The sequence below is a fragment of the Rhipicephalus microplus genome, chromosome X (genome assembly GCF_043290135.1).
Source record: "Rhipicephalus microplus isolate Deutch F79 chromosome X, USDA_Rmic, whole genome shotgun sequence".
NCBI classification, from domain to species: domain Eukaryota; kingdom Metazoa; phylum Arthropoda; class Arachnida; order Ixodida; family Ixodidae; genus Rhipicephalus; species Rhipicephalus microplus.
This window is the reverse complement of record NC_134710.1, coordinates 218,195,172-218,339,350: the sequence shown is the minus strand read 5'-3', so window position 1 is coordinate 218,339,350 and position 144,179 is coordinate 218,195,172. Positions and strand designations below refer to the sequence as shown.

Sequence of the window (144,179 nt, the reverse complement as noted above, 5' to 3'; positions counted from 1 at the left end):
TATATACTACGTATATCGCCTCTTAACCTAGCAGACAAATATTAGTATGGGGTACACGGCGATAATGCACACGTGGGTGGCTAGATAGATAGATAGATAGATAGATAGATAGATAGATAGATAGATAGATAGATAGATAGATAGATAGATAGATAGATAGATAGATAGATAGATAGATAGATAGATAGATAGATAGATAGATAGATAGATAGACAGACGGACGGACGGACGGACGGACAGACAGACAGACAGACAGACAGACAGACAGACAGACAGACAGACAGACAGACAGACAGACAGACAGACAGATAGATAGATAGATAGATAGATAGATAGATAGATAGATAGATAGACAGACAGACAGACAGACAGACAGACAGACAGACAGACAGACAGACAGACAGACAGACAGATAGATAGATAGATAGATAGATAGATAGATAGATAGATAGATAGATAGATAGACAGATAGATACATAGATAGATAGATAGATAGATAGACAGACAGACAGACAGACAGACAGACAGACAGACAGACAGACAGATAGATAGATAGATAGATAGATAGATAGATAGATAGATAGATAGATAGATAGATAGATAGATAGATAGATAGATAGATAGATAGATAGATAGATAGATAGATAGATAGATACTTCGCAAAGAAGCGCTTCGCATTAAAAAGCAATGGCAAAATGTTTAATTTCAAATATAATATGTCTTGCATCTCTACCCTTGGTTCGTGTTCTTTACATCGGTGAATTGTAGGGACCTGAGAAGAGCATAACAAAATCATGAAAACGTAAAGGAAGTTTACACTACAATACGCGTACGAAAAAAACGAAGTAACTTTGTTCACCTAAATTTTACATTACAATATGCGTACGAAAAAAAGGAGCTTTGTTCACCTAACTTGATCAAGCACTGTTTTCCTTAGGATGTGTAAGAAAATAAAGTGAGAATCGCAATACAACTTAAGACCGTGATATGCGTTAACTATTTAAAAAATGCACTAAAAATAATGAAAATGAAAAAAAGAAGACTCCTCCAGATCACAGTGACAAATTGAAACTAAAACAGAAATTTGTTTGGTTTGTTTTAGTGGCGACATATTGTAGGATTCTGTAAAAATAATTCACGGCCTAGAAGAATGCTCTGACGCGCGGCATCGAACGTATGACGACGCGCTTATGTTGCGCCTCGCAACTATGCGATTAACGCACTCGGCCACATATGCCACTGAGCCGCTGGCGATAAGCAAGAGTTTATCAATATGCCACAAGCATTAGAAAGACTGCGTCGCAAAATCGTGTTAGGGAACAATGTTATGCCAATTGCGGCACGTTGAGAATGGCTTCAATCGAAAGCTGAGTATTAGGACTACACACGGTGCACTGACCACTAATAGAACCTGCCTAGTTTTACTACAGTGAACGTTTTTGCCTCGAAAAACAGGCCACTTTTTTTTGCCGTTTCCATAGACTCCCATTGTACGATGTTTACCTGCTCTGGGAACAAAATTGAAGCTTACCCCAACATGATTATTGCAGCCTGCTCGTTCATTTAGGTTCCTAGACGCGCTCTGTTGTCTGCGTTTTTCAGCATTCACCCTCTACAATTGAAACTCACTGATTCCATTGAAAACGCGCTAGCTTCAAGCCGAGACCGCTAGGGGCGCTGGCTGTTATGTGTCCAGAAAAGCTGGATATGTTGGCTGATTCGAACATGGCGCACGCAGTCGTAGCAGGCATCGCCGCGGGAGGCCACGACGTGTCCAGGTGTGTGTGCGCGCGATTACACTGAAAAAGCCAGGCATTCAAAGAAAAAAAAGCAAAAGTGTTCAAGGTCACCAAACGCGGGTGACGTATTTTCTTTGACCCTGCCGTGCCTCCCTGCTTAGCTTCCAGCGCTTTCGTTGGGACGAAAGAAGAGATAGAGCAACTGCAGCATGCGACACATTTTTGTAACTCCACTTGCACTGGACCAATTCTTCATTTTTGCGACGTTGAATTCGCAAGGCAGTAAACTCTTCCAGTGAATTCATTCCATGGTTACTTGAAGAAATAGTCGCTGCTTTGTCGCAAATGCGAAGCAATGAACGAGATAGCAACAAATTGAAAGGCCAAGCGCAGAATGGAAGGCAGATCCAAACGCCCCCCACGTTTCTCACGCACAAATGACGCACGAAACGTACTCACAGGTACGGATGCACGCGAATAAGCGTCTCATTTGTTACTTCGCTGTGTCTGAAAAGCGCACGCTTTTCGCAAACGGAGACTGCGATGATTGCAGTGACCTTTGTGCGCCCGGTAACTACAGCAGAATCGTTCCAGGTAAAGCCTGAGGTCAGCCAAGACGTACGATCCTCCCCTCCTCGCCAGCGCGAGAGGCTTCGCGAAGTGATCGGACGCGACGCTCATCGGCTCCGTCGATTTTCGGCTGGAACCGTGCTCTTTTCAATGTGGCTGCTCTAAAACTTGTGCGACTGTATCTGCCAAGTCAGCAAAATTCTGGAGACACCGATCTTACCCAGGTACGCCCAATTTTCGGCCACTTCGAGCAACTTTGCATCACAACGTAGCGAACGAGCTAAGCCTCACGGCTGCGGCTCCGCCGCTGCTGGATGCGGAGACGCCGCTCGGTCAACTCCTCAACATGGCGCTGCCTGAACAACGTGGCTACGACCCTACGACTCTGTCGTGGTCGTATATCCCGACAAATCCATCAGACGACGGCCCATCCACCATTTCGGCGGAGCAAGCTGACATTTTTCAACTCGTCGAGGGTCGGCGTCACCGCCGAAGAAACGCGGAAGGAGCGTCTGCACTGAAAACTCCTCTCAACAATTCAGCCACTGGAGACGCTCGCGCTCCATCTCCTCAAGCTCCACAAAAGACTTCACCAGTCTCCAAGTGGACGCCGAAACCAACGGTCAGGATGAATCCTGGCGACTACGTGATCGTGCTCAAGCCACGCATCACAGTAGCCCTCAAGGCAGCGTTTCAACAAGGTGAGCTCGGCGCTGCCATTTCCAAACTCATCGGAAGGCAGCACATGAATGACATCACCATTTCTCCCAATTGGGAGCAAAACATCATCATCTGTGGCACGCAGAATAACGAGGTGGTTCAGAAACTGCTGTCGGACTTTCAAATCAACGCCAGCAAAGGACCGCTGCCGCTTCGCGGTCCCCTCAAGCTCACCGGTGATGTGTGTCGCGGCGTGATTTCTGTGCACAACCTCGAAACCAGTGCGTCTCTGAAACATAGTGTGCAGTGGCGTGGCGGTGAACTAGTCTATGCGCGCAAGCTGGGGAACTCCAACGTAGCTGTGTTGACTTTCGCGGGAAGGAACGTTAGGCGTTTCGTCCACTATAACGCAGAACTGACTCCCGTCAGGGAGTACAAGAAGACAGTGCCAGCGTGCTACCGCTGTGGTGCACTGGGGCACCGGGCGGATATCTGTCCCAACCCGGTCACCGAAAGATGCAGCCTTTATGGCCAAAACGTGGGCGCTGGTCCTGAGGGGATGGCCCCCCACGAATGCGACCCAACGTCCATAGTTTGCGGGGGTCCGCACCTCACCAGCTCCCGCGAATGCACTGAAAAATTCATCAGGCTTCAGCAACCAGGGTCCAGGACATCGGGGACCCCAACAAAACCGAAGCGCCGGTCAACTGGCAAAGCGCCAATTCCTGGCAAAGCAGCAACGGCAACGCTACCACCTGGCGCGGCGGAATCTCCAGCTTTCGGCGCTCCATCTGGCAACGCTGCACGCAACCAACCCAAGGTAGGCAGTTGGGTGGAGGTCGCCTCCTCTCCCTCCTCTCTCCTCTCCACCTTCTTCTGCCACAACCACTACCGAAACACAAAAACTCAGGCATGAGCTCGCCCTTTTGCGATCTCAGAATGAAAAACTAGCCAGTGAACTTGACTCGCTCAAAAGCAATCTCACTACTAAGCCCTCGTTGAGCGACGAAGAGGAAAATATAACAGACAGGGAGATTCCTACTACTGTAGAGAGTCGCGTCGCGGCCCTGGAGACCCAGGTGAATGCATTAGAAACACAATTGGCCGACCTCCCCAAAATTATCCACGACACCATCGCGCGTCATATGGAGACTGTCATCGCACAGGTGACACAAACAGTAACTCACATTATCCAAAAGTGGATACAAGACAATCCACGCGTCCTCAAGCGCGTAGGGCCAATCAGGGACGTTAATCGCCCCTCAAAATCTAACAGAGTGACTCCAGATGAGTCGGACTTTTCTGAAGACTCCAGTACGTCAGCACAGGGTGCTAGTGAACTGAGTAATCTTAACAACACAACCCCACCCTCTATCTCCGAACATGGCCTCCAACCCTAGGTCGCGAGCCAGAGCAACTCAGCCGTTGTTACTAACACAGTGGAACTGCAGATGTCTCAAGAACCACAAGAAGCGGGCTCATTTCCGCCTCTATCTTGAGACCTTTGAGTTCCTCGTTGCCGTGGTTGCCCTTCAGGAACCCGGCACGGACGTCAAACTCACAAATTACACTACATTTCAACACAACCCGGAGACATGTATACTTGTTCACAAGCAATATACCGCCCAGGAAGTCACACTCCCCACAACACCGCCTTTCCCATACACGATGGTGTCGGTGCTGCCTATAAGGCGATCTGACCCACCTGTTCATATTTTAAACATTTACTGTCCCCCAAAGCTTAAGAACGTCACGTTCAGCGCAACTTTCACACAAGCTATGCAGGTGGCAGGAAGGGACCCCCTCCTGATCGTCGGCGACTTCAATGCCCCAAGCAGGTTATGGGGTTACCCACGAGAGGACACACGTAGAAGGAAGGTTGCGGAACTTCTTTCTACACTTGGACTCAGCCTCCACACTGATCCCGCCAGCCCAACACGTGTAGGCAACTCTGTTCAACGAGATACTTGCCCGGACCTCACAATTACACGCAACATACGCCATGCCGACTGGCTAAACACACAGGACACTCTCGGTAGTGATCATTGTGTAATTAACACAACCGTGTACATGCGTCCCTTAAAACGCCCACTTACACAAGCTCATATCCCAGACTGGACAACTTTCCGCACCACTCTACCTATTGTAGACCCTCTCCAGTCGGGATACGACACCTGGTCTAAATCACTGACGTCTACACTGAAACAACACGAACAGCTGATACAGCTCACGGAAACTCAAACGGACGTGGACAACCACCTCCTCCATCTTCGGCAGGCCCGCCGCAGCCTCACCAAGCGATGGAAAAAACAGAAACATAACAGACGCCTCAAGAAACGCATCCTAGAACTCCCGGAGCAAGCTGCGGAATATGCTACTCAGCTAGCCGACACTAACTGGGTGGACAGGTGCAACACGGCTGCACGCCAGATGTCTGGTCGCAACACGTGGCGCCTGTTTCGCGCTCTCATCGATCCAACACAAACACGCACGGAAACTCAACGTCACTTACATAAGGTCATGCACAACTTTACAGGAACGACAACACAGCTGGCAAACACGCTCAGGGACCGATACCTGTGCACCACCAAGGACCCCCGGACAGCCGCATACTCCTACGCAGGCAAAAGAACACGCAGTTGGACACCCCGTTCCAGCTCCACGACCTCCAGGCGGCCTTACGCAAGATGAAGCGTGGCACTGCACCAGGGCGTGACCAGGTTACGGTCAAACTGTTGGCCAATCTCCCCGACGCAGCCTACGCCACGCTCCTAAAATACATCAATAGCATTTGGGACGGAGAAACTCCTCTCCCTCTTGAATGGAAATCGGCTCTCGTGACCTTCATCCCGAAGGCAGGTAAACCTATTGACGTGGAGAACCTTCGCCCCATCTCCCTCACGTCTTGTGTCGGCAAGCTGATGGAAACGATGGTGCGCGACAGACTCTCCGAGTTTCTAGAAACACAGCACACTTTTGCGGACACCATGTTTGGATTCCGCCCTCAGAAGTCAGCCCAGGATATATTTCTACAGCTCCACCATGACATATTAGATCCTGTTGAATGCCCCCACAATGACAAGGTAGTCCTGGCCTTGGATCTTAAAGGGGCATTCGACAACGTGAAGCACGAGGTAATCCTTGACCACCTCAGTCAGACCAACTGTGGTTATAAAACATTCAATTATGTTAGACAGTTTCTTACAGACCGTCAAGCCTACATACGCATACAAGATGAGGAACATGGGCCTTACGTCATCGGCTCGAGGGGAACTCCTCAAGGCGCGGTCCTCTCTCCCCTCCTATTTAATATAGTCAATGCTTCATCTTCCCCCCAAATTGGCTTCTTTACCAGGGATACATCAAGCTCTTTACGCGGATGATATCACGATCTGGGCCACGCAAGGTAACCTGGGTCACATGGAGTCATGCCTGCAAGCAGCAGCGACTGTAGTCGACGGCTACGCAACCTACTGTGGACTCCAGTGCGCCCCGGCTAAGTCAGAATTTGTGCACGTACGTCCCTCCCCTCAGGACACAACTCAGCTCCATATCAGTCTTCCCTCGGGACCGATCCGTGAGGCCAAGGAGATCCGCGTCCTTGGCCTCTTCATACACCACCAACGCAAGGCCGACACCACAATAGCCAAACTTCGCACGGTGGGAGACCAGGCGGGCCGTATGGTCCGCCGGGTCTCCAACAAGCGGGGCGGATTACGAAGCAGGGATGCAATGCGGCTTGCCCATGCTTTCGTAACAAGTAGAATACTCTACTCGACTCCCTACTTGCACCTACGCAAACACGAGGATGATCAACTCGAGGTCATCCACCGTAAAGTTATCAAGCGGGCTCTCGACCTCCCTATCACCACGTCCAACCAGAGACTTCTGGTCCTAGGCGTGATGAATACCTACCGGGAACTTCGAGAAGCCCACCTCGTTAACCAATACACGCGCCTTGCACAGACCCATTCCGGTCACCGCCTCTTGGATCGAATACACATCAAACACGGTTACTATATTGAGGAAAGGGTGAGAGTGCCAGAACCTTGGAGACGCGCCCTCCAGGTCCGACCCCTTCCCCGCAACATGTCCAAATAAAACCAAAGTGGTCGCCGCCAGGCGCGCGCGGAAGCGTTGCAGCGACACTTTGGTCAAGAGGAACACGTGTGCTACGTGGACGTTGCCGTCCCGCACCATGGGGGTTAATATACTGCCGCAGTCATACACAACGCAAACACCGTAAACGGGCTCACTTTCAAAGCCTACAGCGCAACACACGCGGAGGAGATTGCCATCGCTCTGGCTCTCACCTATCCCTCTTCTAAACATATCATCACCGACTCACGAGGGGCCTGTCGGAACTATCAGCTAGGGTGGGCTTCACCGCTTGCTCGGCGCATACTGGAACCTAGCTGCCGATACGTTAATCCAACTCCGCGAAATCTGGTTTGGGCACCCGGTCACCAAGGACTCAGGGGTAACGAACAGGCCAATCAGGCCGCCCGCGCACTCTCTTCCCGGGCTATCTCCCTGTCTTTGGAAGCCTACTCGCAATCAGACAATTCGGCCCTCTCATTCAAAGATATTACCAATTACTACAAGGAGGAGCACCGGAGCTATACAGACCCTTGTAAGGAACTGCATCGCGCTGACGAGCGCCTCCTTTTAAAACTGTTTACCAATACTGCACTGTGCCCGGCGGTGCTAAAACATTTCAATTCATCCTTTGATGGCAAGTGCCAGTTCTGTGGTGAGGTGGCTGACACCTTTCACATCGTCTGGGCGTGCCAGTCTAATCCATCTATCCCCCCCAACCCCAATCCCACGAGAGAGGACTGGGAGGCGGCCCTGCTCGGCTGTCAAGACCTGAAGGCCCAAGAGGCTCTGGTTCAACGGGCGCGGGCGGCGTTGCTTGCCAATGGAGCCCCGGAATGGGGGTTCCACCTAGTGCTGTGAGGGTAGGAGGCCAATAAGGCCCCAACCCAATCACCTCTCTGTAACCATTTAATGGTTATTAAATGTTTTCACCACCACCCCACCAGCGCGAGATAAGGGCTTGCGAGAGAGCGTCGCTCCCTATCTCTAAGCCGGGCAAAGTACGCTTAGGAGATTAGAGTGGGCGCCACTACGCGATGTGGCGACGCGCGCTCATTACGCCATCTTGCTAGTAGTACTGAAAACACAATTCTCCCCGAGATGCTCGTGAGCAGCGGTAAATGGTAGATATAAATAGCTTGGCGTTTTAACGGCGAAGGACGCGCTCCAGGATGGCTTGGTTAACGCCTCGCCTTCACGGCACATAGGTCCCACGTTCGACTTCACCCGCCGGAGTGTGTTTTTTGTTTTGCATTTTCATATATGTAGGTACATATACATATACGGTGAGTGATGGCGACATCGACACCGGTGGCAAAATCCAGCCGAGAGTGTCCATGTAATTGTTATTGCAATAACATTCGCAGCTTTGCCCCAAAGGCGAAGCAATGAATGCGATAGCAACGAATTGGAAGGTCAAGTACAGGATGACAAGCAGATTGAAACATGCCCCGCGTTTCCCATGCACATATGACGTACGAAACGTATGAACGCAAATAAGCGTCTCAGATTTAACTTCGCTGTGTCTGAGAAGCACCGTCTTTTCGCAAACAGAAACTGTGCAACAATTGCAGTGATCTTTGTGCACCCGGTAACTACAACAGAATTGTTCCGGCGAAACGCAAAGGCGAGCCAAAACGTGCGATGATCCCCACTGCAACATAAGGGTGCGCGATCAAGCGTCCACCCCCTTATTTTCTATGCGGAGCAAAGTACACATGGGAGATGAGAGGACACCGCCACGACGTGATATGTGACGACGCGCGATCGTTGCGCCATCTTGCTGGTAATGCTGAAAACACGATATCCCCCCCCAGATGCCCGGCACCAGTGGTAAGTGGTAGATACAAATAGCTTGCCATTCGAACGTTTAACTCTTTCGTTACCACGCGAAAATGGTTCTAATGTTTTTGCCAGTTCAAAAAGTACTGCAGCACGCATTGGAGAATACCAAATTTTGTGCAACAAAATTCTCTTGCCATAAAATACATGTTTTAAAGCAACTAAGATATTTTGAAATGTATGAAAGTTTAAAAAGCGTGTAATTTTCGGTTGCCAGCTAGTAAACAGTACAAGAAAAGAACACTATATGTGCAAAAATATCCGGAACGAAGAATGTTCTGAATATACATTTAAGAAAAATGACCCAGGAATAGTATAAAAAATATTAAATGTTGTAGAAAACATTTCTATTCATATGGACGAAGAAAATCAGAACCAAGATGCTGCTTTGTTGCTCGAGTCATGCGGCGAAGCATTGCCTAATTTTTTTGTGAGACACAAGTGAACTGGTACAGATTTCTCAGTAAATTTTTGTTTTCTTAGGATAAGAGCTTCGAGTTGTTTCAGCATAGATAGATGCCGTGATGTGAATAATTCCTCTACAAATCAGATGTATAATGAACTTCGCTTTTTCGTCTAGCATCACCTCTTTCCATAAGCCACCTCGCTCCGCTGAGGTTGGCATTCCTATATATGCATCCAAACATTTTTAGCAATTTGCCCATCATGTTACAAACAGAACAATATCGCGCGCAATTCTGAAATGATTCACGCTGCTTTGTAGTCAGGGCCAAAATGTGCTTTGAGAACATTCTTGTCGTTAGAAGCTCTGCAGCCGGGCACCAAAACAACGCGCCCCTGCGAAATGCGGACATCACACGTAACCAGAGTAGCTATAAGATTGTGCACAAAGGCTGCTACACATTTGCGGCGAAAGAGACAACTTGAGCCCGTAAGCAAAACAAACCCATGAATGTCTGCGGATGTCTAAGGCTGACGCAAAACATCGTCTCCATAAGATTTGTAAACTGAGGTGCTCTCATCGTCGAACTCTAAGCTCCTCTTCACTCAGTTTAGGTGGGGTTGCTAGACAGTTTCGAGTGGTACATGTGTTTCGCAGCACTCCTATGCACGCGTGACGACTACGTTATTTAGAGAAGTTGTCCACGTAGTGCTACTTGTGTGCTTATGCTTTCGGTCTCTGCGGTGGAATTTAGCAGGCTTCAATTTCTCCAGACCCAGAGTTGAAACGCTGGTCGGTTTGTGTGTTTTTTTTTCGCAGCTGAGCCAAAGCAAAGTAGTCGCCATGGACCTGATAACCTGCTAAACCTGTGTTGGGATCTCGACCTAGAATTCGAGGATGACATGCCTGCATCTAAACTCAGTGAAGTAATTCTCGAAAGCAAAAGTAGCAATGCCGATATTGAGTACATCGGGAATACTTATTTATTGGAATAGAAATACATAGAGAAACAGAGAATGAATACAGGAAGGCGATGCAAGAAATTCCCGAGGCAGAAAGGTTGAAACGCGAGTGTGAAAGACTTGAACGCACGTTAGATGCGAAGCAGAGGACTGGTCAATCGGTACAGGTACTAAAGCACGCGAGAAGTGCGAGGAACAGTTGAGTGCGGTGCAAATCGGAGCCGCAGGAAAAGCTAGCAACTACGAGGGTAGCAGTAGGTTCTCGAATGAATAAAGGTGGACAGCTGCGAAAGAAGCTGCGATAAAAGGAGAGGCCGATAAATGCCAGAATAAATGTGGTGAAGTGCTGTGCCAGGAGAATTGTAGTGAAACAGCTAAGATAGTTGTAGACGACCTGGCACATACACAAAGTGAGAGTGTGTCAATGTTGGATTTTGCCGGTGGAGTCCAAGGAGATTTCGACCCGCTAGGCAATAACACCAACTTTGGGCCAGAAGAGTGTGAGGAAGTCACGCAGGATAGAGTAGTTGTGGACAACTCCTAGGTAGTTGAGCTTAGTTCACGTGAGTGTGATGCTGCATGCGGTGTCCAACAGAATTAAGACCCGCTAACCAGGAACACCGGGGTGAATTCAGGAGAGGGAGCGAAGGATGATATTAGGGAGTGCAATGCAGTTGTGGGCAGCTCCCTGGAGTGCGAGCTATAGCTTCTTCGGAAGAAAACAGCTGCAATGTTACGAGACGCGTTAAGTTGCCCGGAAGTTTGGAGTAAGAGGAAGAAGATGATTTGTACGGGAATCATTTAGACTGCGCGGGCAAGACAGCTAACGAAAACAGTCAGAGTGCTGGCGAGCAGGAGGGATGAGTGGAAGGGTCAGAAATGGACCCCAAGAAGAAGCATAGGCGGAAGCAGCGTCGTAAAGGCAGGAAAGTGACAAAGAGCACGCGCTTGAAGAAATGCAGTAGACGTTCAACGGTAGTAATGCGAATGAGGCGTTTGTCGTTGGCGCCGGAGTTGCTTTGCATGTGTCCGAGCCGCCGGACGAAAAGGAAAAGAAAAGTGCGCTGGGCGATCATGCAAACAGAAGAAAGCGGCATAGTAAGCAGAATGAGGTCTGTCATCCGCGACCAAGTTGATTTGCATGCGTCCGAGCTGCCGGATGAAGAGAAAAAGTAGGGCGCGTCGGGCCAAAATGCAGACAGTAGGAAGCGGGTGGTCAACATTCCGTAGTTTATCAACAGCACGTTTGATGGGAAACGGGAGTGCAAGGTTGCTGGCTCGCAAGTAGCCAAGCGAGGGGAACAATGCACGTCGCCAGCGAGGAGCTTAGCGGGGCTCGGAGGTGAAGTAAAAGGGTTTTGCGATTGTTCTCTCTCCCGTTCGCTAAGAAAGGCCCACGGGGCTCGACCGCCAAGCGTTCGTCTCAAAATTGAGTGACAGTGGTAAGCGTCTAGAAAGGCTCCTTGGCGAATTTGTTTGCGTTTTCCTTTTGAAGTTTACTGTTTAGGTTGGTTTTGCTTTTGGAGAGTGTTTCTTTTTAAGTATTTCGGCTATGAGCTAGCGTTTAGGTAACAATTGTTAGATTGCTTATTTCTTAAGTTTTGTATGCTTTGTTTTAAAGGTAAGCGCTGTACAGTTGCATAACGACACGCCTAAGAGCGTTTATCGAGTTGATGGCTTTGGAGTGAGCGCTGAGACGCAAGGATATTCCTTGCGAGTTTTGGCAGGGTCCATGCGAAAGTTTTGTTTGTTATTTTTTGTTTTGTTCGCATGTGTCCGGTATGGACGTAAATAAAGGTAGTTAGCTGGTTCGGAAGTTATTGTGTAGCTTTTATGAAGACGGTAACCGCCAGTTAGAATTAGTAGTTAATCGACGCAGGAGCACTATAACGTGCGTTTGCGGAAGTGTAATGTGGGTGTTCCTGATGCAGGTACAGCGCGACAGTTAATTTTTCGTCTGCTCAAAGGAAATAGACGACTAGCTTTGGCGGCACAAAATTTTGGGGTATGGAAGACAGCGTGAAGCAAAAGGATTTATTTTAGAATTAGGCCTGGTAGGTTACAGAGGATTACTAACGCTGGCACACAAGTATGTCACGGGGAGCGCATCAATTGGGAGTTCGTTTTATTAAAAGCAGTTTAGGGGAAGATTATTCTCGTGTAGGAATTGGGAGCTTGAGGAGAAGTTCAGAGAAACGCTTCGATTGCTGATTTGTGTTTGATTATAATACTTAAGGAAGGTTGGTTTTAGAATATTTTCGGACTCGATGTGTCTGAAGTGCGGGCAGGGTGCTCTCCCGCGTCTGTGGTTGTGTGTATTTCAGAGTAATCCCAGGGAAAAAAAGGCCCATGAATGATTGAAGATTGCCGTATTGCGTCATCGGCAGTGACCTGGATGACGCCACCAAAAAACGACGCTTCGAAGTGACTTTGAATAGAGGAAAAATGAAGCAATAAGCGCGGTTCCGTTACTGCCTCTCTCCATGGAGGGCACCTCCACAGATCAGCGCAGGGAATGGGGGAATGGGAATTAGACAGAAGAAAGGAGGTAAGAGAAGGGTAGTGAAAGGCATTCGATCGCTCGCATCGCGCACGCGCGTAAGAAACCAAACGCAGCACGCACAATCGACCGAAAGACCGCCGAGAAGCCGGAGGTGAAGCGATGCTACAGTGTCTAGAAATATACTGCCACTATATTTCTAGACACTGTAGCGATGCGCCCGCAAAAGGAAAAAAAAAAAAAAGAAGAAAACACTGGACGAATGAAAAGAAGTTAGGGTGCTCCCCGTCTAAGAGTGAGGGGGAAAGAGTGTCTGCTCCGTCGGCGCAACGCGCCTGCGGGGAGAGAGAGAGAAAAAAGGGGGGTGGGCGTCAGGCACCTTGTAGTGGCGAACGTAAACAAAGTCACGTGGGACTCCGAGGAGGAATGCGGCGCGGTGCGATGTCAACAAACTCCGACACGTGTGTAACGGAGGCGCGTGAAAAGGTCGGCACCCTACCGACGCTTCGGGCAACCTGTACGGCTGGTCACCCTCAGGTCGCTAAATTCCCGCCGGTGAACGAGCTGTTGCGTTTGGCGGGCCGCCCTTTTACCACGGCAGCCAGAACGGTAGAAAGGCAGCCGCCTCATTTTGTGGAGATAAGGAGCAGCGCCAAGACGCCCTGCTGTTTCCATGTGCTGGGTGCTGTGTGGCTGAAATTACTCTACGGAGCACCACTGTCTTTCGGGTCCGCGCAAAGGTGCGACACGTGGCGTCCTCGTGCCCCGGTAAAAGCCACAATGCCGAGCTTCCGCCGACTGCGGACGCCAGACCATCACGCTGTGCATCTCTGACTGATGAGCCGCCGACGCTCAAATCAGCACCAGATGTCCAGGCATGGCCCCTCGGAGGCGCCTAGACCGCGACTGCCGTCGGCCCGAGCGGCAAGATGACAGACTCGTTTCACCCCACTCAAGCAAAATTCGCCGGAGGAGGCAGCATCGCCGGGACCATACACGTGTTCGGTTTGTGTATTTGTGTATGTGTATGTTGGGGGCGGAGCCGGCATAATGACACTGGTGTGTGCTGCGGGACATGTTATTGGACAGTGTCGTATGGACCTATTCCCCAATCTAGGGATCTCCTTGCGGATGAGGGTTTTGTTTATTAAATGTTTATGTACTGTAACACTGCTGTTGAAGTGCTCTTTAAGGTGTCTTATGAAGTGTCCTGCAGTGGACGTAGTCAGGCTGATGATGATGATGGTGAATTAAAGTGGGGTGAATGTTTTTTTGGGGGAAAGATAGTATAATTACTTTTAGAGCTGTTGGCAAGGAGTTTGTTTGCATGAAGCCGAGACACTAATTTTGTCATGCCTGTTGCTGCTTGGTTGCATAGTATATCTTTGTTTTTGTCTATTGTAAATGTAATAATATCGTCTGCTTAATGGATGCAATCTTCTTATGTGATGAATGGTAGACATTGATATGAAATGAAAAAACAAAAATGGCATCAAAATTGATCCTTGCAAAAACATTCTGTTCGTTATACATCGACATGACGACACACCTTTTACATATATATGTATATTACGCTTTATTATTTATATATTTAGACAGAAGTGTTCATGTGATCCCACATACATATTCTATAGTGTCCTAAATTGGTTATAATGTGTCATTGTCAAGCATATCAAACGCTTTCATGAGGTCAATGATGCCTATTGTAAATCATCTATTTCTGGATTTTCTTTTCTGTTTCAGCAATATTAAGTAGAGGATGTTCTGTTGGTTTTCCGTTCCTCTCAGATGCATACAAAATATGTTTCTCAAAAAAATTATTGAGTATTCAGTACATTGCCCTTTCAACAACTTTGGTCAATGCTCGCAATATAGTGGTTGGACGATGGTTTGCAACTTTCATCTCGTAACGTTTCATAAACATGGGCATTATTTTGGTGACTTTTAATTTTGAGGAAAACCAACCAGTTTAAAAATTATCATTGATGACGTATAGGTAATGGCTCAGCTAGTAGTGTAGATAAGAGTTTTGTGATTTCAACCTATATGCCATCGTCTTTAACCAGTTTGGTGGTTTTAGTGCAAGAATTGCTTTTTATATTTTGTTCCTCGTTGCTGGGTAACAAAACTTCATATCAAGCTTTTTGTGCCTGCCATGAAGGCACTATGTTGTGGCATAGTATTGTGTTGCTTGCAGTGCCTACATTTCCAAAGTTATTATTAAAAACATTGCTCATAAGGGTAGTTTTAACCAAATTGTTATCACCATTAATAATCCCTGGAACATATTCACCGTTCCTTTATTGGGGGCTTAATCAATAACTTTCCACATCACCTTACTGTCCTTATTAGCTTGAGCTATTTCCTAACTGAAATAGCCCCGCTTAGAAATTTCCAAAACTCTGATAAGCTGGTCATTGTGTTGCTTGTATCTTGCTTCGAGACTGGTGTTATGCTGGTGATGCTTTAACATTTTATACATATTGTTCTTGTGATTCATGCAGTGCAAAAGACCAGCAGTTATCCACGGTGTGCATTTGAAATTATGTCTAGTAACAGTGATCAGTAACTCTCGAGCCGTCACGTGTGTTTGTGAAATGTTAATGAATGCGTTGCATTTTTTCTCTGTTGATCCGTCAGAATGCATTTCTTGCCTGTTTCTTTCTGGCCAAAGAGTGGAAAATCTGTTTTTATTTTTTATAAATTATGTAGGTATGGGCAAATATTTGATTGCTTCATATATTTGAACTAATATTAGACATTCGAAGTCTCTTCGATTCAAGTTTATAATATTGAAAATTTCAAAGTATCCAAAATAAAGAATAGGTGTATGTTAATCCACATGTATATTTTTGTAAAGGTGATTTCAACATCTTAAATAAGTGCTAAGCTGTGAAAGCATTTGTCCATTATATATTAGTTAGCATACGTAACCTTCTATAAAAATAATTTACTACAGTAAAGAAATGTTAGGCAGTGAAAATACTTATTCAGAAGAAATTTGTGGTGCCACAAAGCTCCACTTCAAGCTAAATGAACATATTACTTCCTTGTCTATTCATTTCTTTAATGTGAAAAGCTTGTTATACCGTCTTACTTGCACCAAGCGTAAGAATTTATAAACATTTCATAGTTTACAGGTTATTATTAGCATTCTACCAAATCTCAAACCTTGCTGTCATTGAAAGTTGTTCAAAAAATATTGGCAAGTTAATTATGTTATGACTGATATGCCCAATATTTTTTTTAATAATATGTGTTATATACTATTCGAATTTGATTCGAAATTATTCAGCCAAAATTATTATTCACTTCGAACCTAAAATTCACTATTCACACAAGCCAAAAATTATACATGTGACTTTAACTTCCGTTGTTTTGGTTAGTTGAATTTGATATTGCAAACACTGGCAGATGATCAGTAATGTCACATAAAATGGTGCCTGTTACAATTAGAGATCAGTGATGAATGGTTCGTTATAATGTGGTCAAGTACACTTTGTCAGAGCTTGTTATAAGAGAAGCAGATTTTCATCTTAATTTTAGCAGCACACTGGGGGATGAGGATTAAGAAGAAAGAATGTGCACGTTGTCCACATTTTTTCTTCATATTCCTCGTCCCCCAGTGCACTGCTAAAATTAAGGTGAATACATACCAGCTTGCTCAAGTTTCAATTCTTATGTAGCCGATGATTTATTGATTGCACCAGACCTTCACCAGTGAGTAAGCCAGCATAAGAATACTTAGTGAAGTCCTTCTGAGTGACAATAATATTGATATCACCCAGTAAAATGATGCAAATGTTATATTCAGTGTAAGTATAGTAGTTTTCCAAGTTGCGTTTAGTGCTAGTGACTGAACACTTTTTTCAAAAACTTAGAAAACTGCTCAATATATTGAGTAGTTTTCCACGTTTTTGAAAAAAAGTGTTCAGTTTTATTATTTTGTGACCTGTGTATGACACTTATCAGCATTTTTTTTAGTCTTCTGTGGCAGTAAGCTTTTTATATAATTCTGTAATACCCATAGTTATCCATGTAACTAATAAAAAAATGCCCCGTACCTCTTAATATGACACATGGTTACAAATTTTCTGTCTTCTGCAATGATTGCCGATGTCCTACTTGCTAGAATGATTGTGCAGTCACTACACTGCAGTGTTTGTTCACGTGGCTGGTGTTGCAAAACTAATTTATTTGCTGAGACACAACATTCATAACCTGGTTCTCAAAATTGCGAAGAACAGTGATGTTTTAATATTCTAACAAAGCTTTCAAGCAGTAAATGAATACATCTTCATTGGCATACACTACAAGCTACACTCCACAGTATGAATTTAAAAATACACTCCAAATGTAACTCAGATTAATTTTTAAAATCTTGATTACTCTGTAATTACATCACACTCTTAGTGCAATAATCTTTCATAGCCTGGATTGTTCTAAAATTGGGAAACAGTTTTGATAAGGTTTGTCATGAACATTTACATAAAAAGTCATCTGGTTTTGGCATTAGCATCTTATAGTGCATTAGGTGGTTCCTATAAAACTGCACTCACTTGGTAACCCTCGATCAATGGCTATTACTCCCCACTTTGAAGCATAACTTCTGTAGTGCACTAGTTCAGTACCCAGGTAAGTCCAGTTTGTTCTCTGTTTACACCAACAACTTGTTTTCTTATGTCACCTAGCAATTACTCATAATTTGCTGGTAATGGTGTTATCACTTGTGGGTCCTGCTGGAACGTGGAATAATTTAGAAGGCTAGCCCTGCTCCCTGGCTCCTGGAGGGCAACCACTGTGGGAAGTGAAGAGAGATTCGATAAGAAAAACCGGACGTGATGCCGCTTGGTGCGGAAACAGAATCACTGGTGTGAAATAATTAACGCAGACTATTTCAACTACCTGCCATAATTACTGTGTATAGCTATCTGGCATGAAAGTAGGCGTTAGTGTATGTAAATATATGGGTGTGTCCTAAATAATAAACATAATGCATATATTGCTCAATTATTGTCACTTGAAGCTTTTTGGGCATTTTGGGTGAGCAGCTGTCTGTTCAGTTATTTTAAAACACCCCTACTTAATATAAATTTAGCAATGCTAACCATGTGGCTGACTTTCATTTTAAATTTTTTTACCATTCCATCTTTAAAATACCTCTTTATGCTATTCTTATACAACCAAACAAAAATATGCCCATGCATGTACCCTTAATTAACATGTTTTCTAGGCTTTGCGAATATTTGAATGCTTCAAATGCTCAAACGAATAGTAGGGGATTTGAATTCACTTCGATTCGAATTTAAATTATTAAAAAGCTCGAAGTATTTGCAAGAAGCGAATTGGTCCATGCATATTAATCCGAATGTACCATTTGTAAAGGCTGTTTCACTGCAGTGTAGAAATATTAAACCGTGAAAACACATTTTTCAGAAGAAATCCATTCTGCTGCAAAGCCATTCTTCAAATTAAAAGGGGCCCTGCAACACTTTTTCAGCATTGCCAGGAAATGCTGCCAATTGGTAGTCGAGGCTATCGAGGACACGCAAACCAAATACTATAGTGCAGCACATGGCGTGTGATTCACAATAAATTCTCAAAGTCAGCTAAAGATTGCTCTGCTATCTCGGCAAATGATTCCGCAATCTCGGAAAGCATGCGTGACATATTTTCTTTCCCCGTGCCATCCCTCCCTGCTTAGCTTCCAGCACTTTCTTTGGGATGAGAAGAGAGAATGCTTTTGCAGCATGTGACAAATACTTGCAAATCCGTGCGTACTGAACGGATTCTAAAAATTTACACGGCGGTGAATTCACGAGTCAATAAGCTGAATTCATTCCATGGTTACTTGAAAAAATATCGCACAGTCTCTTTAAATGAAAATATTACCCTAGATCAATTAATTTTATTAGGCTTAAAAGCTTGTTATGACAGCTTATATGCTGTAAGTATAATGAACTTATAAATGTTACATATTTTAAGGGTTAATTTATGACTTGCTTCTTGCTGAAAGTCAAATCCTGCTATCAAAGTTCTTTCAAGTTCCTTTGACCGACAAAAAAAAGGCATCTGCATAGAGGCCCTATTTCAGTTTTTAAAAATTTTATTATTATGCATTAGTTAGGTCATGATAAATATACCCATTTTTCCTTATTTGTCATATAGTATTCAAACTTGATTTGAAATTATTCGACCAAAATTACTATTCACTTCGAATTCATTTTGCACCTAAAATTCACTATTCACACAAGCCTATTGTTTTCTACACAAATTTGTCCACAGCCTACAAACAAGCCTTAGAAATATGCGTTTGCCCTTCTCGACACTTTAGTGGTCTCACTCAAAGCACCATAAGGGCCCAGTGGAGCACTATTTTGGGCTAGTTGGTACAAGCTTCACATATGTTGTGGACATTTGTGCTGCCTAGCTATAACAAGGGGGACACTCATGAAGGCACAGAATTAGCGCCTACCCATTTTAGAAGTTATTTTTTCTGTGACTTAGTAAGTGTCCCTTTTGAGCTGTGCACCGCAACGTTTCACGACATAAATCAAGCGCGAAAAGGCACAGGGACCTCTGGAAAAACATTATAGGTCTTACAACTTGTGACTTGGTTCAAGACCAACCGTACAATGACAGTTGATTCAAGGTGATTTTATACCATGGTAGATGAATAAGTTAGTTGGAAAGTGCCGGATAATAGTATACATAACTTGTCAAAAAGAACCAAACATGCATCCTTATAATGAGAAAATATTGACGTCAGTGCGACATTTGTTTATGTATCAGACTCACTTGTGGCTCAATTGTAATTACAAAAGATGCAGATTTAATTGTTTTGCATCCTAAAATGTGTCATAAGAAGATGTGCAGTGCATTCTTCATTAGTTACATGGATACCTATTGGCTTTCCAGAATTGTATGTTTGTCCCTCAGAAGTTGATTATAGTCCAAAATTTTTTAACAGGAAATGTGAAAGAAATTTGCTTAATGATTTTAAGCTCTTCAGCAACATTACGTCAAAATGCATACTTATAAGCATTCGACAAGTGTTTTGTGGAGTGATATAGGAATTTTTTACATTTAGATAGCCATTTCAGATGGGCGCTGTACTCGGGAGCATCAAAATTTGAGATAGAAAAGCAATATAGACAACAACTTTTTATTACTTCTGGAGCTTTGGTGGAGAACGGTCTATATACTTCTGAAGCAAACAATTATGAATATTCAGTGTAAAAACATTCAGTTAGTTTGCTATATATGCAAGTAAAGTTTATTTTTATTTTTTTATAAACCTGTGAAATTTCTTTGCGTGTCTGCTCTTGACGTTGAAATAATCGAGGAGCAGCCCAAGGGTCTGTCCTCGGGCTGCTCTTTGACATATATAATAAAGACTTTACACTTAATGTGTTGTCCAGTACAATATTTTCGCACCAACAACATTCATACGACAGCTTTACTCTCTAGCAGGACCTTCTCCTAATTCAGGAATGGTGCTGCAAATTGTGCATGTCCTCTAATGTAAATAAGATGCTCCCCTGTGTCTTTTCATCAATGTTGTAATAATGTAGTGCGTTCCTACTCCTAACTAAAAGTCACATTTTAGCTCAGTACAAGGCATCTGAATATCTAGGAGGGCGTGCATCTAGTGACATGACTTGGACCCATAATAATAATGAGTCAAGAAATTCCTGCAATCGGCTACTTGGTAATTATATCTGTGCCAAAACTTGTCTTAAGCATCATCTCTAGCCACACTAGCTGCATATTAAACCTCAATTCAATTCATGTAGAAAATGCCTGTACATTCGATTACAACCATCAAAGTTATGTAATTATTTCTCCGTAATATAGGTCCAGAAAAAATGTGTCAAATTCATTCTTGTGGACAATGTATGAAGTTTTTCAGCTCTAATGCCTAGATTGTCTCTTCTCTCACACATCTCTCACTGGATATGTACTCGATAACTATTTTACTGCAGATTTTTAAATTCGTTACCCCCAAAAAAATCAGTATTTCAGCAAATATGTTTTTCACCCCATGCATTCATAAAAATGCTGTGAATCTACCATGTGCGCACCAGTGTTCATTTTTTTTTTTCTGCATAGCTCCCAACAATGTCATCCCTTCCATTTGATAATGCCCTATTCACCAACATATTTCTCATTTTCAAATGACATTTGAAGACCATCTGTAAATTTGCATAATCTAGCCCAACCAGCCATTTTCTCAGTGTGCCCACCCCTCATGTAATGTCCCACATCTAAACCTTTGAGGTATCATTAACAAATACGTGAATAAATAGACTGAAATGGAGGTAGGTACATAATATCCAACCTTGTGGCAGGGTAGGATGTCAACGCAAGGGCAAGGATGGGTGTATGCATCAAACATTGATACAGTGTCGGATGTATTACTAGCTTTGATAATGAAGAAAGCCTTAGTTCTTAGCTTATGACTAAAGAGAAAGATAGTGAAGTAGGATAATCATCCTCGGTTAAGTTTGGAAGATTTAAATGACCCAGGAAATGAATGGGTTACAAAGAAATCTCATGTGAGCATTGTTCAATACTATTTTGTAACTCATTGGAAAATGTGGGTGTTGTGAAAAGGTTAGCAATAACAGAGCATATATCATGAAATTTTTATGACTAGGACATACATATGCCCAGACAGTCTCCAGATCCTTCTTTGAATAGATAATAAAATACGTAGCGTCATGTGAAATTGCCTATAGGCTGCCACTTGCTCTAAATGCAGTACAGTTGTAGCAAGAAACGAAAAATTATGCAGCATCATTGCACATTTTTGTTGTATGTGCATTTAAAGACATCAGAGAAAGCACAGCTGTTTTCACAAGACATGCTTCAATTACAGACAATAAAAAACTGTTACAGAGACATTCAAGTCTCCCATTGGAGTCTGTAAAAGTGAAACTTGAGAAAATGAGCCAATGCTCCTCTCGCTTTGTGTGCCAAATAATGTGGTAGAATGGAGCATGCATGCTGAACATGTTGCACTTCATTTCATTAATTTCACTAGAAGCAGTGGGACACAAGTTGAAGAAATAGCACTTGACAACAGGATGAGTTCGGCTTGAATCAGAGTTACTCTGCCAGCCAAGCATGAAAGCAGACAAAAGGGTGATCAAGCAATCTTTCTGAAATGGTGTCATTAATCATTTCAGCATCAGTTCAATAAAGGATTACACTTTTCATGTTCCACTAACAAATGAAACACATGTGAATTTATGCACTTCAATATTGTTCTTGCAGTTATCATATCATTGTACAGATGTGAAAATTTTGTTGTGTGAATTATTTGCAACCATGCGCAGATTGATTGATTTGTGGGGTTTAACGTCCCAAAACCACCATTTGATTATGAGAGACGCCGTAGTGGAGGGCTCCGGAAATTTTGACCACCTGGGGTTCTTTAACGTGCACCCAAATCTGAGTACACGGGCCTACAACATTTCCGCCTCCATCGGAAATGCAGCCGCCGCAGCCGGGAATCGAACCCGCGACCTGCGGGGCAACCATGCGCAGAAATAGTGGCCGACTTTTATGAGGGCACGGGAGGGGTTTCAATGCACAGCCGGTTGTACACTTTCCTATTCAGCACTGACATATCATAGCACATTGTAAGAAGAGATTAGGAGAGACTTGGAGTCTCTTACTGAATGCTACCGATTTGCCGCGTTAACGCGAAATTTTTCTGTTGATTTGAGACTGCTCACAGATGACTTTCTGCTATTCACTTGAGTAAAACTTGTTGCTGACCAGGTCTTGCTTAATGATGGTTTGTGTGCAATTGAAAAATAGTGTGAAATTGGGGCATGAAAATCAATTTCGACAAAACTACCAGTTAGTACATGAATATCAAATAAGAAAGTCACTGAAGCGTATATATTAAATGTAAAGAAGTGAAGCAATCAATTCAGATAAAATATGCGGTGTTACATTGCTTCAAATCTATTCTAGCTGGAACAAGCATATTGAAAATATCTGTGGTTTGGCTAAATGTAAGTGGGTGTTCTAAGGCCAAAGTTACGAGATGTCATGCCTAAAACAAAGCCGATGGCCTATAAAACAGCAGTGTGCCCAACCATAGATGGTGGTAATCCACACAGCCAGAAGCTAGTATATATGAACTTGAACGAATCCAACAAATCAACAACTAGGTTTACTTATTTTTAATACCAGAAAACGCAGTCAATGACCGTGTTACTTCAAAGAGCTAGCCTTAAGAAGTCTATAAAAAGAGAAATTACATGCTTGTCATCCTTGTACAAACTGTATAATAAAACACTCAACATAAATCCTACCTTGTGCTCCTTGCACCCTCCAGCCAGAGTGTTACTCTGATCAGCAGCAGGAGCACAATCAACAACAGCTGCGCAGGTTCGCGTGTTTCTACATAGACGCGCAGTGGGCCGTAGCTTCGCAGATTTTCAAAGGAAATAATTATGGCGTAGTGGGCAATTAACTGGCTTAACACCGATTGCAATAAACATTAAATCGTACTTTGAAACGGCCAATGTAACACGCACGATCGTGTCTTTAAGACACAATTAAGGCATGCACCATGGAGTTGATGGAGCAATGCACAAGAATGGCCATAAAAAGTGAACTTTATTCAAGTGAACTCTGACATGACGAAAGTTTTGTTCCGTGGTTAATGCTATACTGGCCTTCGAGACTAGGCCGCCAGGGGCCCTTCGCTTGAGTAGCATCTTTTGAGGTTCCCTGCGATCGGCATGAAACTGACTTTGTCCCCTATATAAATCATCTATATGCTGTTTCACTTTGTACTACAGGCATTGATGTACTCGAGTTTTCCTTTCTACTTTGCATAATTATCAAATGACACAATTAAGCTTGATCCAAGTGAATTTTTTAATTGTCAACCAGCTGATCTTGTGCTTTGTAGGCACTAAATCCTTTAGAAATGACAGACGAACGGGTGAAAATGTTTTTCTTCCAACGTTTCGGCAGGAGGGCCTGCCTTTGTAAGAGGGTACAGGAAGGCCTGCCTTTGTCAGGGGGTACATCGCACAGGAAAAAAATGTTTTTCTTATATACATGAGTACACCAGGGGCCCCCAACACGTGTTTAACTATTATCGTCATAGATATGCCATACAGTAGACTCTCGTTAATTCAAACTCTGATAATACATACTTTCGGTTTATTCAAACAAAATTTAATTTTTTAGTTGGCCCTGTATTTTTTCAATGCATTTAAAAGCCTTTTAATTCAAACTCCATCATTCGGTTATTTCATACTTTTTGCAGTTTCATACCAGAAAATATCTGCTGCTTTCCCGTGCACTACTATTTAAAAGTTTGTGTGCTGTGATGGCGCATTCCAGATGTTGCTAGCGCAAAGCCCGACCACGGTGACAATCCTCGTAAGCCTCTGCCAGAGTTTTGATGAATTGCGCCGTCAGCGTTCCATCGCCTGACAGAGTGTCTCGCCGCCGGATTCGATCTCGGCCGTCGCACTCGCAAATGTCAACGTTCGCCAAGAAAGTCTGTCCAACCAGATCAAAGACTTCATCAGGGAGGAAGTCGCCCGACAGCTCTCCCTGCTGCCGCATAGCGGTGCGCCCACCGCAAGTCTGCCTTCGACACTGCAGCAGGCCATACGCACTGAAATTCGCGATGTTCTCCCTACAGTGCAGGCCCCTTACCCAGCACCTCCACCAAATGTGATGACGTTTATTGAACCAGAGAAGTTGCAACGATGTCGCAACGAAAAATGGCCGTACGACAAGTCTAGCAAAGGCGGCCCAGGTTCTCGTGCAATCAGAACACGGGGTTTTTCGTTCTCTTTGGAAGGGGCATACGCGTTAGTGCATATGCTCCACTACAGTGCTCCACTACAGTGCTGCTCCACTACAGTGCTGAAGGCACAAACCTATAGCAAAGAAGCAGTTGGCAATTCACTATTTCCTTAAAAGGTGTGATCAGCAGTAAATAATCAATACACTTGTGAAACTTACACCTCTGCTTTCTGTTCATTACATGCAGTAATGGTTTAAAAATACTTGAAAAATTTTAAATGTGAGATAATTTAAACTCCTTGATAATTAAAAAAAATTCATATGTCTCCTTGGGTTTGAATTAATGAGAGTCGAAATGATGCAACTAGAATTAAACATAGGTACTTGTTCGATATAGTTGTGACTGCATGAAAAAATTGCGAGCAGGACACAGCTTTCAACAACAAAGTGTGGGCTATGCACAGAAACAGGCTTACTTATGAAAGCAAGAATTTAAATATGGTAGGAATTCAATAAAAAATGCAACAGCAGTGAAAATAGGCAGTGAATGTGTATAAAAAATTAAGCATGCTAATGGTAACAAGGGTAAACAAACTAGAAAATAAAAGGTGAAATATAAACTATAAAAGCAGCGACAGTGGTAAAAATGAACTCGACAATGTGCGCCACAAAATCCGGTAAGAACAGGTCTATAACAAACATAAGAAACAAGATTAATTAGCAGATATATGAAAGAATGGCTCATCTATCACATGGTCAGGAATGTCAGCTTTCCAACACTTTCATCAATACCAGATCATACGGCCCTGAATTTATATATAAGCAAGGATTCACACACTTCTCTTTCATCGTGGGATCGAAAACCACATTCCAATATCGTTGTAGTTAGTTGATCAAGTAAATGACATCTTTGAATGGGGCAGGTTAGGATATGTGGTCACATGTGCCTTGTGGTTATTGAAACATAATCTAAATTTCATTTCAGTTTGACCTATATATTGAAACTTGCAAGCTGAGAATTCTAGTAGATAGACACAGTTGTTGGTATTGCAGTCAAAGCTTCCTTTAGTTTCCATAGTAGAACCATATAACTCAGTATGTTCAATAATTCAATATATTTACACACTTTCAGAATATTTGCAGCGTTGGAATTTTTATTGTGCATATAATTTTTCATGTTGTCTTTATATGTTTCCTACTAAAAGCTTCTGTGCCATGTTTTAACAAAGCCTTCATAGAAAGTGTTCTACTCATCCTACACTTGTTTTTTACAAAGCAATTGTAATATTGGTCTATATTCATTTTCGACAAGCATAGTTGTGTAGCTATGTGATTGATATATTAAACCCTATTTGGCCTATGACCACTTGAAGTTTGGAGGCAGGTTGGTAAACGTGAAGGCTGCCTAGAGTGGATGGAAAAATTTGGCTTATTTTTGCATGGGTGGCAGAGCATGTCAGTCGAGATTAAGTGTGAGATGAAGATTCCAGGCAGGGGTTGTGATAGAATGGCATGTAGACTGTTAGAAGCATTTCATGTTGAGAAGGAAGTGATGTATATAGTATTAGTGACACATCCGTTAGAACTTAGAAGGATGGAAAAGTTTCTTGAGCAATGTTTTGTTATGCTTCTTGACGTTAAAAGACTGTGACATAGTACACTGCCATACTATGCAAGTGTCTGACTTCTTACATATTTGCTGCAAAGCGACAAATACAGATAAATGGAAGTTAACACATGTCATGTGTTTTTGTCTTATGTACATCTAATTTATTCCCTCACTGAAGCTATGTACTATTGTGCTAATTTGGAAGCTTTGTTAAACTATTGCATCATATGCGGCATCATTGACACAAGTGAACGGGGCATACGCTAAATCTCTTGTATAATCACAGCCTGAGGATGACAACCAGTTTACCTTTGTTGGGAAAAAACATGCTGAAATTCAGGATATCACTGTTTGCACATGTTCTAAGTGCTTCAGTAAAATCTTTTGAACCTAAAAATATGGTTATCCCCCTGAGATTACCCTCGATAATGCCCTAATCACCAACATATTTCTCATTTCAAAGCAACCTTTGAAGACCATTTGTAAAGATTCTAACCAGACTGGCCATTTGTACGGTGTGCCCAACCCTCATGCAATGTCCCACGCCAGAACCTTTGTGTTATCATGAATAAATAGGTGAATAAATAAATCGCAATGTGGGTATGCACTGATCACTTATCCCAGTCAAGAACATAATATCTAGCCTATTATCACGGTAAGATGTCAAAACAAGGTCGAGGTTGTGTGTGCACATGCAAGAATGATGCATGTGTCTATTGTATTAGTAGCTGTGATAAAATAAGAACTCAGCACTAGCTTATAACTAAAAAGAGTGAGCAAAGAAGGATGATCATTTAATGTTTTATTTGGCAGATTGAAATCACTCAGGAGTAGGATGGGTTACGATAAAAATCACACGTGAACAAGGTTTAATACTATCGTGCAGATAATTGAGAAGTGGGCGTTGTTGATGGTGCACAATAACACACGATAATATATGATAAAACCTTTTGAATTAAAGTAAGGCTAAAGTAATTGATTTCATTTCTGTAATCGCTCATTTATTTTGCTGAGGCTGTATATGATGTCTGTAATCAGTTACAATTTAAAGGAATTGTATTTAAAGGAATTGTATCATAGGTATTTAGCTCTTCTTTAGAGATGCCATGCAACAATCTTGAATTAATGTCGCAATAAGTTAGCAGTTTACTGCCTTGCGAACTCCATTCATTTATTCCCAAAACTTTATTTGTGTCCTGAAGCCCGGTCTTTTCAGACCGAGGCGGGCCGCGTCCACGTCGGTACCGTCAGGCCGAGCCTTGTGGCGTCATCGTGCACCTTCTGGACTGCCCGTAGTTGGTCTTGATAAGACGCGCTTCGCACCATCGTCTGCCAGTAAAGCCATTGTTCTTCGGGGTCGGCGGGAGCCGCGGGACAGCCCGCCAGCATGTGTCTGATCCCAATGATGCCATCGCACGCGTCACACTTGTTTTGAATTTCACTGTCAGGGAGAATTTTATGTAAAAAATACGGAGTGGGGTAAGTTCCAGCTCGCAGTAAAGGCAGTCACGCTACGTTTACTGCGAACTGCACGTCACAAAATGTTTTTCCAGGGTAAATTGATATGGACTCGTTAGAAAGGCTGAAGCAGTGGCGATGCTGTCCACCGTATCGCCATTAATGAGACAGGAGGCGGCGCGTGTATAATTAGGGTACACACACGAGGACTAATGACAGTGCTACTTACAGTTCCATTTAACACACCTTCGTCTATGCATGCTTTACCACACTACACTGCGTGCACTTCGCCGCACAACACGACTGCGTTGCGGCAATGTTAACCAATTTTAGAAAAAAATGCTTGGGGTCGGCATTTTGAGCTAGACAGTGCTCCCAGCAATAAATTTTCGTTCTATTTTTTTCCTTTGTATACATCTAACTAAACTGACACTGCTAAGAAAACAGATCGTCATCATCGGTGACAGCATAATTGTTACGTCGGGTGAACGACTATTTATATCCCGTTTATTCTTCCTTGTGCATGCCGTATCTGCCTCGTGCACTTGCGCAAAACGAAGTTTAAAGAAATAACAAAAAGTGTTGCCGTCATTCGCTCAAATGACAGTCCAGCTGATTCTGATCAACCCTCAGCAACACGAGTTCTACACGTCCACGTAGTACGTACGCCACAATACTAAAATCGTGCGTCGAACAGGTATTCACAAATCACATAACACATGTCCTTTAATTCACGCTCGTACAGCTCGTTATCACATTTCCTTCATGATTTGGCAGAAAAGACTTCGAGAGATTTGGTGTTATCGACTCGAGCACCGCGGTGAAATCCGTGCGCACATCAGCGTACACACTGCGACCTCGCAAGAACTGACAAAAGCAGCAGCGACTTGAATCAGCGACGTGAATCACTCTTACACAACGAGATCCATGGAGAAAGGAAAAAAAAAAAAATTCATTCTCCATGGTTTTGCCCACGGAGGAAGTGTTTTGCCCCTCAAAACGCTCGTACCCCAGGGAGAAGTGCCAACTTTATGTATTATTGTATGAAGTTCCAACGTATACAGAGCGTTGTGCGCTTGCCAGCCACTGTGTCAGAGCTATACTTCTTATTTATAGACTTTTTATTTTTAATTTTGGTGTCTTTGGTTTGACTGTATTGATAGAGCATGCTGCAGAGGGTAAAAAACTGTATTTTTAAAATTTTTGTCTCAATTTAGTTGGCTCCTCTGGCAACCCTGTTTGTTTTGATTTGTGCGTTCATTGCGCGCGTCACGTAACGTTAACCACGTGGCTGTGACAAGTGTGGAAATCGGTGCTATAGCGTTACTGGCGTTACCTTGCAGTAGTAACTCTGTATGGTCATGTCGCAGGTACTACTTTTCTCTTTCTTTATATCGTATAGGTATTGCTTACATGATGATACCACCGAGATGAGATCGTAGACAAATAAGCGCCAGTTAACGCGAATTTGAGTCATGTTTGCTCATTTGCCAATATACTTATGCAGTCTGCAGTTTATTCAACTTGATGAACGCCCTATTTCCAGGTTGCTATGCCTGACCGGGTTGAAAAAGAGCTACCCGAGTTCCTTGCGCACCTCAAAGACATCAAAGACAAGGCGTCTGGCGTTTCTACCGCTGTGGAAGGCCTTCTATCTCGTGTCAAAAACAAAAGGGAGTTGAATACTGCTGCGGTAGGTAATTATAAGTTATGTGACAGCACGAGTTTTAATGGGATGTATAGGAAATGTGTTGATCGGCCTATTGGGCATTTCTGTGAAGCATGCTACTTAGTACAGGCGCAATCTTGGTACAGTAAGTAACGTTGCTGCTAACGAGAAAACAGGTGTTCAAAGTTCGCCGCGAAGCAGCTGTCTACGCCTTTTGGTATAACCAATCCACCCGGTTTTAAACAGGTTCCTTTAGGTTTTTATCGAAATGGATTTTTAAAATGGGCAGTATTCATATTTAAGCAGAGTAAAGGTTGTGCCACAACGATATTAATGTCGCGTCTAAGAACCATATTTATAATACTGAGAGTAACGAATATGTGAACTACTTTACACCAACTACTTTGATTTGAGACCTCTTCACCGAATCTAATTCAGAGAAAGGTGTAGAATACGAGAAAAAAAGGCTGAATGGTAGATTGATGAGATAGGTGGTGTTAAATTGCTTATGGCTGTTCATTAATTCTTTAAAGAAATAATGAAAAACACTGCCCCTTTAGTCAAAGTATTTCACAGTATCAACATGTATACGTAGTCAGTGTCAAGAGAGGCACAGAAATTTGTTTTAAGTTCAAAATTTATTTGTGTGAGGTTCAGTCGAACAGTATGGTATGTGTTTAAAACAATATGCAGCCACTAGTAGGGGCTGGTAAGGGGAGGGGGTGGGAGTGATGAGAGGCACACGGGATCTATAGGTCTGTTTGATTCACCTGCACCAATCGGAACCGGTTCACGGCTGTGCACACGATGTTCAGAAATTCTGTAGTGCGAGTGCAGCAGTGCAGGCACAGCGTGACACCCGAAACGAATGACAATGTGCCGACAAGGTGCAGACCTTATTTCTGTTCGCTTAATTTATACTGTTCAACTAACACTGACCGTTGGTAAACCGCACGTGCGGACAGTTCGTGAGGCGCAAACATCTTGGCAAAACACACCAGGTTAATACAGGCGGGTACGGCGCCTACGCCTAAGGGCCGTTCTACGCACTTCCCGCACAGCCGCAGCCAACGTGCCGGCACACCTGCCGCACCCAAGCAGAGGGTGAAAGAGTGTCGCAAATTGGCTTATTTGTCCCCCCCCCCCCCCCCCCCCCCCGCTTGCGTGCGGCAGGGGTCCCGGCATGTGCGTTGCGACTGTGCGGGAAGTGCGTGGAACGGCCCTAAGCACTGTGTTGTCTGTTCAGCTGCACGCGCGGCTGCACCACCCCGGCACCGTCAGCGTAGGAGGTGCAGGAAAGTTGTGAATCAGTGCTGCACCTCTTCTGCACTTTTTTGCAACGAATGGGAGGGTTTAGAGGTCATCAATGCTGCACTGCTAAAACGAATGGCAAGGTGCAGCACCTCGTGAACTGGTTCATGTGGTGCAGGCGAATTGAACGGGCCTAATGTGGTACTGCAGAATACTGCTAGGGCATCAAAGCAACAATGGCACTGTTCATCAGAAAAGTTGAAGCACGAGCAGTGAGTTGCTGCTCGTGCTTGAGCAGTGAGTTGCATTTGTGAAGGCACAATAGGAAAAAGATTTATTTTGATCAATAGTCTGATATCCAACTTGAAGAGTTCCGGAGAGGCCCCACCCAGGTGATCGAAGTGTTTGAGCCGATCACCTCTGTGGATAAAGAGAAAGTCCCACTTATTTGGCAATTTTTGAAGGTGGGGTTACCGGCCACCCAGCTCATTGTGTTCAGAGTGCGCGCCGATTGGTGCTGGCTTCTATACATCTGCCCTTGAGGCAGAAATGCCACAGAATTATTGAGTTAAACATAAACATTTGGCAGAAGTCTGCCTGTTTGGGACAAAAATTGGAGAAACGAGGAAACCCCAACCAAAATTTTCTCATTTCTTTAACTATAGAGTTGTATCCAAGTATAGTAGCAGTATAGGTGGCTTGCACTGATGTGACTGAGACCTCAGTGTTAGAACAGCAACGTGAGGGGATGCATAGTTTGTGATGTTTGTTATATAGTTTTTTAGTTAGATAGTGTTAGCATAGTTTGTTAATGTTATCAGTGCATCATGTACAGGTTTTTTCATTATTGATGCACACACCAAAAACATTCGTACAGCATCGTTATCGTACTGAAGGAGCTGAAATGCCATGTGATTATGCTGCTTTTATGTTGTTCGAGCCACCATGTTGCACTACGTGTGGGTGAAAGGGACTTGCTACTGATTTTTATGGCCCAGTTTTTTGCTGTGCAACGAGAAGTACAGCAAACAGCATTCAGTAGTTGTTAAGCCTGCAGTGGTTGATTCCAAAAGTGTGTGGATATTTTTATCATAATTTTTTTTTATTAGAGAAGCCACTAAAATATGCTAGCGTTCGTCCTGCAGCAATACTGAGAAACGATAGCAATGCTGGTAGCCCATCCTGTCAAGCTGTTTTTTACCCTCAATATTTACTTTCACAGGACTGAGTGCAACTGTGGTTAATCACCTTCATTTTGACATTGTCAACTGTCATTAAGTATAAAAAGCTGGTAAAATAAGTTTTTCCAATGCTCGTTGTCGTGAATTCTCTTTACTGCCTCACGAGCCAGGTGCTTCTCGTACTTATGCAAAGCATCAGCAGGTGCCACAGTCCCTCAGCTAACACATTTTATTCTGCCGCTCATGAGCATGTGATCATTAGTCAAGTGAAGCTGCTCTGTACAAACGAAGGTATACCTGCACATTTCGAAAGAGAAAAAGATTATGATAATAAAATGTACTGAATTTCAACACTGATATAAAAACAAATGGTCGCATACACCATTAAAATGACACGTGATGGGGATCATGTGCATTTTGCTTTTCTGCAGTGAGGGCTGCCAGAAGTCACTTGTTGTGACCTTATGAAGAAATGAAAATATAAGTCTGCATTGAATGAGGAAAACAGGGTTCGCTCTGTCCGACGCAATAGCCAACTTCTTAATTAGTGAGGTTAGATCGATTGATGGTCTGAGTCATTGTATGTCTCTAATCTGTGTCTTTAATGTTGCACGCATGTTATCAATATGATGACAATGCCCTAGGTTAAAAGGCTTTGTTAAAATGCAGCAGAGATTTAAACATGGTCAAGCAAGCTTGGATGATAAACAGGTGGACCATATCTTGATTTATGATGAATGAAAAATCGCCGGGCAAGTCAAAGCTGTGGTACTCTCTGCTGTTTTGATGATACAGTCGAACCCACTTATAATGATACTAGTTTTAACAATATATCGGTTATAACAATAAGGTGCTGCTGCACTATCAACTTTTGTCTGTGGGGAAATAACCTGATCACAACACTGCCCTCACATTAAATTATCGGAGACGCTAATGAATTCTGGCTGCTAAGTGTCTATGCTGAAATGTATGAGAGGCGAAATCTTTGATGAGAAAGCAGAAAATGGAAAATTCAAGCTGCTGAAGCCGTGCCCATAACCCCAATGTCTACTGTGCACTCATACATTGCGACCAGTTTTGCTGCCTTGTCGGTATTGTCAGGCATGTGTGCTCCTTCAATTTTACAGTATGTTTCACTGCATAGATTTATCGAATTGTGGCAAAGCTGACTTGAAATTCGTTGCAGAGCAGGGGCAGTCTCTGTTAATGCACTTTTGGAGATGAAATTTCAGGAAAAAGTTGAAACTTGACAGTGTTTCAATGTCTGAAACTTCAGACATCATACATAGGCTTTATGGGGCTTGTTTGCCAGCGCCGTGAAATCGGCAGAATTTCGAAGTATGTCTGGAAAACTGGCACGTCTGTCCTCTTCATCATTGATATTTGTTGGCACATCCCATCTGATGTATAGTTTTCACAAAACCTAGCTACCTCACTATTTTTTCATTTTTTTTAATGTGACCTGTTCATAGGTATTATAGGTTATAAAAATGAAGCCAGTAAAATATTCGGGGCACTCGGGTTTTGTCATAAGTGGATTGGGCTGTAGTTGAACAACAGTGTAACAGGTTAACATGAGTGTGGGCTCAATCCACAATGTCCTCTAGAGGTCTTGCACGTGATGAACGTTGACACACTGGGATTCTCTGCTGCTGATGGCTATGCAAAAAACACTTGGGTAAAGCAGTGGCAAAAATGTTGGAGCCTTGGGGGAGCCACAGTTTAGTGATTTTTCTTGTTCATTGCTATGGTTGAATGTTTGGTGCAGTATTACGACGTGTAAGCAAGCTCACAATACAAATAGTTGAAGCATTGGAATTTCCTACTGTCATGAATAGGTCATGGCTTGGTCCATCAGCAGGAAAGTTATGCCGAGCCTGTTTTGGGACTGTTTTGGGTCTTTGTACATGCATTATAGATTATGCCTTCAGAGGCCAAACCATCAAGGCAGGATGCCATTGAAAGTTTCTCACGAAGTTGCAAAACACTGTCAAGTGGGAGCAGTGCTCAAGAGAGGCACCCATCTTCTCCATGACAGTGCACTGGCTCACTTGGCATACACGTGATGCTAAGTGTCATTGATCGATATGTGGGGTTTAACGTCCTAAAACCACTACATGATTATGAGAGACGCCGTAGTGGAGGGCTCCGGAAATTTTGACCACCTGGGGTTCTTTAACGTGCACCCAAATCTGAGCACACGGGCCTACAACATTTCGCCTCCATTGGAAATGCAGCCGCCGCAGCCGGGATTCGATCCCGCGACCTGCGGGTCAGTAGCCGAGTATCTTAGCCACTAGACCACCCCGGCAGGGCATGCTAAGTGTCAACCTTATTTGCAAGTTCCTCCTGAATTTTCAAATGAAGTGATCTGGGGCTCATTCATCAGTGGGGACAATGCAAGGCCCTAATGGAAGACATAAAGAAAAAAAAAGAGCACCTAGTCAAGTCTTATCATTTATTGCTTGTTTTTATTTATTCATAGCAGTTATATCAAAATGGTGAATGTCCTTTGTAAACGGGGTATGCACTGAGCCCTGAGGTGGCAACACCATTGCCGCTCCATTTTGAAGGTCCGTTCCTATGCGCCGCCCTTCTGTCCATGGGTCAGTGTGCAGGAGGGGTACTGGATGTCTCTAAGTCATCGAAATAACTGTACAGATCTTGAACACAATGCATGCAATGAGTTTTTTGCGCGAGCGGCAAGTGCGCGGACCTCCGAAATGGCTACCCCGCCATTAGCGTTCCTCACGGATGACATAAAGTGCATTCCCTCTATATGTACGAGGTAATGTGTGTGCTAGTGAGGTTCACCTTAGTGGGTTTTGTATTTTTATTGCTTTGATGACCGTGTGTCTGTGCGCAAAGTATGCAGAAACTGGGTTAAACTGAAATTTCAGTGCAAAATATTTGGAATTCACGTTGTCGTAAAAGCAAATATAGAATCCGCATGTGGAATAGCATTCATGAAGTTAATAATATTATTTTTGATGTTATATGCTGAGTTTGCCAGACATGTACAACCTCAAAAAAGTTTACAGGACAGGGGCCTCTCAGCATATGTGAATTTTTGCCCAATAAGTTGATGAAATTTTTCATTTAGTTGATAGCTGTATAGGCAGCGAAAATTGCTATAGGCTGAAACTTCTACTGAGAGGCTGTGTTCTCAGGCTAAGAGGAAGTGCAGGTTTTTCTCAAATATCTTGTCCCATAAATTGTTTGTGGGTGGTCAACTGGACATTTCAGTTTTCATGCCCTCGCTTCATTCTTGTGAAATTGCAAAGAAAACTATTTTAGTATATTGTTGAAGTGAATCACATATAGTAAATGCTTTAATGATTATTGATTTGATCGTAAGCTTTTTGAATTTTGTTTTTGTTTTACTGGTAGAAAAGACTGTGAGATGTAATCTTGCAAAGCAATTAGTGTTATGGTATTGCATAAATAAGCTTTTCTTTTTATATGCAAAACAATCTGTGGCTATTGTTGGAAAGAATTAGAACCATGAAGAAGTTAATTAAGCTAGAAATTTGTCTACAGCTGTTGGTAACATTGATTTTTGCTGGTTTGTTGTCCAGGGCTTGAGCTTCCTAGAGATGAAGAACCATGTCATGCTCAGCTACCTGCTTGATCTGACACACGTTGTCTGGTGCAAGGTTTCCGGCAAGAGCATCAGTGGTGACCCTTCAATTCGTCGTATCGTGCAAGCAAGAACTGTACGCATCACTCACTGCTTTCACTATTTTGTGGCACTACAATAGCCTTATAATTTGGTTTTTATAGTTCGTAATATTTTGTAAGATTGTAGTTTCTACTGTAATTATCAGTGTCCTGCAGCTGAGATTCACCTAATGTAATCCTTACTTGCCTGTTTAGAAGAATACCAAGTGTAGTTTACCATGAATTTTCTTTCATTGTTAGTAAAGTATAGCTGAATCAGCATTATAATTTTGATGCTCTTTTAATTTTCTGTGCAAGATTATTATAAAATTTTCTGATAGACCCATTTTAGTAGCTTAGCAGGTAAGACGTTGCACTTCTAAACTTGTGGAAGTAGGCTGATTTACCAGTTGCAGCAGCCGCATTTCAATGGGGATGAAATGGAAGAATTCCCATGTACTTTACATAAATGCACATTAAGAATCACAGGTATCTAAAGAATTATGCAGAGTGCTGTTTCCTCTTCCAATATCACGCCCTATAATTGTATTGTGGTTTTTATATGTAAAACTCCAAGGTATAGCATTTTTATATTGTTCTCTCAGATTGTGCTAAAATGGTCTTGTCAGCTATGGTCGGTTAGGGACTGAAAGCTTCATGAAAAAAAAAAAAAAAAACTCAGTCATAACATAAAAAAGGTGAATTGCTGAAGTGGCTGGGATGAAGACAAGGTGATAGTGGTTCACACATCAACTCGAGCCTCTGTTTAGTTAGGTACTGTGTGTGCACTCATGATAAAAAAGAGAAACCAAATGCTGTCCTGGTGCTAACATTCATATGGAAGTTGTAAAAGTACGGCCTTAATATTCTGTAGCAGTCTCTGTAGTGAAACTGTCAGTTTCAGGCTGTTTGTTTAAGCCACATATGTATGCATGATTCTTCTTGTTGTGACATCTGTTGAGCACAAGTTTTTCTCCTTTACTCTACATTGCATGTTCTAGAGCTGCTGGTGCTGGGCTGCTAATCTAAAAGTTGCGGGTTCAATCCTGCCCGGGGTAGTCACTTTTTTAGTCGAGACAAAATGCTAGAGGTCCGTGCGCTGTGCAACGTCGGTTCACATTGAAGAACACCAGATGGTCAGCTTCCTGAGCTGCGGTATTTTAAAGGCATATGCCTCATAACACAGTGTGTTATGAGGCACACTGTAGTGCCAGATGCACTATATATGCCTCATAATTATATCATGGTTGTGGAATGTAAAACCTAACATATATTTTTTAAAATTTTTATTCAATACTGCAGACTCGAGGTCCAAGCAGGGTGGTAATACACATACAAATAAAATAATTGCGAAACGAAACAATAAAGGGCGAAGAAGGTTGTTTGGTAGGTTAGTTCATTCATCACACGTATTAGTAAGACAGTTTCATTCACATATGGTTCTTGGAAAGTACGAATACTTCAGTAGGTCTGTGCGAGCAAAATATGGGATCAAGGCCTTTGGGTGGTGGTGTCGGGTGGGCCGGCTACTAAGGGGTGTCAAATACGGGGATGGGTCTAGAGCTATTTTTTTGTTCAAAAGTTGATCGAGGAATTCTAATCTAGCTTTTTGTCTGCTGAATTCTAATTTAGCTTATGGTAACTGCTGTCACAGCACTTACCATAAATAACTCAAGTTAGCACAAAAAGATGGCGCTACGCATACGCACCAAGATTTGTTTTGTAAATTCATTTCTCGAGAATAAAATAAATCAGTCTCAAAACTTTCCAGACAAAGGTTGTACTTCCAGCGCTATCACTGGTGCTTACATAAGCTCGCAAACAAGCTTGTGTAATCTTAATAATAAATGTTTGGTTTTTACATCCCAGAACTGCGATACGATTACGGGGAATGCCGTAGTGAAGGGCTCCAGTAATTTTAACTATCTGATGTTCTTTAACGTGCTATTAAATTTAAGTATGTGCACCTCTAGCATTTCGCCTCTATCAAAATGAGGCCGCTAGGGCAGGATTTGTACACGTAATCTTAAGAGAACAATCCAAGACATTCTTGAAGATTAAGAAACATTGTAGCGCGACTTCCACTGAGTGGTGATGAGTTTTTGTGGTTTAAACCTGATCATGCAAAAACAAAAAATAAGACCGTGCGGCAGTATAGCTGCACAAATTATTGCTGGATAACAGTGCTATTCACCCTGTTGCTTGCTGTAGCCTCTATTACCTGGCAATTAGTAATAGTAAAAAAGATAGGGAGGCCAAAAAAAAAAACCAATTTTAACTTAAATAGAAAAGCTGTTCCATATAAAACACTCATATTGAGTAAGTATAGAAGACAAGGGGCACTCCTAATAACTATGATTATTAAGCATGAAGTGTCATCAACTTATCTGTTCTGGTTAGGCAATATAAAAATCGGCACCCATGAAAAATTGCCTGAAATGGCTCATTGGGGTGTTCCCGAGAAAAATGGACCAATTAGTATAACAATGTTTCTTGAATCTTCTTCACAAGATCTTTAACATGGCTCCTAATTACTATTTCCACTTCAACTCAATTTCGACATTTTACCAAGCAGTTGGAACAGAATGCTTTGTACTGTATACTCAATGCACCCCCGCATAATCACATATTTGTTTCCAATATCCTTGGAAGAAGAGCAAACTGAAGTGAAATATAAATGCCTAAACACTAGCAAAAAAGAAGTAGGCAGCTAAAAGCCAGGATAAAACACGGGCTTTATTTTGGCTGCATTGTACAAATGATATTACAGTCACTAAACCGAAAAAAAGAAAAGAATAAAAAAGCAGTTCACTGCCCTAGGTAATGCATAGGATACAAGAAAAGGGCTACTAAAAGAGCACTTCTGCTAACAATCATATCATGATTTCAAGAGCTCTTTGAATACAAACAGCAGGAAGAAAGTGATGCAATACGGCAACATATTGTTAAATAAACGCTTCTTCTATTAGATTTAGCATTGGTACCGGCAGTGCTATAGTTCGAATCATATTTGGGCATAAGTCGATCCCACGCTATTCAAACTTGCATTCGCAAGATCCTGAGGTGCAAAGGAATCTCGTGCTTCAGAGCTAATAAAGAAGTACTACACAAGAGAGCAGCATAAAAAATTGTGCGGTCGTCCTCAAAAGCAACATGGTACGTGGCACTGGAAAGTGGCTAAAAGTAAGTTTCACTGCTTTAACAGCAAGTGGCTGGCATCTAAAACCCTGCTTATTCATTTTTATAACAAGATTGGATTACTTTTTTTAAGAATACTCTTGCACTCAGTTTATTGTTCTTGCGAATGAACTATTGGCAAATTGGTCTTGCAGAATCGCACGATTTTTTCATTATATGAGATGCATCTTTGTATGAGATGCACCAGTGAAAATATCGGGGAAAAAGTCATCTTATACAGCAGAAAACATGGTACTTACCTTATTGTACAGCATAGGCCTCAGTTGTACTGAAAGTATGAACTTATCGGAACAGATTTTTTCGATAGTAAAAAATTGTGTGGAATAGTAACGCAGCTTGTGCTTCCATACAGTAACTGAAGCATCGGAGAAATCTTTATTTTATTACAAATATGAACTCTATCGCAGAGAAATGTGAGTTGACTGATGTTTATGGGACTGGAGAAACTCTGGGTTGGGTACAAAAAGGAAGTGCAGTTAGTTAATTTCATAGCCTGGAATATTATGTACTAAAGAAAAGCATGCATTAATGTGTATATATATAAATTTTAATAAATGGGGTACAACTTCTCCATATCAGCAACAAATATTCGCGTTCGCACATGTGAGCCTGGAAACATGCTTCAAATGACTCAATTACTGCTCTAAATCAGGTTGTGTTTGCTCCAGAAGCTGCGCTGAAATTTATTTCACCAATAAAATCCCTAGGTATGATTGTCTATGCCCTTTGTAATAATGGTAGCATAGCGAAACTACTGCCAGGTTAATTTGTTCTTTTATAATTATGTCATGCAGGTATAATCTGTTCTTATTTTGCAATGTATGCTTTCAATATTATAGGTGCTGGAACGTATTCGTCCTATTGACCAGAAGCTGAAGTACCAGATTGACAAACTTGTCAGAACAGCGACTCTTGGGACTCTCAGTAAGTCTCACCTGCAAGTTTGATTTGTTATTGCCACATATTTGATTGGTTAAGATAAACAAAGTCATAATAGTAGTTCCACAACAAAATTATTAGCAAAATTTGGACAAATTCAGTAGTAGCACCCAGATACGTCTTAGGAAGTTTGTATAGAACCAGTAAGTATGGCTTAAAGGTACCCTGAAAGAGTTTTGACGATATTAAACAAACTCGTTGAGCTGGTACCACATGTTCGTAGGTTCAATAGAAAACCATTTTGAGCTATATAAGATATAAAACGGTTGAAGAATACATAGACGTGCCCAAGCGTGTTTCTCCTGAGCACATTCCTAATTAAGGCTTCGATGGTGCTGCCATAATCTCCTCAAGCCATTGGAAATGTGCATGACGCCACAAGAATGTGCTAATGTTCCCTGAGCGTGCTCCTTTTACTCGCTAGGCTGTGTGTTTTGACAGTACTAAAGCTTAGCGAAAACTAATGAGTGGCATGCGTAGTAGGGTTGACTTTCAGTTTCTCCGTTGTGAGTAGCATGTTCCACCGGTCGCTGCAGCTTTCGCGTCGATTCTGCTGCATGTGGTTACTTACATGTGTGTATCGTGGACGAGTGTTGTGTTGACCTGGCATCAACCAGCTTCCTGCATGCAAAGCATCTCTGCAATGCTTTAATGCATGGTATCTCAAACTGGGTTCTGCGTAGCCCAGGCGTTCCATGAGCTGCCAGAACGAATGTAACCTGCTCCTGTTTTACCCCCATTAGCAACTGCCATATATACTCGCGTATTGAACCCGCTCGCATAATGAACCCATCTCCCACCTTGGGTCTTGAAAAAAAAAAATCTTTTTTTTTTAATGTCTGTTCATTTTGCTGTGCAACTGGCATGTTTTTGTGCAACTCGTAACTTTATCTGTTCATTTCGCTGTGTCATTTTGCTGTGCAACTGGCATGCCTCCTTTCTTTGCTTTGCAAAAAAATAAAACAGGCCTCTGTAGGCCTGGCGCTTCATTTTCATGGTTACATTACCTGCTCTGCGCGGTACCTGAAGCATGCCGTGTACGGTTGGCATGCGCTTTACGTGACTATGGAAGAGGGGGGCAATCATAAGTCTACCCTATTTATTCACGTAATCCTCGCACTCGCATAATTATCGCACCCCCCACATTGCCCAACAAAAATACGATTTCTTTTTTTCCTCGAGTAAATATCGCACCCCCGAAAATTGCCGCAACAATGTCATCTGCTCGTTCCAGCCACTGATGATGATAGTGCGTGCCATCTCCTAAGCATGGAGCGTACTATTACACAGAGATTCAATCCAAGCCAAGCCATAGTGGCAAGTGGGTGTTGCGGCGTGTTTTGCACGTAGTGTCCGTAATGTTGTTACATTATGGAGCGATACAGAAACTACACGGCTGGTTTCTAGTTGAAAGGAAATGATCATGCACTAAACAACGGCAACAGGGCCGCCGGTAGGCCCTTCAGAGTCGACGTGTTTTGTGTTCGCTACTGGTGACGGCAGCTGAAAGCCACCAATACGCAGGCCTTCTGTGTGCCTTAAACTGGGATTGATGATAAACTTTATTTCGTCAAAAGGCAACTGCAGACGATTCTTTTGAATGGCCATCAGCCTAATACTGACGTTCCAGGCTTACTTTTTGCGGGCTCCTGTTGAGCCACGAGCGCTACAGCTACGCCTGCAACGCCCACAAGCTTAGCGTATGGTATTCTAATTCTCGACTATTTGCTTGCGCCTTCTGTGTCTCAAATAAATCTTGCCCTGTGTTGAACTTGTGTTTTTATTGTTGAGGTAAGTTTTAATTTGTACTTCTCAAAGCTTGCTGTTAGTTGCTGCCATGAGAATCCCGATGTGCGGTGATTTCATTTTCTTTTTTGCTCTGTACGTTTTCGTGGATAGTTTTCGCCGTGTAATTATCGCACTCCCCAACTTTCCGTAAGTTTTCTGCCAAAAAAAAGTGCAAGGATTATGCAAGTAAAGGTGGTATATATTATAGAAAGTTCTGAGTCAGTGTCGATGGCCTCCAATGTTGGAGAAAAGGGAACAGGCCAACAGGCAGTGTTCATACTGTGGTTGCGCATGTCGAGAGGCGTTATCACCAGATTGTCTTGACACTCAAGTAAAAGTTGGAGGATCTGCGGTGCTCTGGAAAAGCTGCCAGAAAGTTTGAGAATCCTTGCTCTGGCAGTTTTGCACGAGAAGGTGGCAGTGGACTAACATGAAGTGCATTTATGTCATCCCTTAATAAAAGTGTACAGTACGCTTACAGCAGGGCTACTCTTGCAGTACCATATGCAAACTTGACAAGGTAGCCACTGCAGCAAGGTTTCTTTAGGCACCCACGCTGCACTTTTGAATGTGGTCCCCCACAAGGTGGTAGTGAACAGTGGTGCATGCATTTTGTTGTCTTTAAAATTGTGCATTACACTTGATGCTATGCCAACCACTGACCTCCATTAAAAAAAGCTGGACGACGCAACCCCGCTCTTCAACGCGGGTTCTTGTGAAGCTACCGGATGGTCTCTTAACTCTCCTGGAAGTGTCTTCTGGACATAATACAAATATTCCCTGATGGCACTTGCAGTGATTGAGTTTTATTTTTATTTTTATATTATGACTTGTGAAGTGCTGTAATCTACAACTACTGCATACAATTCCTAGGATTAGGCATAACCCCGACTACAGTATAATGATACAAATTTTAATGTTGTTTCGAATGGATTACATTATATAGAATACGTAATGATTTGGTGTTATACGAACAGTTTCTTCAGAAACCCCGGATGTTACGAACGTACGATTGACTACTGCACGCCAGTGGCGCGACGCGGCTTGTCTGTGGGAGGAAGGCCCGTTCACACTTGGCCTCAAAGAGAGCGAATGCGGCAAAACTCACCGTAATTTTTCTCGCTTCGCTACTGGAAAAGTGGCCAGAAAACGATGCCGCGAATCTGTCAAAGTCCAATTTTGCTGCCACGTGTAGCGGATCGCCTTTCTGCTATAGCTTTGGCTACACCAGCTGCGCTGGCTCTCAAACCACGTGATGTAAAAAACCAGCTGTACATTCAAGATGGCGGCCAAGGCGTCGGCGGGTGTGGTGGCTCGCATCGGTGCAGTCACAAACTATTCTCACAGCGCGACAAAGCTCAAGGCCTTGGAAAAGATTCGTTCCTCGAGAGCCCGGTTTAGATTACAATCGCTGCAAACACTGGAAGTAGAAGAAGGTGCAGCAACGGCGAGTTGGCATGCCCAAAAGTGTCTCTATTTTGCACTGCCGGCTGAAGCCGTCGCTGCCGCTGCGTCTGCTCGTGTTATTTCTTCTGACGTATCTTCCGAAACAACGTCTGCAGAGTTGTAAACTGTTTCGTTTCAGTGCTTTGCATGTATAACTAGAACTCTGTGGGGATTTTAATGCTCAGGAATAAATTCTCAAGAGGCAAAGACGGCGGGGGTGGCATGTATACGAGGGGCAAAACGAATGTGAACATTTTTAATGGGCACGGACGCGGTTTTGCGGCTGCTCTGGCGTTTTCGCTTGAATTCTCAAGTGCGAATTCTCTTGGACTGATCTTTTTCGTATCGACTTCGCGGAGAATTTTTCCGACGGCATAAGCGTGAGGTGAGTGAATTTTCAAAGAGTTTTGCTGCTTTCGCTGCCTTAGATGCCAAGTGTGAACGCACCTTTTGGCACCAGCAGCATGAGTGAGGAAATCGCGGCACTTTATTAAGAGACAGCGGAGGCAGGAATGTTCAAAAGAACATCCTGAACTTTTTTCAGCAAGAAGTAGTTGACCCCAATAAAGTTCTTGTTTATCTTCATGATCAGCTTTAACTTGTTTTTGGTTGATACGAATTGGGGATTATACCTATATTTTGTGTGCTCCCTTTGAATTCGTATCACCGAGATTCTACTGTAATGCTACACGAAAAATGACAAGACGCTGTACCGGCGCATTCCGAATACGACGGAATGTGTTAACGTACAGCTTTACAATTACTCATCAGCCAGGTAACACAGAAAACAAATTCTCATGGAATTTTCTTTTTACAAAAAAAGAAAAGCAATGAGTGCTACGGTAGCCAGGAGTGCAAAAGTTTGCCTTTTTTAAGTGATCTGGTAAAAAAATCAAAGCATATCCACAGAGTGAATGAGGATGAGTGGGGCAAAGCGTCCATCCGTCCGTGCATGCATCTGTCATCTGTCTGTCCGTCCTTGCATGCTTCTGTCCGTGTGGCTTCTGGCCTGTCTGTCTTTTTGTCTGCCTGGGGACCAGCACGAGCCGCCGCGGCCCTCAGCTATGCTTCGTCCATGCCCCACTAATTAGGCAACGAGCACAAACCAATACGGCGCTTTGAGCTTGCCACTATGCTTCGTCCGTGTCCTACCAGCGATCCGCCACGTACGGCGACAATCCAGGAGACTGAGAAAGGCACTTGTTTCTCGCGTACGCAGGCACAGCTCACGCAGCAGCCAATCAGAAAGTAGGGTACAGCGCCATCTAGAATATCCTCACTCAATTTCAGTTTGTATGTACTTCTATGAGACAGTGCCATCTATTACACTGTTTGGGAGATACTGCCTTTTTTTCTCATTTTCTTCTTCTGCCAGTTATGCCTGACGCAGGGCAAGGTTAGACTAAGAGGAGCTTTGTTTCTAAGAACAGCGTTGGAATGGCATCGTTTCGAAGATTAGTTCTTGGACCTCAGTGATCAAAACTTGACTCCAAAATGGTCCCTGCAAAGTCTGCTTCCTGGAGACGTCGTTCAATTGTCCCTCTTTAAGTTACTGACCAAGTTCTTGTATATTTGAGGCCTTGAGCAAGGGAAACTGGATGGCAAAAAGTACCAAACACCTTCAACATGCCTCGTTAAAAAAAAAAAGGCAATCAAGAGCCACGATTTTCTTGCAGAATGCGTAAAAAGTAATATAATTTTGTGGTATTTATGCATGAAATGTTTTCCGCGAGGGCATTTCCGGTCGATTCGTACAGCTTACTGTGCTACAGGCAGGCATTCTATCAAAAAGAAGCCCTCGCACCGGCAGCAGTCGTCTGTTCATGGCAGTGGCTTCCGGGACACCCGCGGCGACTTCGAGTGGCTTTAACAGCGCTCGCTCGATGCGCCATCCAGCTCCTCCTTGTAGAGATCAGTGATGCCAACTGCCTGGCCGAGCAGATAGCTCAAGCAAAAGTTAATGTAAGCAGCTATTGTGATGTCCTCCTGACAAACGGTAACACTGGCCTAGAGGATTCTCTTGGGAAGCTTGAAAAGCTTCCTAAGAGCTGCTGACAAAGCAGATGTACGAAAATTTAAAGCAACCAGTAATCTGATAAATCAACTGAAAATTAGGCCTACTGCTATGCAGCTACAATTCTTGTGCAATCACAGTTTAAAAATTTTTGATAAGTGTGATGATTTTTTGTTTTTCTACTTTCAACGACCATTTTTCAACAATTATTTCATGTGCTTGTTATGCAACCTAGATTGCTTGCTTGGTAAGTAAAAAAGGCTGTGTAGTTTATACCTGGTGATAATGCATTAAAAGCTTTTTTCAGACTGTTTCAGTGTTATATCTATTGTAAGTCAATTGAAATACTATGTACTTCTACCCCCTTTTTTTTTAAAGGTTTTAGTATGACATTATATGCCCCTAACTGTTCTAAATCAAGGTTCTTCTGTTCCAAAATCGACGTTTCGTTGCTCCAAGAACTGCTTCCAGTTAAGGTCCCTCTGTCTCACTCCTGCATATATTTACAGTACGATATTTATTGTATATTTACTGTAATATAATTGGCAATTTTTACAAAGTTGGATGTACTAGCTAGAATTCGTTTCTTTCTTTACAGATGCTGATGACCCTTTGAGGTTTAGAGCAAATCCTACAGCCCTTGAAGATGAAGTAAGTGGTTTCACTTGAAAAAAGAAGATGCTTGAATAATATTGCAGTATATTTATGGTATTTCTATTGTGCATAACTTTTTATTTTCGTCATCATCATCAGCCTGACTACGCCCACTGCAGGGCAAAGGCCTCTCCCTAGATCCAATCTTGTGCTTTCTGCTGCCACATTATACCTGCAAACTTTTTAATCTCATCGGCCCACCTAACTTTCTGTCTCCCCCTCATGCGTTCGCCTTCTCTGGGAATCCGGTCAGTTACCCTTAATGACCAGCCGTTATCTTGCCTACACGCTACGTGCTCGGCTTATCTCCATTTATTCTTGATTTCAACTATGATATCCTTAACCCTGGTTTGTTCCCTAATCCACTTTGCTCTTTTCTTGTCTCTTAAGGTTACACCTATCATTTTCATTTGCATCGCTCACTGCGTCGTCCTCAATTTAAGCTGAACCCTCTTTGTAAACCTCCAGGTTTCTGCTCCATAGGTAAATACCGCAAATGCAGCTGTTATATACCTTCCTCTTGAGGGTTGGTGGTAGATTACCATTCATGATTTGACAATGTTTGCCGAATGTGATCAATTCCATTCTTATTCTTCTAGTTGTTATTTCACTCTCATGGTCTGGCTCCGCGGCTACTAGCTGTCCTAAGTAGACATATTCCTTTACAACTTTCAGCGTTGCTCCACCTATCGCAGAGTGCGGTTTCTTGACGAGACTTTTGCACATTACTTTAGTTTTATGCATATTAATTTTCAGTCCTACTTTTCTGCTTTCTGTGTCCAGTTCAGTAATCATAAGCTGTAATTCGTCCCCTGAGTTACTCATCAAAGCAATGTCATCAGCGAATCGCAGGTTACTAAGATACTCTTCATGAACTCTTAACCCACGACTCTTCCCAATCTAGGACCCTCAAAACCTCCTTAGCATAGATTGTGTCTCCCTGCTTTATACCCTTCTTTATTGGGATTCTGTTGCTTTTTTTATGGAGAGCTGTGGTGGCTGTGGATCCGCTGTATTCCAGTACGCTTATGTAGGGTTCGTTGATGCCCTGATTCCATAGTGCCTGCATCACTGCTGATGTCTTGACTGAGTCAAGCTCCTCATAATCTATGAGGGCTATGTAGAAGGGTTGGTTGTATTCTGTGCATTTCTCTATCACCTGATTGATGGTATGAATATGGCCTATTGTGGAGTAGCCTGTACGAAATCCTGCTTGGTCCTTTGGTTGATTGAACTCTAATGTCACCTTAATTTTATTAGCTATTATTTTTGTGAATAGTTTGTCGAGAATGGACAGTAAGCAGATCGGCCTTGTAGAGAATGGACAGTAAGCACATCGGCCTGTAATTTTTTAAGTCCTTGACGTCTCCTTTCTTATAGATTAAGATGATGTTGGCGTTCTTCTAAGATTATGGTACCCTTCCTGTCAAGCGACACTTCATGTATGAGGGGGCCGGTTTTTCCAACACAATTTCCCTGCCATCTTTTATTAGGTCTGTTGTTACCTTATCCTCACCAGCAGCTTTGCCTCATTGAATTCCTTCGAGGGCTTTCGTTACTTTCCCTGTCACTATTATTGCTTTTTACGATATGGTTGTTACAGCTTCTGTACAGCTTTCTGTAGAACTCCTCTGTCACCTCAACTATCCTATCCATATTGGTTGTGACATTGCCTTCCTTTTCCCTTAAGGGGGGACATGGCAATGGGAATTGTAAATTTGGTCAAAATGTTCAGTTCTTCAGTTAATTTTTTCTATAATTCTAAGACCATGTTTTACATCGTAGTGGGATTTTAGACCAATATAAGTAGTAGAAGTTGAAAAACAAGCATTTTACTGGTGTACTGTCGTCAAAATCTATGTAGAAATGGGGCATAGCAAAATGCAAATTTGAAGTTTTCTCTTGGCACAGTGCCAACTCTATTGGCATCATCATAAAGAGGACAGATTAAAGCTCAAGATAGCCACAAAGATGCATTTCTCCAATGAAAAATAAAGCCAGCTTCCTTCTGAGTTCCGTTTTATCCGCTTCTAGCTCCCATTTCTTTGAGCTCCATTTTCTCAGCTTTTATTTTTTTAGCAGTTGCTTTCAGTCATCCCAGTGCCATTTCACAACAAATTAAGCTATAGCCATTCAGTTTCCTGCATTTGTGTGCACATCATACAGACTTTTGTAATTGGCTTTTTGTAAAAGTTGTTGGTACGACAATATGTCCAGGACATTTAAAAAAAAATTTGTGTGCTTACCTAAATATTAAAAATAAACTAATAGCATTACGGCACAAAATTAACCCTTGTGAATACCCTTATGCAAAAATTTTGATGAACTTGTGTCTAATTAGCTAATTAATTTTGGGATGACAATTAGAGTTTATCAAGTGTTATAACTAAAAAGTTATGTTTGATAGCTCTAAACCGATTTCATTTATAATATCAGCACAACAAATGACATCTGCATGCCGAATCTCATACCTTTGGCTTGATAAATAATAAAAATAATGTTCATTGCTACGTCCCCTCTTAATGCATACATCTGACTTTTGCCTATGCACAAGTTTGCCTTCACATGTTGTAGGCTTCTGCCGCCTTGTACAGCCTGCTCGATTCTCTCCATGTTATACTTTCTGATGTTAGCTACCTACGCCTCTTATTAACTTCGAAAGCTCCCTTAGCTCTATGTTTTCGGTTGAATTTGAGGCTTTCATGGTTTGTCATCTCTTAATGAGGTTTGTTGTCTCCTGGCATAGTTTGCCAGTGTCCTGTCTAGTGACAGTACCTCCGACTTCCATTGCACACTCTTTGATGATACTAGTAAGATTATCGTTCATTGTGTCAACCTAACGTTCGTTACCTACCTTATTCAGAGCTACGAATCTATTCTGAAGCAAAACTCAGCATTCCTGTACCTTCCCTCTCATTGCTGGCTCATTAACTGGCTTCTTGCATATTAGTTTATGCCTTTGCTTTTTAAAGTCTAGGTTAATAAAAGCTCTTACCATTCTATGGTTACTGTATAAGATCTTGCTAACTACTTCTACATCTTGTGCAATGTCTGGGCGTGCACACAGAATGAAGTCTATTTAATTTTTAGTTTCAGAACTCCTCCACGTCCACTTACAGTGAGCCCGTTTTCTGTAGAAGGTATTCAAGATCCGTAAATTATTACGTTCTGTGAGTTCTACTAAAAACTCCCCTCTGGCATTTCTATAGTCGATGCCATATATTCCCACACTGCATGGTGTCCGGCCTGTTTCTTGCCTACCTTGATAATAAAGTTGTCCATCGGTATAGTAAACAGTGTCTTTACCTTTATTAATGGCTGTCTCTACGTCTTTATAGAAGCATTCAACCAAGTGATCATCATGGCTCGATGTAGGCGCGTAGGCCTGTACTACCTTCATCTTGTACCTTTTTGTTAACCTTAATTATGATACTTGCTACCCTCTCACTGGTGCTATAGTATTCCTCTCTGTTTCCAGAGATATTCTTGTTTATAAGAAACCCCATCCCTAGTTCTCTTCTGTCAACTAATCCACGGTAGCATAGGACGTGTTCGTTCTTCAGCACTGTATAAGCCTCACGTGTTCTGCTAACTTTGCTGAGCTTTATTGCATCCCATTTAACACTCTCTAATTCCTCAAAATAGCACAAGTAGACTAGCCTCACTGGATAGCATCCTTAGCATTAAACGTAGCCAAGCTAGATTCCGATGGCGGCCTATCCACACCCAGAGATTCTTAGCACCCTCCGCTGCGTCGCAGGTCTGACCGCTGTCTTGGACAGTTGCTTCGCAGCCGCTCGGGAGTGAGGGCTGAGGGTTAATTTGTGCGTTAACATGGGAGGTAGTGGCCCAAGTACTGCCCCAGGGTGGCCAATACTGCTTTGGTGAGGGAGTGCATTACTGGCAGATGGCTTCCAGTGAGGCCACACTCCAGACCTTCTTCATATTATTTTATATATTGCAAATGTGCTGGCGATAGAATTTGATATGGTTTTGCATTGGTATTTTTTCTGAAGCTTTGCTGTCGTTTTTCAGAGTGATTATGAGTCGGCAGATAGTGCTGAAAAGGGATCTGAGGGTAAAGCAACCAAAGTGTATAGACCCCCAAAATTGGCTCCTGTTCACTATGGTAAGTTTGCCGTTTACATTTGCACCTAGCTCTGCCTAGTACAGTACTGCAGTTGAACAAGAATGCATCAAATGGTTTTCTATATTAAACAGTTCTAACATATCCTGGGAAACCCAAGACAAAGGTATATAGCTCTGTAGTATGTGTATGTCTCAATTCCATCTTGCATGAAATACAGTTGTTGCCTGCATTGACGAAATTGGTGGGGAAATGGTGAAATTTTGCTGTCACGAGCATTTTGTTATAAAATAACGGAATGATAGTACGGGTTTAGCGTTGATTCCATGAGGCGTTTATTGAAGAGCAAACAAGGTCAAGCCATGAGCGCTCCGAATCGAAGCATTCACGAGCACCAATCACGGTCCTCGTCTTCGTCTTTTGCTGGCACTGCTGTTTACAAGAGTAAGAATAGTTAAATCGTCTTCAAAATGGCAATCTAATTGCTAAATTTAGTTAGCTTACTTTATTGACCGCCATGTGGGAAGCACATAGATGTGCCTTTGCAAGGTGCACATGTCAAAGTATTGATGACTTGCAAAGCGGAGATTTTATTACTGTTCCTTGATGCTTGTTTAGTAAGTTTTTCTGGAGTACAGAAATATAATGTGATAAATACTAAGAAAAGAGTGAACTGCTAATTTCTTCACTATGAAGCATATGGCAATCTAATTGCCAAATTTAGTTAGTGTACTCTATTGACCCTTGATATGTGGGAAGCACATAGATCTGCTTTTGCAAAGTGCACATGTCAAAGTATTGATGGCTTGCAAAGCGGGGATTTTATTAGTGTTCCTCAATGCTTGTTTTAGTCATTTTCTCTGGAGTAGACCAATATAATGAGATGAATACTAAGAGAAGAGTGAACTGCTGATTGCTTCATTATGAAGCATATTACCTGTTGCCATTGGTAATTGTAAAAATGATCGTCACACTGCTCTACGAGCTTGAGCAGTCTCCTGGTACAATGTGAAGGGCTTATAGGACGGCTTGAATGAAAAATTAACCATATGTAAGCTTTTTACAGGGAAAGCTCTTATGAGATCACAACTCGGGTCACGCGCAGTTGTCCGCCGCTGCCCGTGTCCATAACAACATCGCGCGAAATTAAAAAAAAAAAAAAAAACCTAGCACTAATGACACAGTGGAGCTGGAACCTGGATCCACTGGGTACCAACCCAATATCCTACCACTGAGCCACACCGGTGCTTGGTACTTATTGGCAAACTTGCCTTAGGCAGGCTTGGTGTCGGGAAAGCAATCGTGTTAATACGACTTATAAATCATTTTAAAACAGCGAAAGAACAACTAATTATCGCACAATGCGAATAGCATAATGAGTGGGTCATCCAGTGCTCCAACCCATTACAAAAGCTTGATCTTGTTCTCCTATTAACTGTGGCGCATACCCACTTCAGCCATAATTCCTCATCGTCATCAGCCACTGTATGAACCATTGGCACAAAATTCCTTGCAACTGTTTAACGGATACCACGCCTCTCAGAAGAATGATGAGAAATAGCATAGCGAATGCTGGCCTACTACCCCAAAAATTTTATTAATGCCCTAGCGGATATCAAGTAAGTGTGCTTGCAGTAGTTGGCCAATGAGTGTTTTGAAAGGCTCTGAGAGGCCACCCTTCTAGCTTTTGCGGTGACTGTGCTGCGCCTTCCGCGCAGGCCTAGCATTTTTATGCCTTCAACTTGGCCTTTGAGCAAGAAATTGGTGGATTTTGCTTTTCATTATACCGTATTTACACGCGTAATGAATGCACTCGCATAATAAATGCACCCAAAACTGCAGTTATCAAAACCTTAATTTTCTTTCTGCCCCGTAATAAACGCAACCCCTACATTTGTCTGCTGCAGTCCCGCTTACCAACACCTGGTGCCTCCTTGCTCGTTGGATCTCTTCTGTTTTTTATTATGCCGACCCCCTTTGGCTACCGTGACTTGCTCCCTCCCCCCATTCACCCGTTTTCGTGCGCCGTATTGCTCTATCTGTGTGCCGCATGCTTTTTATTATCTTTGTGTCACAGCGGGGTTGACGAACGATGCGAGTGTAGAGACATCGCAGCTGATAAAGGTCGGTTCATGTATTAGCCGCAATGCATGTGCCGCACTCTGGCGGAGAAGGAAAGAGCGTCGCCGATTTGCTCATTTGTCTCCCCCACTTGGGTGCGGCAGGTGTCTTGGTACATGCATTGTGGCTTGGCGGCTAGCCCATGGAACGGCCCTAAGCGCACTGCGAGCAAAGGTCACGAAACTGCCCGCGCCAAGCAATGGTACGAAATACGAATATGAAACTTTAAGGCCTACTCACATGCCGGTTATTTTCGAGCAATGACGACAGGGTTTGCTGTCGCTATGGCTGTCGTGAGGAGCCATTCGTTCTTGGTGAACCAGAAAGAATCGCTTGTCACCCAGAAAAGATCGTGACTACTTCCGCAACATGGTAGCACCCCCGATTCTCCTTTTGGTGATAATTTGCTTTTCATGCTTGTTATCCGCGCGTACTTCACGGAATGCAAGATATACGTACCTTTTCTACAGTAGCGAGACGGCAGCCGTATTTTGTCGTTAATCTTGTTATCAACGGTTTGTCAGATGCGAAGCAGCTCTTTGACTAGCCTGTGTAACGTTGTCCCTCGGCGCCAGGGCGGTGCCAAGTAGGCCACGCCTTTCCTCGCAGTGTGCGCGCGTGACGTCACACTCTTCCTAGCCTGTCACCGCTCGCCGCGTGACATCTCTCTCGCCTCACCCTCTTCATCGCTCGCAAAGCTTGAGCCCACTCCTCACATCGGCATCATCTCCTCACCCATGCCGCCTCTCTCCTTGTGTCGCTGAGAAGAAGCCGTGGGTAGGTGCGCTTGGCGCCGCTGCTTGCTGCGCAATCACGCCGATGGGCGGCACACCACCGGGGTATGCTTTCCGGTAGTGTATCTTTCCCGGCCGTCGCCGACGTTGCGGGTTAGTGAATGGCTACATCACGCCTGGAACACCGACGAGGCGCATGCAAGGGAAGCCGAACACAAGTGTCGGCAGTGGAAGGCCAACGACTCTGAGGAGGTGCTAGTCAAGAACGCCGATCGCGTTGGAGAATAGAGACAGCGCGTGAGAAACACCGACGCTACACCGAGTTTCACTTCAAACTGTTCTTCCAGCACCTCCGTCGACACCCGTTTCAATCAAGTCAACGCTGTGCGCACCGCTGCTGCTTCGCATCCCATCAGGGTTCCCTTCAAGGAGATGGCCCACAGTTTTTTGATGCTTCGGTAGTAGCTTGGTGCAATGTCAATGGCAGTGTTGTGGTTGTCGTGCATGGTTGCCTCGAAGCTGGCTAAGTGCGTCGTAGTGCCATAACGCACTCTTCTGGGCGCCCCTTGAGATCACAGCAGATACTAATGTTGTGGTTAAACGATTGCAAGAAAGCTCTGAAACTCTTATATAGAGTGCGTGGGCGGTGCAGGGACAACTTGCAGAAGATATCGCCTTTAACCCCTGAAGATGAGGGAAGTGCAAAAGAGCAGCTGTTTCGAAACATTGCACGCGTGTGTATGTCAGTTGCGAAAAGCTAAGTGACCTAATTTTTTTTTTTACATTACCGAATTTTTTGCTCCTTTCGAAAAAGCCTTCATAAAATATGCCCTGCATAATAAATGCGCCCACAACCGTGCTTCGACTTTTCGAGAAAAAAAGTGCATTCATTGTGCGGGCAAATACGATACTTCATGGGAAAAATTTTGGCATTGCACCAAATCAGCTGCTTTGACACTCTATATTGCCACTGAGTGTTATGTCCTGGCTTCTTTGTCTTTACGTGATCAAGGCAGCCTCTGAGTCTTTGAATGCCTAGCAAAAAGAAGTTATTTCCAGTCATTTGTGAAATTATCAGCCTCTTGCTTTGATAATGCTTTGCATTGCAGTTGCTGACTAATCTTTGGGAATTGCTAAAAAGTCTGAAACACCAGAATTATAAGAAAATGTGCAACTTTACAGTGCAAGTGGCAAAAATAATTTTGTGTAGCATTCTTAGATTTCTGTTTTTGGCAGTAACATAAATTTCGTAAGACTAGCATGAGATGCATCAGTTTCTACATCTTGAAGGCACTGTTGGCACAGTGCCAAGCATATTGTTTCACATTATCACATTATCAGAAATGCTGCCACCCATTAGGTGTCCAGTGGTAGTCAAAATTAAATATTGCATAAGTATGTTCAAGTGTATCTAACTGGAACATGGCACAAGTTTCTCAAAGCTTTGCTGTGCGCACGTACATTTTGCCTATATTTGCACTGTGGTGGCCGTTCCAAGTGCCAACTGCCCGGATTAGCTGACACACTATATGGTAATTACAACTACCACTTTGAACTCTGATTTCAACAGCATTCCTTGGCAATCATTGAGAGTTTTCTGTAACATTGTTGGGGCTCTTAGAAACAATAAAAGTTAATACAGCTTTGTCCTTGTGGTGTCAAGCCTGAAAAAAAAAAAAAAAATTAGAGCTGATTGGCCTTGTTCGTTTCTTTTCGGTTTTCTCTTTTTTTCCTCCTCTCTTCCTTGTTCTCTTTCCAATTTTTTTCATTATTTCTATTATTGTTTTTTCTCTTTCTCTCTCTGTTTCTCACTTGCTTCCTCTTTCAATTTTTATACGGGGTTTGTGTTGTCAAGTTTCCCTAGCCATAGTAATAATGTCCGCACTAAGTGTCATTGTTTAGCCTCTCGGAGAGCAAGACGAAGAAGACCTCTTTAACACGAGCGCGTGTTCAGTATGCTACAGTTCGCATTGCAATGGACGAATGCTACCAGGTACACGTCACGAAAATGCGGTGGTGCTGTCGTCCGGCACTTAGTTTCATGTAGTAGGCAAAAGCCGCCATGCCTACTGCAGTTGCTGCTGTGTTCTCGCTGGTGTGTGCACTGTTTGTCGCTGTGCAAAGGAAAAACAGGGTTCATGCGAGTCCTTGAAATCCTTTAAAACCGCAGAATTCGAAAAGTTCGTTTTCAATGCCTTGAAAGTGCTGGAGTTTTTAGAAATCTTTGAAAATTCTTGAATTTCCTTTTTTTTAAGTAAACATTGTCGCGCATTTCACGGCACATTATTTGTGATGGCACAAATGTAGCAGGTGGCATATATAATGTGTTCATTAAAAAAGAACTGAGAACATCAGTATCTATTGCACGGAACTAACACTGTGCATTTGTGGAAACTAAGTAATACTGGAGAATGAGAAACAGAAGAAATTTTGCATTGAGAAGGAGGTGGAAATGCTTAAAAAAAAAGAAAATGAAACTAGAAGTTGTAAGGAAATGAATTACACTATCTCCCCAAAGGGGACCATGGGGAGATGCAGAGCATTGCAGTTGTTTAGCGTGAGCAGTCCGTTTTTTTCAGTCAAAGAACTCGCTAGCAGACGCTTCCTCTGCGTCGGCTTTGCAAGACAGCGTTGAGAGTAATGCCTAGAGGAGAGGGGAAGCAATGCTAGGTTAGCTGACGCTCCCTGCATCATGGTTACGAGGAAGGAGAGGGGGAGCATAGGAGAGGAGGAGCATAGGAAAGGAGAGGGATGCCCATGCGCAATGGCGGAGCGAGCACTAGTGGGTGGTAGGAGATATGTGGAGAGAATAACGCGCAGCTGCTAAAGCACTACCTGCTCCTTTGCAAGACGCGGTGGGGAGGAATGCTTAAAAGAGAGGGGGAGTGAGCATAGGTTAGCAGATGTTTCCTGCGTTGGCGATGGGAGACAGGGGAGGGGATGCCCATGCTCAATGGGGGATCGAGCGCAAGTGTTAGGAGAGATTCAGAGAGAGTAACGTGCAGCCGTAGGAGAGAAGTAGGAGAGTCGTGCATGCGTAGTGTGAGTGTGGACTATGGACGCGGGACATACCCTTGAGCAAGAGATGCTCTGCATCTAATAACAGCTACAGCAGACTCTTAATGCAGAAAAGGCAAAGGCAATTAGTGACCTGACGTGCATCATCAAGTCCAACAGCTTTAGGAAGACTGCCTAGACCAAGTAGCAGGAAATAGTGGATATTGATATGAAAATTCAGAAAAAGAAATAAGGTGTTGCATAATAACTGTCCCTTAGTTTTTCTTATCTCAATAAAAGTTTGCAATTTGTATCATACTGAAAGTGATTACAAGTGCAACTTTAAGAAATTGATTGAAAGTTGTCTAGAAAGAAAATGTCAGTAGAGCCACGTTTTTGATGTCTGCTCCAGTGATGGTACTTTTTTACAATTATATTTATTTCAAGCTCCCATTTTTCCCTGAACATGTGTTAGTTAGGTTTCTAACAAACAATGTGGTTCTTGAAAATTCACACACATAGTCTTGAAAGTCCTGGAAAGCCCTTGAATTTTTGCCGTGTAAACGAGCAGGAACCCTAGAAGAATAACTGGTGTACCGACAAGTTGTCACGATTATTTGTACGGGAAGGCACAAAGAAGATGGGCTAGGTCTTTTTTTTTTTACAGTGAAAGCTGTTATGAAATCACAACACGGTTCACGTGTGCGCCGTAGTTGTGCGTTGTCACCGGTGTGTGCGTTGTCACCGGTGTCTGTAACCACTATCGCATGAAATAATAAAAAAAACTAAATAAGAAGCACCAAGGACACAATGGGATTCCAACCCGGGTCCCCTGCATGCCAACCCAGTATTGTACCACTGAGCCACGTCAGTGCTTGGAACTCCTTTGCAAACTTGCCTTAGGCAGGCTTGATGCCAGGAAAGTAATCGCGTTAATATGAGTAATAAAGCATTTTAGGACATGAGACAAACAACCTGATGTTACATGATGCGAATTGCGCTACAAGTGGTTCGTCGAATGCTCCAGCCCTTTACAAAAGCTTGATCTTGTTCACCTTTTAACGGTGGCGCATACCCACTGTGGTTATTGTGGGGATTACAAAATATTCTGCCATAATTCATTGTAGTCAGCCATAGCACAAAAAAATTGTACAAGGTTTTTTGCAAGTGTGCAGCAGGTACCACACTTCTCCGAAGAATGACGAAGGATGACATGGTGAATGTCTGCGTACTACACAATGATTAATGGTCTAGTGGGTACCCTGCAATTGTGCTTGCAGAAGCTACCCAAAGTGTGCGAAAAAAAGGCTCTGAAAGGCCGCTCTTCCAGCTTACGCTGTGACAGTGCTGCACGTTCAGTGGAGGCCCGGCATTTTTTTTCTTTTTTTTTTCTTCAGTTTTTTGTTTACAAAAACCATCGCTCGCAGGAAGGGTAGCCGCACGAGAACTTGCCTTCGACGCCATTTTACGTTTCTCTTTTGGAGTAGCTTACCCAGCAAAAACACTTAGTAGTTCTGTCAAGCATTTGTGATTGTAATATGCCACACCGTATATTTTGGAATAATTCTTTACACGTGTAGGCATAGTGAGCATGTTTATCTCAAAGCATTTTAACACTGTGAATAGCATTGGCATATGCGAAAATATGCGAAGAATATCTCGCATTTGGGCCATCGTTGATATAACTGCAGAAGTCTTAGACTCGTCAAAATGATTTTGTTATACTCGTGTGAACTAAAGGTGTCACTCTGAACGTCATGAAGCATGTGTTTCTTTCTTCGTGGACACGGTTCAATAAAGTAGCAGCGAACGAAAATATGACTTCTATTATGCTTTTTCAGTTTATATGTGGTTGCAATTACACACCTGACTATTGGGTCGGGCTGTTCTGGCTGCGGTGATCTTCGTGAGCTTTTCACGCCTGTGAGATTTAAGAGAAAACCAGTAATTGGAAAACTTGCTTAGTCTGTTTATGGTTTGTACGCATTTCACGGCCTCGGTTGGAGCGCACAAATTGAGTCGTGGACCTGTCAGGTACGTAACGGCATTGTCCCCAGCATGTAGCTGAAGCATTATCGCAAGCTTATTGAGGTTGAGTGTTGCCGAGATCACACTGGTTGTCTGCATGAATAACTTTTTCGGCATATCTAACTTTGTTAGATGCAAGGATTTACCGTAACGATTCGTAGCTATGTATTTTTGCACTGTGCATTTGCAGCATTTGCATATTGTACCCTAGAGCTTTTTGCTGAACTGGGTCAGTCGTTCTTGCATTAGTTAACATATTAAAATGACCAAGTGTCATTTAGACTGCCGCAACAACTATGATATTTCGCCACTGAGCCACATTCCCACCATTAAGATACCTCATGTTTTGATAAGTTTCTCAAAGCTAGAGCTACAGGTCAGCAAGGCTCATATGTTAATTTCAGAGCCTCTTACAGCCTCTGCAACTTCCTCTGTTGTGGCCGTCACTTGTAACCATGCGGTAGGCATCCCAACGTGCCGTGATCGGTGTCAGATTTTGCATCGGCTGCACCATTTGTCACGTGATCACAGAGTAGAGGGTGGTAGCGTGCTTTTGGCTAGGACGGATGGGCTAGAGTGCACAAGAACTTCTGAGTGATGCAAACAGCTGCCTTGGCGTAGGCCTTTCAGCCTGGAATGATGCAGTGGTGCTGGCATCGACCAATTTTCCTGGGCGTAGGGGTGACAGGCGTGCCGCATATGCGTTGGTACCTCAGTTAGTCCTCATTAGTATTGTGTCTCGCATATAGTATGCTGCCCAGGGCAACCTCTTTCTATATTTTTCTTTCCTGCTATAGTGCTGTGGGGTTTCATGAATACTATTTGGGTGAAAATAAGGATGATTCAAGATAGTTTTTACCTATTATCATTGTGGTTGCCACTGACCACCTTAAAGCGGCGCTGCGCATTATGCAGTACTGTATGTACACTTTGTGATGAGGAACCCTCTAGCCGGCATGCATAGGGAGGGGGGGGGGGGAAGAGGAAAAAAAGAAAAAGGAATACTTTGCGAACAGAACGAGTAATTCTTGGCCCTTTTGTGAAAAACACCAACGCTCAAATCAAGTAGAGGCCTGGTTGCTTCAGGTTGGGTTCTATATATGAAAACGAAAAATCACGCTTTGCTGACATTGTTTGGAGAATAGTAGAGCCTTTTTAAAAGCTCTCTTGTGCTTTAGAAGATTGTAACGCATTCATTGTGATAGTGCACACAAAAATGCTCATATGTGTCTACTGCAGAAAAACCTCTTTAGTAGAACATTCTGACAGGATACCTTGAGTTTAAAAAAGGCTGTACCACTGCATAGCAAAAGGAAGTACTAATAATAATGATAATGATGGCATTAGTAATTCATATCGTATAAATATATGGATTTCATATTTTTACTAACAATCATACAATGGTAATAAAAAATTCTCAAAAGCATAAATTTTAGAGCCAGAACACAGAAGACAGCATAAAAATGCAGAAAACAGAATAGGAGAGCTAATGTTATGTTGCAAGCAATACTAATTTAATGACAATGTGTTATAGTTACAAAATCTAAAAAGACACTAAATTGGAACAATGGATCTGTGCAGATAAATAAATCGTAGTGTGACAACTTTAAAATTGTTAATTTTTTTCTCATTGGCACATTAATGGTGGAGAAAATCAGTATTAAAATTTCATTTTTAAGTTTGCACTGAAATTTCTTAACGTGACATCACGAATGTGAGTTTTTTTTTTTCCATATTTTAGCAAGCTTTGCTGAATTATACATGTTGAAACTTGATATGTCAAACCTATGGTGCCCTCAGAGATTAATGTACTTAATTTTTACGGATTAAAAACTACATGGGGCCAAGTAGACACCGACAAAATTTATAAGGTCATGGCAATTGGGGCGAGAATTTTGATGTGTTGTTATTTTTACGCCTTTTGGCACTTATGAAGTGTTTCGCGGCAAGTGTAGTTATTTCAGAATTGTTTAAGGGACACTAAAGTCAAATAACAATTTACATCAGAGTGAAAGCTCAATGTATGACAACATCTAAAGTGACAATGTTATCAACAAAGGTGCCCTACTTACCGAGAAATTAAAGTAAATGCACAAGAACACAAGCACCACAGTAGGACATTCTCAAAATGACATCAGACGGGCCGTCTACAATTAATCGCTAGTAATAGATCTGGCTGCACTAAATGAACCTTCTGTGCACCAAGACATGCAATAAAATGCTGCTTGTTCGTTTTTGTTTGATTCATGGAAAAAAGAACCGCCGGACGTTACTATGGTGAATGATCCGAGTGGTTCAAAAATTCAGTTTTCGTGTTGGTACATTGAACATGTGGTGCCATCTAGCTTGGCGCAGTTAAACCAAAAAACGTCGGCCATGGCCGCCAAGGGCGGATGCGCGTGCCCGCCATCTCGGATGTTATGGTTATTGCTGCTATGGCTCCCACTGCTTTCTGTGTGATGCTACTAGTGCAGTAAAGCCGGACAACATTGTCCACGGCAACAGTGACGTGAGCCGGTCCGGTGAGTCCGCTTGTTGAGGAGGGTAAGTTGAAGTGCTCTAACCCGATGCAAACCACTAAAACGTGATTTTATTTCAAAATAGGCCCTTTCTTGGCACAAAACCAACACTACGAGGTTTCTGGAGTGCTATTTCAACAATCAATGTCAACTTAATACTAGCCTTTAGTGTCCCTTTAAGGGGTGATTTACAAATGTGAGAAAAATCGCTTTTCTCTTTGGTGTCTCTTGAAAACTTAGCAGTGCAATAAAGTACCGTATTTACCCGCATAATTTACGTCCTCGCATCATTTGTGCACGCCTAATATTTAGCCAGCGTTTTTGAAAAAAAATATATTTACTCGCATATCTTGTGCACCCCGACCTGCCCAAGCCAGCTCGCCGGCGCGCGCACCTTTAGACATTTCGAAGTTTTTCGGCCTGGTGCGTGCCTCGCCAAGCACACGAGCGCAGTCAAACATGCTGCGAGTGTAAAGTCGCTTCTTTCGAGGATTTCCCCAGAACTAGGGTCCCTAAGACACCGCAGCAGGTTGCTGAAACTGCTCGAGCGTTTGGCTCCCACTATCTCCCAATTTCTGCCACCGCAATAATGGCGAGAATGCTTGCTTGCGTCACGGCACAGACGACTTTCTGCATTGGAGGCGCGCGAGGGCCTCTTGCGCCAATTGTTCCCCTCGTTCTCCGCACCCGCGCTGTAAAGCATGCTTGATCGATTTCGGAAGTTTAGGTTTTGCCATCCGGCCGACAGGTTTTGATGGCTCCTGAGCGATGGGCTACAATAATTATATATACGGTGAAACTGAAGCTTGCTGTTGTAAATTTCGCCGAAGAAAACGGGAAGCGTGCCGCCAGAAAGCACTTCAAGGGGACTTACTTCAACGTGACAACTAGCACGATCAGTATACGAGAGAGCAGAAGAGTGGGCAAGTTTCCTGCCTTAAAGGAGGCCTTTTCAATTATTTATAGATGCCTAGTTCTTCCGGTATCGCCGTGTCATGAGACTTAGTTTCTCCTAGCATTGTCGAAAGAGCTTCCGATCTCGCTCGACGGAACCGAGGACTATGCACTTAGGGAGGGCGTTGGCAGCGGCCGCGACGATAATTCCCAATCGGATTTCGCGACCAGTGATTTACGTTAGACCGCGCGTGACCAGATCTGACTGGTTAAAGTACGCGCTAATTCTTTAAAAATGAACAAGTATACTTCGTTTGTGCTATAATTTATTTCTTTTTATAATGTATAGACTGCGCCTGCTAGGACTGTGACACAATATTTCGTAAGCGGTCCCGAAATCCCTACGTAATTTGTGCACCCCATGCTCAGGGCCGTGAAATCGCAGGGAAAAGTGTGCAAATTATGCGAGTAAATAAGGTATGCACAATAAATTACAGCATTTTTATGCTCCTGCAGCAATTTATAACCAACCCAAATACAAGTGTCGCTTGAATTTCTTCATTTTTCATTCTGAGACTTGTTGAGACCCTCGATACAATAATATGCAAATAAAGTGCAACTTGCACAGTACAGGCGGCGTCAAGTGGTTTCACAAGCCAGTAAATGTTTCACTCCGAAAGAATTAGTCATTATTATGATTATTTCGGAGCCCTAAAAAGGAATAATTTCCGGCTCTGTTGCACACACGGACATCCAGTTCGGGAACCTGGCGTGCATAAGTGGTTTAAACGCTGTTATTTCACCATTTCATGAGCAAAAGCGAGATGCTGGCCATGCCACAGAGCCTCACAGAGAAAACCAAACAGGAAGATTGGGCAGCGGCAGCGCCGCTGTTACTTTCCCCACTGGTGGGGACAGGTACAAGCAAGGGGAGAGCGTTCCAGTTGCGACACTCAAAATTTCTAGTACACCTTAGCTGGTTGAAGCCTATGTGCCTAGACGTCATTGCAACAAACCTACATGTATCGACAGCGCCTACTGCTATTTACAACTATAGAGTAGGTCTGTATGTGGTTTTGCCTGCATTAATATCATCATAAAGGCTCTTGAAGAACAAGACGTAGAAGACATGCATTAATATTATCGGGGTGCTTGAAGAAGAAGAGGAAGAAGACTTCTCTTTGGCATGGGTGCATGCTCAATATGGTACAGTTGGCTATGCTTAGGACAACCAGTGAGCCTTCTAATCAGGATTCTAACTCAATGTGGTGCAGCTGTCGCATGTGCCAGTGCATTATTTTCTCGGCACAAGCATTATGGTACATGTGGTTTTGCCTGTGTTATGCCAAAAGACGATGACAGCATACGATCACAGTATACGACAGCCCGGCCCCCTAAATTGCTTCACGCTTAAAACATACGCGACTTTTTATTTGTCAAATCTCTGGTCTTGAAGGGTTACCAACTCAGAATTTTGTGGTTGAGGTTGCCTGCAAGATCGATTCCCGTGAACATGAATAAATCATCTGCAAAATATCAACAGTGTATTTAGCTTGGAAGCTATTTTAAATTATTTTTGAAGTTTGCATGAACGATCGACTCCCTCGCACTATTCGCACCCTCAAAGGAGGCCCATGGTAACCCCCATACTTCCCTCATGTGACCATGCTGCAACAAGTTATGATGACATTATTGCTGCCATTTTTAATGTGCCGCATTTTCACCAGCAGACTACTACTCGGCTGCTCCTCGCGATCCTATGACCATGACGCCCGAGTTGAAAGTTTTGTGTTTAGCAACATTGCTGTCCCGTTTCCTATTTGAAAAAACTTCTGTATGCAAGTGCATTACAGTTATATGTCCTGACAAGGTCGAGCATTGCACCCGCTAGGTGGTGATAGTCGCACCCGGAAACTTTGCAAAAGGTTGCCTGCAAAAACTTTTTCATTTGATGTGTCTATTTTGTCATAGAGGTATTAAGCGCATGCAATAAAGCGTGTGCATTATGGGAGGATTTTATCAAATCGAAAATGTGCATACAGTCAAACCTCGTTATAACAAAGTTGAAGAGGAAGTCGTAATTGCTTTGCTATAACCATTAGTTTGTTATAGCCAATATCTATTTCTACCGACAATTAGCCAGCAAGAGAGAATATACTCGCCAACGAATATCACAGCAGCCCACCGCGCAGAGAAAAACGGCTGTCGGGAGGGGAAAAAAAAAGCAAATTGATAAAGAACAATGCACTTTATTTCCGCCAAATTCAGCACACCAGCTAGCAGATCACTTTGAAGAAAAATAGTCCTTAATAGACTTTCGCCGATTCTTCCTCACGTGAATGACCGTTTTTTCAGCTGCAGTAGCTATTTCGAGTCCATCCTCATCGTCATCCTTAGCGCCAAAGAAGCGGCACAGCAGGCCTGTCGTATCCAGTGCTTGCGCAGGCGTCGGTATATCGGGTTCGCCAACATTATGCTCCGGGTTGTCCACACATTCATCACTGTTGTCATGCACCCCCGTCACCACACACACAATTTTCGCATCTGTCACCGCATCAGCATCGGCACCGACGTACATGCAGAAAGTGTTGCAGTCAGGCACAACGCCGGCGTCTAACCCAGAACGTTTGGGCCTGGTTGCCCGTGGCAGGTTGAAGTATGAAGTATCGAGGCGGGTTGAAGTATGAGGGGCTGGAAAGATATGAGACTGGGCGAAGGATGAGTTGCTGTGATAAAGTGAGTGAAAGAACGATAGTTGAGTATGTCGCCTGCGCATGGGAAGTTTGGTAAGGCTAAGGTCCGATTTTAGTAAAGAAACACTTATGTAACGAGAGTAGGATGATGAGATGAACTGAGCAGCTTTATTCTGTACCATTTCGAGCATGTTAGTAAGACCGATTTGGTGAGGATGCCATATGATTGAAGCGTATTCTAGGGATGGCCGAACTAATGAATTAATCCCGGCTGCGGTGGCTGCATTTCTGATGGAGGCGGAAATGTTGTAGGCCCGTGTGCTCAGATTTGGGTGCACGTTAAAGAACCCCAGGTGGTCTAAATTTCCGGAGCCCTCCACTACGGCGTCTCTCATAATCATATAGTGGTTTTGGGACATTAAACCCCACATATCTATCAATCAATCGAACTAATGAATTGAAAGCGCGCAGTCTTGTGTTCTTATTAGTGAAATGCAAGCGATGTTTTGAGAGGCTGAGTTTCTTGAGAGCCTTATTAGTAGTATACTCTATGCGAGCAGTCCAGCTTAGATCTGAAGTGAGTATTACGCCCAGATACTTAAATGACGTGACTTTTTCTATTATCGAATCGTTTATTTTATAAGAGCTATAGCATGCAGAAGTGATATTAGTAAACATGTGGTGCTTGGTTTTTTCGACATTAATTTCCATTTGCCATTTGCTGCACCATTCTCCTAACCTGGTAAGATCCTCTTGTAGTTCTGCAACATCATCTGTGGAAGTTATTTTCCTATAAACAACGCAATCATCCGCCACAAGACGAATTGATGAACTTGTGTTAGATGCAATGTCATTCGTGTATACTAAAAAGAGAAGAGGACCCAGCACACTGCCTTGTGGCACACCAGATGTTCCTCGGGTAGGATGAGATATGCAGTTGTCAAGTTTAATTGACTGAGACCTGTTGTTTAGAAATTCTTGTATTCATGCAGTCGTTTTCTGGTTGAGGCTGAGGTGACTTATTTTTAGCATTAGCCGGTTATGGGGAAAACGATCAAAAGCCTTAGAAAAGTCTATGAAAAGCGCGTCGATGCAGATGGACATATGAAGAGCTGTGTGCAAGTCTGTCACGAGTTCGAAAAGTTGAGTCTGACATGATAATTTTTCTTGAAAACCATGTTGGGTTTGGAGAAGTAAATTGTTACGGTTGAGGTGACGCATGATTTGGGAGTGTATGATGTGCTCTAGTAACTTACACGAGATAGGCATGAGTAAAATAGGCCTATAGTTGTGGGGGTGATTGCTGTTGCCGGACTTAAAGAAAGATGGGTATCACATTAGCCAATTTCCAGTCATCTGGTATATAACCAGAGTCAAAGGATTGCTGGAAAATGAATGCAAGTAACTTAGCTGAATGTTGACAGGTTAATTTAAGTAGTTTGGCGCTGATGCCATCGGGGCCGGGACTGGTTTTAAGGGGAAGTCTACTGATAGCACTAGCTACCCCGTGCTCTGTTATTAGGATTGCTGGAAAAGGGTATTCAGTGGGCAGTTGTGACAGTGAAAGAGAATCATTCAGTGGAAGTTCTTCAGTGAATACCGTAGTGAAAGGTTTGTTGAATTTTTTAGCGGAGTGTTCTACTGATAAGGTGCTGCTGTCTGCCCTCATTAATACTGCTGTTGAGTGGGTGCTTTTGGGGTTCACGATATTCCAAAATTTTTTTAGGGTCTGTTTTCATGAGGTAAGGTAGCGTTTTGTTAAAGAATTTATCTTTCCCTTGAAAAATGATACTGTGTGTCTCAGCTGAAATGTTTTCTTAAGCTTCCCAATCTTGGGGACAGTTCGAGCGACTTGCTTTTCTGTAAACCCTTTTCTTCTTGTTCAGGGCGCGTTTTACGTCTCGCTTGAATCATGGGTCATCTGATCTAGAACGTATTGTTAGTTAAGGAATTTCTTTAAGTTTATTCCGGAACAAACACCAGTTTACATTAGTTTTACGGTCGTCAAAGTATTCGTAAAATTCCGCTGCGAAAGTGTGTAGCATACTGTTAATTTTTGTTGTGTCGGTACGCGCATAGTTTAGCAACTGTTTTTTAGTTTTTTATTTCCTTGCAGTAAGAAGTGAAACTAAGCAATGGACAACCCTGTGATCACTGATTTTTTCTAGCACGCATGTACTGCAGATTTTGGGGCTGTTAGTTAGGACCAAGTCTAAAACCCGATCCTTCCGCGTAGGTTTATGTACAAGTAGTGTTAGATTGTGATAAAGGAGCAGCTGAAGAAATCGAATACATTCAGATCAATTATTGGGATGAAGGGCAACAGAGTGGACCAATCTATTTCTGGATAATTAAAGTCACCACCTACGAATAAAAGTGAATTAGGAAATTTCTGTGTAACTTGTTCAATGGCTTCACCAAGAAGTTCCGGAAACTCTGAATTGCTGTCAGGGGGTGGATAACAAGCACCAATGATGCAAGCAACATGACCAATGTGACATGATGCCCAGACTATTTCGAGAGGTGAGTCCACTGAAATTGGAGAGGGGTGGTATAATTCGTTTATTGCAACAATCACACCACCACCTCGGGAGCCGGTTCTATCTTTTCGGAAGATGATGAGTGACGATGGTAATGAAAGTTCGCTGCTTGTGACGTCCTCAGACAGCCAAGTTTCGGTACCGATAATGATTTCTGCAGAGCACGTGTGCATGACGTCTTTTAAGATGTCAGTCTTATGGTATACGCTACAGAAGTTAGCCAAAAGCATCGAAAATGAGTCACTGGGTGAAGGGCGCTGATTATGTGACGCTAAACATCATTTAGCAGATCGTTCAGGGTCTGAGGACACCTGAACCGCAGAGCCACTGGCTGGGTCAAAGTGATAAACCTTGCCTTGTAGGTGAAATTTGTTAAAACGCACTGAAAAGCGGGGGTTGTCAGTACGGTTGCTCTTGGTGAAGTCCCGAAGTTTTTTTCTTGCGAACTGAACACTCGGCGAGAAATCTTCTTCAAGCCAAACTTTTGGTGTTTCCAGGTTTTTAAGCTTGTACGAGTTGCGCAGGGCATCTATTTTAGATTTAAAGTTTAGACACTTAACAATAATCGGACGCTGAAAGCCGGGACGACGTTGGCCAAAGCGGTGTGCCCTTTCGATATCTCCAGCTGTAATCTTAAGGTGGTTAGTGAATAAATCCGTGATGATTTGCTCTGTCTCTGTGTATTCTTCGTGATCACCGTCAGGAAGGCCTTTGATGATAAGGTTGTTCCTCCTCATTCTGTTGTTCATATCAACTATTTCAACTAGCTGTCCACTTGTCTTGCTTATATTCGACTTGACTTCATTCACAGATTCAGTGACAGCGTCAAAGTTGTCTTTGAACTTTGCCACGCTGTTAAAAGTTTTTTCAATGGCCGTGACACGAGTCTTCAAGGCAGTCAAGTGCTGTTTGATATTATTCAAACTTTTTGTTGTCTCGTCATGACATTCTTTTATGAGGGTGACCACATCCTCATTCCTGGGGCCTGGGTTAGCTTCCACGTCCCCCGCGCATAGCAAAAGCAAGGTAAGACACGTTAACGCCAAAAACAGAGACAGCCTGGGGCATAGCGCGCTGATTGCAGTTAGTTTCAGCTGAGACTGAACATGGGGGAAGCTCTTAGGTTCACTACAAGCAGAGAACGGGCCGATTCGAGCGCAATAAGCACACAGGTCAACACCCATCGTTACACAAATTGCGGGGATCCACAGCCACAGAGGTTATTAGCAAAAAGGCTAACCAGATAAATAGTCTACCTATAACAGGAGAAGGCATAAGCCAAGCAAGATGACACTTGTGGCCGCGAATCCCACATGGAAACCGACTGTTCGGCGTTAATAAGGCTTGTGGTGGCGCTGCAATCATGTGACGTCACGGGATGCGTCACAGACTCTTCCGGTGCTCAGATCGGGCGAAATGAGATGGCGGTTGCGTGTAGCTTTCGTTGATCGGCTGATTCCTGGCGGCGACGAGCAAACTGCACGGGGCAGGATTCGATGATCTATAACAGGAGAAGGCACAAGTCAAGCAAGATGACACTCGTGGCCGCGAATCCCTCATTCATGCGTATTATATTCTAAAGTAAAAGTTTATTTACCTTGACGGCACAACCAAACAGCGAAAGAAAGAAGCAGACGACATAAAAGTGGCAGAGGGAACACTCGCTTTGTCGTCTGCCTGCCTAGTTTAGCAGCCGTTGGTTACTTTTTTCGCTTCGTAAAATTGTGCATCGAAGCAGAATGTTCCAGAGTTCAATAAAAAACGTTTCTGTGGAATGAAAAAAATAAATAGCTTATTATGTGCTCTTTAAGTAAGAAACCAATCATTTTAGCGTGAAGTCAGACGCGTCTTCGAGGTATACAAATTCGAGTCAAATTCGAAGCTCACATATCCTGTCATTTCCTTGCATCCAACAGCTCACTAGCACCAGATTTCTCTCTAGGCAAGTTTGTGAGAAACTCTATGTTGGCAGGGGAATGCAAGGCGCAAGTTTTGAATTACCGCAGCCGTGATGAGACGTAAACCGTCGCGTGCTATAAGATATTGAATTGACGTATACCAAAATGATCAGTAAATGCTCATTGGGGAGGAAGAATGGTTTGTTATATCACTTGTGGGAAAATTCTCACTTCGTTAAAACGAGGTTTTCAGTGATGGAAGTGCTGCTCCAAACTGCTCCAAAAGAGAAATGCTGCTCCAAAGTGCTATATTTGCTAGTAACTGCTCGAAACATGCTCCAAAATGGTGTTGCAAACTAAAAAAGAATGAAGTTGAGCCATGGGACCATCCCATAAGCATAAGCGAAACCAAAAGCAAGCTGTGTACACTATCTTCCTAGTATGTTACTCAGTGGCGTAAATCCAGAAAAATCTCAAGGGGTGAGACTTATCAGGCGATGGCGTCCAATTCGTATTTTCAATATGGGTAGTATTTTTATTAATATAGGAATTAAATCATGCTTTCAAATAAAATTAAAAAAAAAAAAGAATGGCGTCCGAACTCGAGCAATGGCATTGTTCTATTCAGTCTCTTTTCTTTCACCTTTTTTCGATTTTCATAGTTCACATAGCTGAGAAGCATTTACCAAAGGTATGCAGTAAAAGGTAAAAAGTCTTTAAAAAGTTGATTGCGCTATACTCAACTGTTAACTCAATTATATTGCGTGCTAAAGCTAAATAAGAAGTGGGACACTTGCAAGGGGTGTCCTCCACAGCCTGAACACCAGAACAGTCCAGACTCTCTTGACGACCCCACTCATGATCTATGGGAATATCAAGGGGAATTACAATTGCTTCGTTATATACATTAGTTTATTATATCCCACTTCATTATAACGAGTTTTTACTGTAGTTACTTGACTGAAGCCATGAAAAAATGCATGGTTTTTGTATATTAGCTAAAATTGAGGGCTCTAGCTAGTGCATGCATTTATTAGATATATTTTTGCTTGTGCTATTTCTACTGTGTTATTTATGTGCTGACATTTCTAAGCCAGTGATAGCCACTGCAGGATGTGTTGATTCGCAAAATGCTATTTCAGATGGGGACGAGACAGAAAAAGAACGTAGGGAGCGACTCTTAGAGCGAGCAAAGAAAAAAGCTTTGGCAACCAGTGTTATGGAGGAACTGCGGAGCGAGTTCTATGATGGTCCAGTAGAAATTAAGGTAAGTGTTTATTGTATTCATTTTAGAAGTGGAGTCACAGTTGTAAACATTGATGCTGCTGTTAATCCAATCTAATTGTGTGCACTTTATTCAAACCTAGTGGTATGGAAAGCGTGATAACTAGGTAACGAAAACAGTGGCTTTAAAAACAACAAACCAAATATTCTTGTGGGCAAGGTCCAATTTATATGAACATACCCTAAAATTCCGAGCAAGCACCTTATCCTCCCCCACCGCCCCTCAGCAAGTCAAATTTACCAGCAAAGTGTAGGGGGTGCTTTCTTGGAATAGTACCCCCTACGGAATAGTTCGGTTCGGACTGTCATGGTGGACGGATGTGTTCTTTCAGCGCTCCCGATCGACTGCGCCGTTAAGTTGTTTTGCATGTTTTGAGCTTGTCTTTATAATTATTGGGTAGCAGTCAAAATCCCTGTAGCACTTATTTTATTGTACGGCTTTTTCGGGGGTCAGTCACCAGGTATTTATTAGTTTGTGCGTGGGTGTCTGTTTGATATTTTTGTTTTTTGTTGTTTTTCTTTTTCTTTTGCCACCCCGTGGAGCAGGTGCACATACATTGAACACGCAAATTTTTGTAGTAGAGCTTAGACTTTCTCTTTTTCGTAGGGCAGGGCTCGAGTTTTGTAATTATTGAGTGAGACAAGTCATAGGGACAATTGGTGTCGGAAAGACATGGTTAAAAAGACTGTGAAGTGTTCAGAATGTGGGGTTGGTTTGAAAGTGGACTGAAGTGTAGAAGCGGAAGGAGAAGAGGCTTATGCGAAGTGTAGGCAATGTGAGGTCGAGGAAAAAATGGAGAAAATGATGGTTACCCAGAGTGACCTGCTGATGAGAATCACCGACCTCGAGATTGCGTTGGTGACAGAGCAAGAGAAAATGAGGGCTATGGGAGAAAAGCTGAAGTCCGCCGAGGAAGCACTGGCCAAGGTAAACAGAGAAGCGGCCTACGGAGAGAACAGTAGAGAACTGGCAACCATAACTGCGGAGAAGAAAGAGCAAGCAAGTTTGGAAAAAACAGGTTCAGACGGTTCATTTGACACAAGGCCCACCTTCAGCGAAGTAGTGGTGGGGCTGGGAGGGGACAAAGCAGCTGGCGTCACAGGTGCAAGTAACCCCCAGGTGCAGGACGCTCGAGCTGAAAAGTCACAACATGTGATAATCGCCGGGGGCTCGAATTTAAACTGATGCACAGAAGCCATCAAAGAGAGGGTAAGAGGTGACAAGAGGGTTGCAGTAGGGGTGTTCCCAGGACGCAAGCTGGAAGCAGTCATGAGACAAGCGAGCGCAAAACTCAAAACTACAGCTGATAGAGGAAACCTCGTGATAATTTCAGGCAGTTTAAATGATGTCTTAAATGAAGATACAGCAGGACTAGCAACTACACTGGCAAAAGGCGTCGATGACATGCGCACCACTTCTCCTCAGGTACAGGTAGCGATATGCACGATACCGGAGGTACCGGTGTGTGATAGCAACCTGCAAAGAGCGGTTGTCATCGCAAACCAAGAGATATGGTGGATGAGTCGAGAGAAAGGCTTTGAGGTGGTGGAAATAAACAGAGAGGTGCATAGGTGGGGTGGTTTTCAATGAGACAGAATTCACTTCGATGGGCGGCTAGGTCATGAGGTGGGTTGGCGACTGGCAGGAGGTGCAGTAGCTTTTTTAGGGGGCAAGCAGGCCCTTCAGGGTGCAGGATAGCTAGTAACGAGGAAAACAACTTGGGAGACTCTTTGACAGGTGGTATGGACAGATATGATTCCAAAGTGGCACCAGTACCTAAGATAGGTAGAGTCCGGGGCAGAAATAGACGTAGCCACGAGCGCCGAGCCAATTCAGACATAGGGTATATTAACATGCAGGGTGGTAGGAACAGGCTGAAGTAAGAAGAGATAGAAGAACAGCTAAGGGAGGAGAGGCCGATGGTATACGGTTTTGTAGAAACACATCTCAAGGACATGGAACAACCTCCTAACAATGCGGACTACGCATGGGAATATTGTATTAGAACAGAAGGCAGCAGAAAGGGGGTTGGTATTAGGGCATTCATTCATAAAAGTACAGACTGGCAAAGGGTCAAGCAGGAGTGCAAGGAACATTTATGGCTAAAAGGGAAAGTGGCAGGGCAAATGACACTCTTTGGTTCCGTGTACTTGTGGACGGGAGCAAAGGCCAGAGAGGAAAACCAGGCAATGGTAGAGTGTATATCAAAGGACATTCAGGAGTTGGGAGGAGAGTGCGAGATAATTATACTAGGAGATATGAATGCACACTTAGAAGATATAGATGGGTATACCGACCCGACAGGCAAAATGATCATGGATAGGTGTGAAAGGCTTGATTTGATCATTTGCAACAGTACCGAGAAGTGTGAAGGGCAAATAACATTGGGAGGTAGGAAGGCTGCAGGTGATGATAGATTACGCACTGATGTCACATAGGATGTATGATAAGCTCAGGGGAATGCACATAGATGGTGGCTCCAGAAGTCTGGGTAGTGATCACAAACGTATCAAGCTAAGTTTTAGAAGAGCAGTGAAAGTGGAAAGGAGACAAGATGAGCAACTACAGGAAAATTTTTATTCAGAAAGGCAATTTGAAATAGCCACTAAAATTGAGAAAGTAATCGCTGAGTATAATAAAACAGTGTGGACATACACGAACCTAATTAGACTGTTTGAGCTAGAGCTTGCTAAGGCACGTGACAAGTCACCCCGGAAAAGAAGACACAAAGCCAAAAGTTGGTGGGATGAGGAAGTTAAGAGAGCCATAGCAAAAACGTCAGGAAGCCTCTAGGGAACACAGACATGCTAAGCAGCGGGGTGAACCGACAGATGATGTTAAAAGAAAATGGGATATCCTTCTAAGCTGTAGAAGGGAAGCATCCCTTGGTATCAATGAAAAGATTAGATGAAAAGGGGCTCAGTGGCTGGCAGAAGTACTCAAAAAGGATAGAAAGGCAGCTGCGAAATTTTGGAACCATCTAAACTCCCTAAAAAATGAGACGAGCCTAGAGCAGAGGTTTATAACTATAGCTCAAGGTGCTAGGCTAGAAGGGGACGAAGCTATTGAATATATAAGAACAAGGGGGACAGAAAAATTTCAACAAAGAAGTGCTTTGTGCACCACAATAGACAAGGATGAATCAAGTGGTGCAATGGCTCCATTTTCACAACAAGAGTGGGAAAGGGCTGAGAAAAGGGTTCCTAGTAGTACATCAACAGGCCCAGATGGCATTCCAATTATGCTGATAAAGACATTAGGTCCGAAGTCTAAGCAGGCTTTGAGAGAGGCAGTGAGCAAAATAATAATCGATGGAGAAGTTCCCGATTGATGGAAACTTAGCAGGATGAGCATGATCTATAAAGGAAAGGGGGACAAAGCTGACATAAACAACTACCGTCCTATAACAGTGACATCAGTGGTCTACAGGCTGGCGATGCAGATTATAAATATAAAGGAAAGACTGCAGGCATGGATAGAGAGGATGAGGGGGTGCTGGGGGATCTGCAGAATGGGTTTCGGAAGCACAGGAGGTTGGAAGACAGTCTGTTCTCACTGACGCAGTGCATCGAAATAGCAGAAAAGGAACACAGGCTCCTGTGGGTAGCATTTTTGGATATCAAGGGAGGGTACGATAGCGTGGTTCAAGAGGAATTGTGGGGAATACTGGACACACTAGGCATGGAAAATGTAGTCACTTATCTTTTAAAGGATATCTATAAAGGTAACAAGGTAGTTATAAAGTGAGAAAAACAGGTATCCAAGCCCACAAAAGTAAAACGGGGGCTTAGGCAGGGCCGGGTGTCCTCTGACCCCCTTGTTATTCATGATGTACCTACAAGGATTAGAGCCCCGCCACGGTGGTCTAGTGGCTAAGGTACTCGGCTGCTGACCCGCAGGTCGCGGGATCAAATCCCGGCTGTGGCGGCTGCGTTTCCGATGGAGGCGGAAATGTTGTAGGCCCGTGTGCTCAGATTTAGGTGCACGTTAAAGAACCCCAGGCGGTCGATATTTCTGGAGTCGTCCACTACGGCATCTCTCATAATCATATGGTGGTTTTGGGACGTTAAACCCCACAAATCAATCAATCTACAAGGATTAGAGGCCAAATTAGAGGGAAGTGGACTTGGCTTCAACCTCTCTTTCGTCAAACAAAGAAAACTCATTGATCAGGCACTACCAGCATTAATGTACGCAGATGATACATATAGTGCTAATGGCCGACAACAAGGAAGATTTGCAGAGATTGGTGGACATCTGCGGTAATGAGGGAGATAGGTTAGATTTCAGATTCAGTAAGGAATAATCAGCAGTCATGATTTTTAAGGACAATGAAGGTATTGAGCTTAGAATACAGGAGGTCACGCTAGAGATAACAGATAAATACAAATATCTGGGCATATGGATAAGCAATGGGGCCGAGTACCTAAGGGAATACGAAATATACGTGTCGACTTAAGGTAACAGGAATGCAGCGGTAATGAAAAACAGGGCACTTTGGAATTACAATAGGTATGATGTTGTGAGAGGAATATGGAAAGGGGTCATGGTTCCTGGTCTGACGTTCGGCAATGCGGTCTTTTGCATGAGATCAGAAGTGAAAGTAAGATTAGAAATTAAGCAACGTGGAATAGGTTGGCTTGCCTTAGGAGCTCACGGGAATACACCAAATCAGGGAGTACAAGGTGATATGGGATGGACATCATTTGAGGGCAGGGAAGCTAGCAGCAAGATAAAATTTGAGAAGCGATTGCGAGAAATGGGGGAGGGGGAGGAGTGTTGGACTAGGAAGGTTTTCAGCTACTTGTACATGAAGAATGGCGATACGAAATGGAGGAAGCGAACCAGGAAATTGACTGGTAAATACTTGGGAAACGGCAGGTGGCCAAACCAAAAAGAACTAGCGGTTAAGAAAAAGTGGAGGAAACGAAGACTGACATGTGGAGAATGGGCATGATTAAGAAGTCCGCACTGGAGGTCTATCGAACTTTTCAGCAGGAAATTGCCAAGGAAATGATCTATGATAATACTCGGTATATTTCTTCATTGTTTAAGGCCAGGACCGGGGGTATTGCGAACCAAGACATATCGGTCCAAATACGGAGGGGCAGGCACGGTATGCAGTGCGTGTGGAGAGGAAGAAGAAACTGCCGAACACTTGATAATGTTCTGTAAAGGGCTTCACCGTATAGTTCAGGATGATGGCGCAGAGTTTTTCAAAGCACTGGGGTTTAGGGACAGTGAGGGCAAAATAGACTTTAAGCGGGTAGAATTAACTAGAAGGAGGTTATCTGATTGGTGGCTAAAGTCAAGGCACGAGTGAAAATTAAACCCTTCACTGCAAAGTACGAATCCTCAACCTCACTATTTAAGGGAAAAAATAAATCTAGTTTGTGATTCATTAAGTATTACGGCTAGGTGGCACTAGCCACTGCCCGATCTATAGGGTACAGCCATATCCATCCATCCATCCATCCTTCTATCCATCCATCCAACCAGAATTCAAGGTCGCGGCAACACATTTTTTTTATTCTGGGAAAAAAAACAAAACACCTTGAGTACATGTGGACTTCCTGAGATGTCTTCTTGTTCTCTTTCATGGCATCGTGCATTACAGCAACAGTTTACAAAAAGAAGAGAGGAAATGACAACGCGATCAGTCTGCAGGAAGTATGGCATGAAAGCACCTCTGATTATGAGCTGGTGCAACAGCGCTAAGCAAGAAAAATTGATCATGGAGACCTTACTTTTACTGGCTACGTCATCATAGTACCGTCTTAAAATACAGATCTTGGAGGTCACACTGTTGTTTTGCGGAACCCTGAAAATTGTCATAGGTGGCTGTTGCACTAAGTTCAGCGTGGGATTATAGTATGGGGAATGAAAATCATATGTTAACAACAGATTTCTTGTGCAGGCACTTAAGGATCGGGTTGTTCAGCAGGATTGGATGGTATCCAAACAAGCTGGTATCACATGGATGGTGTTCATGATCGGCATGTGGAGTGGGAGGGGAGCTGGGGCACCCTTTTTTAATGGCATGAAAGTGTGAAACTAGCCGTGAATTCGGAGTGAGTGCGGTCGGTCGGGTTCTCTTGCTCTGAATTTGTGTGAAAAGATTTGGGACTGTTTAGCTTGTAATTAGAACACATCTTAATTTCATCACACATAGCTATAAAAACAAAGTTATTTTAAGGGGATATTACTCGAAAACACTTTTTTCAATATTCATACTAGAGCAATGAAACTTGTGCTGTTTATGAAACTTTTTATGCTGATTTCAAATATATAATCAGTTTTTTTGCAAGTTGCATACTTTTAGTTCTGCAACATGACAAAGTGAAAACCTTAATCCTTTTGCCCCCCCTCTTTTCATCCCTAAACTTCCGTAATTTTTTACCATTCATAGTTCATAATGTTTTAAATAAAGCATAGAATGCAAATAACTAATTAGGAAGCACATATAAAATATGTAATAGGTGTGAAAAATAATAGACGCAATACGTCCACATTTCACCTACCTTAGTAAAGGTTTACATACAATTTCTTTATTATACAATAAAATATTGAAATTTAAAATAGATAATTGTATTTTTCATACTTAGGAAAAAATTTGGGTAAGGTTTTATGCAAATTGGAGCACTAGAAGTGCCCGAAAAAGGAGGGGCACATTGAAAAAAATGGCAAAATTTGTGTTTTGAGTAAAACGAGTTTTAAAGTTGAAATCGAGTTTTTCTTAATGAAAGATATAAATAAATCCAATGAAATTTGCACACCAAAAAGAACCATATTTTTTGCAGTGGCCACTGCCACTAAAATATGCCAGCACCATGAGTTTGTCCCTCTTGGCTTTTTCGAAGAGACTCCTCATAGACATTGAGACATTTCGCTCACAGACGGGGCCATGAAACGCTTGCCAAACTTCCGCTCCATCTGGCAGAGCCTTGTGCCAACTGCAAGCTAGGAAGAAGTTTGACAGGATTGCGAAATCCAAACTAAGTCCAGTGTCATGCCATTTTGCAGCCATGTTTGTGCTGTACATAATGCCAATGTCATCCCCGCTAAGCGCTAAGTTTCCTCACTGCGAGCTCTTTCGACCTCGCAAGATTGACGCTGACGTCATCCATCGCCGCATCACGAACTTTCTGGCTGACGAGTGTGAATGACTTTTGATGCATTGGCTTTTGCAAGCCAACAACTGCCGCAAATTGAACCAGTCGGTCGTAGCCTATTCCTACAGAGAGCGCCGCACAATGGCTTTCACTTGCGAGCAATGGCTTTTTTCATTCATAATGGAGATAATTACACGAGAAAAGCATTGTTCAGTTGCGCTTCTCGACAAGACATGGACCCCGCAAATAGGCTTCACAGCACATACAGGCGCGCAGTGGCCAATGGCGGTGATAAGCCAATCGGTGATAAGCCAAATGTGATAAGCCAATCGCGGCGCTCTTGCGCTGCAACAGCGAGGGAAGCTTGTTATTTGAAGAGTGAGGCTCGACTCTTCGACTGTTGATGTTTTCAGGGGGTTTGTATATTACAATACAAACCCCTGAAACGCAGTCATCAACGGAATGCAGAGTTCAACATAGAAACAGGTATGCGGCCTGCTCCCGGGAAGTTGTCTATGGGACCCCCGTTTCATGCGGTGCTTGTTATGTTGGAATGACCGGAAGGTGTCTGAACGATCGGCTGAGAGAACACGCTAACAATGTTAGAAACGGGAAAGATGGTTTTCTTGCTCAGCACTGCACTGAGTGCAACTGTGTTCCCCTCTTCAAGGACACAGCGACGCTGTACAAGTTCAAAGATGACCGTACCCGAGTCATTGTCGAGGCCGCGCAGATGGCACGCGAACAGGTGCCTTGTATTAGCAAGCCCTCCGCGGCTCTGTCCGAGAAGGAACTCAGGTTCCTCGAAGGTTTCAGTGCGGGCAGGTAGTTATGTTATCTTTACCTTGCTGTTTCGTTTTCTTATAGATTTTTCTGGTTTGTTTTTGTTTTTCTCTTACTCATATTCTGTTCTTTGTACCATACGGTTTTTATCACGTGGTTACTGTCTCCTCTATATATTTTCGTGCTCTGCGCAATAAACTCAGTTGGAAGTTAGCACTCGTGTCTTTCGTGTCTTTCGTGTCCTTCTTGTCTCTGTGTCGTCGTTTTGTTCTCGCGCTATAACTATCGTCATGCCATACCAACTAGCCCAAGCTGCCACACTTCTATGTCATGTACTGTCAGTGTCAAACCAAACTCGAAAAGCGGCATCCCTTAATGATAGTATAGTGCTCGCCATCAAGTTATCACAGTGAACAGGCACACATATATGCACAGGACTGCCGAACGGGATGCGCGCGCTTGTCAATGTTGATAACTAGACGGCAGGAAAGCTGGCCAGCATTTCGGTTTCATTTGACGCTGATAGTACTATAAGAGCTTGTTAATTTACACTTCATTGATTACAATTTTACTGTAATTCCAGCTCGGTAGCATGGCCTGGCAAAGCTCTATAAAAATTACAGCCTGTTTGACGAACTTGCAGGAAACAGGCAGATGCAAGCAGTGTTTGTGGCCTGTAAGATACGCACTTTACACACTTTTTTTTTTTTACGAGCGAGTTGATGTCAGGCTGAGATTTTGGTCATGAACGTTCAATATACTACAGCTTTTGTTCTGATGGGATTAGGGCATCCATCCTTCTTTTACTGCATGTGATTCTCATTCCAGAATATTCTAATATTTGGATTTACTTTGTGATTCTCTCAGTTTAGGCAAGCTCTTGCTCTCAAAATGGTGAATGAAATTGTTGATGTTGTGCTTTAAAAACTATATAGTATTTCAAATCAGCACACAAATATATACACACTCTGCAAGTTTGATCAACATCAATCAAGAATTTCAAAAAACTTTTTTAAGTGCTATGTCCACTCTTTATCATAGGTTGGCTGAACTTGTAGAGCTCACACTCAGACTCATGAAAATTTTCCTGAGCCGGACTCACTCTGGCTCAAATTCAATCAAACTTACTCAGACTGAGACTTACGGCTTGGAGTCCGAGTGAGTTGACTCGCGAGTCCGTCAGCCTAGAATCAGCTTTTTCGACCATGGTGTCTATGCTCTTTAACACCAATATCTCACGTACTCAGTGCTCTTCTTAGTGCCGTTTGGCATAGTATCTCTGAAAACGAGTTCCGAGTGCTTGCAAACCAGAAAGGCCCTTTTTTTGGAAGAGATTACAACACAAGATATAATAATCAAGAAATTCCCTGGAAGAGTTAATGGGGAGACGTCAAGGCACCCCCTCCCAAAACAATTCACGCCTCTAATTATGAAATATTGAAAGGATGTATGAACGACACTGCTTTGGAGTACCTGTGAGTAGACGTGAACATGAATGTGAATCTAGCTAAGGCTAATAGCAGTGCTGAAGATGACTAGATAGGACTGTAGTTTGGCAAAAGAAAGTGGAACTCACTCGGACTCACTCAAGAAATATATTTTGTCCTGTGGACTCACTCGGACTCGTCAAAATTTTCCTGAGCCGAACTCTCTCGGACTCACACCCACGAAAATTTTCTGCAACCCGACTCACTTGAACTCAGACTCAAGAAAATATTACTTACTTGGACTCACTCAGGCTCTCGGCTTGATCTGAGTCTGAGTGAGTTGACTCATGAGTGAGTTCTCCGACCTATGCCCTTTATTCAAGCTCAGCAGGCATCCCAATGAAAATTAAACTAACAAGTTTTTACTGTAGAAAGTATACTTTTCATGCTACACTTTTTCTGTACTCACGGGCAGCTGTTTGATAAATTGTAGTGCTATGTTATACTAATGCTTTCTTTCATGTTTCAGGATGCTTATGACAGCCACAAGGCAAAGCAAAACAAGGCCATGCAGGAGCGAGTGCAGTAAGTGTGCTTCATAATTTACCCTCAGTGTAATGCAAGGTTAACTTGTGTACTCTGTTTCTTATGCTGAAAGTGGCACTGTGCGCCATTGCAAAGTTCTGTAAGAATGATACATTTTTTTTTTTTGTGCTTTGGCCTTCATCTTTGCTGTCACGGCGAAAAGTCGCGCTCTCACCTTTAATCTTCTTCAGCGGCTACCCTCTGTCTCATTAGTAAGCATGCCATAAGGCTGCCCTAAAAACCTGCTATGTTATTTTTACTGTTTAAAAACTGAAACTGTGATTTAAAGAAATTCAAGATACAGCTAAGCTTTCTGCAACTTTGGTGTACAGTCGAACCCGTTTATAATGAACTCAAAAGGGCCATGAAAATTGGTCATTATATCAGTAGTTTGTTATATATGAACTCGCTCTTAAATCTATGCTCTAATTGACCAAGTCATACACTAGTCGTTAGTGGGTTAGCACCCAGCGTTGTTTTCGAAGTACACTTCCTTCTTCGTGAATAGAAAATACACAATCCGATATTCTGATTTTGCTGATTAGCATGTTTGAAGTCAGAGGTTGCCTTAAGATACTCCTAATCTCACATATTGACTAGTGTCAATATTATGACTAGTGTCAATATTGACTAGTGTCAACAAAATTATTGCTGCAAACTGCAAGAATCAGCTAAAGACATAGTGTTGCTCTGAAGAGTAATCAAATATTGGTGTAGGTACTTTTCGTTGTATACACTGGGCCTTTGTGAGTGCTTAAGGGGGAAATGCGAGTCGAAAAACGCAACTTTTTTCCAAAATGACATATTTTTTGTTTTTATTTGCTTTGACAAGTATAGTTTCCCTATTTTCATGACACAAAAACTGATGATTGCAACTAAACTTGAAATAGGTTAAAATCGCTTTTAAAGAGTGCAAGGTCACTACTAAAAACTAAAAGGAGTTCATTCTCTAAAGTTCCCCAGAAATTGTCACCTAGCTACTTGCCATTGCATTTTGTATGATTTCACTAAAACCACTTGCTTAAAAGAAGTCACCTTAAAAAACACATCTTTTTCACATAGGTGACCTTTCACTTATGCCTTTAAAATTCGTTTTTGAGATCCTTTTTTGGTAAATACTGATAGCCCAATCAGGATGAAATTTTGCCCACATATTTCTTAACTTGTGAAGGGAGCAAGTATTTTCATGAAAACTTGGTATCACCTGTATAATAATTGCAAACCTAAAATGAATATAGTGAGTGTTGGCTGAGAATTCTAAGCATTTTCACATTACCATTTTTCCTGCCCATAGAAAAGTCTTATATGCACTTTGTTGATAGTTATTTGTATTTTACAGTCAATATTGAGCAATATGAGCCATTAATGACCAAGAAGTATAAATGTGTAGTGGTACAAAAAGTTTGTATGCACTTTCTTGATAGTTATTTGCATTGTTGAGCAATATGAGCTATTAATGACCAAGAACCATAAATGTGTAGTGGCATGAAAAGCTTGTCCGAAACCAACTAAACATTACACATTGTCATGACATAAAGCTAAAACTAAGTGAATTGCTTTAACACTAATTACAAATTTGAAATCAGCATAAACGCCTACTTATAGCGAAAATTTCCTTGTCCTGGGCTACAGATTAATGCTACCTTTTTTCTCCCCGCATATCCCCTTAAAGGGCCTGTAAACAGGCTCCGACTTTTTTTTTACACCCCCCATACAAGCTTGGCGATTCGTAGATTAGACCACAGAGATCACGTTTTCTGAATATTACAGCGCTGCCTGCTGCGCAGAGCCTCTATTTCGAAAAATAATTCCCGCGCATCTTTCCTACGTCTGACTCACCCCCTTCCACGCGTAGTGACGTCAACTCGGCGATCGGTGGCGTGACGTAGCACGCAACTCACCGAAGCAGCTCGCCGATTGGTCTAAATTAGGTGTGAAAAAACAGTAGTGAAGTCAACGTCATGTCCTGTTCCCACCCACAGCTACGAAACTGCTTTGTTTCCTGCTTTGTTTCTTGGGACTACGGTGAAAGACCTAGCCTCGCAGATGTCGCGTGCATTTGTACACTCCTCGCTCAACTACAGCGCCTGTGCGCACGTACGAACGTACTTTGCCGTTGACATCAGCAACACGGATAAAAAGCGTTGCTCTGTCGTCAGCTGCAAGTCGAGCGACTGGGAAGCAGAGAAGCAGAGAAGCATCGTTGACATGAGCAACACGGATAAAAAGCGTTGCTCTGTGGTCAGCTGCAAGTCGAGCGACTGGGCAGCAGAGAAGCATCGGCACTGAGTGCCTCACGATGGGGCCCTGCGCGCTGCATGGCTGAAGCGAATTGGCCATCCAGCGACGTACGTCTGGGACCTGATCGTTTGTAGTCGGCACTTTGCACCTGACGCTTACACGGTTGACCCGCGGCTGGTGCGGCTAACAATAAACAAACAACCATTCTTCGCAGCAAGCGGAAGCGCGCTGCAACTGATCGAGTTCGCCGATGACGTCAATCGCCAACGTGGTGTCACGTTACCGAGGTGGGCGGAGTCACGACGATGGGCTACGCCTTCCTCTTCGTGGAAGGGAGAAGGCGGGCAAGATTGTGCGAAAATTTAAAACCAGCTTATTACGATGTTCTAACCCCTGTAACTTCCTTAATATAGCATGTATTCGCAATATTCGTGCGGCAGTATGTTCGCAAAGAAAAACTGCACATATATCTCTTTTAAAAATTTTTGGACCTCAGGGCTGTTCATTGGCCCTTTAAATGAACATTTTATTACAGACAGACTGGCTCAGAGATCGAGCAAGGTATTTTCTTCAGAAGAATGTCATTTTGACTGTTGCAGTGGTCATGCAACTGTGCTAATTGCGCCATTTTGCTACAATTCCATATCCATGCACCTTGCTGTGCACATGCGAGTTCAGTGTGCGCCTACTGCACCAAAGTTTACTAGTCTGCCTGTGTATATGGTATCAGACCGTTTTTGCTCCAAAAGTTTTCTTGGTTGCAACCAATACAACTAGAGCCTTTCTATAATGTTGCCGATGCCCTCTACTCGCTCCATTATAGCGATGGGTTTTTATCATTATATTTAGCCTAACCAAAGTGTCTGTGTCACTGTGTATGTCTCTATTGTTGAAAGAAAAGCATGGCGTCGATAGTCTTTCGTGTTTGTTATGGAACTGGAGATGAAACGCAGTCAAACGAACTCGAAGGGGATCGCGAAATAGTTTTATATATAATTTAAAATACAAAATATGCATATTTAATACCTAAATTGAATTTCAGGCCTAGGAAAGAGTTATAAGCGTTATCATAACGATTTGCTCACAGTATAATGAAGAACAAAGTGTGAATTGCAAGTTGCCAGACCTTTTTTCGCATGAAATTAGTCCGTAAACTTGTCTTGCGCCATCAAGTTTCAGTCATCCTCAATATCACTCAAGGTTTTCAAATAAGTGAATTCAGCTTCTTCGGTCACAGCAACGTTAATTGAGGCTGAGCGCCGATGCAAGCTTTGTAGTGCGGCAAAACGTCAGTCAGCTATGGTAACGAAGGTGTTGACATATTCATAACGGGTACACTTCTGCAGCACTGGCAACGGCAGCCATGGTTTCAGCATCACTGCCGTTAGAAACAGCTACGTCGTTGTCTGCACCGATGAAGTCGTTCACTCTCCGAGATGGTGCTCAGAAACGCTAATAAGTTGCAGAACTCATTAAGGCACCACTTGCCATTGTCAACGGTCATGACACACCCGAAGTCATCACCTGGTCTGCGAGGAAAGTTTATGACGGTGCTTTACTTGAGGTCCCTAGAGTGACCTAGAATAGGGGGAGTGTTCAAAGTGCCATGCAAATACATGGGAGGAGTGAGGGCCTTTTGGGTGAACTCCCGTGCTGCAGTACTGCCTTGCCGGACCCGTGGGCTTTCTCCTCAATGAAAGCTGCGTCAAAGTGGCGGGCGTCTGCTACGCGCCTGATATTTCGGTCGCTATCAGCCAACGTAGCAGTAATATGTGCAAGATTTATTACTGTGTCACTCCAACACTGTACTGTAGCGACACAGGACACAGATAACACGTTTGGTAGTTCTGAAGCAGGGGTCTTGTATATTTTCTTTCAGGTGTTTTGTCACACACTAAAGCGCCCGTTTGAAGAACACGAACATTCTGCGCGCACCTGTTGTGAGCGGAGGTACTTAATGCAGTAAACGTACTTCAGAAGAGAATAAGTTGCAGATCGCAAAGATTACCAGGAGAATGCATGATGCGGTACGATGCGAGTTTAGTAGCCTTCATGACCGCATTCCAATGACTGCCCCCCGCATTATTTTGTCTCTGAATAACGAGCTCTTTCTTCTTCCTCGTCTTCCAGTGATCGGCTGCTCCATTGTATGCTCTTGCTGGCTCGCCTGAAGTGCACACAGCACGTAGTAAATGGCTATCTCATGGTAATGCGTTTCCACGCTTCACTACATTGCTTTTATTTGGTGTGGTCGATTTGTTTTACCTTCCATGCTCTGCTGTTTCAAGCCTTTTTGTGATAAGCGGGATGTCTCTGTTAGCGTGGCCACGGTCAAAAAGTAAAAACTAACTTATGTAACTTTTGCGTCTCGTTCACTTGGTAAGGTCATGGCATCACTAACTTATTTATTTATTTATTTCATTTTGCCAGCTTGTATTACAAGCCATAGGCAGGAGTGGAATGTGCGAAAAAAATGTTGAACAATCTTTGAACATAATTAAAAACAAATATGTGAATTTTAATCAATAACAGTGTTCAACAATCTTGACACTATGTGAAAACTAGGAGGCAATGAAACCCAGAGAAACACACGATAATGCACATGAAAAATATTGGCAAGAAAATACACAGATTGCAAAAAGATATTAACAATTTAAGGCAAATAAAAAGCACGACAAGGAAAAAGGGAAAAAAAGACAAAATAGTGCAAAAGAGCGCATTGTCACACACTGGTCTACTAGGCAACAAAAAGAGCAATGTTATTATCAGTTTTATTTCAATATTGCACGTCATCTGAAAATGACATGATATGTAAAACACCTTGCGTCATCAATTAGCGATAGCTTTCATGCACGACGACATAGTTGGGCTCTGCAATACATTTTCTGGCAGGGCGTTTCATTCATAGATTGCATGGGGGAAAAGCTTGTTTGAATATGTTTGTTCAGCACAAATATTCTATTAACTTGAATGAATGAGATGAATGGGTTGGTCACCAGTTTCACGGCTTAATATACAATTGCCTGTCTATTTTGACATGTTCGTGATAAATTAGATATAACATCTTGAGTCTCTCTTGATAGCGTCGTATTTCTAGAGTTTTGAGGTTCTTGTCCTGTAAAAGAGTGCTAATGGATGTGTGATGATGATAGGAATTAAAGATAAACTTAACTATCCTTCGCTGTATGGTTTTGATCTCGCTTATGTTTGATTGGGTGTTAGAGCCCTAGACAGCAGTAGCGTATTGTAGGAGTGGTTTTGTGTATGTCTTGTAGGTTAATAATTTTATGTTACTCGTAGACATCGTTATTCCACTTAAGGCCTGACGTTATTAGTAGCCCGAGATATTTATATTGCTTAACAGATAATTTCTGACCATTAATGCTGTATAAAAAAAGGTAACGACTTCCATTTGTGTGTTATAGTCATCGATACTGTTTTTCTGAGGTTAATGCTCATTTGCCATTCTAAGAACCAAGTAGCTAAAGCTGATAAAGATGAATTTAGGATAGCCTGATCTGCATCACTGTGGATCTCATTGTATAGTATGCAGTCATCTGCAAAAAGACTTATTTTAACTGGAATGTTTTCGACTATGGCATTAATGAACAGCAAAAAAAAAAACAAAAAAAAAACGGGACCCAAGACTGATTCTTTTAGTTTTCCAAACAACGCTTTGGTTGAGACTGATTTTGCATTGTCAACAACTACTGTTTGTCTTCTGTTCGTCAGATACGCCTTTTTTATTGAAGTAGCTGGTCGTTTTTGAGAATGAGTTTTAATTTTAGTAACAACTTTTGGTGGGAGATGCGATTGAAAGCCTTTTCAAAATCTAAAAATATTATGTCGACCTGACCGGCGCTGCCCATTGCTGCTGCAATTTCATGTGGAGTTTCTAGTAGTTGTGTAACTGTCGACATTCTGCGACGGAAGCCGTGTTGTCATGTGTCACAGAGATCATTATCTTCAATAATGACTGAAATATGCTTAAATGAAATGTATTCTATCAGTTTCGATGAGGTACAAAGAAGAGAAATAGGATGATATGAGGATAGCAGTGAGCGGTCATCTGATTTAGGGATGGGAATAACCTTTGCATGCTTCCAGTCATACAATATTTTGGCGCGTGAAAGTGATTTGCTGAAAATAATATAAAGGTATTCGGCACACCATTCGGCGTATCTCTGGAAGAAAGTATTGGGTATTTTGTCGACACCTCGAGATTTTTTCACGTCAGTGTTAAGAAGCAAGAACAATACTCTAGTTGCAATAATGTCGAGAGAGTTTATGGGCAGAGTATCATCAAGAGTAGCTATGCATGGTGCTTTGCCATCATCACTCGTGAACACGGAGCAGAAATACTCGTTCAGTGCATTTGCAATTCTGAGTTTGTCAGTCGGCATGGTACCATCAACACAAATATCGGACACGTGGGTCTTCTTCGGTGATAGATATCGCCAGAACTTATCCGGGGACGATTCATGAAAATTTTTTAATAAATCATTTTAATAGTAATCTTTGACTTTTGATATGCCATTTTTAGGCTGTCGGCGCAGGTTGGTTAGCTTATCACAGTTTGCATTGGGTGGTCGCGCTATATGTTGCTTTCTTACTTTTTTTACTCTTCTTTTTAGACGCACGAGTTTTCTTGTCATCCGCGGATTCCTTTTGCATACAACTTTTTGCTTTTTAGGCACAAAATTGTCAATGCAGTTGTGAACAAGTTTTTTAAAAAAGGACCATAAGCTATCTACCGAGACATGGCGCGATTCCGAAAGACATACAAACCTGGAAAACTCTTTATCTAAAACATCAAGTGTGTCACCATCGCTAGCTTGTGAAAACACAGGAATTAAGTACTGGCTTGTAGACGGTTTTAATCGGAAGTTTAAATCTGACGTAACACATGCCATGCTGTGATCTGAAATTCTCTCACGTATGTCTACTCTCGGACTACGCTTGAGGACATGTTTGCTTACCAGGAAAAGGTCTAATGTGTATAAAGCGCGAGTTGGTTGTTTTACCAGTTGCATAAGGCCATGAACAAGAACAATATCGGTTAAAGGTTCAGCTGCTGTGCAAGGAGCACAAGGAAAATCAATTGACCAGTTAAATGACGGGACGTTGAAATCACTAGCAAGCAAAATGTTCTTGCATTGAGTGCCAGCTGTACACAAAATTCATTCAAATTGTCAAAAAACATGTCACAGTTTTGTGGGCGGTAGAAACCAGCGATTAAAAGATGAAAGTCATTCAAAAAGACTTTGGCAATGATGCATTCAATGTCAGCTGTGTTGGGTAATCTTTGAACATGCAAACATTCTTGAAACAACACAGCAACTCCACCACCCTGGGAATCTCGGTCTTTTTTATATATTTTGTAGCCTGGTGGTGTTATCTCGAAGTACAACATAAGGCTCATGCGCCAGCACAATACTTTGCAAGTCTCTAAGTTTGCTTACTATGCTGCGAACGTTCAGATTAATGATGATAAAGTATTTTTTAGTGTCCGAAAAAGTTCACTGCTTCTTCCTAGATTTTTTGTTGGCGGCTGGAATGCCAACAAAAACTGACAAAACTTGACATGCTTGTTATTTGTGTAATGACCAATGGTAATAATATGGTGTGTGGCACGCAAACCCACTTTCTTCGGCCAGGAATACTTCTGACGATGCGTAGTCTGATGATTTGCTTCCGCCAGGAATAGAAAACGTGGTGATCAACAACATCAATCTCAAGATGTATAGGACTTACCTTAACATTTTGGAGAAATGACCGCATACGTGAAATACACGCACAAAAATAACTCACAAGGTCTCTTATGTATTCGCCTAAGACGACTTGGCGGCAAAAGCCCTATTCTTTTTTGTCTTCCTTGACCCTCCCCTGTCCCCCCTGAAAGCTTTTTGCACCTAATGTGGTTTCACACTGCCCGCACAATCGAAAGCATTGAAAGGTTTATGCTTGTCACCTGGTTTCACATGGCCTTTGTGGGCAACGCTAAGTGACCTTGTCAGGGGATGACGTCATCATATGGCACATGCTGAATGACAACATGATGCTGTCACAAATTTTATCGATCTGTAATTATCACAGGATCATTTTTATGCATCACTCATCTTGATGACACCGGTAGTTAATGCCTGTAATGCCTGTGTTTGATGAGGCAGCTAAGGCTTTCACCCTGAGAAAAAACAGAACAAACCAAAGTAAGCTTTAATAATATATATTATAATTACTGTAGCACATCGCAAGGGAACCGTCAAAACACACCAACTAGATGGTGAAACATAAACTTCCGAAATCGACCAAGCATGTGTTGCAGTGCAGATGCACAGAACAAGAACAGTTGGCACGACAGGTTCCACACGCCTCCAATGCAGAAAGTCGTCTGTGCCGTGACGCGAGCGTGCATTCTCGCCATTATCGTGTTGGTAGAGATTGGGAGATAGGGGGAGGCAAACGCTCGTGCAGTTCTGGCAACCCGTCAACAGGTTTGTGTTCGGGTGCAGTATTCTAGGGACCCTAGTTCGAAGGAAGTCCTCGGAAGACTGAACTTTGCACTGGCAGCCTGTTTGATTGCGCTCGTCTGCTCGGTGAGGCGTGCACCTTGCCAAAGCATCGAAATGTCCAAAGCTGCGCACGCCGGCGAGCTGGCTGGAGTGGGTTGGGGAGTGGGAAATATGCGACTAAATATATCTTTTTTTCTGAAAAGCTGGCAAAATATTAGAGGTGCCCAAATTATGCGAGGGCACAATATATGTGCATAAATGTGTTATATTTTCATTGTGACTTTTGACCCTAGCTTGGGAACTGATGAGGAGGAAGGGGATGATGAGGGTGTATACAAATAGACACCCTCTGCTAGCGATAAAGAAGATGGAACGAAAAACTTGCCGAATACTGCTTCTGTTTTGATTCAAAGAACCAGGATCTTTTCGTAATAGGCAAAGACAATAGCATAGTTGCTATGGCAGCAAACTACGACATTGTCGAACCACTATACGGATAGAACAGATATTCATTTACTCTAAAACAAAAACGTAATGCCACAGCCAAACCTAGCCAGCGGATATAGCAATGGCATAAGAAGGATTCACGATGATGAAACTGTGTATAACTGCAGAATCTTTGTCTATTGGAAAAAGTGGTGGAGGCCCCTATTTACAGAGGTTGCAATGAACTAACACCGCTTCACCCTAGCGCGGTACCACCACATAAAACCGTTGATTCCTAGCTAGTTGGAGCATGTCTCGTACGCATATGTCGTTACAGCCTGGCCATTTTCTCATGTGGCACTCAATTCATTGAGGATCTGCTAATCTAATGAAGGTTAGCAGACCCACTATGTGTTGACTGCTGTCATTCACCTGCATAATAGCAAAGCATCACGTGCGCCTGGTTGTACCCAACAGAACTGTCAAGTGGTTGCCAGCGCCCATTGTGCCTTCTATCCTTTATTTGGAAAAATGCTAAAGAAGCTTTAAACACTGTTGAAGTGTACCGTCTTTCATAAAAAAAAAAGAAATGTTGCGGCGAAAAGTGTGACTTTTACCTTTCACGAAGCCCTGTTGCTTCAACAAGATTTATATTCTTATATAATTTATGAATTTGTTTGGCAAGGGCCCAGCATGCTTGCTTTTCTTTTACCGAGCTAGCTTGCTCATTCCTATGTCAAGAGCCCAGCGTACTTTCTAAAGTACAGTATCATAACCTCTGAAGTAATAAATGGAACTCTATGAAAATCTGCAGCTGTTCTTGTCTACTGTAGTTTGATAAACATCCGCAGCAGTCGCATTTTTGATGGAGGCGAAAATGCTTGAGACCCGTTTGCTTAGATTTAGGTGCACGTTAAAGAACCCCAAATGGTCGAAATTTCCGGAACCCTCCACTACGGTGTCTCTCATAATCTTATGTTGGTCTTGGGATGTTAAACCACAATAAATAATATTAGTTTGATAAATATGCAAACTTAATGATGTCCAATCAATAGTTCTTGCATGGGCCTTAATGGGTTAAAGAGGCCCCGCCGCGGTGGTCTAGTGGCTAAGGTACTCGGCTGCTGACCCGCAGGGCGCGGGTTCGAATCCTGGCTGCGGCGGCTGCATTTCCGATGGAGGCGGAAATGTTGTAGGCCCGTGTGCTCAGATTTGGGTGCACGTTAAAGAACCCCAGGTGGTCTAAATTTCCGGAGCCCTCCACTACGGCGTCTCTCATAATCATATAGTGGTTTTGGAACGTTAAACCCCACATATCAATGGGTTAAAGAGGACTAACAACCCCTCTGGTGACAAGTTGGACCTTTTCGCATGTAAAGCGATGCCCACTGCATGCTCACGAGTGAATTGAACTACGTTTACAATGAACTAACGCCGCTTTGCTCGAGTGCGGTACCACCACACAAAACTGATAATTCCTAGCTATTTGCATGCAGCATGTCTCTTACTCACATCATGCTGTTACAGCCTGGCCATTTTCTCTATACTACTGTAAGCGTGCCTTTGCGCGCTCTTTGAGCATGCTTCAGTTCGAACTGTGCATGGATGTGGCGAGTAGCCAGTTCGTTCAACGCAATGAAGACAAGTATTTTGCCAGCAGCCTCACAGGACTTGGCGCCGGCGTACTTGTGAATGGCAGCATTGTGCACTTGTATATTGCCGTCACTCTGCACAGTTTACGCCACATGTGCAGCTGTGCATATAACAGCAGGATAAGGTTCTCTGCAATCATTCATTACGGTACGTTCATCACCGCTTCTCCTTCACTCTTTTCCGATGCTTATCCGCGAAGGCATCGCCACAATTGCGTGAAAATCGGAAACTAGTTGGTTGACCAGTCTCTGCCAGAATACCCTTTGTGGCACATCCTGGCGTCAGCGAGTTGAGGGGTGCAGGGAATTGTATGTGACAAGAGGTTATCACTTCTTGCATTTACGGCTTCTTGAGTTCAAGGTTCGTCGGAGGCGGTCTTCGATACAGAGCAGTGTCAGAAAAGGCTGCGGTGCGAAAGCTGACCGCAAGTCTTAGTGCTGCCTCTTATTTCTTTTTTTTTTTTTCCTTTTGATCACTGCCATTGTGCCACTGAACAAGTGCCTGGAAAGTAAGCGATCTCGCTTACAGCGTCTGAAATTCGCATACTATGCTTACAGTGGTTGGTGATATCTTCGTTGGGAGTAAACTGCAGTAGGGCAGGCGCAAGCACGTGTCTCTTTTATGCTTTAGAGTGCCTGATTTAACTTCTTTTTTCTCACTTCGTATGTGGCATATCCTTACTGCGACCACGTTGGAAATGTTCATTGCAAAAGTAGGTGGCTCTGAAAAATGTTCACTATATGTGGACACAGTTTCAGTGGCTAGCATGGAAAAATTGTAAGTGCACTGAAATATGGTCGTTATCTGATATATCCTTACATCTGGGACCATTATGCAGTTCACTCTCAGTAAATGAAAATCTGTTCAATGGAACTGCTGCTTAAACAGAACAGCTGCCTTTAGCACAATTGGCTTCATTCCTAAATTCTGCACCCCTGCTCATCTCTCAGTAAACGGAACTTCTGTTAAATGAAACACATTTTCCTGGTCCCGTCAGGTTTCATTTAATGAGAGTGTACTGTGAGTTGGACTGTATTAAGGTTTAGGCTATATAAATACAGAGAATTTTTAACTCTCTGATCATAAATATCTTCTGACATTTTGTTTCTCATTTGGATCTCTTTAGGTATGAAGAAGACAACATGCTAAGGCTTACATTGACCAAAAAGGAAAGGGTGAGTTGTTCGAACCTTTATAACCACTACAGCCAACTTTCATTATTATTGTGAAAGTGGTACCAAATGCATTTGTATGTTTTTTTTATGTATGGTGGAAATTTGACTACTAATTTTTTACTGTGTATTATGGGTTTTTATATGCGATATAACAAAGTTTGTTATATCGTGTAGATCCATTTTGAATGTATTTCCGGGCACTTTCGCGGAAGGTGGACTTGAAGCAAATCTCTATCCTCGAGGCAACCTGGCACACACACAAATGATAGTCTCGAAGCAGTGCCAGAATACTCTTGCCTCAGCACAAAGAGGCTCTAGACAGGAGTGTTGGAGGATGTTGGATTGTAGGCTTTTTGAGGCTATCTGAGAGACGTTATGTTACACCCAGCAATTCAATCAATATGAAGTGCTCCTGAGATGATTTTCTCCATGAAATTTGTAATAAATCAAAATATTTCTGGCTCTTCATTGGAGCCCTATAACAATTATACAGGTGCTTGAATGCTAATGTAACTTGCTTCTCCAGTGTACTTCAGGAAGGGAAATTAGCTGCTCTAGAGTGCTCCTAGATGCAAAATTACCTGCTCCAAAATGCTCCAAGATGGAAATTTTTATTCCTCCAAAGTGCTCCAAAGTGAAACTTTTGCTTCTCCGAAAATTGCTCCAAATCAAAAGTCCTTGGTAGCATCACTGCAAACACTAAAGTGCATACTTACATTCACTTAGTTAACTAGATGTGTTTCAAAATGTACAAAGTTGACAATTAAATCTCCAAAGTGCTCCAAAGTGAAACTTTTGCTTCTCCGAAAATTGCTCCAAATCAAAAGTCCTTGGTAGCATCACTGCAAACACTAAAGCGCATACTTACATTCACTTAGTTAACTAAATGTGTTTCAAAATGTACAAAGTTGACAATACTGCCACTCATCCTCAATTTGGGTAACTGTGGCTGCAGACTGTAGCAAGTGTTGGTTTGTAGATGCCAGAGTGTGTGTATAGTTTGCACTTGAACTTGTGATCTTCCTTTAATTGGCCTGGACAGTCATGGCCATCGAAATGTATCAATTTGTTCAGTGAAAATATCACATGATCTGTTCAAAGAATGACAATGTATTTTTTAGTACTTGTGTAATTAGACAATTACACTCCTTGGGGTCTACTGCTGTCCTGCAATGCATTGCTGTTCATGTTTATGCAGAACCTGGAAAAGCAGTTGGGAACCATGTCAAGCCTGAGAGACCTAACCCGTTTTGGTGATTTCTCGGCATTGGATGCCAATGATGCAGATGTAAGATATTCCACTAAATTGTGAACATATCGTGACCTTGAGCTTGTGTCATGAAACACAATCGCTCTCTCCTAGTGTGATTCCCGTGTGCGCTATTCTCGTTTTGCAACTTGAAGAAAAATGGCAGCTCCACCCAAAGAACCATGGCACACCTGCCTTTCATCTGTGAAAGGAAATGCAGTATCGTGCTGGTTGGTACTGGCGGTATTGTACTATAGCTGGTTTTCGCTAGAGTTTAAGAACTTTTCCTCGATTAATGTACATACTAAGCCTATTAAGAGCTACATGTTTGTTGCTCCTGCTTTAAACACTTATGTTTAGATGACCAGCAATGTCAAAATCCTTGATGAAATTGACCAAGATGTTTAAGTGTTCGACCTGAAACCAGTGGCATGAATAATGTATCTCTGTATGGGAATGTCCATTATCTGAAACACTCAAGAAGTGTTTGACATCACAAAAATGAATAAGCACTGTTGGATGGAGCATTTATGTAAATTCTCTTTGGGAGGACAGCGATGGTTGTGGGTGAAGCCGGCATTTTTTTGTTTTTAGGTTGTAACTGATGAACTATGGTGTTGCCAATGTGTAATTTGGCACACTCTAAAACGCGCCTGGCACATGGTGGCACCTCATGGCAAGAAGCGGATCTGATCCAAATGCCATAATCGATTTATGCCAGCTACTAGCCAATAGCAGCAATCTCTTGTATGAAGGCCCTCCAGAGAGTGTGTACTGGCTACTATGTGAAGAGAGGGTGCTTGAGAAAGGGGGCAACCTAATTCTCAGCTTGTGAAATCTCCTTACTGCTCACAGCTGTAGGATTTGGCTCAGCTGTTTGTAGCAGCATCTGCTTTTCACTGTGTGTTTTTTTACTAGGTATAAGGGGGGTTCAAGAACCCTATAATGCACAAGTGGAAAGCAGAATGTATAAGGACTGAAATGCTAAAGGCACTTATCAGTTGCTGTAACATGGCAATTTAGCAGGTCACGGAATTTGGGCACTTACTGTGCAGTTACTAAAGATCACAATCAAAAGCTGACAAAAAAGAGTATAGAGGAAAAAAAAAAGGAATCAGCTGGCGGCACGTGAAGCATTATGCATTTACCTTCACATAGTAAATAACATTAGAGATGTATCTCCCCTAGAGCTTGTGAAGTCATGGCCCCAAAAAGCTGTGCTAGTGTAGGCTTCTCTTGAAAAAAATTCAAGAAAACTAGGCTTGTGCAAATAGGGAATTTTAGGTTCGAAGCGAATAGTGGTTTTGATGGAATGATTTCAAATTGAATTTTAATTGTATATAGTATCACATATAAAAAAAATGGGCATAAGTAAAATCTCGATGATATGATTTCGAAGGGAGCATGTAAACTATTCGTATCATCCCGAATTCGTATCCACCAAAAACAAGTTAAAGCTGATCATGATGATGAACAAGAACTTTATTGGGGTCAACTTCTTGCTGAAAAAAGTTCATAAATGTTCTTTTGAACTTTCCAGCTTTCACCGCCTCTCAATAAAGTGCCGCGGTTTCTTCACTCATGCGCATTTAGTCTTGGCATCAAAGGGAGCGAAAGTGGCTAAACTCACTCGCTTCGCCGCTTAAGCAGTCTAAAAACGCACCGTGAAGTCGATAAAAAAAAAAATCAGTCTAAGAGAATTCCCACTCGATAATTCGAGGGAAAACGCCAAAACGGCCGCAAAACCACATCCACGGCCGCCGAAAACGTTCACATTCTTTCTACCCTTCGTATACATGCCACCACCGCCATCTTCGTTGCTTCAGAATTTATTCCTGAGCATTAAAATCCCCACCGAGTTCGAGTTATGCATGCAAAGCACTGAAAACAAACAGCTTATACCTTTACAAATATGGTTTCAGGAGATAAGTCAGAAGAAGCTAGACAAGCATACGTACCGGCAGTGGCGGCGACAGATTCAGCCGGCAGTGCAAAAGTGAGACATATAGTGCAAAAGTGAGACAAAAGTGAGACGCTTATAATGAGCGGATTCAGGCTTCATTTTTCACTGAGTCGTTTGTAAAATTTTCCACTTGCTTATCACGTTCTTTCAGCTTATTTGCAATCTTCTATTAAATATACTGTTCATCACATTCACCACTAGCTTATTTGTACACTAATAGTGTGACTTCGAGTAGTTGATTATGGAAGTGAAACATACGGTAGGGGAATCAACAAGTTGCGTTTATCATGCATTGGCAAGCAGGCATTCAGCTGAACGGAGGCTATCCTGGTGACAAAATTAAAAATTAGATATATGCTTTAGCATGAAATTGTGTATAGTTTCACTGTACATCATAACAAAAGTGATTTTTTCAACTCCCCTTTGTGCTTGAGCGACACTTCTTAAAAATTAGAATTAAAAGTATTTTCAAGAATTGGAAAATGATTTAATTTGTGCTTCTGTTCGGCCTCTTTGAGAAAGTTGCACGGCTTTTTTTCTTTGGTGGGCAGGGGGTGAGGTGGGGGCTTCTCTTGTAATGATTACTGGCTTGTTCTGGAAACCCTCGGCATCTGGAAACCCTGGGCTGTAGTAATCCAAGTTGTTCAGAACCTTGTCTGCACATGGGATAATGCCTGCAAAAATGCCAATTATAGAAGATTGGTTTTTCCATGCAATTTTTCACTAAAAGCAGGGGAACTGGCTTGTTCTGGAAACCCTCGGCATCTGGAAACCCTGGGCTGTAGTAATCCAAGTTGTTCAGAACCTTGTCTGCACATGGGATAATGCCTGAAAAAATGCCAATTATAGAAGATTGGTTTTTCCATGCAATTTTTCACTAAAAGCAGTGTGTTCCCCTTAAGAGAAAAAGAATGTACTTGGGAAGGTCATGTAATGCACTATACACATACAGTCGAATCTCATTAATTCGAACATGCTTAATTCGAACTTCCGGTTCATTCGAACTCACGATGAGGTCCTGTTACAGTGGCTAGAATAGGGAAGTGTAATGAGCGGCAAGCGGCGCCTACGGAGCGCACTGAAGCCTCCGAGGAGGAGCCGCGTGGGGAAGCGCGCAATCGTTTAAACGTCGTTTGCACGTTTCCGACAGTTTCGTCGGGCGCGTTCATCCTTGTTTTTTTTTTTTTTTTTAATTGCGGTGGCACTCTGACACCAGTGCTTCTGTATGCACTCTTATGGCGCGAAAAGAAAGTCATTGCTTCGTCCCCCGGGTTCACTGCAGGCTATTAGTCAGCTGAAAAAAAGCATGCGTTGTTCGGCGTTCCAAAGGACAAAGCTCTGTTAGCACAGTGGCGTAGAGCGATCTCGCGTGCTGACAAGCTGCTTCAAGATAACTCGGCTGTGTGCGAGCTGCACTTCAGCGAGAGGTACATCTCCCGGCACTTCGAGCACACTTAGATGGGCGGAACTGTCTGCATTGAAAGGGGTACACCCATGGGCGTGCTTGCCGTTCAGGGGAGGGGGGGGGGGGCGAATGTTTATTGCAAGGTGTCCCCTTTATATTAAATCAGTGCATGAGGCAGATTTTACGTCACCCATCTAGATAGAACAGATTTAACGCCCCCGTCCCAGGTGGCCAGCCCCCTTTGCCTCCCTCCTGTGGACGCCTATGGGTAGGACTTTCGGAGAAGCTCTTCACATTTGTCGACGCCTTTGAAATCACTTTTTCAAAGTGCTTTAGCTAGAACGAGCTTCACAGTGACAGCTTGGAAGAGCTTGTTTCCTGCTTGAAAAAAAAAAAATATCTCACTGGGCTGCACACAACATGGTCCGAGCTTCACCAATCAAGTAAACAAGGTTCTTCTGCTCACCCATTTGCGTTTTTACACAAAGGTACTCCACAAAAAGCGAGCATCTTCCCGTGAAAAGAGGAAGTGCCTGAAGCTCAGGCACATAACCTAGGCTTGCAGCCCAATGTTCGGTGGGGCGCTTGTGAACTAATAAACTTTTTTCTTGGTGATAAAAAAAGGACGTGCAACAAATGATTAAGAATGCATTGTTGTAAACAGATAGTGAGTCACTACTCGGAAATGTGTTCTATCACCTGTGTGCAGAAATTAAGAGATTTCATTCAGACATCGCTCGTGGTTCTCGCCTCATGATTATGACACTTTGATTGATGTGGCTTCATTTACAGGTTTCAGATTTTGGTGCACGTTAAAAAATCCCAGTTGGTCAGAATTTCCGGAGCCCTCCACTACGGCGTCTCTTATAATTATATGGTGGTTTTGGGACGTTAAACCCCGCATATCAATCAATCATCAATCAATTATTTACAGATTAGTGCTTGAGAAAATGGTGGTTCGCCGTGAAAAAGGTTGCAAGCAATGGCTCACAACTGAGCTCATCGTTCCACATTGTATATGACATTTGCATTTACAATGTGACCTTGGCACTGTGGTGGCGTGGTGCAAAAAAATTAAAAATGCATTTTGGTGTAAATAATGTTGTTTTTCTTGTTATACCAACAAATGCAAACCCTTCTATTTTTGTTCTTGCTTGTCAGGCGCACAATTTGACCGCGTTACAGATTTTAGGTACCTTGGTGTTTACTTAACTGCCGATTTATTAGACTTGCATACAGAACAGAAAAAGATAAAAGGGCAAAGAACTGACTAAGATTGGTGTTGACTTCCAACTGGTTTCTAATTTGAAAAAAAAAAAAAAGTAGAAAGAAATGATTAGAAAAAAAATGATTAGCATGTACACGAGATGGTATACTCCCCAAAGGCCAACAAGAAAAACCAGCAACATAGTGCAGGATAATAAACAAACCTACAAGAAACACAAAACTAATTCTAATCCAGGTGTGCATCATCACTCACGCGACAGAAACGCCAGCTCTTTTTGTGCAAACGTAATAGCTGGCTTGTTGACTGAGTCACTTTTTGCGGTTGCTGCTGCTTCATTTATTGCAGTTTCATTGTGATGCTTAGCAGAGACAGTGGTCCTTTCAAAGGATAGAATGCAGTCACATTGTGGGCAGTGGCCAGCAAGAAACCCATCCGGCTCTTTACTCACTCTATTACTGTGTTCTTGTAGTCTAAAATTAAAGCAACAGCCTGTGTATCTCATATAGGTGAGAGCACATGTCAGGGAGATGTTACGTACTACACACTTTGTACAATCCACATAAAGAGACAGTTTTCAAGGTGCAGAATGCCGATTTATCTTGGAATAAGCACGTAGGTTATGTGACTGGTAAAGCTAATGGTGTATTAAATTTCGTTAAAAAGAACTTCCAAGTCTGCCCCAAGATGTCTTGAGGGCACAGGGTAGGGCAAAATTTGAAAAAAAAGTAAGTTTTTGTTTTTCCTGCAATTTGGGAAGGGTGTTGTCCCTTTGTGCATATTTTCCACATTCCTGCTTTTCTTAAACAGCATTTTCGGTCGCTCAAAACCAGTTTTTTCGAAAGCAAGTGGTGAGTAAAAGCACACTTTAGCGCCAGCCCTTCGTATGTGCTCTGTGCTTACACTCAATTTTTCTTCTAAAAAGTGGCTAATCCTCCTATATAGAGGAATCAGTATAACACAAAAGTGAAACGTGTCTTCACAGAGGTAATTGAGAATTTATGGCGAATTGTTTTAGGAGCAGTAACAAATGGCAGTCACGTTAAGAACGGCAAGCAGCTCAAAACTTGCAGCGCCACCTGAAGCAGAAAGCCCGCACGAAATTGGCATACACAATACACAGGACAAGCGCGGACCAATAACTGTCACAGCGCGACACCTAAAGCGTGCTGTTCAAACAGAAAGATGCATGAAACGAGCGTACAAATATACACAGGACAAGCACAAAAAACTGTCACAATTCTTCCTGCATCGTGTATCAGCAGTGCGCTCCTTTTGTAAACGCGGCTGCGCAGTGACCTTTGTCCTCTCCCGAATTACGAGTCTGATAAGTGTGTGCATAGGAAAGACCACGCTCCGTGGAGGCAGCGCTTTGTTAAGGCGACGACCTTTAGAGTGTGCCAAACGTGAGCGCGTCACGCCCTCTTGCCGCTGATAACAAAAACGGGCTTAAAGTTTCAAAGCTCTGAGAACTGCCAAACGGTGTATGGTGTGTATAAATGGCTTGCCGTTTGCATTCGAGACAACGTATGCTCTGTGGCGTAGTGGTTAGCACTGTGCGTTTAGAAACGAGAGGTTGCTGGTTTGATTCCGCACTAAAATGCTTGCCATCTAGTTTTTTTCTTCGCAATCTCTTAGTATATTTTTCAACGTCACTTATGTGACGGAAGTACATCAGTGGAGCCATGGTGGGCCCTGCCATGAAACACTTTTGTGTTAAAAACATGTGCTCTGCACTTACTTACAGTCCATTTTTCAAAAAAAGAAAAGGAAACTTCATGGACAAAAGTCAAAATGCTTGTCTAGAGTGAGCTGTGTATAGAATAGAATATTGTCAGGTAACTTCTAAGGCAGTTCGAAGACACTGTGCGTGGACGGACAGACGGACAGATCTAGCTAGCCGCTTACATCGGGGTGCTCTCATGATCACCCCCTTAACTTGGCGTGAACCAAAATTAGTATGGGAGTGTAAGGTGGTATGCGCTGGTCAACGCATGAATGATGTCATAGTCCCGCCGCGTACGTCGTCAAACACTTTCCGCCAAACAGTTGCAAATACCCGCAGGCGGGTATGTGCCACAGGTGATTGGCACTTGGTATTTACCCAGGAACAATGGGAACACACCTGGGCAATTTCGACGCGTGAGTGTTAAGAAAAACCTGACATCGGCAATGTTGACCCGACAAATTAAAACAATTAATGTCCGGGTCCCAGCAGGAATCGAACTCGAGCATTCTGCATGGCAATCAAGCATTCTACCTCAGAGCCATACCAGGCCTCGCAACTGCTTTTCAAATACAGTAGACTCTCAGTAAACGAAAGTCTTTTAAACGGAACTGCTGCTTAAATAGAACAACTTCCTTTGGTATTATTGGTTTCATACTTGAATGCTGGAACCCACTTCACCTCTTAGTAAACGGAACTCCTGTTAAATGGAACACATTTTCCCGGTCTTTTCTGGTTTCGTATAGTGAGAGTCTAGTGTAGACCCTAATGTTTGTGAAACGTCACTTGTGGTTACAGTGCTGGCTATCTGATTTTATAAAGCTTAGATATGTACTTTTTTATACAGTCGTCACGTCGGGTTAACGTCAATTGTAGTTGGGCGCCGTGCGCAGGAGTTGATTTATGTAGCAGTGTCAGACTACCATTCTCCTGAGCACCAACGCTTCATATCAGTTTATCACTTCTGGTGTTGCTAATACTCATGTTCCTGTGGGCATTGTTGCACAAGTGCAAACAACTGGTTATTTAAACATCTGTAATTCTTCAACTTATGTTTGTGCATGCAACATTTATACATATGTTCAGCGTCATTTCGTCACCTGTCGCTCAATAAAAAAATTGCAACATGGTCACCTTCCGTCCGCATGCTTCGCATAGCGTCGATTCCCAAGGTACAGCGATCTGCAGAATTTTTTCATGCTTGTTGATAAGCTTAGGTGCAGGGGGTGAAAAAAGTCTTCAGCAAATGTAAATTTTGTCGCAACCCATAAAATTCTCTTGTTAATGTGAATAAATAATGCCAGTGATGAACCGAGGCACTGAATGCTGATCCAGCAAGCTCTTGATTGTTGAACCTCTCAGCCTTTTCAGCATTCTTCAAGGTGAATCCCATGCCGGGTGACAACTGGTATGCTCTAATGGACACGACTATTATTTGTGGCGCAGTTAGACCAATAGTGCAACGGTTTGCTATAAGTATTGAGTTAATGTAAATTGAGTCGCAGAGTGCTGTCTTTCTTCAGAGTCTTAAGAGTTGTGACATTGTGTATTGTTCCTGCATTTAATGATGGTAGTATTGCAGGAGGCAAAATTCTGAAAAAGTTAGGATTGAAGCCTGCCCAAACTAGTCAATTCGCTGAAAAACGTTGACTTCACTAGAAGATACATTGCACATAGAGCTGCATGACATCTCGCAAAACAAGCAAGACAAGCATTACGGGAGGCTGAAAAGAGAAAAATGCACTTTGGCAATAAAAACCAAGCTTGTAGTTGCTAAGTAAAACAATTCAACAGTGTTTGTGAAAAAGCGTGATAGCCGTTTTCTAACTTTAAATGCGAATATCTCAAACAATGTTTTTTATTACTTAGGTACGATTATATCTTATGTATTTGAAGATAACTGTGCGATTATTTTTTGTTGTAACTTGCATAAATACATACAGCTACTGAGCAGAATTGAAGTTTAGCACTAAACATTTATGTTACAAATTTTCATAGATGCCAATTAACTCAAAAGTCAAGTTCTAGTGGTGAAAAGTTCACAAGAATTGTAATAATATCTAGGTTTTGATATATGTGCTTCAGTTCAAAGAGCAGAAAATTTGGAAGAAAATGTATGGATTATGTGAATATCCCTTAGTCACTGATGAAACGGTACCTCAGAATGACCAAAAATGCATGGAACGTATAGAGTCTACGCAGTGCTCTTGAAGAAGCTTTGCATGTCACTTGTACAATCTATCCACATGTACCACCTATCCTTTAATATGTCTGTACCGTATGGAGTCCTCATGATCAAACTATGATCTTTACACCTGTATACAAAACCATGCCACATGCTTTGTCTGGCAATTACAACTTCGATTCCAGTATAACCTGCAGAGAGGTCATGACACCCAAACTTCAACCATAATCTGGGTTGTGTGGGTTGACTCTTGTACGGTCACAGACAAGCTGGCGAAATTTGAGCGAATTCGGTCGAGCCTTAATTTATAATCAAAATTTTTTCACAAACAAGCAAGCGACCTGAGAGTTGGGCAACACTGGCACGATCGCTAGTTGTGACATCACGCTTTCTGGGCGTGCTGTTGCGCGCTCTGCGTTCCGCAGAATGATAGTGTTGTGTGATCAGGTGCGCTTGCAGTCGAACTTTTTCTGCGTTGTCCAACTTACCACTGGAACTAAATCACTTCCAGGGGTTGAAACAATGCCACCGCGTCACCCATGTAGCGCTAGTACTTGCAGCAAGCAATATCGGAGGTCGAAAAGTGTCCTGTAAAAGTGCAATGCGTATGCCGTTAGCTAATATGGATAAATATTTATTGGAACTCATTGCAGGCAGTGCCATAGTTGAGCGTCACCCTTGCTTTTCTTTTTTTACCAGAACCGAATGCAATCGACAGAGTTCAAGCAAAGATTCGGTCAAAATGTATATCGTGAGTAACCGTAGCGCCACACTGACATGCCCTTTGCTTCGGCTTATGTTTACATATGCCGCATGCAACAACTGATGGAAAAATGATGGTCCAACTCGTAGCATTGCTACGACCACTTATTTATTATGTGCAGCACTGAAAGACGTGCATGCACGTATGCTAGTGAACAAAAATCTGCACGCTTTGCCAATTCCACGGCGCTAAGTAACACTTGCTCGTAAATCCAGCGTCGATAGACCTCCTTATCCTAAGCTCGTTTTTCAATCGGACACGCTTGAAATAAAGCTACCTATCAATGCCGAAAGCGGTCTGCAACGTTTGCCACAACAGCGAGGTCGTTTGCATCTTGGTTCACACCGTCGTCGACGCTTTTTTTGTCATTTGAGCTGGTGCCGATGGAGTCAGTCAAAATGAGCAACGTGCACGACGTAGTCGCCACATATGGTGATGGTACCAGTAACACACCCCAACACTTGCAACCATCTACCTTCGTTTTTTTCGCCGTAAATCGTCAATTGTCGGGTGACCATGTCAAGACCCCTTTAAGAGAGTAGCTTGGGCTGAAAACTTTTTCAGCAGCAAAGAAAATTTTTAGGATTAAAGTTTTTTGTTTCTACTTTTTGCAGTAAAACTCTTATATTAAAAGTTTATTCATGATGGGCCCACACTACGTATTATGTAGAAATGATCATTAAAAAGGAAAAAAAATACATTAAACAAAATGTTGCATGAGCATTCTCGCGCATTTTTTTCTCTTATTCCATGCAAATGGAATGGATATGGGTGCTGTATTTCCTGTTTGCATTTAATTCTTCATTACGAGATGTGTCCTTTTGGTGAATGCACAAAAACAGCTGTGCAAATTGCTTCATTGTCCGAATTGTGATACTGGTCTATATTTTTAAACCCCTTTAAGGTAAAGTCCGCTTGGGCAATGTAGGCTACATTATAAATAAATGAATGCAAAATAAATAAATGAATAAATGTATTCATTCATTTACAGGACCTGCAGCCACAAAAGAAAAAGGCCAAAAAGGTAACTTTTTTCACTGTAGTGCTTATTTGGGCCAGTTGGTACATGTTCATTAAAAACAAGAAACAATAGAAACCACAGGACAAGACAGCGACAGAAAAAGCACTGGTCCGTCTTGTCTGGCTGTTTTGTGATTTGCACTGCTTGTTGTTCTCGATAACATATTTTTAGTTTCCTCCCAATCAAGATGAGAAAAGCATGTTTTTAGTGTGTTAAGAAATGTTGTGAAATATGTTCTATAGATTATGCGTAGTGGTTAGAGCATCCGCCTCGCATGCAAGAGGTCCGTGGTTCAAATCCCGGTGCCGCGCAGTTCCCAACCGGATTGAAAAAAAAATAAAAATTCGCGTGTTGAGGGAACTGCATTAAGAGGCCTGGGGTGCGGCCTCACCGGTAACCACCGCCGGGAACGCACTCCCTCACCAGAGAAGGATTGGCCACCCTGGTGCAGTATCTGGCCACTACCTCCCACATGCATACGTCAAATAACTCACGGCCCTCAGTCCCCAGCAGCTGCGAAGCAACTGACCACGGCGGCGGTCAGATCTGCAACGCAGCAGAGGGTGCTAAGAATCTCTGGGTCCGGACAGGCCGCCATTGGAACCTGAAGTTGGCAACGTTTAACGCTAGAACCTTATCTAGTGAGGGAAGTCTAGCTGTACTATTCGAGGAGCTAGAGGGTGTTAAATGGGATATAATAGGGCTCAGTGAGGTTAAGAGGACAGATGAGGCCTATACGGTGCTACAGAATGGGCACGTCCTTTGCTATCGGGGCTTGGCAGACAGAAGAGAACTGGGAGTGGGGTTCCTAATTCACAGAAACATAGCTGGCAACATAGAGGAATACTATAGCATTAATGAAAAGGTGGTAGGTATCGTAATTAAACTGAGTAAAAGATACAAGATGAAGGTAGTACAGGCTTACAGGCCTACATCCAGCCATGATGACGCTTCAGTTGAAAGCTTCTATGAAGACGTGGAATTGGCAATGAGTAAGGTAAAAACACAGTATACTATACTGATGGGAGACTTTAATGCAAAGGTAGGGAAGGAGCAGGCTGGAGACCAGGCAGTAGGAGATTATGGCATCGGTACTAGAAACGCCAGAGGAGAGCTACTAATAGAATTCGCAGAATGCAATAATTTACGGATTTTGAATACCTTCTACCGAAAACGAGGAAACCGCAAGTGGACATGGAGGAGCCCTAATGGCGAAAATAAGAACGAAATAGACTTTATAATGAGTGCACACCCAGGCATCGTGCAGGATGTGGAAGTGGTTGGCAAGGTACGATGCAGTGACCATAGAATGGTACGGTCTCGAATTCGCCTAGACTTGAAGAAGGAACGACAGAAACTGATACGCTAGAAGCCAATCAATGAGCTAGCACTGAGAGGGAAAGTACAGGAATTCAGAGTGTCGCTGCAGAACAGGTACTCGCCTCTTAGTGAGGGAACCAACCTTAGCGTAGATACAATGAATGATAATCTGATGAGTATTATTACGGAGTGTGCAGTGGAAGTTGGAGGCAGGGTAGTTAGACAGGACACTGGCAAGCTTTCCCAGGAAACGAAGAACATAATTAAGAAGCATCGAATCATGAAAGTGTCAAGTACAACAGACAAAATAGAACTGGCAGAGTTTTCGAAGTTGATTAATAGATTATGTTCTATAGCAGTGTGTAGATATAAAAATATGAAATATGAAATGAATGTATTTTCAAAAGGCTCTGAAACTTTTCGTTATGAATAAGACACTTGAGAAAAATTCATTTATGCGAGCAAATGTCCATTTAATAAAGTCGGTGAGACATGAGAACTACTTTAAAATGAGAATGTTTGAAATACTCTTGGGTGATTCCCTGTAAGATCGAACAAAGCACGGCTGGTCGACATCTTGAGTTTCGTTCAAAATTTTATATAATATTGCCTAATTAGTGATAAAAAGAGGCCTGCAATTGGCTTTGTTCTAAAAATTTTTTTAGAATCACAGTAAATCAATAATAACGAAGAGGTGGAGTACCACGCTTACCTGCTCTGCTGTTTTTTCTTCATGAACAACACAAAATATATTGGAGCTACGTAGCTTAAATTTGTTCAGCTAAATATAGATGTATATAGATGTACATATTCAGTTATTTTACGCTTCTTTGGGCAGTTCAGATATTTTTCTAAAAATTCTCAAAATTGTCGCAGAAAATGTTTTTTGCTTAGTTTGCAGGCCTTTATTTCAAAAAGGGCTTACGATAGAGTGGTGTAGATTTCACACTACTTTCTCAGCATGCTTACTTATAAAGCTGCAAAGCTTATATTATTGAGAGTTTCACAACTACCGCACGGTAGTTGGGAAACACTTCAATAGGAAGATTTAATTGTGCTAATTTCAAGAAGAGAGCATGCAAAGGAAACTTCTACCAACAATTAAACAAAAAAATTCCTTAAGCTTTTCCTTCTTATTCTCCTGCACATTAGCTTTCAATATCAATAATAACATGTTGCATAATGCACTTTCACTTGCAGTTACGGCCCGTCAAAAAATGCCCTTTCGTTAGGATAGGCAATTGTAGATCGTACTTCCTGCCCGCTAAGTATGTAATGCAGGTCAATACTTTAGTTCCTAAAATGCAAGCAGCACTGGAAAAGCAGTCGACTGCACTGAGGAGGGCAATTTCAAAATGATTAGGCCACGGGAGCGGCCATGAGTGCTGAATTAATGAGCAAGCAAGCGCGCACAGTCCGGTGTGTTATGGGGCAAAGTGAGCTCAATTTTGTGTACTCAGACGGATAGATACAGCTGGGAGTAACTTCCATGCATGTGCATTGGAGCGTCGCTATGCTATCCGCCCTTTGCTCACATCGCAGCCTCGCGGTGTGAACTCGGCACATCAGAATTTCAGGGGTAGCAGACATAGTTTATGCTTTTTGTGTACTCAAAAAGTTAGCACGAACAAAAGCGCCGTCTACTTTAGGTACTTGTATATTTAAACAACAGAAGCGTCCCAAGATGACTGATCTAACTTGGGCGCCGCAGGATTCCAACGCACATGCTTGGGGCTGTGGGGTCTCAATGTAGAGAGAACGCCACACTCGAGTGAACAGACACAGTATACACGGTCGGAACGACCCAAAACAACACAGATTTATTTAACTACTTTTCAAAATGACGATATCGTCAGCCGAATTATTATACATCTATTGTGATCCACACGTTAAACAATCTTACACAATATTAGACAACACTCAACAACATGACAAGCAAGGCGGTGTCGCTAACGCCTGACTCGCCACAAGGGGCCCCTGGCAGACAACCCGCGGTGCCGTGCACCGGGGCCCCACTGCGGGAGGCAACCGTTTGCGCCAAATGCCTCCAGCCGAAGGTACCCGCTTCTTTTTCGTGTGCCGCCACCCAGGCTTGCTGTCAAGAGTCACTGCCGGCACTACTGATTTAACCATAATAATGATGATGATGGTGGTGGCAATAACAAACGCGAGCACAATGCCCCCTACCGCACGGTAGTTGTGAACCCGAAATGCGGCACCCGCTTCTTTCTCGTGTGCCGCCACCCAGGCTTGCTGTCAAGAGTCACTGCCGGCACTACTGATTTAACCATAATAATGATGATGATGGTGGTGGCAATAACAAACGCGAGCACAATGCCCCCTACCGCACGGTAGTTGTGAACCCGAAATGCGGCCTATGCACGAAATACATGCACCACGAGGCCCAAACAACTTTACAGGGGTGATAGCACCCCCACAGAGCGTAAACAGAGGCGATCGGTCAAAGTCATAGATTCCCTGTCTGTAGCTCAAGTTCCTCGACCGCATTCGGCGTCCGCACAAGAAACACTTCATGGCGTCGACTTGGAAGTTAAAGTTTGACTGCGTTTCTTTGGTGGACAGCACCACGAAAACTCTTGTCAGGAAGCTGCGAGCGCTCGCTTCCTGAGCGCTCTCTTCCTGCACGCGGGCGACAGCCACTTTAGCCAGTAAAACTACGCAACATGAACTGATCTCAGTGAAAACCATAGAGGTGGTGCTTCAGGAGCCAAATCAAAAGGGAACGAACGCCAAACTATGGACAACCGGGTGCGCCTTCCCATCTCAAATGGTGGCAGCAGGCGACTTGTACTGGCCGTGCGCACAGTCCGCTGCTCACACTTCATTTGACTTCGATAGTGCTCGCGATTTGCTTTGCTGCTGTGTGTTTCATGGCGGCAAAGTAGAACTCTTAGCAAAATTATTGTGCAGACTACCATTCGAAGCACAAGAAGCTCATTTCAAACAAATGAAATTTTTGCAGTGTTTGCGACTTAAACATCACAGCTTGATGCCGCAGTGGGTCAATGAACCCCATGTGTACAACACTGATTTCTCGTCATTCACTACCGTGTGCATCACTGCTAATTTGCAGCGGCAAGACATAGTTACTCAATACAGTATTATGCCAAATCGGAAAGCCGTACGCAATCGAAAATTTCATACAATATTCAGAACCACATATCGTGCTCAGTGTTACGCAAGGGCCTTGTTCGATGGGCCCTCTTCACACCAGAACATGAACTGTGCGCGCTTGCTTGTCGGTGATCCCGCACTCATTGTCGCTTTAAGGAATGTTTTTTTAATTTTTGGCAAAAGTTTCTCTTGCATGCTCTTTTCTTGAAGTTAGCACGATTAAATCTTCTTATTGAAGTGTGTTAATAATATTGGCAGTTTTATAAATAAGCATGCTGAGAAAGTAGTGTGGAATTAGCACCGCTCTATCGTTAGCCCTTTTTAGAATAAAGACCTGCAAACTAAGCAAAAAATGTCTTCTGGGACAATTTTGAGATTTTTTATAAAGATATCTGAACAATCCAAAGAATAGAAAAATAACTGAACGTAATCACAAATACATCTATATTTAGCTGAACAAATTTAAGCGACGTAGCTTTAATATATTTTGTGTAGTTCATCACCAAATTAGAAAAAAACAGCAGAGCAGGTAAGCGTGGTACTCCACCTCTTTGTCATAATTGATTTACTGTGCTTCTAAAAAAAATTTTAAAACAAAGCCAATTGCGGATCTCTTTTCATCACTAATCAGGCAACAATATATAAAATTTTGAAAGAAATTTAAGAGCTCAACCAGCCATGCTTTGTTCGATCTTACATGGAATCACCACCCTCTTGTAACATGTTATCTCAGCCTGAAAAAAGAGAAAGAAAAACAGTATGCAAGTTTCCTGTGGATGCATTTCTTAAAGCTTATTGTGGGCTGCCAGTTTGGCGAGCTCTGTGTCATGTTTCTTCGTGGGACCTGGCAGACTCCTTTAAAGGTTGTTGATGTCAGTGATCCCACTCTCGCGCCAATGTGCGCCAAATCAGATTTGCTACGCCATCCTGATAATATCAACGAAAATTGCGCAAAATGCGCCAAAGTTGGATTTGGGAACGTCTATCACCGCCAAAAGTCACGCCGGCGCATCAATATGTGTGCACCTTGTTGTAGGGCCTACCAAAAGCTGATTAAACAGCGGTCGCGCATGCGTCCTAAAATTCACGATGCTATGTTTGGTGCGGACACAACTGTGTTGGGCAAGTCCGCTTAAAGGCGAAACATGCATCCGCAAGGAATGACGTCTAGTCCAATGGGTAGCATGAAATTGTGCCGATGTAATACTAAAGCAATTAATAATACTAAAGCATGTAATACAATTAATAATAGCGGCATGTAATACTAAAGCGATTTTCACTAATAACCGCACGCGTGCCGCTAGAATTTGTGTCACGTCTATTTCTGTACATCGCAATCTAATTTTTCGTGTTTCGCATCCGCAGAAAAACATGTGAATGGTGAGAACGCGTTGCAACTTTTCCTCTAATATACTTTATCCATGGATCATCATACAGAAGAGCTTTCTCGTGATTCCTTCCACCAGCAAATCCACGTTTATAATTGCTGCTCCGGTAAAAGCCCTCAAAAGACACTGCCCTTTTGAACTCAATGTTGCTAGGGTCCGAATTGGATATTGTCACATGTTTTCTTTTTAAATATCATCTCATTAATAAAAGCGTGCCTCCTGGTCGGAGCAGGCACAATTCGGTTTTTATGCGTGAAGCTATAGGGAGGCCATCACTGGCGGCTCTGGTATCTAAAGGCCTGTGAAGCGGCTACGCCTTGTTACACGTCCGCTTTTCGCTCTTCAGGGTCAATAGCTGACGGTTAAAAAAAAGATGGACATCATTCACAGCATCGGATTGATTGCTTTGTTTTGAAGGGAGGTAGGTGGGGAGGAGGGGGGGAGGAGGGGGGGGGGGGGCTGATTCATCGCTTGAAGGGTGTAGTAGCTGGCATGCGCTATCTCGAGGCATATTGAGACTGCTCGTAAAATTTCTGTGCTACTATCGTCTGCTTCGTGTTTACATAACTGACAACTTGAAAACCGCTTCGGCAACTGAAGTGATCATTGTCCTTTTAGCCAGTGTTCTTCTTAGTTACGTGATATCAGATCTGAAAGATACAATTTGTTAGTTTCATTTACGCTCTTAGCAATGAATGTGATACCAATAAATTGTATTGTTATACCAAATAATAAGGCTTGGCTTCATCTGTGAGAAGCGCTAGCGGCGGGGTTGCCATTTTGCCATTTCCAAAGTCCGCGCTCTTGCCGCACTCCCAAAAACTTGCTGCATGCGTGGGGTTCGATATCTGCGACTTGGGTGACTATATAGAGACCCCTGAAAATCTCTTGCACGCCGATGCATGTACAGATGGAATCAGACTTCTCTAGAGCGCCTAGCCGGTGCTTTAGCTTGCGTTTTCTTCAGCAATATGTAAGGAGAGACCCCGTAATGAACCAAACAAGGTCATGCTGCGTGTTAAGCCAATGTGCCTTAATGTAAGCATCAATGGAAGTTTGTAACTAACGTGAGATAGCAGCCACGGCCAGCAACAGTGTCGACAGGCACGCGCTTCGCTGCTCTGATAATATCTGTACACTACAATTGACACGTACGAATGGACCTCCGAAATGGCGCGATGATGGTGTGGCCGCCTTGCGATCGAGACTGAGTGCATAACCTTATATGGCCGCTCTAGGAAGCGAAGCACTTTTCACACAGTCTGTTCGCGGTGAAAGTACAAGGTTGAAGGGTATACCAGTTGTAAATGGTGTGTGAACCAGCAATCACACCCTTGAAGTCAAAGTTCATAACAACGCCCCCACACCCTCAAGTTCCTAGCTTCTTCTTGCTCCTTGGACACGGACGGCACGTATCTCTGCTTGAGTAACAATCGATGGGAGGCCTGGCACACGAGGTGATGCTATCTCATCCGCCTTCAGTGCAAAGGAGATAAGTCGGCTCTTCTGATCTCTGCTTTAGCTGCATTCCCGTCGCTCCCGCTTGTGCGCTTTTACTTGCGTGTAAAACACACAATGCACCGAGGCATGTTATCGATTGGGACATTACACAAAACATGACCAGTGGCGTTGCCAGGAAGGGGGGCACATTGAAAACATGCCTCCCCCCCCCCTCCCGCCCACCTTTAAAACTTGGCATATATAGCGCACAATGACCGTTAGCCTGCCTCCCCTCCTTCAGATCAAGGTGGAACCCCCCCGTTTTTAAAAAAATTTCTGGCTACACCCCTGGGGTCGGCAAAAACCAGCCAAGAATGTGCATATAATTGCTATCCCATTAAACACAAAATGGCTCTTGCTTTCAAGTCGTCTTTGGCGTACACATAAGGTACCCTGTGAGGTTTTTTTTTATGCACTGCTTTCTAGAACACATGGTAGGAGTTTTTGGGGTATAGACAGAATGCCCTAGCCACATAAAATATCGCTGCAAAAGGAAATTGAAGTTTGTTAAATTGTGTAGTTTCAGCACAGAGATAAGTGCCGGAGGAGGTTGGCTTTCGGAGACTACATAACTGAATGACATCATGTTACGCTCAGCTGTCTAATTGGTCGTGAAGAAAAAAAAAACCTTTCATTATTCTTGAAGTCATCTTAGGAAAATGCTGTTGTGACTGTATGAGTCTCTAGCATTCTACATCACAGCATTTGTCTACCATACCTGCTGATAACCATATAGGTGAATTTTTATTGTTATTTCATGAAGTACCATTTTATTGAACCAGTGTGCTGTTTATTTGCTATGAAAATAATCACTGAACAAGTTTTTCTGGGATGCTGATCAGTGTGATGCCATCATTCTTGCATCATCAACTGAAATAGGGAGTGCTTCTAAGATGAATGGCTCCATGAAACTGGCAGACTCTAAATATTTCTTAGCTCTCCACAAGTGCTTCAGAATAACTTCTCATGTCTTTGAATTTAAATGCAACTTGGTTCTCCTCCAGGATTTCAAGTTAGCTGCTCCAGATTGCTCCAAAATGGAAAATTTCGCTGCTACAAAGTGCTCCAAAATAGAAACTTTTGCTGCTTTAAAGTGCTCCGAATGGAAAATTTCGCTCCTCTAAAGGGCTCCAAAATGAAAATTTTGCTGCTCTAAAAATTGCTCCCAATCAGAAGACCTCAGTAGCGTCACTGTGACGTCTATCACTTCTACTAAAGCTTGGCATTTAGAACCCATATGATTTCAATATTTCACTTGTAATCTCCCCAAACACCCTGTAAAGAAAAATTCTCAAGGCATTGGGCATTGAGGGTGTGTTTTAGGGGAATTAAAAGGACTTCATTACATGAGGAAATATAATGAAATCTGGGTTTTAGAAGTTGAAGCTTTGCATCAGTCTGAAGAATTTTTGAAAAAAGATGGTACAAGAAGAAAATTCAACGTTTGCTGTTGCCCCTTGCTCAGTTTGCTACGATTGTTGCACTATGCTTACAATCTTTTTCCCTTCTTGCAGGTGTACAAGAAGAAATGGGGCAAGAAAGGTATGCAATGAGTATACTTGACAAGGATTTCTTCTTGGCCTAGATGGTATTGCTTACTGTATGACATTGTGCTGGTAGTAAAAAACACACTAGAGAGACGAACATGACATGAGCCGCCCATGTCATTGTGTTCATGTCTTTCTTGTGTGTGTGTGTTTTTACTAGTGGCAGAATATCATACAGTATGTAATGAAAGTGGTTTGAAGAAGTAGGACAGCCTTGCGAATTATACATAAATTCTACATTTATAGAGCAATGGCCATGCCAAGTTTTATCGAAAGTGTGGAACTGTTGCTAAGTGGTTTCATTAGAAAAGGCTGATGTAAATAAATTTTATTACCTTACTTCATTGGTGTACCAATTCAAATTTTCAGCTTTGGGAACAGCAGTTTTAGTTGTTAACTTGCTAATGTCCAGCTCGCTAAACTGCCCCAAAATGTTTTAAGCTGTACAATTCTTGGATACTTTATATGGGCGATTGGAGAGACTTGTGACCATATAACTTATGCTCTCAAGTTTTTGCACCAATGTACACTTTGAAAGCAGCTCACAGTTTCACATGCTGTTTTCTTGAAGCAGCCCCTTTGGCAGCAGGGGGATGTGACATGCAGGAGTGCTTCACTGTTGCACGCTACTGTGCATAAATTGCATCGTCAGGAATGACTTGGGAATCCCTGTGAAATGTAGAGTATCTGTATATGCAAATTAAATAATGTAGAGTGTGACGAAGAGGGATAATAGAGGCAGATGCCATGAAAAAAAAAAGGTTCCTCATTTTCATGACTGCCTTACACTTTCCTTTGCCTTGACTACGAAAAGCTTTAACGAACATAGTTGTGCATTACTCTTTGAATGTCCATTTACAAGCCTTTTTGTGCTTATGTCAAATTTCAGATGAAAGCTTTTGAGGGGTTTCATGAGTTGATTCAAGTTAGTCTGCTCAAAATATAAATTATTCTGCTTCAAAACCTTTTTCAGCTGTCCCGCTTTCTGGCTGAGTAAGCATGGATGTGTTTTACACACCGAGGCCACCTTATTTTTTATGTATTTAGCCCAATTTCTAAGTCCACATAACCTGAAATAATGTGATATAGTGTTTTAAACAGTGACCTCATTTCTTACAGGGTTTCGGAAAGGAAGACGCTGAGGCCATGAACATGCACGGCACACAAAAGCATCTTTTTGTGCTTGGTAGTGTTGTTACATCTTTACATTTTCACATATATAATTCAATGTATAAAAGTCTGATAATGCAAATTTTGCTGAGTGCAGTTCTTCTATTTGATTATTGTTAGTATTCATGTTCAGAATTTCTTTTTTACTGGAAAACTAATCCCACCAGGTCTTAGTTCCGTTGCTCATCAGTAGTTCTTGAAAACCAGTGGTACAACATGATCGTGTAGAATGTGACCATCACCTGTAAGGCCTCTATTCATGATTCCAACTGAGCATTTGCAACTGGAAGAATGGGTGCAACTGGAAGAAGAATATTCAGGTTGAACCTCAAAGCGAAAAAAGTTATCAGATTTTGACGCACATCCTACACTCGCGGCTATCTGACTTTGTTGATAGTACGGGCGAACAGCTGCTCTGATTAGTTACCACAATGGCCAAGTGCAAATGAAATGATACGCATTGGCATTGAAAAAGGCATGGTCCTGCAGCTGCGTGAAAGAAAACCATGAACTAAGCGACTGAGCTTCAGCTTCGGATTGTCTGCGACTCAAAAGCAAGCCAGTGGCAAAAGCAGGGCAGTCTTATTACCCTTGCTATCTAGCGATGGCTGTGCCCATGCTTGCTGAAGGGCGGCAGTTTCTGGTGGTGCCAACACGTGTTTTAGACTTAGTCGACGTATTTTCAAGTTCTGAAAATGCATCAAAGTGTTGAAGACTGTGTTTACTCTATAGGAATAAATATCTGAGCTTGGTGTTGCATCGTGAAACTTCGTTGAAGCGGGACGGCAGAAGAAAAAGTGTTCGTTGTGGCGACATCATTTATGCATTGACTCCCATGAACTGCTGATGGGGAACCGTGAATTTTTCATTTTAGCGGAAATTTCGTTGAAGCGGCATTCGTGTAACGAAGTTCGACGGTATTCGTGTCATTGTTCGGTGACTGAACTGACAGTAGAACCCTTTATTGACCAATCGAAGACGCATACCATCTTTTTGCCACTTTTATAAGCAGAAAGGGCAGCCATTTGCGGACTCACTATGTTGGTGATGCTGTGTTAACGGAAGCACTTCTGTTTTCTTAGAACCAAGAGATGTGGCTACGCGATTCAAGACTTTTTTTTTTCCCGTCATAGCTGACTTAAGTTGTTCATCAGGACAACACATTGAGCACATATAAATAATTTGAGGGAAATTTTTTGCTGAGTGTCTGACCTATTAATGGGCTAAGGACCAAATTTTAATAGTCTGAGTGGGAAAGAAAGGGGAATATTCAGTAAACAAGCTCCTGTGAAACAGCTGTCAGACAGGATGGTCTACATATCAATTTCGATGGGTGCGAATCCAAGCCAAGCTCTTAAACAAGTCTCGGGTGGCGCTAGGCGAGAGTGCTCACTGCTTCCCAGTGGTTGAAGTTTATAGCTTGGTACTGAAATACCTTTCTTGGCATTGGGAAAGACAGCATATTTCGTTGTTTCTCAAAATCTTTTCTCGAAATCAGGCGATGGGTAACACAAAAAGACGGGGATAAGATGTGTATCGGAAAGAAAATTATTGACACTACATGCTGGTTTGTCTGAAGCAGTTTTTCTCGCGATCTCTCTCTCTCGCCACTAATTAGACTATCAATTTGTGTGTGTGGTTTGTGATATGTGGGCTACTTAAATAATGGCACTTACATTCGTTCGGGTATTAAGGAAGTACACACAGTTTGGCCATTGTTATTTTTTGCCCCACCCTTAGTGTTACTAGAGTTCAAATTGAGCGGCAGGTGTATTCTTGGTCACATACTTATGGCCGCATGAACTGTTAGTAGGGAAGCCTGAAATAGATATATGATGACCGCATGTGCGCTATGACTGTTTTTGTTCTGTAGTGCACATAGGTCGGCAAATAAAATGTAGCTCAGCCAGACTCACTCAAGAAATATATTTTGCTGTTAGGACACACTGGAACTCGGACTCACTGACGTTTTCCTCAAACGGACAAACTCGGACTCAGACTCACTGTACTTTTACTCGAGTGGACTCGCTCGAACTCGGGCTCTCCTTCTCTCCTGAAATTCTCTCCTTCTCTCCTGAAAGAGTTGCGGGAAAGGGTAATCTCCCCTCCCCCCGCCTAACTCACAATTTGGATAATATATTTATTTATGAGGAAACGCATTGTTGGCAAATATTTGAAACGACTAGAGTACAACCCTAAGCCTGCTGCTAAGGCTGAAGATTAGTAGATAGGAGTCAATGTGTGCAGACTATGTCGTGTTCTTACTCATTCAAAGGGGTGCTTTTGCAGTTTATTTGCTCACGAGAAATTTAGGAGCAACTGCAAATGGCACTTGTTCTGGCTTTTGCAATATACAGCCTGCGCACCGCGTCAATGGACTGTTATTCGCCTCTGGGCACGCAATGATAAATTGGGGTAGGGTGGGCAGTGGACATTGCGTGTTTAAATCATAACACAATTATGAGGCATGGCGTTCTCTGAAATTTTCTTCTATCTGGTGTTCCTTAATGTGCCCTAACATCGCACGCTACACGGGACTTTATTTTGCCTCTGTCGGAATGCGACCGCCGCGGTCAGGATCGAACCTTGGACTTCCTGGTCAGCAGCTGAGCAGCGTAACTACGGTACCACCATGGCGCAATATGAGCACGCAACTGAATTATGCTGTGCGTTTATACTCATTCAAATTAGTTTGCACAAAATAAGCCGTCGCTGATATCTGAAAACCGAGAGCAGTTAATGAAAAAAAAACGATATTTGCTCGTTAAAAGTTAAGAACCGGAGAAATTAGTCGCCTCATACATTTATGAGTGCTTTCATGACTCATGCCAATGGGGATTTCAAAGGCAAATTTTGTTCACAAACTAATCGCGTTTTGACTGATATTTCTCTTTTGGTGTGTAAAATAAAAATTGGGACATACAATGCACGAGAACATTTTTGTTTGTTTTGAAGGGATACTGCAACACTTCTCCAAGTAATTATCTAATGGCTTCACTGAAAGAGCTTATTGCACCACAAATCGACTTCCGCAAAATTTTTTTAGAATCCGCCAAGTACGATTGGAGTTGCAGGAATTTGTCGCACGCGCAAAGTGCTTTCTATCATCTCTCGTAGCAGCAAGCACGCTGAAAACTACACATGGGGGTAGGAGAAAAGGGAATTTTGAGGAGAGAAGTATAAAGTTTTAGGGGCTTTAGAGAAGATGCCTCACTTCGTCAGCGCGCGTAAAGACCTTGAGCACTTTTTTTTTCTTGGAGCGCGCGGCTTACCTGTAGTGTGAGAGTGCGTGCATGTGGCGGCATCTCGCGATGACCATGGTAACTATCCAGCTCACAATGCTCGAATCACCAAATGGTTGCAGACTTTTGTTTTATGGCGTGGTCGTCCTAGTTTATGACATGATTTGTCTAGTGGTGAGGGAATGATTACTATCCGACTTTGAGCATTAATAATAATATCTGGGATTATACGTCCCTAAACCAAGATTTGATTTTGAGAGGCACTGTAGTGGAGGGTTCCAGAAATTTGGATCAACTGGTGTTCTTTAACGCGCGCTGACATCACACAGTATACGGACCTCTACCATTTCGCCTCCGTTAAAATGCGACCGCCTCGACAGGGACCGAACTCGTGCTCTTTGAAAATTGTCTATTCCCGACCGCGTGCTGTGCCGTAATGTTGGGCTCAGATGTTCACGGAAGTCTCAGTTACCGATCGGCAGCGTTTCGGACCGTGCTGAAGAAGTGTTGCACGGCCCTTTCAAGCTAGAAAGTTTTGAAGGTCTCTCTTGAGTGCAATGGGAAACTTCAATGAAGAAGAATGTAACGGATTTCAGGGAAGGGGCTAAATTGGAATTCAAGAGCTAATTGTGTGACTCTCTACGTTCAGCGCTCCACTTGCTATCCCAGCCCCCGGCGGATACGATTTAGAAGCGCAAATTGCGCCTCCGGCTCCAACTGGCGAGAGGAGCCTGGTCCCTTTTAGTCTATGCAGTCTTTAAGAAATTCATCCAAACCCAATGAGATGAGAAAGCTGCCGTATAGAACAACAGGGAAGGTAAGTGAAAGTCTATGCAAAACTAAAAAAATGCGTTTTTGCTTTATACAAGGCAACACACAAACATAATCTGAAAACTTGCCCAACAAGAAATACTTAGTTGCTTTTCACTGAGGTACGTATAAAGCTAATTTGTAATTCGAGCACCACATGGCGTAAACTGCGTCTCAATATTTTGTAAAATTAAGTATTTTCTAACACTTGTGATTTTTTTCATCGCAATTACAATCGGTGTTAATATATGTTGATGCAAAATGTACCTTCTGTAGGTAAATAGTCATTACTCGGGTGATGAATACTTATTGTATAGCTGTGTGGCGACCCCTTCATGTACTTGCTATACAGCTGTAATGAACATTTACTATACCGGATACTATCTGGGGTTTAACGTCCCAGAACCACGATAGGATTTTGAGAGACTCCGTAGTGGAGGGCTCCGAAAATTTCGACCACCTGGGTTTAACGTGTACCTAAATTTAAGCCCATAGGCTTCAAACATTTTTGCCTTCATCGAAAATTCAGTCGCCGCAGCCAAGATACGATCCCCTATTATGCCGGGTGAACACCCGATATGGTCAGAAATGTCTCCAAATTTCTAAAAAAAAAAAAATGAGAGGTGCGATGTTTGATGCCTTCACAAAGCTGTCTTTGTAGCGGCAGGCATTTCAATATAATTAAATACATCATGTGGGATGGTAATTAATAAACTAACTTTTCAAATAATCGAAATAAGTGGTTATGTCAAATGGGAGAATCGGAGTTCATGCAAAGAACCGATCCCAGCTTTGAGATATTGGAAACCGAATTCAATGGCCGCGAAACCGAAGCACCGATGAGCGCGATAAGCAGACACCTAGAATGACATCGCTGTTGAAGAGAACGATTCTAGAGCTGTACTGCGTTCGTTCATGTATGTGCGTCATGCGAGCTATAATGGCAAGCACAGCCCGCACACCCACACAACGAAGTTGGTTGATAGTTGATATAACTAAGCTCACTAGTTCTCGATATCCTAGAGAAATGTACCAGTTGAGCTGTTTCCGTTTCGCTGCTAAATTGGGTGAATTTCATATTATAACCGCCAGTATTCGAATAATTAAAACTTCAGCTTTCTTAATCACACCCACAATGCTGTCGTTAGCCATTTTAAGATACACGTCGCTAAATAACTGTGAGGGCATCAGATAAATATTGCATTTCCCTGATTTTTTTTAGAATTTCGGACACCTTCCTAAAATAGCAGACATGAATTCATATTTAGCGCAATATTACAAAAAAAAACCGCAAACATAATTGACAAGATTTCTGGAGACTTGCATGACAAGAAAACTGCAGTACTATTATGAAACAAAGTAAAGTTTTCATCATCATATTATGGAGCTTCGAACACCTTACAAAAACGTCTTTGATTAATATTTAAACAAAATTTGGTATCGAAACGATTTCACAAGTTCTCGTATTATATTGTCCAATTTTTATTTTGCACTCCGACAGCACATTCAGCTGTTGTGGTTTAACGTCGCAAAATCACGATATGATTATGAGAGACGCTCTAGTGAAGGGCCTCAGAAATTTGGACAATCAGGTTCGTTAGTTAGCACGAGAAAATAGTGATTGTTTGTAAGTCTCGGAAAGAATTTTTTTAGTTTAAAAAGGTATTCGAGCAGGAATTGCAACGTATCAAGCTATGCATAATAAAACGATGTTTTCATGAAATAAAAGTTGCAGAGCAGTCTTGTTATTGCTTTACACACACAGACATGCACTCTGAAACGAAGTTCTACTTCATTGCTCGTGGCATGCGGTGAAGCATTTCCTTGTTTTTGTGAGACGCCGATGTACTTTTTGCACAATTTAGTTAATAGTTTAACACGAAAGTGTTTTATGCCGGGGTACACCACGACTTCGCTCACGTATTTCCGTCATGGATATGACATTGTAAACTGCATTTTAACAGTGCGAAGAAAAAAAAAAAGAGGTGAGGATTTTTCGCGGGGCGTCGAACCAGTGGCCTCTAAATCCGCAGCGCGTGGTGCGGACCACTACGGCAGGGAGACTATGTTGTCAAAAGATGCGGACGGCAAGCCATTTATATACACCATACACCGTTTTGCGGTCTTCAGAGCTTCGTAACTTCAGCACGTTTTTGTCATCAGTAGCCAGATGGCGCGAAGGTATCGCGTTGGGCGCGCTCTGAAGCTAGTTCCCTCTAGCGTTTTGATCAGTGCCGCCCCCACGGAGCGTGGTCTCTCTGCGCGCGCGCTTGTCAGACTCGCGATTCGTGTGAGCCCGAAGGTCACTTCGCTCGCTGCCGCTGCCGCGTCTACGAAAGGAGCTCGCTGCTTCCACACGAAGAATGGTCACATTTGCCAGCGCTTTTTCTGGGTATAAGGGCGTTCGTTTCGCGAGTTTTTCTTTCTGTTTAAATAGCGCGCTTTAAGTGTCAAGCTGTGACAGTTGATAGTTCGAGCACGTCTTGTTTCGTGCGTGCTTTTCGCTTGAGGTGTGTGCTGCATGTTTCGAGCGAGTTGTCGTTGATTGATTGATTTGATATGTGGGGTTTAACGTCCCAAAGCCAACATATGATTATGAGAGATGCCGTAGTGGAGGGTTCCGGAAATTTTGACCGCCTGGTGTTCTTTAACGTGCACCCAAATCTGAGCACACGGGCCTACAACATTTCCGCCTCCATCGGAAATGCAGCCGCCGCAGCCGGGATTCGATCCCGCGACCTGCGGGTCAGCAGCCGAGTACCTTAGCCACTAGACAACCGCGGCGGGGCGAGCGAGTTGTCGTTCTTCGCGTGATTTTGCAATTTGTTGCTGTACCATTCATTTCTTCGTCCTTGTGCCGAAACAATGCACAAAAAATGCTCAACTACCTCTGTGAAAGCACGTTTCACTTTGGTGTTATGCCGTATCCTAGATGAGGGATTAACCTCATTTTTTGCAAGAAAAGGTTGCTGGCGCTCCACTATATATGGATTCTCGTGATGCCAACAATGCCTATGTAAATCATATGTCTCATGAACTTCGCCAGTTCGTCTGGCATCACCTCTTTCGATGAACCATCTCACTCCTCATAGATTGGCCGTCCAAAGTATGCATTCAAGCATATTTATTTAATTTTTTTAGATCACGTTGGTCACCACCGCCGTGAAGAAGAAAAAGGTGAACGAATGCGCGCGTGGTTGGAAAACGTCTAGCGCTGCTCTGAAGTGCGGGGCCAAGATGTGCTCTGGGAAGACTTCTTCAATTGAAGAGAAGCTTTGCTGCTGGCACCAGCACATCGTGCCCGAGCCATGTGTGTACCTAGCAAATAACCAGAGTAGCTCTAAGATTGCGCTCGAAGGCCAGCAGCTGTGCATGCGCGGCGGAAAAGACCGCTCGAGGCATAAACGAAACCAATCCATGAACGGCTGTGCGACATAATTGTCGTCAGAGGGGTTGGAGCTCGAAACTGAGGTGCTGTCATTCTCTTACTTAAAGCTCGTTTCCTCATCACGCAGTTCTGGTGGGGTTGCACGATAGTTTGGAGCGGCACAGGTGCGCATTCATGCGCACCTAACGACAACGTAATGGGAGCAACTAGCGACACCGGATGCGCCCCTCTGCCAGATTTAACAAGAGAAACCGAAGCTGCTGGACACTGGCTGAATCGCCATCTCAGGCACTTGGCGAGTGCGGAACCAGAAAAAAAAAACTTATAATTGGCTTGCGTAACCCACAGTGATAAACCGTGCTCCAGTGCAGGAGTCGGCAACATTTTGAGGTGGAGGGCCAAAGTTGCATGAAGCCCACACAGAGGCCAAAATGCTAATCAAGACAGGGGCTAAATTCGGCAAACCTTTAGGGGAATTGACAAGACAATAACGTGAAACGACTAGAATACAAGGTTGCAATTTTCAAACGAGAACCCCTGTTCAGGTGAAAACTGCCATGTCGGCCTTAGGATGGAAAGTGACGAGGACGAGGGTAGTGGAATTCTGACGTTGTGCCGGATACGCATAATATTGCCACGTGAGTTACAGGTTGCTCCGAAGAATAGCTTGCTTTATGCAAGCTATTCCCTGGGCTCTCGTTCGGGCAGTTATTACCGTTCAGCAGTGTGAGATTGTGAAGCTGACACCGTAATTTAACATTTGACTTGCCAGGCTTCGTTTGATTACAGAACTCCGATGTTACTTGAACTTAACCACGAGCTGCACGCCTTTAGCTCAAATGCATCAGCCCAGCGAGCAACACACGTACGTTGGCTCGCTAAAAGGTGCGTCAAAAATCACTATCTCCGAAGCGAGAAATTTAAACTGATTCTGAAAGGTCGCTGAACTAATCACTATAGGAGGTGCCAAGTGCACGAGCCGCAAATCCAACATGCCAAAATCGACGATTGAAATCATCGATCGCCGGTGATCGATTTCATTAAGCGGGGTAAGGAAAGAGTTCATGTGCATCGAAATGTGAGTACATGGGCCTCAAGCATTTTCACCTCCATCAAGGATTCGGCCGCCGCGCTCGGGATTTGATCTCGCGACCTTCGGGTCAGCAGGTGAGCACCATAAACACTTGGCAGCTGGGGCAGCGTACCGAGCGTATCCGTAACGCTTCCACTTGTTTCTTCAGGGCCTTCCGGAGCAAGCGCGACAGTCTGCCTGAAAGTTCGTGGCCAAGCTACGTAACCGCTGCATCTTTCCTGCGTTGCTGCACCGCTCTGGAAAAAGGCCAGCCTGTACAGTACCACGTGGCGTTTACGTCACACCCTGGTATCGGATAAAAGGACGCCGGGCCACTGCGACGGACACTTGGCAGCTGGGGCAGCGTACCGAGCGTATCCGTAACGCTTCCACTTGTTTCTTCAGGGCCTTCCGGAGCAAGCGCGACAGTCTGCCTGAAAGTTCGTGGCCAAGCTACGTAACCGCTGCATCTTTCCTGCGTTGCTGCACCGCTCTGGAAAAAGGCCAGCCTGTACAGTACCACGTGGCGTTTACGTCACACCCTGGTATCGGATAAAAGGACGCCGGGCCACTGCGACGGACACTTGGCAGCTGGGGCAGCGTACCGAGCGTATCCGTAACGCTTCCACTTGTTTCTTCAGGTTGGAACTTTCTCGATTTTTAGTGCACTCCTTCAATTTGTATTTTGCTGTCCCTTGCTGCCACTACAACTGTTGTTGCGTGTTATTTACCAACATTGACGATGTCAGGAGAACTTGATGCCCTGAAGCGTGATTTTCGTAAAGAAATGAGGGAGATGAAAACTAGTATGGATTTCATCAACAAAGAGTTTGAGTCTCTGAAAAATGAATGCACTGAACTAAGAAAGGAAAATGCCACTCTCAGAGCAACGCAGGAAGCGCTCCTGCAAGAAGTTGAAGCATTGAAGAAGAAAGCCCATGAAAATGCATTGAGTATTACAGCGCAGGAACAATACTCTAGAAATAAGAATATCGAAGTCAAAGGGGTTCCGCAGGTAGCAAACGAGAGCCTTGAAGGCATACTCAGCAAAGTGGGCGATCTGATAGGTGAACCAATAAGGAAAGATGACATTGAAGTTTGCCACCGGTTGCCTACGCGGAGTGCCGATTCTGACCCTAACATTTTAGTCGTTTTCAACAACCGTGCTAAGCGAGATGCTATCGTCGAAAGGGCCAGAAAAAGTAGGTTCACTGCAGCAGACATCGGCTACACGAAAAAGCAGCCGGTCTATATTAATGAGCACCTCTGCCCGCGGCTGAAGAAGCTGCTTGGGATGACCATAGCAAAAAAACGGGAACTGAACTGGCGCTTTGCGTGGGCCAAAGGTGGCAAAGTTTTCGCGCGGCAAACGGAAACATCACGCATTGTGCGGATTGCATGTGAAATTGACCTAGAAAAAATGGTCGACCAAACGCCTACTAGCTAATTGCACACTTGTGAGTGCCACTTTCTGCATTTTACTTCGTTGTTGTGATAAATTATGCTTTATAAACTGGATATTTCGAACCATGGCGACTATCTGAAATTTTTACACTTAAATGCGCAGTCCGCGAGGAATAAATACGACGAGTTGACTTTGTTTTTTGATGCATTTTCTTTTAACTTCGATGTAATAATGTTATCAGAAACTTGGTACAAATATGCTGACGACGTACTTAGCGTTCCCGGATATCAAACTTTCTTCTTAAACAGACCTACACGTCGTGGTGGAGGCGTGCTGCAGCTGGTATCGAATGAGCTGTCATGCACGATGCTACCAGAATTCTGCCTTATAGCGCCAGACTATGAAGTTTTAAGCGTGCAATGTAAAAAATATGTTTTCGTTGTTTTATACCGCCCGCCAAACGGAAATATCGACGCATGCCTTCTTTTTCTCGAAAGGCTGCTAAGTTTCATCTGCCTAAACGACCTGTACCTCGCGATAGGTGGTGACTTCAACGTTAACCTTTTGCAAAATACCAAATGCGCGCGTGATCTACAACTTATTTTTCAGTCATTTCATTGTAGAAATGTGATAACAACACCTACGCGCCTTAGCAGCACTTCCGATAGCCTCCTTGACCTTTTTATAACAAACTGCACTATCGAAGACACGAAAGCAGGTACTATCGTAGCTGACATGGGTGATCATTTGCCAATCTATATGTTCTGTCCATTCAGTGCATCTTCTGGGGGTGCTCGTCACTCCAAGACTTTTCTTGTCCAGGAAATAAACTATAAAACGCTAAGCATGTTCCGTAACGAAATTGGAAACGTAGATTGGACAACCGTGTTTCACTGTAATGACCCTGATAGAGCATATAGCACGTTCCTACACATTTTGAAAGGTATCTATGAGAAGTGTTTTAAGTTTAGAACCGTACAAAAATGTGCGAAAGGTCGCAAACCTTGGCTTAATAACGAGTGCGCAGTCATGATACGCAAAAAGAACTTACTATATAATAATTTTGTCAAAACAAGGGACCCATGTGAGTTTGCGGCATTCAAGAAATATCGCAACCAGGTAACAAAGTTCTTGAGACATACTAAAAAAGTTTATTTTGAAAACCTTTTCAGTCAAATAAGTAGTCGGAGCGACTTGCTTTGGCGCGAAATTAACCAGTTGTTAAACCGCAACAACCGCCAGATTGCTGAGCTTGAGCTAATACATAATCACAGGGTCATAAAAGGCGTAGAACTTGCAGATCAGTTTAACGATTATTTTACTAGTCTGGAAAAAAGCGATTTTAATATTGCCGCGACTGAATTTTTAGGTCCGCGCAATGCATACACAGCTTTTTTTGCGCCCACAACTTCCGATGAAGTCTTCCAAACTTTTATGTCCTTAAAAAATAGCAAAGCACGTGACATAAACGGGTTACAGATAAGACCGATAAAGTTTGTGGCTGACATCTTATCACCTGCACTTACTCACATTTTTAATCTTTCAATATGTGCCGGAATCTTTCCTCAGGAAATGCAATGCGCGAAAGTTAGCGTCATTTTCAAATCTGGTGACAGAAATGTATTCTCGAATTATCGGCCAGTGTCTGTTCTCCCTGTTATATCAAAAGGATTGGAAAAAATTATTTGCAAAAGAATAACGGCTTTCTGCGATAAACACTCGATTATAACAGCGCAACAGTACGGTTTCCGTGAAGGAATGTCAACAGAACTTGCCCTACTAACACAAAAAGAGTTAATCTTGAACAGTTTTGAAAATAAACAATTTATGTTGGGTATCTTTGTTGACTATTCTAAGGCGTTTGACCGCCTGAATCACCGCACTTTATTTACAAAACTAGAACATTACGGATTTCGTGGCACTCCTCTTGAGTTAATAATTTCGTATCTAAAGCACAGAAGGCAATGCGTTGCCATCATGTCAGAACAATCTACACTACAAAAAATAACTCAAGGAGTACCGCAAGGTAGCATACTGGGGCCCATACTATTCAACATTTATATCAATGATATAACAAATATTTCTAATGACGCTGACTTCATAGTTTATGCAGATGACACCAGCATTTTCTTGAGATCAAGTGACATAAGTACTCTCTCGGTCATCTCTAACAGTGCACTGAAATGCTTAGCCGAATGGAGCTTCGTTAATTCATTAAAACTGAATACAGCAAAAACTAAGGCGGTCCTTTTCACCCCGCCGCAACGACATGATCTTAAAGATTTCAGATTGGAGCTTGGATCTGCTCGCATAGAACTTGCATCAAACGTCAAAACCTTGGGAGTTGTTTTTAACAATCATCTCATTTGGAATGATCATGTTGATCACATTGCCACCCGTTTAGCGAAAGCCTGTGGGGTGCTCTGTAGACTGCGCTATACTTTACCGAGGAGCGTTAAACGCATGATTTATAACGCCCTATTTTCCCCTCACTTAACGTATTGTCAGTTAGTATGGGGTGACACTACAAAAGTCAATTTACATAGGTTGAGTGTGCTTCAGAAAAGAGCAGTTCGTCACATAGCAAATGTTCAGTATGATGCCAATACTGGAGAACTATTTTCCACCCTTAAGATCTGCCCCCTCGAAAATTTCTATAACGTTAACCTCGCTTTAAAATGCCAAAAATACTTCCGATGCAACAACCATAGTTTTTTGTTATTATGCAAGCTGACTATACCTAAAGCTATCTCATATAACATAAGGGAGAGAGACAGATGGCTCATACCTTTTTCGCGAACGAAATATGGGATGAGCAGTCTGTCATACCTTGTGCCACGCTTGCTCAACGAATTTGAAAGAAATGGCATTTGCATACAAAGATCTTCAAGAAGTGCAATAAAACGGTATGTGGGTGAGCACTTATCTTCAAAGTAGTAGTGCGCGTTACGTTAAGTTATTTTTTATCAAAAAATTTGCCTGTTATACAAGCTTCTCAGTTTGTTAAGATGTTTACATACATGATGCATAATGGTCTTTATTGCGCATACAAATTTTGTACATCTCATTTGTGCGAAATAACCTGTGTATTCCATTATTCTACATTATTTCCGCTTGCGTTATGCACTGTTTCATGATTTTTCTGCTAGATGTGATAACCGAAAATGTTTAATAGAAATGTGAAATTAGAGATGTTTAAATGCATGGTAGGTTGTTTTTGGCTGTCGAGAATTGGGGCAAGGACCTTTGTCAAGCTGCTGTATAGCAGCTTTTTGTTCTTGTCCTCGTGTTCATTATCTTGCTGTAATGAATGCCAAATAAAATTGATTGATTGATTGATTGATTGATATATAGAGTGGGAAAAAGTGTGTTGTTATCGTTGTTGCGTAGGTTATTATTGAATTGCAATAGGAATACCGTTTTTACAAAGGTGAGTGAGACTGTAAGTAGTCGGTCTTCTAAATGCTCGCAAGTCCACGAACATTACTTCTAGAATCGCATGTCACGTGGATTATCACGTGCCAAAGAAGAATCTAATGTTACCACAGGCACCAATGATCTCTTGGGTAGCGTGTCGCGAGGGCCAACGCCGGGCAGGGAGCATCCATGCAGGAAAGCCAAAAGGAAACAAAACGTTTAATTCACAACGTATGTACAAAACGTGGACGAGGAAGCAGCTGACGCCAGATGCGCCCGACTTTGAAAACCACACACTCGAGGAGGAGTCCACGGCACCGCTTTGGACGCACACGGCGTCTCCGACGGACGCCTCCCGTGTTCCTCATGGACGCACTCAGTTTCTGTGCAAGGGACGCCAGCAAACACGTAACAGCTTGTCCGCCGGGGTAATGTTGACCCGATGGACAAGGACCCGCAGCCACTGTCCAGAGGGTCACTCTGCAGGAAACCGAACTATCCGTTCCCAGAGACGCCCGGAACAGCTGTTGGTGCATGGCGTCGGTCCCGGCTCATTTGTCGTCGTGTACTCGCCTTTGGCCTCCGGGCTGGTATATCTTCAGAAGCGCCTTCTTGGTGGTAGCGCCCCTGGAGGCACTTCGGCGGAAGCAGCCCGCAAGCGCCAGACAATTACTCCTAAGACCTGCCAGGCTCATTTTACAGCAATCAATAAAGTTGGCAGATGAGAGGGAGAAGAATTCACTGCCTGCTCAAGTGATCACGTCCCAAACCATGTGGGGGGACCTTTTTACGTGTTGACCAGTCCAGATATTCAAAGACTCTTTCAAACGAGCTTTTTGAAAGAGACGCATGCCTGAAATCCGCAGAAGAACACCTATAGACGCTTCTCGAGACCTTTATCTAGTGTGCAGCTGACGTGTTCAATCCAAAGTACTTGTGTCAGGTCGTATCAATCGCAGAGTCTCCGCAAGACACCTACTTGACTCCAAACGCCTTCCTCTGGCTGAAAATCCAGCAGCCGAACCTTCTTTGAGGAAATACCGTTTGCAATCACTGACGCCTCTTCAAAGCCCTCTTTATGACATGCACTATCCCTGTCCAACGCAGCTTTTTCTTTTCTCCAGCAATTGAACTATTCAGAGGAAATTGTACTTTTTTCCTGTTAGACAGTTCACGTTCAGGCTTTGGCTCAGGGCAATCTCTTTGCGGCAGTTCGCTAAAAGGGCAAACGCGTGGTTTCTCTGAGAGGCACCGGGCGCCTAGCTCAAAAGCCACTTCAGCTGCGTGTGCACTGTTTCCAGCACCCACTTCATCACGAGTCCCTGCTCTCCTGCACCATGAACACTCGCACGTTCCGCCAGCACAGTCTGAAGCTCAAGCCGCTTTAATTTGAGCTCAAGCAATAGTTTTTTTTTTCATTGGCATGCCTCTTTTCTTGCTTTGCCTCACGCTCTTTCGCTTCTGCTCGGTGCTTTTCCTCGTTTCTCTGGGGCTCTTTAACAATTTTGAAAGATTCATGAAGCTCGATATCATCTACTTCTGAGGCAAGTAATGCCTGAATGACGTGCGGCTTCCGTAGGGCATTCCCCACATCCACTCCCAATTCGGCGCATAGCAATATAAAATCAGGCTTGCGTAGCGAATTGAGATTCATGACCACAAGCTCAGACGCCGAGCTCTTCTCCCTAAATATCCTCTGTCAATAACATCAAGTTTGAATACGTGAAGGGGCTGAATATTGGTAATGAAAACCAGAAAGCTTCAAACTTCAAAACTAGCCTAAAAAGCCTGGAAAATTGCAAAGAAGAAAAGTGCGACAATCACGTAGCTGCAGTCACGGGCTCCGTTGCGACGTTCACATCCTTGCTGGCTCCCGTGCAGGGCCCACTGCAATCCCGCCGCTGCCAACCAGTTCTCACGAGAGGCCCCAACGGTCTTTTGGGTAGCGTGTTGCGAGGGCCGATGCTGGGCAGGAAGCATCCAGGCAGTGGAAAGGCAAAAAGGCAGCCAGAAGGAACAAAACGTTTAATTTACAGCGTATGTACAAGACGTGGACGAGGAAGCAGCTAACGCCAGATGAGCCGGCCTTTTAAAACCACTGAGACGCTCGAGGAGGAGGGCACAGCCCCGCTGTTGGACACACGCGGCGTCTCTGACGGACGCCTCCAGTTTCTGTGAAGGATGCCTCCACTGTCTCTGGCGGACGCACTCAGTGTCTGTGCAAGGGACGCCAACGCACTCGCAACACTAGCATACGATGTATAATCAAGAGTGTCACGCCCCGTTCTCTTACTTGGTTTCCCGCTCACCTGGGGTCGATTGAGGGCTCTACCTCTAACCCGAACGAGGGCGCACACGAGGCCGCGCGAGGACTCACTGACCGCGCCGCCTCCACAGTCCCTCTGCCTCGCTGGGAACCCTTACTTACGTTCAACGAAATAACAAAGCAATTCTATCTGTCAAGAAGGGTATTCCTTCTCCCACACCCGGCCTTGTGCAGGGCGCAGGCAGTCACCCTAAGACTATTGCAAGCCAGTGCGTATCCTAACCCTGCGGTTCTTCATGCCATCTACCCTTAACGGTATCCAAGTGCGGATTGCCCCGCTTGTGGACTGTGAGCCACATTCAATCATGTGTTGCGGGAATGTGAAGCCATCGGCCCCGCCCTCAGCGAGGACAGGTGGGCTGCGCTCTTACGCAGCCCCGAACTTAAGGATCAAACCCTGGCCGTCCAGAGAGCCCGTGAACGGGCCGCCAAGCTCGGCTTGACGGTCCCAACGTGGGATTAGCCGGGTGGCGCGGGGTCTCTCCTGCGTCTTCTCAGAACAAAAATAAAGTTTTAATCAATCAATCAATCAATTAATACGATGTATACTAACTACAGACAGGCGCACTTCCGGTATAAATCTCAGTAATGTCCCGCGTGTCCATTTCCTACATAAACTTCAGTAATAATTTTCTTCTAGCGCAGACTGACACGCGGACAAAGAGCGAACGACACCCCTCTCTTTGTCCGTGTGTCAGTGTGCGCTAGGAAAAAAAAATTGGCAGATCCCACGTACAGCGGGAATATGCGAAGCACGAATGAGAAACGTTGATATGTCACTTTAAGATCAGCACAACGATACGAGGTGGAGGTAAATAAGGCCGTACATGACTTCCTTGTCATGGTCATGATTATCATGTTTGGATGTGTCGTTTACCTTTGTCATCCATTCACGTCACGTCATACCAAATTTAGTATATGTGGAGCTAGCGAAATGACCGTGAGCATGCTATGAGCGTGGTATGTTGTCATGTTTTTACATGACACGCGTGTCAGGATTATCATGTTTGCACCAGTCGTATAATTTCTTCATCCATCGACGTCACGAAACGCCAAATTTAGTATATGGGGAGGTAGCAAAACGGCCACGAGCGCATCACGAAGGGCCCAATATACTCCAATGTAGCGTTGACGCGCGTGCGCGTTGGGCACAGCGACGCTACGTTAGCAAAACGCGGCCACTCTAAAGTCTGACGCCAGGCGCGTCGTCCGTTGGCGCGGCCCGACGGCAACCGGCGCGAAATGCGACATGCTGCATTTCGTGCTGATGCGTTACCCAGGCGTCTCCCTCTTTTCGTGACGGAGGGACGCCGAACGCGCTGAGACGCGCGTGCGTCAAAGCAACACAGAGCGGCGCACACCTGCGAGTATATGGCAGGACCGGTGCCTGGCGTAGCTACGCCAGTGGGACCCGTCGAAATGTATGCCGGTGAGCACGCGCACCGCGTCACGTCGAAATGTATTGGAACCTTGGCTGTTGCATGTAGTCATGTTCTCACATGACACGCATCTCATGATTATCATGTTTGCACCAGTCACATACCTTTGTCATCCATTGACATCACGTAATGCCAAATTTGGCGTATGTAACGCTAGTGAAATGGCCGCGAGCGCATCATGAGTGAGGCGTGTAGTCATGTTGTTACATGACACACATGTCGTGATTATCATGTTTGTGTCATCTACCTATGTCGTCCGTTCGCGTCGCGTAATACCGAGTTTGGTACATGTGAAGCTATCGAAACGGCCGCGAGCGCACCATGAGCGTAGCATGTAATCATGTTGTTACATGACATGCATCTCATTTTTATCATATTTGCACCAGTATCATACCTTCGCCATCCGTTCACGCCCCGTAATACCAAATTTGGTATAAGTGAAGCTAGCGGAACGGCCACCAGCGCATCACGAGCGTGGCATGTAGTTGTTGTTACATGACAAGCGTCTCATGATTATCATGGTGGCATCAGTCACATACCTTCGTCATCTATTCATGTATCATAATACCAAATTTGGCATATGTGACGCTAGCGAAACGCCCGCGAGTGCATCATGAGCTTGGAATGTATTCATGTTGTTACATGACACGCATGTCATGATTTTCATTATAGGGTCTGTCGCTTGTGTTCGCCATGCAATCATGTCATACCATACCAGTTTTGCAACATACCATGTGAATGAAACCACCTCAAGAGCTTCAGGACCACGAAATGTAAATCATGACATTCATGTTATGATTTTCATGTTATGACTAGTCAAATATGTTTTTCATACAGTCATGTTATGCCGTACCAAGTTTGGTATCGATACCTCTATCGGAACGGCCAGGAGAGCTAAAAGTCGTAGGCGGATAGATAGATAGATAGACAGATAGATAGATAAATAGATAGATAGATAGATAGATAGATAGATAGATAGATAGATAGATAGATACGCTCAAAGTCGCGGAAGTTTGCTAAGAAATGCTTCGCATTTAAAAGTTATTACCATGTATACCTACCGACTATATAGCTCGTCTTTCAGTGTTAAACCTCAGTAATTTTGTGATAGAAGATTGTAGCTTTAATGGTAAAAGAGATTAGATTTTCAGAAATTTGATATTGCAATGCAGTTTGAAGTTTTTGATAATTTTTATATAGTCTGTGAAATAAAAATTACGGCATATTCACGGGGTGAATGATGATGAATGGGCGAAGCTCCGGAGATTCTGTCTGCGAATCTGTCTGCGAGCGCGCGCTGCTGCCGTCTTGCGCTCTCTCCGCTGTGCAGCCTTATCCATTCGGCGACTCCGAGCGCGCGCCAACAGCGAACGGATTTTATTACAACGCTCCCCCTAGCGTACGTCGCCGCACTAAATCGAACGATTGCCTTCAACCAATGACACGCGCCATATGTGACATCATTCCTATTTTATAAGATCTCGCGTCTTTCATCAACTACAAGTACCGCTTTCTAGTTTATAACATCTTGCATCTTTTCATCATCAGCTACAAGTACCACCATCTAGTAAACACTACAAGAACTAAACGAGAGGTGGCTACATACAGGAGACGGTACCGCCATCTAGTGAACACTGCAAGAACTAAACTAGAGGTGGCTACATACAGGGGACGGTACCGCCATCTAGTGAACACTGCAAGAACTAAACTAGATGTGGCTACATACAGGCTACAGGGGACGCACAGCCCACGCCCTAAGGAGCTTCGCCCCTAAAAAAAAATCACTCTGTGAGTTGGTCATTTGCTTTGCAGTACGTTCACATATTATTATGCTACTGTGTGACGCCTGTTATAACGCTAAAGAAGCTAGCTCTCCATTTTTTTTCTGGGGCAATTAGCTGTATAGTTAAGGGCTGGACGAAGATGAAAATGCGTGTCTTTTGTGCGTCTCCTAAGCAGGCATACAACAGGGATGTGCATTGTTGTACTATTTAGGGTGTTTAATGAAACAAGAAACCTGTTTTGCATTGCAACAGTTTTTATTTCGTCTGTGTTAACAGGTCACTCGAGCAACTTCAACGTGCGCTCGTTAGAAACGCATGTATTGCATCTCGCGCACACACAGGAGTAAAAAATGGGCTTTTCATTTTCAAACAAACAAAATAGAACGATCGACGTAACAAATCCCATTACTGTTTAACAAGCGAAGCAGCGTTGGCACTGCAAATATCAAATCAGAATGAAAATAAAAAAAAACAGCTAGTAGCGGGCGCTTTGCGCAAGGCTCCTATGAGCTGCGCGTATCCTCTTTTCGCCCCTTTTGCCGTTGGTGGAGCCAGCTGTACAGCTAAAAGCAGCAGTGCACGAGGCGGGTAATAACGCAGTCAGAGGTAGTATAATCGTCTTCGCCGTCATCACCACCACCACTCTAAGGACACGCTTATGTAGTGCAGAAGTGCAACATGAAAGGAAGTTTGTAGTCAGTAACTTATAAAATAGGTTGGGATGTTAAAAAAATCTATTCATCCGTTTTAACCTCCGTAAATAATTCTCAAACTACCTGCAGAAACTTGGCTACTAGGTGATGTACAGGAAAGAGAAGAACGTAGTTGTGGTAATATGCAGGGATTGAGATTTTATTTATTTTTTTGATGGCGATTGATGGCGGCGACATGTAATACGCGAGGTTGCCGGTATCCCCTCCCGATACCCGGGCACTCAACCTCATTTTTTTACAGTGAAGTGTTGTGAGATCACACGGGTCGCGTCCGGCGCCCTAGGTGTCCGCCGCCGCCCCCGCTGGTGTCCGCAACCACTATCGCAGAAAAAACTTACTAAAATGTAAATACCAAAGGCACAGCGGGATTCGAACCCGGGTCCCTTGCGTGCCAGCTCAGCATTCTACCGCAGAGCCATGGCGATGCTTGAAACTCCGTTGCAAACTTGCCTCAGGCAGGCTTGATGTCAGGAAAGGAGTCGTGTTAGTACGAGTAACAAAGCGTTGTAGAACCCCTAAGAAACAACCAGGCGTCACACAATGCATATTGCGTAACTAGTGGTTCGTCCGATGCTCAAACCCATAACAAAAGCTTCTTCTTGAGCACCTAATAACTGTGGCACTTACACACTTGAGGCATGATTCTTGATCGTCGTCAGCCACTGCATAAAACAAATTGTGCAAAATGTGTTCCAAGTGTATATCACATACCACGTTTCCCCGAAGAATGACGAAGAATAGCATAGTGCTACTACACAAAAATTATGATTATTTATGGCATAGTGGGTACCCCGCAAATATGCTTCTAGCAGTTGCCCAAGGAGTGTTTAGAAAAAGCTCTGAAGACCCCCCCCCCCCCCCACCCCCCCGAAAAAATAATAGCATGTTTTTGCGCCGTGCTTTATAAACCCACAAAAATTCAGGGGTTAGCACAAACAGTAAAGCCAAATAAAAACGGTATCGACTTATTTCGCTGACGAAAGAAAAATATACAACTGCTAACTAATCGGGGCGTTTCTCGCATTTATTAAAGCCAACTCTTAGTTTTAAAATCTTGATTTGTCGCAGCAAACGTCTGATTTTGATGATTAACCACATTAATCATCAGCGTGACCTTATGCCACAATAACTAAATTCCGAGAAGTGACGCTTAGACTTTCAGCTTTATTCAGCAATCATGTATACTGTGCATCAGTACGTAGTTGCTTTACAGACAAAACACGCTTTACAGGAGCACAAAGCTTTTTGGGATTAAGTGGGCATGCTTGTCCTTGATTTCTGGCTCTTGCCTCCTACGGGTGATTTGTAATTCCCACAATGTTGTGATACCGTGTGAAAAATTATGAAAAAGAGGAAGAAATAGATCGAGCAAAAAAATGGCAGATCCCACATACAGTGGCAATCGATGATATGCGAAGCATGAATGACGAAGGTTGATATGCCACTTTAAAATCAGCACAACGTTATGAGGCGGACGTAAACTATGCCGTACATAACTTCCATGTCATGATCATCATGTTTCCACGTGTCATTTACTTTCATCATCTATTCACGTCACGTGATACCAAATTCAGTATATGTTGAGCTAGCGAAAGGGCTGCGAGCGCGCTATGAGCGTACCATTAGTCAATTTTACACGACATGCATATCATTATCATCATGTTTGAACGTATCATCTAACTTCGTCGTCTATTCACGTCAAGTGATACCAAATTTGGTATGTGTGGAGCTAGTGAAACGGCCGCGAGCGCGCTAGGAGAGTAGCATGTAGTCATGCTTTACATGACACACATGTCATTATTATCATGTTTGGACGTATAATTTACCGTCGTTGTCTATTCACGTCACGTGATACTAAATTTGGTATATGTGGAGCTAGCAAAACGGCCGCGAGCGCGCTAGAAGAGTAGCATGTAGTCATGCTTTACATGACACACATCTCATTATTATCATGTTTGGACGTATAATTTACCGTCGTTGTCTATTCACGTCACGTGATACTAAATTTGGTATATGTGGAGCTAGCAAAACGGCCGCAAGCGCGCTAGGGGAGTAGCATGTAGTCATGCTTTACATGACACACATGTCATTATTATCACGTTTGGACGTATAATTTACCGTCGTTGTCTATTCACGTCACGTGATACTAAATTTGGTATATGTGGAGCTAGCAAAACGGCCGCGAGCGCGCTAGGAGAGTAGCATGTAGTCATGCTTTACATGACACACATGTCATTATTATCATGTTTGGACGTATAATTTACCGTCGTTGTCTATTCACGTCACGTGATACTAAATTTGGTATATGTGGAGCTAGCAAAACGGCCGCGAGCGTGCTAGGAGAGTAGCATGTAGTCATGCTTTACATGACACACATGTCATTATTATCATGTTTGGACGTATAACTTACCGTCGTTGTCTATTCACGTCACGTGATACCAAGTTTGGTATATGTGGAGCTAGCGAAAGGGCTGCGAGCGTGCTATGAGAGTTGCATGTAGTCAACTTTTACATGACACGCATGACATGATTATCATGTTTGGACGTATAATTTACCGTCGTTCTCTATTCACGTCACGTGATACTAAATTTGGTATATGTGGAGCTAGCAAAACGGCCGCGGGCGCGCTAGGAAAGTAGCATGTAGTCATGCTTTACATGACACACATGTCATTATTATCATGTTGGGACGTATAATTTACCGTCGTTGTCTATTCACGTCACGTGATACTAAATTTGGTATATGTGGAGCTAGCAAAACGGCCGCGAGCGCGCTAGGAGAGTAGCATGTAGTCATGCTTTACATGACACACATGTCATTATTATCATGTTTGGACGTATAATTTACCGTCGTTGTCTATTCACGTCACGTGATACTAAATTTGGTATATGTGGAGCTAGCAAAACGGCCGCGAGCGCGCTAGGAGAGTAGCATGTAGTCATGCTTTACATGACACAGATGTCATTATTGTCATGTTTGGACGTATAAATTACCGTCGTTGTCTATTCACGTCACGTGATACTAAATTTGGTATATGTGGAGCTAGCAAAACGGCCGCGAGCGCGCTAGGAGAGTAGCATGTAGTCATGCTTTACATGACACACATGTCATTATTATCACGTTTGGACGTATAATTTACCGTCGTTGTCTATTCACGTCACGTGATACTAAATTTGGTATATGTGGAGCTAGCAAAACGGCCGCGAGCGCGCTAGGAGAGTAGCATGTAGTCATGCTTTACATGACACACATGTCATTATTATCATGTTTGGACGTATAATTTACCGTCGTTGTCTATTCACGTCACGTGATACTAAATTTGGTATATGTGGAGCTAGCAAAACGGCCGCGAGCGCGCTAGGAGAGTAGCATGTAGTCATGCTTTACATGACACAGATGTCATTATTATCATGTTTGGACGTATAATTTACCGTCGTTGTCTATTCACGTCACGTGATACCAAGTTTGGTATATGTGGAGCTAGCGAAAGGGCTGCGAGCGTGCTATGAGAGTTGCATGTAGTCAACTTTTACATGACACGCATGACATGATTCTCATGTTTGAACGTATCATTTATGGTCGTTGTTCATTCACGTCATGTGATACCGAATTTGGTATATGTGGAGCTAGCAAAACGGCCGCGAGCGCGCTAGGAGAGTAGCATGTAGTCAACTTTTACATGACACGCATGACATGATTATCATGTTTGGACGTATAATTTATGGTCGTTGTTCATTCACGTCATGTGATAGCGAATTTCATATATGTTCAGCTAGCTTAATGGCTGCGAGCGTGCTATGCGCGTAGCATTAGTCAAGTTTTACATGACACGCATATCACGATCATGTTTGAACGTGTAATTTACCGTCGTTGTCTTTGAACGTCACGTGATACCGAATTCGATATATGTTGAGCTAACGAAAGGGCTGCGAGCGCGCTATGAGCGTATCATTAGTGAAGTTTTACATGACACGCATGCCATGATTATTATGTTTGGACGTCTCATTTACCGTAGTTGACAATTCACGTCAACTAATACCAAACTTGGTATATGTGAAGCTAGCGAAACGGCCGTGAGCGCACTATGAGCGCAGGAGATAGTCATGTTTTACATGATACGTACGTTCATCATGATTATGATATTTGGATGGAGGTTTTCGCTACAGAAGTCGACTCTCGCGTATCGAGTACAGAGATTCAAATTTTTTTCTCTAGATGTAATGAAATGTTACCCCTTCGCGTTACAATCGTGGTTGAATAACTACGGTGTTTGTATTAGACGGCGTGACGCTTACGCAACCGAACTTTTCATGTGCTTTCTTGAACGTTTTCAAGGCAAGTTTTAATTAAAAGTCTTGTGATATCTTCCATAACATCAACTCCTGTGCATTGGTGGAAATCGACGCCGGAGAGAGTCAACTGTGCACGCTCCGGATTATTTTTTCCAGTTATTAAATTTTTTTGTAGTTGTGGCAGTCGTGAATACAACAATAACGCCGTTCGTGAAGCTACGTTTTCCTCGTTTGATCATCGCGCACGGGGCAAGGTTGCCGTTAGTACCATTTGTTTGTAGGCCCGAATGTTTCCGGCTACGCTCGACAGGGCGGCGCTCCATGTCCGCAGAAACTGCAGAGCAGGTTCCCCATATAGAAATCGGTATAACAAGAAAGTGAAAGGTGTCTCTAGAGAGGTAGTTGAGCGTTTATTGTGCATTGTTTTAGGAACAGCAACAAATCGCAAAGTCACGTTAAGAATGGCAAGCAGCTTGATACTTGCAGCGAACACCTCAAAGAGAAAGCCTCCCTGTCTATTTTTTTTGTTTCTCTCTTAAGCTGAAAGCACGCACAAATTTAGCATGCACAATGTACAGGATGAGCTCAGACGAACAACTTTCTCAGCGTGACACTTAGAGCGTGCTGTTAAAACAGAAAGAAAGACGCACGAAAAGAGCGCACAGGCAAGACAAGCGTGAACAGCTCTCACAATTCTTCCTGCGTCGCATGTCAACAGCGTGCTCCTTACCTAAACGCAGCCGTGGTAGCGTGCGAAGTGACCTTCGTCCTCTCGAGAATTACGAGTTTGATAAACGCAAGCTCAGGAGAGACGACGCTGCGTGGAGGTTGTGCTTTGAGAAGGCGATGACCTCGCAGCGAGCCCGTCACGCCATCTGGCCACTGATAACAAGAAACGCGCTAAAGTTTTGAAGCTCCTAGGACTGCCAAACAGTTTATGTTGTATATTAATCGCTTGCCGTTAGCATTCTAAGCAACGTACGCTCCATGACGTAGTGGTTAGCTCCGCGCGCTGAGAATCAAGAGGTCGCTGGTGTCGATTCCGCGCGACGAATGCTTACTTTCTGGTACAATCTCTTAGCATATTTTTCAACGTCACTTCCGTGACGGAAGTACGGCAGTGGAGCCATGGTGTACCACGACATAAAACACTCTCGTGTTAAAGAATTACACCATCTTCTACTAAAGGCAACCGGGCAGCATGCGAAGCAGATCGTGCGTTGACTTAAAGTTACGTTCATTACGGGCACGTAGCCCGATGTTATCGCGTCCTTGCGAGTGGAGCACATCATGAATACACTGTCTGGTACTGTTACTCGTCCCGAGCTCTTGTTGGCGCACGCCACGCGGGTTCATCACCACGCCACGCGGGAGAGCGTAGGTTAATTGCACGTCTGTGGAATCACAAAGCAGATCATGCGTTGACTTAAAGTTCCGTTTATCATGGGCACGTAGCCTGATGTTAACGCGTACTTGCAAGTGGAGTACACCATGCATTCACTGTAGTTAATGCTGCTGTTACTCGTCCCGAACTCTTGTTTGAGCACGCCACGTGGATTCATCACCATTTCACGCGAGGGCGCGTGGTTTCATGGCGCGTCTTCAGAATCTCGTACCCTGAATCTATCACGTGATTGATTAGAGAGTTTAAGGGGGAGAAGCCACAGCCACCTAAACAGTCCCGAACGCGCTGGCGCTTGCAGGCCTGTGTAAGTGGCTGAGTGGATAAAGAGATGGGGAGCGTAGGAGTGGAGACAAAAGAGGAAGGGATGCGCATGCGCTGTAGGAATTCAGACAAAATGGGAGGGGAGAGAGCTGGAGAGTAGGAGCGGAGAGATAGAGGGGAAGGGGACGCATACGCGCCATAAGGATGGCCACGCTACACGCCAGACTGTACTCCACCATAAGCTGCTTCGCATGTAATGAAACATTGAACAGTTCTAACGAATTGTGCAAAATGAAAACCTAACTTCTTCTTGGGCAAAACCTCCGTGGTGCCCAACGTAAGGTGCTTTTTATAGCGAGAGCTTTCAGATGGCTCATTGAGCGTAAAAGGCGTCGTTGTCCTCTGAGAACTGCGTCTAAGTTCTCAATGGCTGCGAAGTCATACGACATGCGCGCACTTCCACAAAGCTGAGGGGTGGGGGTGGGGGTGGTAGCGTTGCTGGTTCACCCGGTGTTGCGTCAGGGAAGAGGGCATCGCCTCTACACCACCGCGCCCTCGCTATCAGAAGCATGTGTTACTTGACAGTACAGTGCTCAACTCGACGGACATCTACATTCGCACATACGCCACATCTGAGCATGCGCGGCGCAAGTCATGTGCCTGCTTCGCAATACTGATCTCTGTTTATCGCCGTAGATGCAACAACCGCTTTGGCTGCCGAAAGCTCTCTGAGCGATTTCGCGAAAAAAAAAACAAAAAAAACAGGAAAGAAGTACGAAGTAAAACCGTTTTCGCTGTGATATGATATCACGAAGCGATAATATTTCTGTTTTGGCACTGTTTTATTTCAATTTTGTAATGTTGACAGCGCTTCAACGGCTAAAGCAGCCATCGTGGCCGCGGAGATAGAGAAGAGTGGAAACTGCATGGCAGGCACATCATTGGCGCCGCGCATGCTCAGATGTAGCGTATTTGTGACTGCAGATGTTGCTCGTGCTGTTCCGTGCGCGACGCTTTGTCGTTATAGGCTGTGTTCCAATTCTTAGACAGCAAGTAGACAGTCTACGCAGACTGCTTAGAAGACGGCATCAATCCTATGCTGTCCGAAAATCGGAACACGTTTGTATGGCTACAGTGAACTAGAAGGTATTCTAGCTCACTGTAACTGTAGTATGGCTTTTACGCGACGAGGCGCCCCCTCGCGTTGAGAAGAAAAAGCAAAAAAATGTAACAGTTGTAATTTCTGGTTTGATTTGTGTTAAAATCTTTTAAAAATTAAACTTTACTCACATTGAGCTTCTCGAAAAGCGTCCGCTTGCGTGCAGACGACCATTCCGGCGAGATTCGGTCTATCTGAGCGATTCGCTGAGTCGCCATCTTGTTTAGACAGCAAAGTAGCCTGCATCGTATTTGTCTACGATGTGGTCTTCTCGGAGCTGTCTACTTTGCCGGCTACGTGAAAATTGGAATGGGGCTTAAGATGGCCGCCGTCCATTTAGCTGTCTATTTATCCGTCTACGGTGAGTATTGGAACACAGCCATAGACAGCCGAGTTGAGCACTGTACAAGCTCTCGCTGCGTTCGAACTTAGCCTCGGTATTTCCTACCAAAAAAAAAAAAACTAATGCTTAGAAAGAAAGGATGCATTTGGAAATAAGAACGTTGCCAGTAGCGAGTTTCGAAGGGAGTACCCCATGTCCAGAAGCTTTCTCACCACTTGGCAAACCGGCGCCTCTTAGATGACTCAGCGGTGCACCCTGCCTTAGGGCAAGGTGTACTTGGACCAAAACTTTGACGTCAGCGCTTTCGTCACGCTGGCCTAAGCAATAGAAATTTCAGTACGGGTAGCATGACTTGATAAAGCAGTGGGCACAGGCCTGCCATCTATGGAAGCGTTGCGTGCTCCGTACCTTCCTCCGTCTCACACTCCGCCGAGCTGCTGCGTTTGCCTGCTGGCCTTGGCGGCCGCTGCTCCTTCATCGGTCTCTTGTCATGCAGGACGTCGGCGGCATAGAACGTTGTAACCGCACGCTGCGGCAGCTGCCTGGCTCCGTCAGCACGCTGTTTGCTGGATGAGACGATCAACTGGACATTACTGTTTTTGCATTCGCATTCGCGACTCATAAAGAGTCCGGAGGTGTCCTCAGATTTTTTCACATTTCGAGCACTTGCAAGACAGACTACTTGCCCACAGGCCCAAAGTCATCGGCTGGGGCCACTTGGCTTTCCTCGTCTTCGCGTGCTCGTTCAAACTTTGATATATACAAAAGTGCTTTAGCAGCTATGGTCCACTGCTGCTAAGCATGATGTTGCTGGTTTGGTTCCCAGTAGCGGTGACCATATTTAAGTGGGAGCGAAATCGAAACCCGGCCGTGAACTTATATTTGAGTCAATGCACTACTCAGTAATAATTCATATAGGCTCGCGCTATCACCTGCCCCCTGAACAGAGCTCGACTTTTGCCTGTAAACAGCCCAGAGACATGATTTACAGGCCAACATCTACTCACTTGTCTTCATTAAACATTTTCTTTTTCTTGCACTGTAGGACCCCAAAATTGAAAATAAATAATTTTTGGGGATGTATGTTGATATTGTGTGCATTCGTTCTAGAGCAGTGTTGAAAAGCGTGCTAGTTGGTGCATATTTCGAAATTGAAAAAAAAAGTGCAAAGATGGGACGAAGTATGCCCTCGAGTCACCTTCTTTCGTCTCGTCTTTGCGTTGTTTTTTCAAGCTTAAAATCCTAGAGCAAATCAAACAGACACATTGAATCGGTCACTAGGTGCAGGATAGAGAGAGAGAGAGAGAGAGAGAGAGAGAAAGGAAAGACCGGGAGGTTAACCAGATATTGGCATCTGGTTTGCTACCCAGCGCTGGGGGTGGGGAAATAGGGGCAAGAAAGAGAGGGTAGATAAAAAAAACACGCGTACTCATGTGAAAACGAGAACACGCGCAGGATGGGCGTCCTAGCTACAACCGTTCAGTAAGGCTGGTCGATCGCAGGAACTTTCAGTTGAAGGCAAAAACATTGCACATCTCGCTGCACATTGCATGGTTCGCAAGTGTGGATGTTTATTTTTTGAGCTAGGGATTCCGGGCAGGCCCCGCCGCGGTGGTCTAGTGGTTAAGGTACTCGGCTGCTGACCCTGCAGGTCGCGGGTTCAAATCCCGGCTTTGGTGGCTGCATTTCCGATGGAGGCGGAAATGTTGTAGGCCCGTCTGCTCAGATTTGGATGCACGTTAAAGAACCCCAGGTGGTCGAAATTTTCGGAGCCCTGCACTACGACGCCTCATAATCAGATGGATCATATGGAGGTTTTGGGACGTTCAACCCCACGTATCAATCTATCAATTCTGGACAGAAGTAAAGAAACTAGTACGTGAACGTTTGGAGGTTTCTCGTGTTGGGAAAAGAGGCTCCTATTGTGTCAACAACCCATCCGCCTTTATTAATTCAACATTTCTTTGAAAGCAAACGTTTTTCAGCCTCTTTGAGTGGGTGAGATATCCATCTGGTCTATGACCTTTATGACCTCTATAACTGCACATCTGCGCAATCTAAAAAAAAAAGCAACGTTTCATGCATCTGAACGTGCACTAGGGTGCTGGGGCGTCTCGTTAAGTAGTGTATTAATTAACAAAACCTGCACGCTGCGTGCAATGCGTTGTGTTTCAATGCATATCGTTCTCCAAAACGAAGAATTGTTCTCTTACAGGGACAGACGTCGAAAAATTCTTCCGCACAAACTTGGGCTTTTTTATTTGTCGTTTATACAATCTAGTGACAAACGAACATTATTCTTCAAGTCTTTTTTTTGCTTTCTGGCTACCTAACGAATTACAATCAGTAGGACTAATCAGTCGTGAGTCATTCTGTCATCTGTCCTTATGAAGGCTTGTCCGTAAAATGTAACAGTGGAGCAAATATCCAGGCGTGTTGTATACAATAACCACAATCTGGTACCAATCCAGGACCATTCTGCGAATGACAGCCTTTCCCGGAGAACACTGGGAATTAAGCACTTGTGCATGCTGCCGGCGTGCACACCTGATTGAACTACTTGAACTTGAGCTACTTTATCTTGAATGAATCGATGTGTTTGGTTCCTGCATGTGTCAGACAGTTCCAAATTAGATGGGTGACGTGGAATGGAAGTTGAGACATTCTTGAGCACTTTTGTAAAAAAGCGTGGCGCTGGGTAGCGCAACAAGAATTATGATAACCGTGGACCAGTATGAGCTCGCATCGTCCTCTTCAAATCCAGCTTTGCTCCCACAACACATGCGCCGATTTGACAGACGTTATGACGAACGCTTTTGTTACACGACTGAAAAACACGTATTACTCCTAGTCACGTGACTCAAAAACGTAATCAAGTAATTACAAATCACGTGACTAATATCCCATTATAGCTAGCTCTGTGACTAAAAATCACGTAACTACTGACGTAACTAAATATAACGTAACATCACGCAACATCTAGTCACATGAATAAAAATGAAGTAACAGTTAGTCACGTGACTATAAAATCACGCAGCATCACTTAGTAGCTATAGTCGCGTGATTAGGATCACATCATCCCGTAACAGGTAGCTATGTGAAATGTCTTGCCAACTCTAGCCATACTCAGCATTACCAGGAAAAACTTCGCAACTCTGGGAAAAGCTTGGCATTACTAGCGAAACTTAGGTAGGTCGAACACTAGCTCTGCTAATGGTTGCTGTCTTGCACCACTAGTGGAAGTGGCGGATTTTTTCGTCATGTGGCAGCGTGGTTGATTTGCTAGCCGTAGTTGGCGATTGGTCAGAGTTGCAGCTGATGTTTATTTTCCAACTAAAACAACGAAGAAAAATGCGCTCTCTTTGGTAATTTCTGGGCAATTTATTAGGCTAAATAGTTATCGTTTATTATGCAGTGCTTGACAAGTCTAGAACTCAGTCTTGCAGATTGTGGCACGTGGATTCAAACCTGATCAAACCTTTCGCCAAGAATAGCATTTGTAAAGTAAAACATTGGCTGTTCTAGCAGCTGAGCGGACAAAATTGGGAAGGCTAAAGATTATTATCAAGCGTCTACGTTGACTTGAGAATAACTCTCCCCTAACGGAATAACTGTCCATGGAAGCGAAGTTCCGCGAAGCAGAGCCGTTTGTTCGTGTGTTGAAGTGGGCGAAAGTAAGAGCGCTGCTGGGTGCCTTCGGACGACCGCGCTCCAGGAGAGTGAGCCGGGCCTAGAGCCCTTTGCTATAGCAGGGCCTTGAGAGCCGCGCCATCTGTTGGGCGCGCTCATAGGTACACAATGCCGAGGATTCCTCGGAGAAGAAAACATTTGCCTCATCGCGTACTTCGTCTAGGCCGGTCGACATTTCATTTTTGCTTGAGGCACAGTTTTATTGCTTCGCTGAGGCTGTTTCCTGTGATGCGTCTTTTGTGTCATCCCGACAATGAAGTAGCCACTGAAGAACAACAATATCAGACGGAATGGGAACCGACGCACCGGACGCGCTCTCATGGCTGTGACGAATATTGTTTCCCAAGCAGCTAGGGCCTGTGGATGGTGCCGTAGTGAAGCGCTTGTATTAACAACGGGAGACGTTTGGCTTGGAGCGCGCACTTGGCAGCGTGAGTGTAGGACTTGGCTAGGTGAGGTTGAATCATCGTTTTTTTTTTCATTGGTATTCACCACTGGTGGACGTGAAATCAATTCTCTAGCCAAGTTTCACATTGTGATTTTACTAGGTGTCAGATGCTTACAGTCATTTTAACCACGGATTTTCAAATGCTACTGGATGGAAACCTGGCACCAATGTTTAAGGCAGCCGTTTATGCGGTGTGGCATGGAGATGACAGACAGCGCACATTTTTTTTTATTTGTGCATACACTT

General features: G+C 43.4%; 1 protein-coding gene across 2 annotated transcripts; it reads left to right on the top strand.

The window, feature by feature from the left end:
• Positions 1-28,868: 28,868 nt before the first annotated feature.
• On the top strand, positions 28,869-112,820 carry LOC119187459 (neuroguidin-A). Of its 2 annotated transcripts, XM_037435568.2 has the most exons (13): positions 28,869-29,001; positions 29,178-29,324; positions 35,311-35,448; positions 39,430-39,514; positions 45,376-45,428; positions 49,467-49,560; positions 69,085-69,209; positions 79,079-79,134; positions 91,093-91,141; positions 92,340-92,429; positions 102,649-102,681; positions 111,536-111,563; positions 112,688-112,820. In XM_037435568.2, the coding sequence occupies exons 1-13, from the start codon at positions 28,987-28,989 to the stop codon at positions 112,708-112,710; spliced, it is 936 nt and encodes a 311-aa protein (XP_037291465.1). In that variant the 5' UTR covers positions 28,869-28,986; the 3' UTR covers positions 112,711-112,820. The 2 variants fall into 2 exon arrangements, with proteins under 2 accessions (XP_037291465.1, XP_075734774.1); XM_075878659.1 differs by lacking the exon at positions 28,869-29,001 and having other exon boundaries at positions 29,192-29,328.
• Positions 112,821-144,179: the final 31,359 nt, after the last annotated feature.

Coding starts and splice junctions, on each gene's coding strand:
- LOC119187459 (XM_037435568.2), top strand. Junction 29,325..35,310: donor GGGAGTTGAATACTGCTGCG/GTAGGTAATTAT, acceptor TTTGTTGTCCAG/GGCTTGAGCTTCCTAGAGAT. Junction 92,430..102,648: donor TGGATGCCAATGATGCAGAT/GTAAGATATTCC, acceptor ATTCATTTACAG/GACCTGCAGCCACAAAAGAA.